Here is a 144,179-nt window from a genome sequence, read left to right on the forward strand (position 1 = left end):
TCGATCCCCGAGTCAACAGACGGGTACGTTTGCAAGACAACAGCCATCTGCACCAACAGTTCGACAACGTTTGCAGCAGCATGGACTATCAGCTCGGAGACCATGGCCGCGGTTATCCTTGGCGCTGCATCGCAGACAGGAGCCCCTGCGATAACTCAACGACGAACCTGAGTGCACGAATGGCAAAACGTCATTTTTTCGGATGAATCCAGGTTCTGTTTACAGCATCATGATTATCGCATCAGTGTCTGGCGTCAACGCGGCGTACGCACATTGGAAGCGTGTATTCGTCATCGCCATACTGGCGTGATGGTATGGGGTGCCATTGATTACAGGTCTCGGTCACCTCTTGTTCTCCTTGACGGCACTTTGAAAATTTTCCATTGCTGCCCTGGCTAGCAGATTCGCCAGATCTCTCACTAATTGATAACGTCTGGTCAATGGTGGCCGAGTAACTGGCTCGTCACAATACGCCAGTCACTGCTCTTGATGAACTGTGGTATCGCGTTGAAGCTGCATGGGCCATCCAAGCTCTGTTTGACGCAATGCCCAGGCGTATCAAGGCCGTTATTACGGCCAGAGATGGTTGTTCTGGGTACTGATTTTTCAGAATCTATGCACCCAAATTGCGTGAAAATGCAATCACATGTCAGTTCTAGTATAATATATTGTCCAGTGAATACAAGTTTATCATCTGCATTTCTTCTTGGTGTAGTGTATATTTTCCTTTAGAAGTCAGATCTTGAAGCTGGAGAGATCTGGAGAGGCTGAATAAGAGTCTCTGACCGTTCTTCCCACCAACCTGGCGTCTTCTAAAGTTGTGTCCCCAGCACAGAAGACAGCTCGTCGGTCGTGGGAACTTCTCCGGCGGAGGCTGCTACACTGTCTATTTGAAGCTGTGATCGTGCTTTTTGTGGGATGCCACTTGCTTAGGTTAGTCTCTGTATCTACAGAGCGCAAGATCTGCAATACTAACAATGATGGTAGGCGATACTTCTCATTAACGTATCCTGTTTGGTTATTATTCAATTATCACACATTTACACTGTCCTTTACAAACCTCGACATAGATTTCTTACTTGTATGGTAATTTTTCCATTCAACTTCCGAAATATGATAGACATGTCCGGCTTTACGGTGCGCACTAGACACAGAGAGCATTACATATTCACAACTAAGTTACTCCCAATATAGGGTACAACACGTCCAGCTTTGAAGAACACCCGAAACAGAGTGACTATTACATATTCACATCTAATAAATGCGCGATACTCAGATGCGTGTCCTACCCCCCAGAACACCCAAAACAGACACACATGTCTGGCCCTCCAGAAAGTCCAAAATAGAGAGACTAGTGCAGCTAAATTACCTCGTCTCTCAGGCGCGCTAAAGCGACCTGCAGGTGTCCGAAGCACTTCGGTTGCAATATCGTTACTCTTCTGCTTCCCAGAACTAGTGAAATTTAATAAACAAAACGATATACTCTAAGCGTAATCATGAGAGACTGTCACTCTATAAACTGGGTTACATAGAATGACAAATAATTAATAAGAGAAGTTACACGTTTCTGCGCCTATCACCCAAACGTGTCGACCAATCAGAAGCAAGCTCAGTACAAAGGCTTTTTTCGTTGCGGCGAGATTTTTTCATGAAATGTCAATACAGGAAGAAATGATCATCGTAATAAAATAAGAGAAATCAGAGCTCGTACGGAAAGATTTAAATGTTCACTTTTTGCACGAACTGTTCGAGATATGAACGGCACAGAAACAGTCTGAAGATTGTTTAATGAAACCTCCATCAGGCATTTAGGTGTGATCTGCGATGAAGTTATGTTGTTGTTGTTGTGGTATTCAGTCCTGAGACTGGTTTGATGCAGCTCTCCATGCAACTCTATCCTGTGCAAGCTTCGCATCTCCCAGTACCTACTACAGCCTACATCCTTCTGAATCTGCTTAGTGCATTCATCTCTTGGTCTCCCTCTATGATTTTTACCCTCCACGCTGCCCTCCAATACTAAATTGGTGATCCCTCGATGTCTCCTACCAACCGATCCCTTCTTCTAGTCAAGTAGTGCCACAAGCTCCTCTTCTCCCCAATTCTATTCAATACCTCCTCATTAGTTATGTGATCTACCCATCTAATTTTCAGCATTCTTCTGTAGCACCACATTTCGAAAGCTTCTATTCTCTTCTTGTCTAAACTACAAGTTTCACTTCCATACATGGCTACTCTCCATACAAATACTTTCAGAAACGACTTCCTGACACTTAAATCTATACTTGATGTTAACAAATTTTTCTTCTTCAGAAACGCTTTCCTTGCCAATACCAGTCTACATTTTATATCCTCTCTAATTCGACCATCATCAGTTATTTTGCTCCCAAAATAGCATAACTCCATTACTACTTCAAGTGTTTCATTTGCTAATCTAATTCCCTCAGCATCACCCGACGTAATTAGACTACATTGCATTATCCTCGTTTTGCTTTTGTTGATGTTCATCTTATACCCTCCTTTCAAGACAGTGTCCATTCCGTTCAACTGCTCTTGCAAGTCCTTTGCTGTATCTGACCGAATTACAATGTCATCGGTGAACCTAAAGTTTTTATTTCTTCTCCATGGATTTTAATACCTACACCGAACTTTTCTTTTGTCTCCTTTACTGCTTGCTCAATATACAGATTGAATAACATCGGGGATAGGCTACAACCCTGTCTCACTCCCTTCCCAAACACTGCTTCCCTTCCATACCCCTCGACCCTTATAACTGCCATTTGGTTTCTGTACAAATTGTAAATAGCCTTTCGCTTCCTGTATTTTACCCCTGTCACCTTCAGAATTTGAAAGAGAGTATTCCAATCAACACTGTCAAAAGCTTTCTCTAAGTCTTCAAATGCTAGAAATGTAGGTTCGCCTTTCCTTAATATTTCTTCTAAGATAAGTCGTAGAGTCAGTATTGCCTCACGTGTTCCAACATTTCTACGGAATCCAAACTGATCTTCCCCGAGGTCGACTTCTATCAGCTTTTCCATTCGTCTGTAAAGAATTCGCGATAATATTTTGCAGCTGAGACTTATTAAACTGATAGTTCGGTAATTTTCACATCTGTCAACACCTGCTTTCTTTGGGATTGGAATTATTATATTTTTCTTGAAGTCTGAGATGTGAAGTGATGTAGATAAACGAAATGGTTACTCACAGAGGTACAGCGTAAGTACCATACGACAGCGAAACTTGGTACATATTGTAATACGTTAATACGGAACCGATTACGCAGGAAAAGAATTAGTTCCAAATTTGTCCCAGAGGTGGAGATCTGGCGCTGTAAGGGCAAGAAATACGCATAGAATTGTTTGCAAGTGAGAAAGTCCTAATGTTGATTTTATTATTAACCGCCGCTTACATAAATTGCTGAATATGAGCTCCAGAGAATTCGACCAGATGCTGTACAGCGCCTGATTTGCACCTGGTGGCCATAATTGGAACCAATTTTTTTCCCAGTGTAATTCGGTTCCGCGTTATCGCATTGGCATGTCTTCTAAGTTTCGTTGCCATACAATGATTACACCCCACACTGAATAGCTGCACTTTAATTATAATCACCTGGTAGGTGTAGATGTAGGCACATGTGAATAATGATAATCTTTTTATATGTTGCACCGAAAGCAATCATTAGATTCAGCGATTCTCACCGGCTACCGTATATGATGTTGGCTTTGACCAACGTTACCGGTAACTGCACTACTGGCCATTAAAATTGCTACACCAAGAAGAAATGCAGATGATAAACGGGTATTCACTGGACAAATATATTATACTAGAACTGACGTGTGATTACATTTTCATGCAATTTGGGTGTATAGATCCTGAGAAATCAGTACCCAGAACAACCACCTCTGGCCGTAATAACGGCCATGATACGCCTGGGCATTGAGTCAAACAGAGCTTGGATGGCGTGTACAGGCACAGCGGCCCATGCAGCTTCAACACGATACCACAGTTCATCAAGAGTAGTGTCTGGCGTATTGTGACGAGCCAGTTGCTCGGCCACCATTGAACAGACGTTTTCCTTTGCTGAGAGATCTAGAGATGTGCTGGCCAGGGCAGCAGTCGAACATTTTCTGTATCCAGAAATGTCGTCCATTATCCTGATGAAATGTAGGGTTTCGCGGGGATCGAATGAATGGTAGAGCCACGGGTCGTAAAGTAACGTCCACTGTTCGAAGTGCTGTCAGTGCGAACAAGAGGCGATCGAGACGTGTAACCAATGGCACCCCATACCATCACGCCGGGTGATACGCCAGCATGGCGATGACGAATACATGCTTCCAATTTGCGTACACCGCGATGTCACCAAACACGGATGCGACCATCATGATGCTGTAACCAGAACCTGGATTGATCCAAAAACTGACGTTCTGCCATTCGTGCACCGAGGTTCGTCGTCGAGTACACCATCGCAGGAGCTCCTGTCTGTGGTGCAGCGTCAAGGGTAACCGCAGCCATGGTCCCCGAGCTGATAGTCCATGCTGCTGCAAACGTCGTCGAACTGTTCGTGCAGATGGCTGCTGTCTTGCAAACGGCCCCATGTGTAGACACAGGGATCGAGACGTGGCTGCACGATCCGTGACACCCATGCGGATAAGATGCCTGTCATCTCGACTGCTAGTGATACGAAGCCGTTGGTATACAGCACGGCGTTCCTTATTACCCTCCTGAACGCACCGATTCCATATTCTGCTAACAGTCATTGGATCTCGACCAATGCGAGCAGCAATGTCGCGATACGACAAACAGCAATCGCGATAGGGTAAAATCCGACCTTTATCAAAGTCGGAAACGTGATGGTACGCATTTCTCCTCCTTACACGAGGCATCACAACATCGTTTCACCAGGCAACGCCGGTCAACTGCTGCTTGTGTATAAGAAATCGGTTGGAAACTTCCCTCACGTCAGCACGTTGTAGGTGTCGGCAACGGCGCCAGTCTTGTGGGAATGCTCTGAAAATCTAATCGTTTGCATATCACATTGTCTTCTTCCTGTCGGTTAAATTTCGCGTCTGTAGCACGTCATCGTCATGGTGTAGCAATTCTAATGGCCTGTAGTGTAGTTTATAATGGCAAGGGGCAAAACCATGACGAGGCGTTGGGCGCAAACCTGTCCGATATCCTGTGTGGCGTTCGGCCGCACACAGCCGACACCTGTAGTGTTGGAACTTGTGGACGCTGTGAATCGAGACAATCGACGGATCACAAACAAACACCTCACCGCCCAATTGGAAGTCTGTGTTGGCAGAGCTGAGGCACTCGTCCACCAGCCGGGGTACTCAAAGCCGTGTGCCCACTGCTTTCCTTGTCGTTGAGCACAAGAGCATAAAGGGCAACAAAGGGGCATCTGTGCCGAATTGCTGATGCTGATCGTGACAATTATCTGTCGAACATCGTCGCAAGCGATGAAATATGGGTTCATCACTTCGAACCGGTAACGAAACGGCAATCCAACGGGTGGCTCCACTACACCATCTTCTTCGAAGAAAAAGTTCAAGGCCGCAACCGGTAAGTTACGGCGGCGGTCTTCTGTTTTGATGTCCTCCATCATGGTGAAACGATCAACTTGGAATTATATCGTGCTACCCTCATGAAATTGAAGAAACGAATTCAGCGTGTTCGTTGACACAAAAATGCAAACAAACTTGTGCCTCCCCGTGACATCTCAAGAACTCACGCAAATATGCGCACCCGAGAGGAGCTGACAAAACTGTTCCTCGTCATCCACCCTACAGCCCGGCTCTCGTACCTGTTCGGACATCAGCGGTTGCAGTTAAATTGCACGTTCGGAAAACTCCAATGGTTACCATATCTGGTTCAGGCACTTGTTGCCTAAAATCTTGACTCCCAGGATAACGCCCATACGGTGACCATAGCCGCGTTAGTAGCTTGGAGAGAAGTCGGCTGGAGACTGTAGTATTGAGTCGCGACGCAATTTTTGTGTTCCGTCGTCAATATGTGGGTGCGAGGCTTACAGTAAACAGTCAGTGGTGCATCGGAAACAAGCAACTTGACTCCCAGGAGAACGTCCATACGGTGACCGCAGCCGCGTTAGTAGCTTGGAGAGAAGTCGGCTGGAGACTGTAGTATTGAGTCGCGACGCAATTTTTGTGTTCCGTCGTCAATATGTGGGTGCGAGGCTTACAGTAAATTGTCAGTGGTGCATCCGAAACAAGCAACTTGAATCCCAGGAGAACTAGCCACCTTAATTACCTAGATCAGAGACTCAAATTCCCCCCCCCCCTCCCCCCCCCCCCCAAAACGAGCCATCATCTTAAACCTGTACGAGCAATTATTTCGTGCAAAAGCGCTGTTGTAGCTGGCTATCACCCCGACTAAACCCTCATGGGTGCAATGATCTCTCAAACGTCTCTCGATTTCTCCGTTTTATCTCGAAAGCCTTCGCCAACCTGCATATTGTCCGCCACTGTAACCTCTACTTTTTTTAGTAATTTACCAACAAAGGCTGTTTCCCTTTATTAGTATGTGCTTTACATTTACATTTGCTTGTCTGCAGTATATTCTTGGCTGTAACTGAACTTTTATGAAGGCCGTTACAACCAACATGAAAGACCCTGGTTCTGTCTGTATGGTTGGTTGATTTGGGAAGAGGGAACCAAACAGCGAGCTCAACAGTTCCAGCGGATTAAGGAAAGACGTCGACGGTGTCCTTTCAAAGGAACCATCCCGGCATTTGTCTGAAGCAATTCCCTGGTTCTAACACAGGCTGAATCTGTGTTTTTTAGTAGTACCGAAAATAAACAATAAGGTGCATTAAATGTGTTCTATCTAGGGAACCATTCGGAAGGGCATGTGTCTGTATGAGGTTTTTTTTGTTCAGAATCACTATCACCCCTCAAAGCATGTACATTTCCTCCTCACTCTCTCCGTCTATGAATATTCTGGTAACATTTTTTGTGTGTTGCAACCCCTGTACATCTCTTCAGATTCGTAATTAATCAGTTCGGAAACCCCTGCAAGAAGAGACGCATTCGATTGCCTTACACGGTGAAGACATTTACCGAAAACCATAATTAATTTTCCAGGACACGGACTGGAATCACTCCTCTCCCTTGAGGAGGTAACCTCCTTTGAACGCATGAAAAATAGGGATTTTCGCGATTTTTCAAGTAAAAATAAACAACTACATCTGTTTATGTAGTTTTATTCCTTGCAATTTTATGTTGAAATCACTTTTGGGGCCGGCCGTTGTGGCCGAGCGATTCTACATGCTTCAGTGCAGAACCACGCTGCTGTGCTACGGTCGCAGGTTCGAATCCTGCATCGGGGATGGATGAGTGTGATATCCTTAGGTTAATTAGGTTTAATTATTTCTCAGTCTAGGGGACTGATAATCTCAGATGTTAAGTCCCATAGTGCTTAGAGCCATTTGAACCATTTCCCTTTGGGTCCACATCGGACGCTCTCCGTGACCGCTGCACCAGGCTGAAGGACCCCATCGAGCCGGAACATTGGATGTCGACGGAAATTCCTGAAGTCCTCTCATTGGATGCAAGAAAATAATGTCTATCGGCATACATAGAATGACAGAAATATATTAAATGCTCACAAAATGGTGGCGTGTTGAAACGAATGTCAGTTTCTTCGCCCACAAACTCGACACAAAAGCGTGCACCCAAAATAGACTTTTGAAGATATCGCTAAAAGGCAATGTGCGCGTTAAAGGATTCAGTTTGGAACGGCGGCATCAAATTCCGATCGAAATCGTATGCACTGTCCTAAAGCTATGTTTTCCGCCAATTTGGAAAATACAGTTTCGAGAAAATCCCGTTTACAGTTATGGGTAACATGTTTGTATTTTAAGTTAAGCATACTTCCATTTAAATTTTGGTGGACTATACAGCAATTCTTCCAGGTGCAAGAGGAGGTGCTGCTGTATTTTCTCCGTTACCATAGCGGTCCTGTGTGCCTCTTGGCTAGCTTCTTTCATCCGCTACTCTGGTCGCCCAACACGCTTTTTGCCCGCTTTTATGCAGAAATGGGCCGCCCGGAGTGGCTAAGCGGTTCTAGGCTCTTCAGTCTGGAACCGCGCTACCGCTGCGGACGCAGGTTCGAATCCTGCCTCGGGCATGGATGTGTGTAATGTCCGTAGGTTAGTTAGGTTTAATTAGTTCTAAGTTCTAGGGGACTGATGACCTCAAAAGATAAGTCCCATAGTGCTCATATCCATTTGACTTTTTTTTTTTTTTTTTTTTTTTTTTTTGCAGAAATTGTAATAGGCTGGTCCCATGTCAAGTTCGAGTTCATAGTTTCCATAACTATATTTTTCCGCAGTGAACTGTTTTCGGAGATATTACTTTTTCACAAGCCGCCTTGTAGCTCTATAACGGAGTTTCTGGTAAACTTGAAATTAACAATACAGTTGACATCCCAGAGCAAAAAAATCGATTTTGTAAAATTTTCAAGAAATTTACTTACACGGGAGACTCTCGACCAAGCAAGAAGCTATTAAACAGTGTAACAAGTTTTATTGTAGACGACAAACCAGCAATTGTTAACCACCACAAAATCGACAAGTATAAAAGGCTATGTTATGAAATCAGATTTTCAGAAAAATTTTTGTGTATCGGATAGTAAAATCCTCAATACCTATCGGCAAGTACAAAATATAATGAAAATAGCATCACTGATCAGTTCCATCAAAGTACATCTACATCTACATTTAATCCGCAAGCCACCCAACGGTGTGTGGCGGAAGGCACTTTACGTGCCACTGTCATTACCTCCCTTTCTTGTTCCAGTCGCGTATGGTTCGCGGGAAGACCGACTGCCGGAAAGCCTCGAATCTCTCTAATTTCACATTCGTGATCTCCACGGTAGGTATAAGAAGGGGGAAGCTATGTATTCGATACCTCATCCAGTATCTACGGGCGCTTGGACAAAAGGAGGAAGAGCTCTAGCGATCCAGGAGCGTTTCTACCGGGAGACATCAGGGAGATACCTCTTGAGACCGCATGTGAACACAGGTGCCATTGTATCTCTACGGAACTCCTTCAGCGCGAGAGCGGAACGTGGCTGAGAAATGCCGACGACCCGCCGTAGCAGACGGCGCGTGCTTGACGTCTAGGGAACGGGGAGCGGCTGCTGTCCCCTCGCCTCTGCTTACGCTTGCCAAGGCAGACTCCGGCCGCCTGACAGGAAGTCGATAGCGCACCGCCCCGCGCCGCGGCGCGCCAACAGGAGTTTCGCGACAGAATTGACTCCGAGGTCTGGGCCGAAGGGCCATTCGCCTGCGCACCCTTACCGTGCCAGGCCGCTCCGGCGACCCAGTGTGCTGGAGAAAGAAAGAGTGCGAGGTACATACGCCTCTGTTAAGTTAAAGCTAGCACGAGGCCCGCTGACTTACTCGCCGTACAATTTCGCCTACTTTTCAAATTCGTAGACGTGCTTAGTCCGACGCTTCTGGATCGCTAAAACCCTTCCTCCCTTAGTCGAAGCGCCCGTGGATTCTGTAATGGAACGGATCAGTGATCCTACTTTAATTACATTTTGAACTTGGCGATACACATTGAGAATTTGGGCACCCATACACTAATATTTTTCTGAAATAACATAAATTTGAGTTTCTGAATGAACAATTCGTAATGTATTATTTTATTTATATTGAGATACAAACTTATGTTCAAATGCTGGGTCAAACATAAATATTATTGATTTTTTGTCTTTGGAATTTAATTTGAAATCGTCATTACATTTGAAATTATTGCCGCTAATGTTAGTTTTGTTATTTAGTCTGGAAACATTCGAAAAGAAATAGATATATGTAATTATCTCTGGACACAAAAGAATCGATACTTCGTAATATCTCTGTGCTATTTGTAGTCGTATCTTTGGACAGAAAGTGTAAGAGTGTGTTAGTGTTGAATGTGGTTGTTGGAAGCACACAATGATGTGTCATTACCACGTTTGTTTCAAAGTATTTCCAGATACGGAATAAAACAATTTAATGTGAATTCGAATAGCTGCAACACTTTGTTATTAACTTAACGTATTAAATCGGTACACCAGGAATCTATTGCAGGAAAATATCACACCCTGAGACTCCTGTGGCAACAACAGAAGATACTACGATGGTCGACGAGAAAGCCGGCCGGTGGGGCCGAGAGGTTCTAGGCGCTCTAGGCTGGAACCGCTCGACCGCTACGGTCGCAGGCTCGAATCCTGCCTTGGTTATGGATGTGTGTGCCGTCCTTAGGTTAGTTAGGTTTAAGTAGTTCTAAGTTCTAGGGGACTGGTGACCTCAGACGTTAAGTCCCATAGTGCTCAGAGCCATTTGAACCATTTTTGTGGAACATATCATTTTTTAAAGCTGAAATAACAATACTAATAGCATGAATATATACAATACATCATTTGTTTCTATTAAAAAATTCGTCAATGGAGTAGGAGGAGTTGGCCACTAGTAAGTCTTTCAGGCTCATTTTAAACTGATCTTTCTTTGTAACTAAATTTTTAACGTTTGCTAGCAAATTATTAAAGATGAGTGTTCCTGAGTAGTAGACCCCTTTTTGAACTAAAGTAAGTGAAAAGTCTTTGTGCAGATCATTTTCGTTCCTGGTATTTTATGTATGAACTGAGCTGTTTGTTGAAAAAAGAGATATATTATTTAGGACAAATTTCATTAAAGAGTAAATATACTCAGAGGCAGTAGTTAGAATACCCAGTTTTTTGAAGGGGTTTCTACAGGAAGTCCGTGAATTTACTCCACAAATGATACGTATTACACGCTTTTGGACTCTGCAAACTTTTGTTTCACTTGAATAGCTACCCCAAAATATTATACCATATGACATTATGGAATGAAAGTAGGCAAAGTATGCAAGCTTTTTCACTTTTATGTCGCCTATGTCTGATGACACTCGAATTGCAAATACAGATTTGTTAAGGCGTTTCTGCAGTTCTGTGGTGTGCTCCTCCCAACTGAATTTATTATCAAGTTGTAATCCCAGGAATTTAAGACTGTCAACCTCTTCTATCCGCTCTTCTTCATACTTTGTGCATATGCTGGGTGGAAACCTCTTACATGTTCTGAATTGCATATAGTGAGTCTTTTCGAAGTTTAATGTCAGTGAGTTGGCTTTAAACCATTTATTAATATCTATGAAAATATCATTAACAGATCTTTCTGGAACTACTCTTCGTCGAAGGGCCTGTAGGCACTGTAATGCAACTGATCAGTGATCCTACTTTAATTACATTTTGTACTTGGCGATACAAACTGAGAATTTTAGCACCCGATACACAAATATTTATCTGAAATAACGAAAATTTGAGTTTCTGAATGAACAATTCATGCCGACCGGTGTGGCCGTGCGGTTCTAGGCGCTACAGTATGGAACCGCGTGACAGCTACGGTCGCAGGTTCGAATCCTGCCCCGTGCATGGATGTGTGTGATGTCCTTAGGTTAGTTAGGTTTAAGTAGTTATAAGTTCTAGGGGACTCATGACCTCAGAAGTTAAGTCCCATAGTGCTCAGAGCCATTTGAACCAATTTTGAACAATTCATAATGTATTATTTTATTTATATTCAGATACAAAAAATATGTTCAAATGCTGGCTCAAACATAAATATTTTTAATTTTTTCGAAAAACAATTCTTTTTTGTACTTGGAATTAATTTGAAATTGTCATTACATTTGAAATCATTTCCGCTATTGTTAGTTTTATTATTTACTCTGGAAACTTTCGAAAAGTAATACTTAGATATATGTAAATCACTCTGGACATAAAAGAAGCGATACCTCCTAATATCTCTGTGCTGTGTGTAGTTGTATCTTTGTTCTACCTGTTGACAGACTATGTAAGAGTGTGTTAGTGTTGAAGGGGTTGTTGGAAGCATCCAATGCTGTGTCATCGCCAGGTTTTTTTAAAAGTATTTCCAGATACGGAATGAAATAGTTTAATGTGAATTCGAATAGCTGCAACATTTTATTATTAATGCATGAAATCGGTACATCAGGAATCTTTTGCATCCAAGCAGGAAGATCTGAGACCCTGAGCCTGTTGTGGCAACAACAGAAGATACTACTATGGTCGACGAGAAAGAAGTTAAAATTGATATAATCCATTTAGTTGCTGCAAGTAATGTTCTAACCCACTTTCTCCATCCTCAGAGTACTTGAAGCTGGAGATAAGTAATTTCAAGGTAATCACTGTTGAAAAGCCATTTCTTAATTTTTGAAGACTGTTTAACGCTCCTAGTACCACTGTAGTCAACGTGACCCCGCAAGCACACTGAAAATATTTGTCTCCTTTGTATTCAAAACTATTATTTTCAAAATATGTCTTCATCCCTCTGATTCAGTTGCTTCCAATGGCGTTTCGTTAATTTTTATATTTACAGCAGATGAAAATGTAGTCATACCTTTTCCACTGAGTAACCCTGGGGTCAACGTGTGTTCTGTTTAAATCGCTTTTTATTTGTCGAATGTAATTTTTATGAAAATAGAGTGATGACTGTTAAGCTGAAGCGCTGTTATACGTAAGGCCTGCAGCATTGAAAACATCATTTACCGCTTATTTTTGAGTCAACTATATCCAGTATTGTTTTATCCAATTTTATGTTTACAACACATTACAATTTATTCATGGTTTCTTTGCACTGCATACCACTGGCTGTTGTGCTGTCCTCATCATCATCCTATGATCCTCATCGACTGCAGGTCGCCGAAGTGGTGTCAAATTGAAAGACCGGCACCCGGCGAACGGTCTGCCCAACGGGGGCCCTAGCCATATGATTAAATAAATAAATAAGGATGCGAGAATGTCTTTCTACGGGGAGTTGCTGCTTTGTTTGGACCCAAATATTCCTTTCTTTTCTTTATGTTGGTATAACAACACCATTTCATCATTTCTCGTCACCAGTAACGACACAGGACATAAATGGTTCGCATTTGTCACGAGGCAATTGATGAAGAGCAAGCAGAGATGTACATATAGCCACCAGCCGATTTCTGTGATTTTGGTTCAGAGCAGGGGGTACCCACAGGCGCGGTTTTTGAAACTTCATTGCATGCAAACATCACACGATGGTGGAACGAAAACAGGTCATCACATCTGCCAGGTCTAGAGTATCTTGGCGCCGATCATTGTGGATTAATGCGCTTAAAAGATCTTGAGCAAAGTCCGAAGATCTTCCTGAAAGTGGAGAGTCACTAACGTCAATACGATCCTTTTTAAAACCGGAAAACAATTTTCTTGCCGTACTCTGCCCATTGGCATTATCCTTCACACACGGCGCAAGTGTTTCTGGCTGCCTCTGCTGCCGTCACCCCTCTACGGAACTCAAACAGAAGAAGATGTTGGAAATGTTCCGGTTTCTCTACTAGGCACTCCATTTTCTAGCGTTGTAAGACATCATGGTCTCCTGATCTTCATTGCTTACATATTCCGCCCTCACAATAATATTCCGCGCATCAAGACGCTTCATTCGAACCCAAACTCGATAAGATAAAGTCAATGTTGTTTGAATTCATTTAAACGATACGCAAATAACAAGTGGGCACCGGGGTTAAGATACTCAAGGCTGGCGTACACACACACACACATTCAAGACACGACGCTCACAAGAGCTTTTAGTTCGGGAGAGGCGGACTGCACGGCGAGAGGCCGGTCCCTTCAGAGGACGATTCAGCCTATCTACGTTGGACGGCAACCGGCAAATTCCACTACATTGAGTGGGAGCGCCCAGCCTACGCATTCTTTACAAGCATAGCATGCAGTTTCAGAGGTTTTCACAGGGAGACAGCAAACGTCAAAAGCCGATGCTACAGATTTCCTGACTGGTCGCCTTAAACGAAAAGTCATTCTCCCGTTTTCGAAGAGCAATGCTGATTGGCAGACGATATTCCTGATGCCTTGAGCTGAAGGAGTAATGGAAGCGACCAAAAGATATACCCCTTCACGTCTGGTGTGCAGAGGGGCTGTTGCGTTGTCGCTCTTGGAGCGAGAACACGTAACGAGAGCGTGTGCGCTCGTACGTGTACTCAAAAAGCGAGGAACAAGTCTCTCCTCAGCACTTCACTGGGAGGGCACCTCTGTCGAGAGTGAATCGGAGAGCGACTCTACATTCAGTCCTTGCAATTAAGCGTTGTTGACTGTGTTGGCCGCCACACTTATTGTACGGTGTGAACGGACAGAGTTATAGTTAAACGCCTGTGAGCGAATTTTTGAGTGGCATTGCAGTGGACTGGTTATCTGACTGGTGTACCACGCCAATAGTTAGACTAGGGACGAAAAGGAGTCCTTGACTTCATCAAGGCGTAGGGAGAGTTTGATTGGCAATAGTCAATCCAGATAGAACGAGAGTTATCTTATTTGTCAGCAGCGAGTGGCGCAGAGAGCAGTCATCGCAGCTTACGGTATTGTGCGCTACAGCTCTTGCGAGCCCCATATTCCCTCCACAACAATACACTTCACTGCATTTCACACGCGACAGCCTCGACCGTACCTAGCAACATTCTAACGGATAATTATTCAAGCTGAGTAGGCGCAACTCTAAGCCATTCTGCCAACTCAATCATAATTTTAAACTTTGTATAGAAATTTCATTAGCGAATCCTATTCTTAAGAGGTAACTTCACATTCTGAAAAGAACCAGGAAATAACTTGTTTTGTTCATAACTAAAGGTGCCCTTGTGATTTATCAGAATTTTTGCAAAATAAATAATAATTTTCGTTAGTTTCATGTTTTTCTTATACTAACTAGCACTATTACAGTACTCAAGTATCCCACTAGTTATGTAAGAAATTTTGTGAATTTTTGTGTCATTTCATTACAGCGGACGACTCCAGAAGATATTTATTGCTGAAAGTTTTTCAGGCATTTCTCTTTAGAACGTTAGGAGCGTCTGTCTGACTTCTGTAGTAGTGTGGGGATGGAAATTGCATATCGCAGGAACCACAGGGTAAAGGATACATTTCAGATAAATCCGTTGCGCAGAATGACAGAATAGCACCCACGCGCTCACAGCGTCCACTGCTCCACTCACTGTCTCCAAATAACAAAATGACAATATGTAAGCTCAGATAGCAACATTAAACTACAAATAAAAAATGGCAACCGATAAATAAACTCATAACTAACGGAATACCAACAAGCCAAACATAAACGGTACGAACTTACTCGTATGCAACATTCTAATACCTCAGATACGATGCCACATTCGCTACGTGAAACAACATTGCTGGGCTTAGTGTCGGGCGGAGCGAGGAACTTGCTCGCTGACTTTTCTACGTACGCTTCCTCCTCGGTGCAGCCAGGGACGCTTGTCAGTTCGGACCTTCAGCCTGGCGTGGGAAGCGCGGCGTGTTGCAGCAAGTTGGAGGAGCTCACGCAGCTCGTCCGAGGAAGCCGACAGAAGTTGTCCGTCCGCTCTAGTTACGTAGTTCCGCCGTGGCCGGCGCGCCTCAAAGCAACTAAAAGTAAACGGACTGCCTGAACTAAAACCAACTGTTATCTCAACAAAGGGAGCCTGTGTGCTGGTAGCGTTATTTGCACATTTTTCATGATGAATAAATCCGCTCCAGTTGTATTTCACAAATCTTTTATTTGGATAAAACTGTACACACGGTCCGTGTTTCAGGCGCTACAAAAAGAAACTGGAAACTAAGAGGCATACTACAGTGCTCAAAAGAATTAGCGGAACACGCGTGTCAACGTCCGGTATGTTAAATTCAGTTTGATACTGGCAGTGCCTGTGATGTTATTGCAGCCGGCCGCTGTGGGCGAGCGGTTCTAGGCGCTTCAGTGTGGAACCGAGCTACCGCTACGGTCGCAGGTTCGAATCCTGCCTCGGGCATGGATGTGTGTGGTGTCCTTAGGTTAGTTAGGTTTAAGTAGTTGTAAGTTCTACGGGACTGATGACCTTAGAAGTTAAGTCCCATAGTGCTCAGAGCCATTTGAACCATTTTGGACGTTGTACTTAACCAAGAACATGCAATGCGGCATTTTAAAGGAGTGCAGGTTGCAAGAACGGTCTGTTTGATCCAAAAACGATGGAATTTCGGTTGAGTTGCTGCAACTCCCAGTGCCTCTCCATGTGGTATCCATAACTTGTGGGAACGCTACATATAGAGAGGTCAGTACACGAGACAAGTAGATGTTTCCTGAATGAGATTTTCACTCTGTAACGGAGTATGCGCTGATATGAAACTTCATGTCAGATTAAAATTGTGTGCCTGACCGAGACTCGAACTCGGAACTTTTGCCTTTCGCTGGCAAATGCTCTGCCAATTGAGCTACCCAAGCACGACTCACGCCCCGTCCTTACAGCTTTACTTACGCCAGTATCTCGTCTCCTACCTTCCAAGCTTTACAGAAGGTCTCCTGCGAACCTTGCAGAATTAGCACTCCTGAAAGAAAGGATATAGCGTAAATCGTGCTTGGGTAGCTGAGATGGTAGAGCACTTGCCCGCGAATGGCAAAGGTGCCGAGTTCGAGTCTCGGTCCGACACGCAGTTTTAATCTGCCAGGAAGTTTCAAGTTGTAGATGGCCGCCGACACATTACAATCCCACGTATCTGGCCATCTGTGCGTTGCGGCGTCGTACGGATAACGCCAGAACTCTGCAAGGCGATTCCAGAAGGGCCACTGGAGACGCTGTGTCCAATCACAATGTAATGAACAGGTTACGAGAAAGGACCTTACGACACAGACGTCCCGTTCCAGTACCTCGTTTGACTCGAAAACATCTTGCAGCTCGCCTTCAGCTCTGCCGTTCGCACGTCAACTGCCAGCTTCTTCACTGGTCAAACATTTTATTCACAGACGAGTGTAGATAAAACTTTTTATTCACGGACGAGTCTCGATATCCTCTGAAGCAAAGAGATGGCTTCCGAGCTATTGAGATGTTGTGGAGAGGCTTCAGTTTTGACAGCCGTGTTCGTGGTCGACCTGTTCCACCACAGACTCTCCAAAAACTCAAACGGGCTCTCACTGAAGAATTAGAATAGATACCACAGATTGACTTACGTGGAGCATGTCTAGTAGGTGTGAGGCACTGATAAATGCTCGAGGAGTACATGCACGCTACTAAAAACACCCAGAATGATGGGATGAATGTTTCTACTTTGATTTCGACAACTGTAGGACATTTTATGTTTTTTTTATTTAAACGATCGACGATGTAATGATGTTTTGTTGTATAATTAATTTCTGAAACATAAAGGTATAATTTGGTAGCATACCTAGTCCCCAATTATTGCTGATTGGAGTATGGCAGACGTTCAAAATCAAGTTCCCCTAATTCTTTGGACAGTGTAAATAAAATCAATTAATATTAAATGGTCCATACAAATATGCTTTGTAATCTTTATATATATACGGTGGTCCAATGATAGTGAACGGGCCAAATGTCTCACGAAATAAGCATCAAACGAAAGAACTACAAAGAACGAAACTCTAGCTTGAAGGGGGAAACCAGATGTCACTATCGCTGGCCCGCTAGATGGCGCTGCCATAGGTCAAACGGATGTCAACTGCGTTTTTTAAAATGGGAACACCCATTTTTTATAACATATTCGTGTAGTACATAAAGAAATATGAACGTTTTAGTTGGACCACTTTTTTCGCTTTGTGAGAGATGGCGTTGTAATAGTCACGAACGTATAAGTACGTGGTACCACGTAACATTCCGCCAGTCCGGACGGTATTTGCTTCGTCATACATAACCCGTGTTAAAATGGACCGTTTACCAATTGCGGAAAAGGTCGATACCGTGTTGATGTATGGCTGTTGTAATCAAAATGCCTAACGGGCGTGTGCTATGTATACTTCTCGGTACCTGGACGACATCATCCAAGTGTCCGGACCGTTCGCCTGATAGTTACGTTAAGGAAACAGGAAGTGTTCAGCCACATGTGAAACGTCAACCACGACCTGCAACAAATGATGATGGCCAAGTAAATGTGTTAGTTGCTGTCACGGCTAATCCGCACATCAGTAGCAGACAAATCGGGAGAATCGGGAATCTCAAAAACGTCGGTGTTGAGAATGCTACATCAACATCGATTGCACCCGTACTATATTTCTATGCATCAGGAATTGCATGGCGACGACTTTGAACGTCGTGTACAGTTTGCCACTGGGCACAACAGGAATTACGGGACGATGACAGATTTTTTGCACGCGTTCTATTTAGCGACGAAGCGCATTCACCAACAGCGGTAATGTAAACCGGCATAATATGCACTATTGGCCAACGGAAAGCGACAAGTGGAACATCAGCGACCTTTGCGGGTTAATATATGGTGCGGCATTATCGGAGGAATGATATTTGGCCGCCATTTTATCGATGGCAATCTAAATGGTGCAAGGTATGCTGATTTCATACGTAATGTTCTACCGATGTTACTACAAGATGTTTCACTGCACGACAGAATGGCGATGTACTTCCAACATGATGGATGTCCGGCTCATAGCTTGCGTGCGGTTGAAGCGGTATTGAATAGCATATTTCGTGACAAGTGGATTGGTAGTCGAATCACCATATCATGGCCAGCACGTTCACCGGATCTGATGTCCCCGGATTTATTTGTGTGGGGAAAGTTGAAGGATATTTGCTATCGTGATCCACCGACAACGCTTGACAACATGCGTCAGCGCGTTGTCAATGCATGTGCGAACATTACGGAAGGCGAACTACTCGCTGTTGAGAGGAATGTCGTTACACGTTTTGCCAAATTCATTGTGGTTGACGGACACCATTTTGAGCATTTATTACATTAATGTGGTATTTACAGGTAATCACGCTTTAACAGCAGTCGTTCTCAGAAATGACAAGTTCACAAAGGTACACGTATCACATTGGAACAACCGAAATAAAATGTTCAAACGTACCTACGTTCTGTATTTTAATTTAAAAAACGTCCCTGTTATCAACTGTTCGTCTAAAATTGTGAGCCATATGTTTGTGACCATTACAGCGCCATCTACCACAAAGCGAAAAAAGTGGTCCAACTAAAACATCCATATTTCGTTACGTATTACACGAATATGTAATAAAAAATGGGGGATCGTATTTTAAAAAACCCACTTGATATATGTTTGACCTATGGCAGCGCCATCTAGCGGGGCAACCATAGCGCCATCTGTTTTCCCCCTTCAAGCTAGACGAGTTTCGTTCTTTGTAGTTTTTTCGTTTGACGCTTATTTCGTGAGATATTGGTGGCAGTGAGGTGCCTCACCATCTTGCTCCCGAATAAAGATGTGTTGTTCAGCTTCTTCCCATTGAGGCACAAGCGACAGCTGTAACGCGTCACGATAAGAAACATCAGTTACAGTTGATTCACCGAAAAAGAAAGGCCCATAAACTTTCAGCGGGGTTATTTCTTGGGGCTAAGCGTGAAACACTCGCACACGTTCAACACGTTTATCAATCACGCTTTGTCATTCCATTCTCTTCCCACTGCGCACAGGTATACAGACAAAACTGTGAGTTGCTCTTTCATATGGTGTATTATTTACAATTGTAAGTTGAACGTAATAAATGGTACAACGCCTTAAAACCAGTATGTTCATTTTGAAACACCCTGTATTATGTAATATACTTATATGTAAATAAGGCCTATTTGAAACAAGTATATAAGTTACGTCCGTCCGTATGTTGATTAGAGTATCGTGTAAAAAGTTGAAGTAAACTGCTTAACGAACTTATCGAGATTTTTAGAGACAATGGTGCCTCCTCGTTCCCCATTTATTATGTTACTACAGATCAGTAGCTCCAAACCTGGGGGTAATTACCCCCTGCAGGGTAAGAAGTAATTTTCTTAGGGGTAAAAATGAGTGTTCAATTGTGATTCGGTCTTGAAACTAAGTTTATTTTTAAAATAGATTTAGTATTTCGTAAGAATGTAATTCTGATTATATAATTTACCAATAATTATATATTTTCCGACTAGTAACATTACCTCGTGACAATGTCGGGAGGTTAGAGCCTATGAAACGAGTGTACGAATATCATTTTCCATTTAACACACCCACCACCCACTTACTTCGAAGTTTATACCATATATTTACGAGAGTAAACTTCAGGCACATGCATCACCTATGTTTAAATTTCTGATGAAAATGCCTCCTGCGGGTTGTAGGTAGTTCCAGCAACAGACCATAAATTATTTCGTTATTCACAGGCTGTGGGTGAAGCAAATGTCGCTAGGGAGAGGTAGCATGTTTTGCAAGTGTCTACCCTACTGTGGATATTTAGCTTACTTCTTAAAAGAGGAGTTGTAGATAGAATACTCTGAGAATTGCTTCACTATTCTATGAAAACAGGTTGTTGGGAAGAATCAGTAGCATTTGACTCATTAGCTCTTGGTTTCATAAAACACCCACAAACGCTGAATACCATTTACCTTTCGTCATTCTAGGAATGAAAGTGTTCAGAGACTATTTTTCACTCTAAAATTTGGTTAGATTCTAATTTTGATAGTGGAGGGGCGAGGTGCGAGGTGTACTAGTTTATTTGATGGCATTCAAAAAGATTGGGAACCACTGATGTATATGTTACTGTTACCTGCTTTGTGTGGTTCCGCTGGAGTGCTAACCATTTTGATACGTAAGCATGTGGTATATTTCAGGTCATTGTGAAGTTTGATGTACGATGAAGCAAATTAACGCTGATATTCAGGCAACAAACCCACCGGTCACGAAAGTGCCGTTTTAGGCTCATGCTACGGTTCTCTTATTCTTACGTCAGCTATAGTAAAATAGATAGTTCCAGAAACAATGTGATGCTTAGAAGTGTTGTATTCCCGCAGCAAACAACTTTGCACTCACAGGTGAGGTCCCACGAGTGTTCGACAAGTGCAGCAGAGGCAACGCTGTCTCATTCTGCTGTCCACTGCGCTGCACCGCGGTCAAAGTGTGAAACAGCCAGTCAGTTGCTTCCAGCTAATCAGCAGAGAGGGCGCGGCTGTGGACAAAGTTGCGCGCTCCTGTCTCTCTCTCTCTCTCTCTCTCTCTCTCTCTGGGGACTAACGCTGCTGATTAGCTGCCAGTGTCGCTCTTGCTCCCGATTGGTCGCTCTCTCGATTACGATGAAAGCAGCCAATGACACGTGGCCTCGTTTCGACGTGTAGAGAATCAGGCAGGACCTAGGCCGCTACAGAATGCCCTTTGTAAATGACTGATACGGACGTTTCCAGCTTACTGGTGGACGTAACACACCATGTTAAAGCCTTTAATCGAACGAAGGTCTCCCTTACAGTATGTCTACACGATACCTCTTTCCTCTTGCGCTAGCATGGACATATGAGAACCAAAACACATCCGCAAATTTGTGGACAGAATGAGCTGTGCGGAAACGCGTGTTCACACGTTGTCTTATCGTTCTAAAAGTCTGCCACGCAGCTACTCATTTTCTCGGTAGTTTGTGCTGTGTTTATTGTGGTGAAAGGCGACAGGAAAAGAAAACACAGTTGGGTGTAACAGCATCTAGCTCGGACATTATAAGCGAAAAAAAAATGATGGCAATATTTTCTTTGCAAATTTCAGGTCACAGCAATATTTTGATTTTATTCATGTCTGGGTAACGGAAGACTTTTATCTCCCTAGGCAAGATACTTTTAAGCGTAATGCAATTTCTTTACCTATAAGGCTGACAACAAATTTTCATTAGTTGTCAACTGGTGACATATGCGGTTCCTAGCTGTTATGTGAAGGCTCTTGACATTCAATATATAATTCGTATTTTGTTTTATAAAATTATTGTTCACACAACTTCACACAAAAATGATTAAGGTCCACGAATTCGAAGTCTCGGGATGTCTTAGACCCCAGAATTGCCTAGAAGGGGAGTCGTGTTTCCCAAACTTGTTTTTCTTGTATCCTTAATGTCCTTCGTTTCAAGTTAGGATACGCGGCAATCAAAAAGTTTCCGTTCAAAGGCCGTGTCTGTGGCCGAGCACTTCTAGGCGCTTCAGTATGGAATCGCGCGACCGCTACGGTTGCAGGTTCGAATCCTGCCTCGGGCATGAGTGTGTGTGATGTCCTTAGGTTAGTTAGGTTTAAGAAGTTCTAAGTTCTAGGGGACTGATGACCTCAGATGTTAAGTTTCATAGTCCTCTGAGCCATTTGAACCATTTCGAAGGCCGTGCTGTCCAGAAGCGCTATGACAATCGGGTAAAATCGTCGGGGGATTGATGCAGTGCCACACTAATAACTTTGCTACATGTCAGTGCTTATATACCAGCATCGGAGTCGCGCTATTTTGCATATGCCTTGCAGCGAGGTCCTGAGACAGAAACTTTTTGATCGCCCCTTTTAGTCTGTTGAGGAGCTACGCCAGTCACGTCTTTGTCTTTTGTTCAAATATCAGGATTCTCAGCTGCTCTAATATTATGTCGTCCAACGCTTGGACGTGCACTTCCTCCTTAGTTTCTTACTCCGAAACTTATTTTATTCTTTACCGTAATATGACGGGAGATTTTTTTATCTTACTTTTATTTCTCGCAAGATAGTATTTGGCGCTCAGGTTATCATAATCTTTAGAAGCGGGATTCCATGTGTTCAGTAATTCACTAAAAATTTCAGCGTGCATTCTTTGGAATCTGTACGGAAATCGCCACAAACCTTAACTTTACAACACAACGAAACACACGGCTCTGACTGCCTGTCCTGTGCTAAATAGCACAAGAGATATCCAGTGAAGTTGGAATCACTGCGCTATGGCGCGCACATTTCGATTCGAACAAATTACGCATGCACAAACGTGCAATCGTTGGGTGTAACGTCCTGTCGACAGAGAGGTCATTACAGCTGGCGCATTCGTGCTTGCGCTGTTGGAAATGTCACCGCGTGTGCAAAGTTAAAGAGAAAAAAGCAACAATGCGTACGCACCTTAAATGATTGATTTAAGTGCATGTAAATACGGTACTAGATACCTTAGTTTAACTATAGTTTCGCATCAGAACGTCTTCCTAAATTTATTTGCATCATTAGTTTTATAGTTTCGCAGTAGCATGTGTATCGTAAAAGAAAACTGACAGAAAATTTTGATTAATCCTAATAGTAGTTTCTATATTACATCTAACATGTAATACCAAATTTCAATGAGTTTTTATTTTCAGCAACAACATTTGCAATTTTTTTGTATTTTATCTGAATAAATTTATCTTGTAACTCGCACATTGTATGGGGCGATCAAAAAGTTTCCGTTTCCCGGCTTTCCTGTAGGTTTTACGCAACGTAACGAGACTCAGAAGCGCGTTATGAGCACCGACATCTAGGCGACGGATTACTGTGGCATTCGTGACCCTCCGAAGTATATGCGGTAAATGTGGAAACGTCAATTATGGCGACACTATCACCAAATGCGTGTAAACACGACCAATGTGCTGTTTTTCTTCCGTTGTCTGCCGAAGGACAAATGTTGATAGACATCCATCGGAGAATGAAGAATGTGTATGTGGCAGCATGTCTCTTGATGAACACCGTTGTGGGGCGGTGCTGCTGCTACACGATAACGCACGTCCTTAGATCGCAAATGTCGTAACGCACAAGATGGTAGGCACTCCAGGTCGGCCGGAGTGGCCATGCGGTTCTAGGCGCTACAGTCCGGAACCGCGCGACCGCTAGTGACGCAGGTTCCAATCCTGCCTCGGGCATGGATGTGTGTGATGTCCTTAGGTTGGTTAGGTTTAAGTAGTTCTAAGTGCTAGAGGAAGGATGACCACAGCAGTTAAGTCCCATAGTGCTCAGAGCCATTAGGCACTCTAGCACGTGCGCTGTAGTCCACATCTCTCCCCATGCGATTACCATGTCTGCAGTTCTTTAGAAAAGGACTTGAATGGTCGACGATGTGCAGCACGGTGTTTTACCAAACAGGGATCTTGCCTGATTGGAATATCGATTCTGGACTGTGTTCTGGACTGTGCAGCCTTCGAACGAGAACTCTTTGATCACCCCTTCTATAACGTATCATACTAGAGAGGAAAGGAGAAGCGGAGAGGGAGCATGTTTTCCAAGTGGCGAGACCACTACGGTCGCAGGTTCGAATCCTGTCTCGGGCATGGATGTGTGTGATGTCCTTAGGTTAGTTAGGTTTAAATAGTTCTAAGTTCTAGCGGACTGATGGCCTCAGATGTTAAGTCCCATAGTGCTCAGAGCCATTTGAACAATTTTTTTTTTCCAAGTGTCTATCCTACTGTGGGTTGTTAGCTATTTATTTATTTACGCGTCAAGTTCCGTAGGACGAAATTGAGGAGCAAATCTCCATGGTCATAGAACGTGTCAGTAATTGAAATTACAACATAAATGTAATAACAGATAAAAATAAAATGTTTATGAACCCGAAAAAAGTCAATCCATAAGTTTAAATGATCGCAATCAACAATACAACCAGAATCAGCTTAATTTTTCAAGGAACTCCTCGACAGAATAGAAGGAGTGACCCATGAGGAAACTCTTCAACCTGGGTTTGAAAGCGCGTGGATTACTGCTAAGATTTTTGAATTTGAGTGGTAGCTTATTGAAAATGGATGCCGCAGTATAGTGCACACCTTTCTGCACAAGGGCTAAGGAATTCCGATCCAAATGCAGGTTTTATTTATTTAGAGAGAGAGAGAGAGAGAGAGAGAGAGAGAGAGAGAGACAGACAGAGAGAGAGAGGCCAATGTCAAAATACCCAGACCCGTAAACAGGGGTCGACAAGAGGTTCGTGAACTTACACCACCTATTGCCCGGACCGCCCGTTTCTGAGCCAAAAATATCCTTTTAGAATGGGAAGAGTTATCCCAAAATATAATACCAAACGACATAAGAAAATCAAAATGAGCAAAGTAGACTAATTTTCGTGTCGAACATTCACTCACTTCTAATACCGTTCGAATAGTAAAAATGGCACTATCAAGTCTTTGAACAAGATCCTGAAGGTGGACTTAACACGACAGCTTACTATCTACCTGGACAACTAGAAATTTGAGCTGTTCAGTTTCACTAATCATATGCACGTTCTGTGAAATTAAAGCGTCAGGTTTTTTTAAATTGTGTATAAAAAATGTAAAGACTGAGTCTCACTGTGATTTAGCGTTAGTTTATTTTCTACAAGCCATGAACTAAGGTCATGTAATGAACTATTTGAAATCGAGCCAATGTTGCACACAACATCCCTTACTAAAAAGCTAGTGTCATCAGCAAATAGAAATATTTTAGAATTACCCGTAACACTAGAGGGCATATCAATTATACACTCCTGGAAATGGAAAAAAGAACACCGGTGTGTCAGACCCATCATACTTGCTCCGGACACTGCGAGAGGGCTGTACAAGCAATGATCACACGCACGGCACAACGGACACACCAGGAACCGCGGTGTTGGCCGTCGAATGGCGCTAGCTGCACAGCATTTGTGCACCGCCGCCGTCAGTGTCAGCCAGTTTGCCGTGGCATACGGAGCTCCATCGCAGTCTTTAACACTGGTAGCATGCCGCGACAGCGTGGACGTGAACCGTATGTGCAGTTGACGGACTTTGAGCGAGAGCGTATAGTGGGCATGCGGGAGGCCGGGTGGACGTACCGCCGAATTGCTCAACACGTGGGGCGTGAGGTCTCCACAGTACATCGATGTTGTCGCCAGTGGTCGGCGGAAGGTGCACGTGCCCGTCGACCTGGGACCGGACCGCAGCGACGCACGGATGCACGCCAAGACCGTAGGATCCTACGCAGTGCCGTAGGGGACCACACCGCCACTTCCCAGCAAATTAGGGACACTGTTGCTCCTGGGGTATCGGCGAGGACCATTCGCAACCGTCTCCATGAAGCTGGGCTACGGTCCCGCACACCGTTAGGCCGTCTTCCGCTCACGCCCCAACATCGTGCAGCCCGCCTCCAGTGGTGTCGCGACAGGCGTGAATGGAGGGACGAATGGAGACGTGTCGTCTTCAGCGATGAGAGTCGCTTCTGCCTTGGTGCCAATGATGGTCGTATGCGTGTTTGGCGCCGTGCAGGTGAGCGCCACAATCAGGACTGCATACGACCGAGGCACACAGGGTCAACACCCGGCATCATGGTGTGGGGACCGATCTCCTACACTGGCCGTACACCTCTGGTGATCGTCGAGGGGACACTGAATAGTGCACGGTACATCCAAACCGTCATCGAACCCATCGTTCTACCATTCCTAGACCGGCAAGGGAACTTGCTGTTCCAACAGGACAATGCACGTCCGCATGTATCCCGTGCCACCCAACGTGCTCTAGAAGGTGTAAGTCAACTACCCTGGCCAGCAAGATCTCCGGATCTGTCCCCAATTGAGCATGTTTGGGACTGGATGAAGCGTCATCTCACGCGGTCTGCACGTCCAGCACGAACGCTGGTCCTACTGAGGCGCCAGGTGGAAATGGCATGGCAAACCGTTCCACAGGACTACATCCAGCATCTCTACGATCGTCTCCATGGGAGAATAGCAGCCTGCATTGCTGCGAAAGGTGGATGTACACTGTACTAGTGCCGACATTGTGCATGCTCTGTTGCCTGTGTCTATGTGCCTGTGGTTCTGTCAGTGTGATCATGTGATGTATCTGACCCCAGGAATGTGTCACTAAAGTTTCCCCTTCCTGGGACAATGAATTCACGGTGTTCTTATTTCAATTACCAGGAGTGTATCAATAAGGAGCAGGAGTGGCCCCAACACTGATCCCTGGGGCACCCCCCACTTGACAGTACCCCACTCAAACCCCGCATCACAGCCATTCTCTACATCGTGAATAAGTACTACAGCACTGAATAGTTAACGATTATTTTATCTCCTCCTTAAAACATGGGCGCCCTGGCTGTTATCGTTTGCTAGAAAGAAACATGTTGCTCAGAAAGTAGCTTCGGCATTGTGTCGTCGTAGCTTACCGTGCAGCATAGATGTCTCGGCGCTAAATCAGCTATGTTGTTGCCTTACCTAGAAAGAAGAGAGAGAAACAATTCATTTTAGTATAGCAACCAACAGAAGCATTTAAATGTAAGTTAGACAAAATAAAAGATTGTCAATACTGTCAATGAAGAGGGATACACGGTCCAATCAGATTAATGTGATCACCGCCTATGTTCGACGTCAACGGGCAATAGCCACTCACATATGCAGATTACAGCACTAGCAATGGAGGGAATATAATGTGTGTCGGAGGACGCAGAAAACAATTGAATCGTTGTCGTGATGCGGAAAAAAAGCACTCCGTCTTCAGGCCACGAGTGGCCTACCGGCACCATCCGACCGCCGTGTCATCCTCGGTGGAGGATGCGGATAGGGTGACATGGGGTCAGCACACCGCTCTCCCAAGCACTGACTGTTATACAGGGTGTTACTAGATTAGATTAGATTAATACTAGTTCCATGGATCATGAATACGATATTTCGTAATGGTGTGGAACGAGTCAAATTTTCCAATACATGACATAATTGAGTTAATTTAACAACACAATTAAGTTAATATAACAACTTTTTATTTTTTATAATTTTTTGTTTGTTTTTTTCTTTTTTTTCTTAATTTATATCTAAAAATTCCTCTATCGAGAAGAAGGAGTTGTCATTCATAAATTCTTTTAATTTCTTCTTAAATACTTGTTGGTTATCTGTCAGACTTTTGATACTATTTGATAAGTGACCAAAGACTTTAGTGGCAGTATAATTCACCCCTTACTGTGCCAAAGTTAGATTTAATCTTGAACGGTGAAGATCATCCTTTCTCCTAGTATTGTAGCTATGCACACTGCTATTACTTTTGAATTGGGTTTGGTTGTTAATAACAAATTTCATAAGAGTGTATATATACTGAGAAGCTACTGAGAAAATACTAGATCCTTAAATAAATGTCTGCAGGATGATCTTGGGCGGACTCCAGCTATTATTCTGATTACACGCTTTTGTGTAATAAATACTTTCTCAATGATGAATTACCCCAAAATATAACGCCATATGCAAGCAATGAGTGAAAATAGGCGTAGTAAGCTAATTTACTAAGATGTTTATCACCAAAATTTGCAATGACCCTTATTGCATAAGTAGCTGAACTCAAACGTTTCAGCAGATCAATGTGTTTCTTCCAAATTAATCTCTCATCAATTACAAAAAGGTACGGCCAAACTTTCAGGAAACATTCCTCACACACAAATAAAGAAAAGATGTTGTGTGGACATGTGTCCGGAAACGCTTAATTTCCATGTTAGAGCTCGTATTAGTTTCGTCAGTATATACTGTACTTCCTCGATTCACCGACAGTTGGCCCAATTGGAGGAAGGTAATGTTGACTTCGGTGCTTGTGTTGACATGCGACTCATTGCTCTACAGTACTAGCATCAAGCGCATCAGTACGTGGCATCAACAGGTTAGTGTTCATCACGAACGTGGTTTTGCAGTCAGTGCAATGTTTACAAATGCGGAGTTGGCAGATGCCCATTTGATGTATGGATTAGCACGGGGCAATAGCCCTGGCGCGGTACGTTTGTATCGAGACAGATTTCCAGAACGAAGGTGTCCCGACAAGAAGACGTTCGAAGCAATTGATCGGCGTCTAAGGCAGCACGGAACATTCCTGTCTATGACTCGTGACTGGGGAAGACATAGAACGACGAGGACACCTGCAATGGACGAGGCAATTCTTCGTGCAGTTGACGATAACCCTAATGTCAGCGTCAGGGAAGCTGCTGCTGTACAAGGTAACGTTGACCACGTCACTGTATGGAGAGTGCTACGGGGGAATCAGTTGTTTCCGTACCATGTACAGCGTATGCAGGCACTATCAGCAGCTGATTGGCCTCCACGGGTACACTTCTGCGAATGGTTCATCCAAAATGTGTCAATCCTCATTTCAGTGCAAATGTTGTCTTTACGGATGAGGCTTCATTCCAACGTGATCAAATTGCAAATTTTCACAATCACCATGTGTGGGCTGACGAGAATCCGCACGCAATTGCGCCATCACGTCATCAACACAAATTTTCTGTGAACTTTTGGGCAGGCATTGTTGGTGATGTCTTGATTGGCCCCAATTTTCTTCCACCTACGCTCAATGGAGCACGTTATCATGATTTCATACTCTACTTGTGCTGCTAGAACATGTGACTTCACAAGTACGACACAACATGTGGTTCATGCACGATGGAGCTCTTGCACATTTCAGTCGAAGTGTTCGTACGCTTCTCAACAACAGGTTCGGTGACCGATGGATTGGTAGAAGGGGACCAATTCTACGGCCTCCAAGCTCTCCTGGCCTCAACCCTCTTTACTTTCATTTATGGGGGCATTTGAAAGCTCTTGTCTACGCAACCCCCGTACCAAATGTAGAGACTCTTCGTGCTCGTATTGTGGACGGCTGTGATACAATACGCCATTCTCCAGGGCTGCATCAGCGCATCAGGGATTCCATGCCACGGAGGGTGGATGCATCCTCGTTAACGGAGGACATTTTGAACATTTCCTGTAACAAAGTGTTTGAAGTCACGCTGGTACGTTCTGTTGCTGTGTGTTTCCATTCCACGATTAATGTGATTTGAAGAGAAGTAATAAAATGAGCTCTAACATGAAAAGTAAGCGTTTCCGGACACATGTCCACATAACATATTTTCTTTCGTTGTGTGTGAGGAATGTTTCCTGAAAGTTTGGCCGTACCTTTTTGTAACACCCTGTATATCAAGACTTTGGTCTGTCCTGTGAGATTCTTCACTGTCATTCAAAATGTTTAAATTTTATCCTTATTTTCTTTCCAAATCCAAGGAGTTTCTATATACATGATGAGGCAACTAACTTGTAACACAGGCCACTCAAATTTTCATTGGCCACTCTGCTAAGATGTAGTTATGCTCGCACCATCTACCAGGTCTAATCGGACCCACGTAGCAAGCCATTCAGTTCAGTATGGAACGTTGGCCAATGTACGCGCAGGTCTTATTGCAGCAGTGTAGGAGTTCTATTTATGCAGAACATTGTGACTGAACAACGCACAACGCGCCGTGGAAGAGACCCCCATTTCCGTCTTCCAGACAGAAAGACAATACCAACGTGGATAAAACTATGGCGTGAGTCGGACTCTGAAACAGCATGAAGGATGTTGTTGTAGTCTTCAGTCCTGAGAGTGGTTTGATGCAGCTCTCCACGCTACTCTATCCTGTGGAGCCTCCTCATCTCTGAATAACTATTGCGACCTACGTCTCTCTGAATCTGCTTACTGTATTCACTTCTTGGTCTCCCTCTACGATTTTAACTCCCCACACTTCTCTTCAGTACTAAGTTGGTGATCCCATGATGTCTCAGAATATGTCCTAAGAACCAATCCTGTCTTAGGTTGTGCCACAATTTTTTTTTCTCCCTAGTGTTACTCAATACCCCCTCATTAGTTACATGACCTGCCCATATAATTTTCAGCATTCCTTTGTAGCACCAAATTTCAAAAGCTTCTATTCTCTTCTTGTCTAAACTGTTTATCATTCATGTTTCGCATCATACACGGCTACGCTCCATACAAATACTTTCAGAAAAGACTTCCTCACACTTAAACCTATAATTGATGTTAACAAATTTCTCTTCTTCGGAAACGCTTTACTTGTCATTGCCAGTCTACATTTTATATCCTCTCTATTTCGACCATTATCAGTTATTTTCCTTCCCAGATAGCAAAACTCATCTATTACTTTAAGTGTCTCGTTTCCTAATCTGATTCCCTTAGCTCATTCGACTAGATTTTATTGTCCTTGTTTTACTTTTGATGATCTTCATCTTCTGTTCACTTTTCAAGATACTGTCCTTTTCGTTCAACTGCTTTTCCATGTCCTTTGCTGTCACTTACACAATTACAATGTCATCGGCAAACCTCAAAGTTTTTATTTCTTCATCTTGGACTTTAATTCCTACTACAGATGTGTCTTTGGTTTGCTTTACTGCTTGTTCTTCTCCATGGACTTTAATACCTACTCCGAATTTTTCTTTTGTTTCCTTCTCAGCTTGCTCAATATACAGATTGAATAACATAGGGGATCGGCTACAGCCCTATCTCATTCCCTTTTGAACCACTGCCTCGCTTTCATGCTCCTCGCCTCTTGCAACTGCCGTCTGGTTTCTGTACAAGTTGTAAATATCCAACATTCTGCGTGGAGTCTGTTGTTCTAAGTCGAGTCTCCCTACCACTTTCTCGCAACGACGCTCTGAGCGTGTTTTTTTTAAGGAATTGACTAGTTTGAACCTGGGATCTGTTGCTGGTAAGGAGACGCCAGACCACACATGAAAAGTAGAGTTCAGAAGAGTTCAGTGAGACTAGCGATGATATAACCAAATACTTAAAGATTTGCGCGTCAGATCCACCGGAATCCCTGTAAAAGGATCTTAATGCTAACTAAATTTAGTGGAAGGGGTTCAAGGCATTCCTATCTTTAGTTAGCTGGTAAAATAACGTCGAAAAAGCAGTTAAGTTTACCATTGGAAATTTTATTCTACTCACAAAACATCGTTTATAAATTGCACTATAGATAAAAGGAAATGTTTTAATACAGGATGGTAAAAATCAACTGCGTTCAACAAAAATGTGAACGAATATTCCCTGAATGGTCCAAGTTCTACAATGGATGACCTATGCCATATCACATCTATAATCTACATTTAAGTTAAGTCTCACAAAAGAGAAAACTATCAAAATGGTCTACAGTGACCCTCAATTATCTTTAATTACTTATCTAACTTGTCGCAAATTACAGTGGCTGATGTGGCTTCTTAATAACTATACACTCCTGGAAATGGAAAAAAGAACACATTGACACCGGTGTGTCAGAACCACCATACTTGCTCCGGACACTGCGGGAGGGCTGTACAAGCAATGATCACACGCGTGGTACAGCGGACACACCAGGAACCGCGGTGTTGGCCGTCGAATGGCGCTAGCTGCGAGGCATTTGTGCACTGCCGCCGTCAGTGTCAGCCAGTTTGCCGTGGCATACGGAGCTCCATCGCAGTCTTTAATACTGGTAGCATGCCGCGACAGCGTGGACGTGAACCGTATGAGCAGTTGACGGATTTTGAGCGAGGGCGTATAGTGGGCATGCGGGAGGCCGGGTGGACATACCGCCGAATTGCTCAACACGTGGGGCGTGAGGTCTCCACAGTACATCGATGTTGTCGCCAGTGGTCGGCGGAAGGTGCACGTGCCCGTCGACCTGGGACCGGACCGCAGCGACGCACGGATGCACGCCAAGACCGTAGGATCCTACGCAGTGCCGTAGGGGACCACACCGCCACTTCCCAGCAAATTAGGGACACTGTTGCTCCTGGGGTATCGGCGAGGACCATTCGCAACCGTCTCCATGAAGCTAAGCTACGGTCCCGCACACCGTTAGGCCGTCCAACATCGTGCAGCCCGCCTCCAGTGGTGTCGCGACAGGCGTGAATGGAGGGACGAATGGAGACGTGTCGTCTTCAGCGATGAGAGTTGCTTCTGCCTTGGTGCCAATGATGGTCGGATGCGTGTTTGGCGCCGTGCAGGTGAGCGCTACAATCAGGGCTGCATACGACCGAGGCACACAGGGCCAACACCCGGCATCATGGTGTGGGGAGCGATCTCCTACACTGGCCGTACACCTTTGGTGATCGTCGAGGGGACACTGAATAGTGCACGGTACATCCAAACCGTCATCGAACCCATCGTTCTACCATTCCTAGACCGGCAAGGGAACTTGCTGTTCCAACAGGACAATGCACGTCCGCATGTATCCCGTGCCACCCAACGTGCTCTAGAAGGTGTAAGTCAACTACCCTGGCCAGCAAGATCTCCGGATCTGTCCCCCAATTGAGCATGTTTGGGACTGGATGAAGCGTCATCTCACGCGGTCTGCACGTCCAGCACGAACGCTGGTCCAACTGAGGCGCCAGGTGGAAATGGCATGGCAAGCCGTTCCACAGGACTACATCCAGCATCTCTACGATCGTCTCCATGGGAGAATAGCAGCCTGCATTGCTGCGAAAGGTGGATATACACTGTACCAGTGCCGACATTGTGCATGCTCTGTTGCCTGTATCTATGTGCCTGTGGTTCTGTCAGTGTGATCATGTGATGTATCTGACCCCAGGAATGTGTCAATAAAGTTTCCCCTTCCTGGGACAATGAATTCACGGTGTTCCTATTTCAATTTCCAGGAGTGTATAACAGAAAAATCATCGCGTTTTAGATTTTAACTTACATAGCAAATGTGAATACCATGAGCTTTAATTGACGATCGACACTAGTATTACGCAAAACGGGGGTGTAACAGGTGAGACCTCTGCAGTTCTGAGTGAAGCTTTATGCGCTGTTACGTGGTATCGCGTGCGTTCATTACCTTGTCTTTGGTTAGTCAGTGTCGGGGAGCGTCGGGCGACGCAGCTCCATCCAACTCGTCGTCTCGGAAGCGGCTGTCCCTAACTTCTCCTTACTACGATTTACCGAAGTTGGTTTAAAAAAACTATCTGACTGTGTTTTCCTCTGACCAATCAGTGTTTCTTGACTTCCGCAAGGCGTTTGACACAGTTCCCCACAGTCGTTTAATGAACAAAGTAAGAGCATACGGACTATCAGATCAATTGTGTGATTGGATTGAGGAGTTCCTAGATAACAGAACGCAGCATGTCATTCTCAATGGAGAGAAGTCTTCCGAAGTAAGAGTGATTTCAGGTGTGCCGCAGGGGAGTGTCATAGGACCGTTGCTATTCACAATATACATAAATGACCTGGTGGATGACATCGGAAGTTCACTGATGCTTTTTGCAGATGATGCTGTGGTGTATCGAGAGGTTGCAACAATGGAAAATTGTACTGAAATGCAGGAGGATCTGCAGCGAATTGACGCATGGTGCATGGAATGGCAATTGAATCTCAATGTAGACAAGTGTAATGTGATGCGAATACATAGAAAGATAGGTCCCTTATCATTTAGCTACAAAATAGCAGGTCAGCAGCTGGAAGTAGTTAATTCCATAAATTATCTGGCAGTACGCATTAGGAGTGATTTAAAATGGAATGATCATATAAAGTTGACCGTCGGTAAAGCAGATGCCAGACTGAGATTCATTGGAAGAATCTTAAGGAAATGCAATCCGACAACAAATGAAGTAGGTTACAGTACGCTTGTTCGCCCAATGCTTGAATACTGCTCAGCAGTGTGGGATCCGCACCAGGTAGGGTTGATAGAAGAGATAGAGAAGATCCAACGGAGAGCAGCGCGCTTCGTTACAGGATCATTTAGTAACTGCGAAAGCGTTACGGAGATGATAGATAAACTCCAGTGGAAGACTCTGCAGGAGAGACGCTCAGTAGCTCGGTACGGGCTTTTGTTAAAGTTTCGAGAACATACCTTCACCGAAGAGTCAAGCAGTATATTGCTCCCTCCCACGTATATCTCGCGAAGAGACCATGAGGATAAAATCAGAGAAATTAGAGCCCACACAGAAGCATACCGACAATCCTTCTTTCTACGTACAATACGAGACTGGAATAGAAGGGAGAACCGATAGAGGTACTCAGGGTACCCTCCGCCACACACCGTCAGGTGGCTTGCGGAGTATGGATGTAGATGTAGATGTAGATCAGGTTCTCATTGTTAACCTTAAGCTCCGCCTACAAAAATTCTGTCCATCCGATGAGAAACGTTATACTTTTCGTGATGGGGCAATGTTTTTAACATTTGCAACGTAACAGAGACACGAAAAAGTCTCACGCTAAAACTTGCGGCTGGTTGGCTTTTATAGTGTTGTCGTAAGATCTGTACTGTTCTTCTGGAGGCTTCTAGCTTTTAACATGTCCTGGGACGCGGTCCTGTCGGTTAGCTGGCGACGTGGCTTCCGTCCCTTATCGTAGGGCCTTCTAGCTTAACACGGTTCTGCTCTTGGCTTCTATTCCCGTTTCTCTCCTCGGAACTGCGTCTGTCTCACGATGGGAAGGTATGACACCCATTTAGGCATTCTTGTGTTAGTCTGTGGTATTCAATTTGCTCACTCGTTACTCGTATTACTTTGGTTAATTTAATGTCACGATTTATTCAGAGCTATGTGACATACTACTGGATTTGCTTATCATGTCAGGGTTTTCATGGAAGGTGTTGGATTTGCCTGACACCTTACAAATAGTCTTTCGCTGCCTGTATTTTACGTCTGCTACCTTCAGAATTTCAAAGGGAGTATACCAGTCAACATTGCCAGAAGCTTTCTCTAAGCCTACAAATGCTATTAATGAAGGTTTGCCTTTACTAAATCAATCTTCTTTGATAAGTCGCTAGGTCACTATTCCGTCGCGTGTTCCTATATTTCTCTAGAATCCAAACTGATCTTCCATGAGGTCTGCTTCAACCAGTTCTTTAGATTCTTCTGTAAGGAATCCATGTTAGTATTTTGCGCTGTGACTTACTGCACTGGTGGTCGGTAATTTTCGCACCTGTCAGAAGTTGTGTAAGGAGAAGCGACCTGAAATTGTCAGAACACCGGAAAATATCCAATAAATTCGTGGAGCTCTGCAACGAAGCTCACAGCGATTTGTTCGTCGCCTTTCCAGTACGTTATAAATTCCTCTCATGTCTTAGCAGAGGAGTTGGAAACAGGATTTAAAGTTTCGTACTTATAAGCTGCAAGTGACTCAACAGCTACAGCCGGGAGACAGAGGAGCGAAATGCTCCTCTTTCCAAAATTACGTTTAAAGCAACTCTTGCAGTTTGTATCCAAATGATGTACTCTTCTAGCGTCACAAATTGCTAATATAGTACATTTTTAAAGTTCAAGGGCAGAGAACTCATTTACTAAAATGTTCGATGAGTAATAAGATAAAGAAAGTTGTATTCATGCTTTTGTATGTTGTCAATACAATATTCATCGTTGCGCTAGGAGATTATCCCAGGCCTCGGGTTTTTCGCTCACAAAGTGGAGACACTTTTTTTACAGTTTCACGTTTTAACTTGTGACAACAGTAAAAATATATCATTCAGCTGTTCACCACTAGAGCTATTTACTCGCGCCTTTATGAAACAAAAGACATGTAGGCACCCTGAAACAGAGACTAACTCACATACTGACTGCCAACTACTGACTGATTGTGTTGGCCTGTATTCAGTTCTGTGTATTAAAACATGAACTTCTTAAATTTTCCACAAGCTGTATTGTTCAAATTAATGATTATAATGACATGCAGGTCTTGTATCATTAACAATTTTATGTGAACTTACCTATTTTCACTTTTGCAAAAAACAAAGAAATAAAATAATAGTAAATGTTATTTCATGAAGGTGCGAAACAGGAGTTTTGGGATTCTAAGAAATGGCACTTGTAAAGGAGCTTTCACAAAATATGGAATTATTTACGAAAAAGTTAAGTGTGTTTTCAGAATATGATAGTAGTTTTATCTTTAGTGAATAATACATTTTCTTGAAATATTACTTAAATTACATTTGGGAAAATATTCGAATCATGTGGCATTTGTTATAACTCATTCATAAGGATATCTGTAGGATAATTGCTTTTTATGGCAAAAACTTTACGTTGAAAGATACAAATAACGTTTCAACATGAAACTTGTTCTACGAGTGCTAGTCTGTGAGTTTTGCAGGAGAGCTTCTGTGAAGTTTGGAGGGTAGGAGATGAGGTACTGGTGGAAGTAAAGATGTGGGTAGCTCAAACGCCGTCACGGAAGCTCAGTGTGTTCGGTCAGAGAGTTAGCTGCCTCTGTAATAAAAAACTGAGTGGGTGGATCAACGATCAACTCGAATAGGTGTCATGGGACGTCCGCCCCGAACAAATGCAACGAACAATAACGTACAAAATGACATTAAAAAATATCGGTAGAGCACTTACCCGCGAAAGGTAAAGGTCCAGAGTAAGTTTTATATCGGTGCACACTCCGCCGCAGAGTGAAAATTTCATTCTGGAAGTTTTGTGCTGCCGAGGCAAACTTTCATCTGAATGAGTCTGTGAATAAACTAAACTTCCGACATTGCTCAGACTCCAAGCCGCAAAGCGTTCATGAGAAGGCCTAAGATCGTCGTCTGGCGTGCTATAATGGACAGTCCAGTGGAATGGTGGGCCATATTTTTTGTAAGACAAAACGTCCGACCAGCGAGTGTCAGCTCCATAACTCAAAATTTCGTCATTCCACAACCGCACGGACATTTTCACACAAACCCTACAAGATTTCAGCAAGACGGGGTTGAAGCCAAAGCTGTTTGTTATTTAATGGCTGCACTGAGGCACTACTTGGCCAATGATTTTTTATGTTTGCGTAATTTTTGCTATTCCTGAAAAACTTCTTGGCGCTGAAATCAGATTAGTTTTTGTCTATCACGCACAGTTTTTTCACAAATCAAATGAACTCATTTTACATTTAAGTCTAAGTTCCTCAAACAAAAAATTTACTGCAAGTAAGAGGAACTTTATTTCAGTAGGATGGCGTAGTTGGCCATCTGGCTAATGGGCGGGAAACTTTAGCTCGTTGCTCGAATGCTGATGTGTTGTTACGTTATATTTTTGCCTGTTAAACGCAGTTTTGCTGTTTCCTAGAAAAAGAGTTTCCGCAACTGTTTGAGTAACCCAAACGTATTCTGTTGTGTTTGCGGTAGCTACGTAACTGTGAAGCCATGTAATAGTTTCGTGAAAAATGTCTACTACGTATATTTTGGTACAAGGCTTGATGATCAAGACAAAAACTCGGTACCGCGCAAGGCATGCCGTACGTGTGTTGAGGGACTGGGGCTGTTGAAAAATGGCAAGAGGAAATCAATTCCCGTGATTTGGAGGGAGCAAAATCATGTATATGACTTATCTTTCTATGGTTATCATTGAAGGTGATGACACAAAATATAAGAAAGCTGTAAGATATCCTAACATTTCTTCGCCCTTAACTTCACTTACACATAGCGAATTTCTCCCTATTCGATTACAACTATAATTCTTGACGATATGCAACAGGGGAGCAAGTCAGGAAATTAATGCAATGAATGGTGATAGCTACAAGTTTCTGCACCTGAATTATTCAGCCAAAACGAACTAATTGCGTAACTCGTGACATGAAACTAACAAAACATGCAGCCGAATTGCTATGATTAAGACTTGAAGCAAAACATCGTCTACCATTCGGAATATTCTGCTGGTATAGGCACTAAGAAAAGGATTAAGAAAATTCTACAGAGAAGAAGACCGTATGATTTTTTGCTTTTATATTGAGGTTTTTTTATTTATTTAACGTCACTAATGGTGCAAGCCAGTGAAGGTTGTTTATAGACTTCTCAAAACGTAGCCTTTTGGTGTACTTTTACATAATGGAAATAAGTTTGGCTGAATACCTCTTGTCCGTTCACTACTTCAGAAGGAGACAGATTAAAATTTCAAACTGCGTTGAAATACGTGTTCTATGAAAAGCATTCTTCGACAATGTGCGGGGATTTGCAAGTAGATGGTATGTTACTTGGTCAACAAGCCGGTTACACAAAAGTGTCGTGCTTAATTTGTGAGTGGGACATCCGAGCCGAAGACAAGGGTAACTAAGTGACTCGAGAGAAATACCCATCAACCCGGTTCACAGAATATAATAAATGAACCAATGTCAACCAAGAAAGATACTAGTGCTTCCCCTTCACACCAAGCTTGGGTTAACAAAACAGTTCACTGCAGTACTTCCAAATCATGATGACTGATTCCTGTAATGCCTACAATACTTCCAAAATTCTCTTAGGAGAAATTTAAACGAGGGTTCTTTGTGACAACGCATATTGGAAATTTAAGAAAGACAACTTGTTTGAAAGTGCCGGTTATTTTAAAGAAATCACATACAGGCATATTTACACCAATGATAAACGATAATTAAATATAACTGAGAACAAAAGCATTTGCAGGTTAAGTAGAAAATTTATGTAAAATAATTACTATCTTCCTAGTGTTAAGTACGTTATGTGTGAGCTTTGCGACAACTGCTCGAATGTAACGTGCTCCTGAAATAGCACAAACATCTCGGATTTTTTTATGAGCATAACATCATGTCATAGGAGCAACAACGTACATGAAATGATCTACTACTAAAAAATCATCCATAAAGTAAGTTATAATGCGCCTAGTATGTCTACAGATATGACTTGCTCCTGCATCAAAATCAGAAGTGGTACTAATGTATTCAATCTATGACACTTCTATTTTAGATACTTGAAAATTGTAGAATTGTACATAAAATAAAGAGAATGGCAGCTGAAGGCATCGAGATACCTTTCGAAAAAAAATAGAAAGAGTCTTTTAGACAGATAATTTGTTTTAATGCAATTAAAAATAATTCCCAGTTACAAAAAATGTGATTTCAGCTAAAAAGTCGGGCGTGATTCATACAAAAAAAAGAAAAGAGCTGGTACAGGAAAACCGAAATCAGATTTGAAATCAGAATGAAAAATACTTTGAATGTCATTTTACAGTCATAAAACGTCGTGCCAAGGTTTTAAAATGCAGCATAGTATCACTAATGATTGGGTGATATCGCATGGTCGATGAGATCACATTATTTTCAGACCCTGATTTTTTTTCCGTGTCATTTCAAGAGCAAACTTTTTTTCACGACGACTCCACAATACTGATCACCTGAAAGCCGCAACCGGGGAAGAGATACAGGCCATTCCTCTTGAAATGATTAAGAATGTAATGAGGAGTTCTGCGAACGCCTTCATCACTTCACCGGCAATGATGCAAGGTATTTGCGTGACGTATTTTTTCATAAATAAATTTGTGTTTGGCTTTTCGATAATGGCAACGTGAGCAGAACAGTTATCTACAAGTTGTAGTCCACAGCTCGTGGTCGTGCGGTAGCGTTCTCGCTTCCCACGCCCGGGTTCCCAGGTTCGATTCCCGGCGGGGTCAGGGATTTTCTCTACTTCGTGATGACTGGGTGTTGTGTGATGTCCTTAGGTTAGTTAGGTTTAAATAGTTCTAAGTTCTAGGGGACTGATGACCATAGATGTCAAGTCCCATAGTGCTCAGAACCATTTGAACCATTTATAAGTTGTATTGGTGTGTAAGTACGCTAGATCCTATAGTAACCAATTGAAAATTATCTATTCTCTATGGCCCACCATGGTATGTCGTGGTGCGGTTTTCGCTGAGCTCAATCGGACAATGTGGTTAGTTTTTCGAAGAACACAAATATATTTTTTTTTTTACGTTTATAGCTGCAGAACCATACTGGAACACGTCACCTCATTTAAATATCTACTCGTAAGAAGCGATATGAAATGGGACAGACACATGGCATCTATGTTGTGGAAGACGAGTAGAATACTTGGATTTGACGGAAGGATTCTGGGAACGTGCAGTGCATCTGCAAACGAAACGGTGTAATAGACCGTATGCATTGCACCAGTGTTTCGCGTTTGTCAGCTGACATGAAATTAATTCATACACACGATCCTAGGACCGTAACAGGTCAGGGCGCCCCGTATAAAAGAGTGGGACATGTTCGGGAAACTTAAATGGTTTCTCTGGAAGAGAGGAGATGTCCTTACGAAACCTCGTTGCGTAAATTTCGATATTAGAGAGAGATTGTACAAAAATCCTGAACGCTCCTCGTGTATATCATATAAAGGGGCCGTATCACGTTCAACATTTGTTGCGAGCAGTGTAGACGGTTTAGCGCAAACCACTGAAGGAGACCGCAGAGCTTTAAAAATACTAACGCTCACTCCAAATGTTGTGCAGTTTATTGTACCGTGTAATGTTGATGATGTGCAATACACGCATTTCCTGCTGAGACTTGGTGGTACTCGGCCATGCAAGCAACTGATATATGTGCCGTCATATGAATATGAATACATCAAGAAATAGAGATGGAAAGAATCATCTGTTGAAGTGCATTTAGGGGAATACGGTATTTTGACTACATATGTAATACTTATTCAGCAATCAGCTGTAGAAACATTCGACAAATGTGTTTAAGTGAAAGGAAATAACAGTGCAATTGCTTTTTTGTTCGTTTCATAAACTTGAAGTATTTCTTGCAGATATACGTAGAAACAGCATCCTTTACAACGATGTAGCTTACAATATTCATTTTTGTAGATAGCTTCCAGCGCTGTGGAGAGTGAAATCCGGCGCGCGTACGAATAGTATATATTTCTGTGTACGTAAAATGTAACTAAGTTCACCAATTAGTTGAATGACTCCCCGTTCACTTTTAAAAAATTCCGATAGTCATCTGGCTCTGCTATAAGTTCTCTTAGTACAGGATCAACACATAAACTAACGGCGTAACGCCGGCCGCGGTGGCCGAGCGGTTCTAGATGCTTCAGTCCGGAACCGCGCGACTGCTACGGTCGCGGGTTCGAATCCTGCCTCGGGCATGGATGTGTGTGATGTCCTTAGGTTAGTTAGGTTTAAGTAGTTCTAAGTTCTAGGGGACTGATGACCTCAGATGTTAAATCCCGTAGTGCTCAGCGCCAATTTTTTTTTTTTTTTTTTTACGGCGAAACAAAGTTGAACATTTTTCACGAAGTACACCATTTATTCAAGATTGCTTACGAATTACTACATCGGACAAATGACAACCGTTCGCGGCTAAACAACACTTGAGGCGCTCCAACCATGTTTTTGAATACACCTTTCGTAACTGCTGGAGGTATTCTCGATATTACATCGTGAATTCGATATTTTAACTATCGCAAGCTTCTCGGCCGATCGTTTGGGCACGTTTCGTAACGAACGACGAGGGCTTGCCTGTAAACTGCTACGCACACATTTGATGTTCTCGGAGTTCGGGCGGTTTTTCGAGGGCCGGTTGACTTTCGATTTGATGCAGTGGCAGTTACAGGGAACTTCTTTACTAAATACAAAATTGTTCCAGGAGCAGGAATTGGATATCGCGGCTGAAACTTGAAATGTTTACGAAAGGCACGTAGCAAGCGTACGACAGAAAGCCATAGCGAAAATAGCACTCCACCTCGAAAACACGATGCGGTGTTGCTTCGACCAGTCCGACATGATTACTGACGAGTTAATGGGATCAAAACTTGACACTCGGCACCAGTAACAGACGGCGCCACCGTCGATGTGTCTTGTTGTTAGCGCGCGTTATATGAATTGGAAACCGCCACTAAATTGTGAAACACCTTGTATGTTAGCTTCCAAGTCTCTTTTTCGCTCGTCGTCGCTTCCTCTTGCTTTTCTTTTTGCTGCACTTAAGCGACTAAAATCGCAATACGCGTGAGTTCCTCATCATCGAACGCCGACATGTTCATTACGAAGGCAGAGTTGTAACTGACGCCACCCGAACATAAATATTGCGCAGTAATATTGTGCCGTTCTCGGCTTCATAGATTCACACAGTATATTGACACAATGTCACTGCGTAATAAATATTAGGCGTGTGAGGGCCCGTTAACTTTCCAACAGGCGCGCGTATGTCAGATACGCAATGACAATGTTCGCTATCTTTTCTTGTTTCTGGGTCCTCTTTCGACCCCACCCTACTTCAGTCGTGGCCGCTGCTGGCTACGGTCAACAGGAAGCTAGTAACAGGTGTTCAGTATCTGACGAATACGCGCGACCCTCCATGTAAGTTTTTAACCTTTTATTTTCCAAGATTTTAGTTAAATTTGTTAATGCTTATTAGTAATTTAAAGGAGTATACATGATGAAGTTATATGTGTCCCGAACCGACAATGAAATTAAACGAGACTGTATGTGTCAGATGCTCGCGACCTTCAATGCTTGCATCATGTTTTTTATTCAATTCCGTTTCATATTTGTTTCTTAGGATTTACAATTTAAACAAACCTTTGGATGGTGAGGCTCTGATAAATGTAACTGTGTGTCATACCAGCGATGAGCACGATCAGGAGAACAGTTCTAATTGCTGGTGTATCCATGTATCACCACAATAAAAATAAAAACAGTGAATGGTTGGATGTGTATGAATGACAAAAGCGGCGTATTTAAGTTTACAAAACCAATGACACGTTTTTATTCATCCTTTTATAACTACGATAACTACATGAATCCATAGTGAGGCCGAATTCTATTCTATGACCAAACTCACCGCAAACTATGGTTCACGGAGGAGATGGAGCTGTGAATATCGTTTAACAACCATACGCCTGTGCAGCAAGCCTTTTCTGAAAGTATTTGTATGGATTCTTGCCAAGTATGGAAGTGAAACATGGACGATAAACAATTTCCATAGCCGGCCGCTGTGGTCTAGCGGTTCTAGGCGCTCAGTCCAGAACCGCGGGACTGCTACGGTCGCAGGTTCGAATCCTGCCTCGGGCACGGATGTGTGTGATGTCCTTAGGTTAGTTAGGTTTAAGTAGTTCTAAGTTCTAGGGGACTGATGACCACAGATGTTAAGTTCCATAGTGCTCAGAGCCATTTGAACAGTTTCCATAAGAGGATAATACCAGCTTTTGAAATGTAGTGCTACTGAAGAATGGTGAAGATTAGATGGGTAGATCACGTAACTAATGAAGAGGTACTGAATAGAATTGGGGAAAAAAGAAATTTGTGACATTACCTGACTAGAAGAAGGGATTGGTTTGTAGGACACATTCTGGGACATCAGGGGATCACCAATTTGGTACTCGAGGGAAGTACGGGGCGTAAAAATCGTAGCGGGAGACCAAGAGATGAATACAGTGAACATATTCAGAATAATGTGTGTAGACTGCAGTAGTTACTCAGGGATCAAGAGGGTAGCACAGGACAGACTAGCATGGAGAGCTGCATCAATTAGTCTTCGGACTGTAGACCATAACAACAACAATGTGTATTTACTTTTATGATAAAAATTTAGCGTTTAAGCAGGCAAAAAATTGACTAACAAAAGTGATATCTGCGAGATAAGCTCGAACCACCCTTGTCCGACTAGAAGGCGCTCCTATCGGAAGATCATGGGCCACGAGAGTAATTCAGACAAGTTTAATACACATCATGCTAGCATGCAAGACGAGGATTCACAGCCAGATCCAGATAGAATCCACGCTGCGGATCACCGACCGTTTGTCTTGTAAACCATCCACCCTTTTAGACGGTTTTCCACTCTTGCATATCATCAACTCTGAAAATACGACAGACAAGCAGTTGAAATTCGATAACCTACAGAAAACAGTTTGCACGATTCACAGGCAGATAGCACACACAAATCACACTCCCGTACCCCTAACTTAACTGACGACTTTGGCGACTGAAAGAGCAGGCAGTAACAAAATTAAAACAAAATACACTCCTGGAAATTGAAATAAGAACACCGTGAATTCATTGTCCCAGGAAGGGGAAACTTTATTGACACATTCCTGGGGTCAGATACATCACATGATCACACTGACAGAACCACAGGCTCATAGACACAGGCAACAGGGCATGCACAATGTCGGCACTAGTACAGTGTATATCCACCTTTCGAAGCAGGCTGCTATTCTCCCATGGAGACGATCGTAGAGATGCTGGATGTAGTCCTGTGGAACGGCTTGCCATGCCATTTCCACCTGGCGCCTCAGTTGGACCAGCGTTCGTGCTGGACGTGCAGACCGCGTGAGACGACGCTTCATCCAGTCCCAAACATCCTCAATGGGGGACAGATCCGGAGATCTTGCTGGACAGGGTAGTTGACTTACACTTTCTAGAGCACGTTGGGTGGTACGGGATACATGCGCACGTGCATTGTCCTGTTGGAACAGCAAGTTCCCTTGCCGGTCTAGGAATGGTAGAACGATGGGTTCGATGACGGTTTGGATGTACCGTGCACTATTCAGTGTCCCCTCGACGATCACCAGAGGTGTACTGCCAGTGTAGGAGATCGCTCCCCACACCATGATGCCGGGTGTTGGCCCTGTGTGCCTCGGTCGTATGCAGTCCTGATTGTGGCGCTCACCTGCACGGCGCCAAACAAGCATACGACCATCATTGGCACCAAGGCAGAAGCGACTCTCATCGCTGAAGACGACACGTCTCCATTCGTCCCTCCATTCACGCCTGTCGCGACACCACTGGAGGCGGGCTGCACTATTTTGGGGCGTGAGCGGAAGACGGCCTAACGGTGTGCGGGACCGTAGCCCAGCTTCATGGAGACGGTTGCGAATAGTCCTCGCCGATACCCCAGGAGCAACAGTGTCCCTAATTTGCTGGGGAGTGGCGGTGCGGTCCCCTACTGCACTGCGTAGGATCCTACGGTCTTGGCGTGCATCCGTGCGTCGCTGCGGTCCGGTCCCAGGTCGACGGGCACGTGCACCTTCCGCCGACCACTGGCGACAACATCGATGTACTGTGGAGACCTCACGCCCCACGTGTTGAGAAATTCGGCGGTAGGTCCACCCGGCCTCCCGCATGCCCACTATACGCCCTCGCTCAAAGTCCGTCAACTGCACATACGGTTCACGTCCACGCTGTCGCGGCATGCTACCAGTGTTAAAGACTGCGATGGAGCTCCGTATGCCACGGCAAACTGGCTGACACTGACGGCGGCGGTGCACGAATGCTGCGCAGCTAGCGCCATTCGACGGCCAATACCGCGGTTCCTGGTGTGTCCGCTGTGCCGTGCGTGTGATGATTGCTTGTACAGCCCTCTCGCAGTGTCCGGAGCAAGTATGGTGGGTCTGACACACCGGTGTCAATGTGTTCTTTTTTCCATTTCCAGGAGTTTAGATTTGCTTCACTCATGGTCAGAAAAATGCAGAACAGCTTGAACGACTAGAGATAGGATTGTCATATCCACGGAACACGTACGTTAGTATGTTCTTCAGAAATGGTTAGCATTTCAACCATGTCGGCCTGCACGTTCAGGGTAAACACTGATATCTCGGCGCAACACCTTTCTTTCGTTTACGCCATAGTCCCGTGGCGATCGCAGGGTCGGCGTGGTTACAAGGGATTTGGCAAGGTTAGTGTTAGGGATGGCAGGATGCCCTTCCTGCCGCCACCGCGTACCCCCCCAGGACGGAGTCAGTGTACCCCAACCGTCTAAGTCCAGTGTAAATCGTGAAACAGTGCGGACGTGTTCCAATTGTCAACGACGTGTGTAACTGAGGCGGATTGTGGGGACCAGTCTGGTATTCACCTAGCGGGATGTGGAAAACCGCCTAAAAACCACATCCAGGATGCCCGGCACACCGACCCTCGTCGTTAATCCGCCGGGCGAATTCGATCCGGGGCCGGCGATCTCGGTGCAACACCACCTACAGGTAAAATGTGCCTGCGGCTCTCGTCGTCGCTATGATCCGAAGGTAAATGGACCTGCGTTATTCGAGCAGATGTGCAGGAGGCCTCGCAGATGTATGCGCTAATCATACTACCAGATCAGTGAGTTTGAAAGATGGTACACTATTGTCATGAGAGAATGTGAGCACCCATCAGGGAAAAAGATGCTCGTGTGGGACGAAGCGTTTCGGCAGTGCAACGGGTGTGTGCAGAATGGTTCGCGGAAGACCGTGGAACACGAAGAGATGGGTCAGGTCTCACCATCCAGACCACCTCAGGAGAAGATCCACACCTCATCGACGTGGCACTGCAGGGCAGATCTGCATTCTCCTCGGCTCTAGCGTATCAGTGGAATAGTGTAACATATGGTAAGGTATCAGGGATGACGGTTCGTAGCCGGTTATTACCGCGTGAGTTACATGCGCGTCGTTCACTTCTATGCCTACCTGTGTCGAATGTGCAGAAACATGTTAGACGGCAGTGGTGTAGGGAACCACGTCACTGGGGTTAGGAATGACATCAGGTAGCGTTTTCAGACGAATCCAGGTTCCGTTTGTTTAAAAATGATGGCTGCATTTTGATTCGCCACAGGCAGCGGGAGCGGCATAACGATCACTGCATTCGCACAAGACATACAGCTCGAACTCCAGGCCTTATGGTGCGCATGCTGTTGTGTACAACCACAAATCACAGCTGATGCGTGCTCAGGGAACACTGACTAGTGTGACCTATGTGAATAAATCCTGTGACCCCTAGCCATTATCTTTCTACACAACACCTGAGATGCCATTTTTCAGCAAGACAATACACGACCACACGTTGCTGCACAAACATGTGCCTTTTTGGTGTCACAGGATGTCAGCATTTTTACCTGGCCCGCCAGATCAACCGACTTGTCGCTAGTCGAAAATATATGGGATGTGATGAAACGACGGGTGCAGTGCTGTGACACTGTGACAACCAACGAGGTGCATCATGGATTGCTATACTACAGGACGCCATTCGCGCCTTTTACGCGTCGATGGCATTACTCAAGGAGCAAGTTACGAGGGCGCATGTCAGACCCTGTGCTTCCTAGGCAACAGGACACATGCTGGACCGAGGTGACTGAAATGTTAATCATTTGTGCAGAACATAGTAATGTTCATGTCATGTGAATATGAACTATCTGCCTCTAATAGTTCAAGGTGTTCTGTCTTTTTCTGAACATGACTGTATATGAAGTAAACAGAGAACCGTTACAGCGGCATAAAGGCTAGGGAAGAGAGACTTCAGATTTCAGTGCTTCCTTTTTTTCTGTTTTTTGTTGCTTCTGACATGAGCAAAAAGTAACAGGACCAAGAAAACTTCCAGGACCGACGGGTGAGGGAATGAACATGAAGGTTTTGACGAGACGAGGCATCACGTGCTGTCAGTGTGGTTGAACATTTCGGTGTTCTCCTTTTAGTAAAGCAATATATTTTTCAGAGTTCTCATTCCTCCAGGAGTTTTCGGCTCGAATGGCTCTGAGCACTATGGGACTTAACATCTATGGTCATCAGTCCCCTAGAACTTAGAACTACTTAAGCCTAACTAACGTAAGGACATCACACAACACCCAGCCATCACGAGGCAGAGAAAATCCCTGACCCCGCCGGGAATCGAACCCGGGAACCCGGGCGCGGGAAGCGAAAACGCTACCGCATGACCACGAGATGCGGGCGAGTTTTCGGCACCTGTTCTCCTGCTCTGTGGTGAGACCACACTTGCAGCACCTGCGATTGTCTCCGCTGCCATTGCAAACAAGGGCAGTACACGCGGAAGCTCCTGATAGCGCCGCGGGGAGTTTAATTTCCGGCCGTTTGTAGCGCTGCCGTCGTCCCCTGCCCGCGCGCTCTAGCGGCTGCTTCGGCAAACACATTGGAATCGGGGCCGGTGGCCCTTTCAGCGTTGGTGTAGGAAATAATTCAGTTTTATTAGCAACGACGCTTTCATGCATTTCTCTCTGCCGTTTACATCCCCGATTGTCAAATATATTTCCTCTGTTCTATCATTTACAGTATACTATTCCTGGCCTCACTGTTTAAATTAATAAGTGATACTATACCCTTTTCATCATAAGGATGCAGCTGATGCAAACAAACACAAACGCGATGATTGGTCAGAAGCTGTAGCATACATACACTGATGTTGCTACGCTCTCAGAAGTAGGTTTTACTTATGTATTAGATATCTTATTACTAAGTTACATTACATGAAATTTTTAAGATATTCCTGTTAAGCTGGTCAAACCACTTTAAATGATATCGATATGTGTATTTTCTTTGCCTGTTTTTACATCTTTGTTCCTACATGTTGTTCTGTTCAGTTCCATCTCGTCCATATTCACTGTGTGTGTGCTAACATCTTGTAAAGTGTGCCAATGTGAAATGTTATAATAAATCATGGAATGTGTACATGTGTATTATGCTCTAAATATCCACAGAACCTCAACAGGTTATGGGTACGAGTACCCACATAAACGATGGTAAAAAGTATTAGGAATTGCTGATTAAAAACCCAAGTGTTGTGATTCAAAGTGCAGTGTGTGCTGTCTCCAAAGAAAATTGTTCGAGTCGACAAATATGTCGATGAATTATCAAATTAACTATCAAATTTATTAGCAACATAATGATTATACAGAATATTAAAAACGTTATTTCTTTATTTACTTTGTAATTTGTAACCTTTGGGCACTTGGCCCGTTTTGAATACTGAGTAGACTCACTTGAATATATAAAAGACATTTATTCAATCACATACGAGTCGCATCCCAAGAGTATAATAGAGTGTTTACGTTTGGTTGTAAACGCATTGTTTAAATCATAAAGTTTCGCCCGCTAAAAGGTATATGTGTGTTCATAAGGCGATATATCATTGACTGTTAGGAGCGCCTACACCATGATAAGCACTACCAACCGCGATTCTGGATGCCGCCAGGTGGCGTTGCAGACACGTGACACGGTAACAAAAGTATGTAAACCGAGAAGACACATATGGGTGATCACCCTAGCGAAAATATAGGATGCAAATGGGGAAATGCACTGTAATAAAGGAAATCAACAAAGAGCAGAGTATTACTATGCAGAGCCTGTGAACGAGTATATCGAAAACGGCGAAGTTGTTCATTTGTTCACGTGCTACTGTCGTGAGCAGCAACAGAAAGAGTTAGAAGGTCAGTGAACTACCACTAAGTGCTGAAAACATTACTGGCCATTAAATTTTGCTACACCAAGAAGAAATCCAGATGAAAAAACAGGTATTCATTGGACAAATGTATTATACTAGAACTGATATGTGATTACGTTTTCACGCAATTTGAGTGCATGGAAATCAGTACCCAGAACAACCACCTCTGACCATAATAACGGCCTTAATACGCCTGGGCATTGAGTCAAACAGAGCTTGGATGGCGTGTACAGGTACAACTGCCCCCATGCAGCTTCAACACAATACCACAGTTCATCAAGAGTAGTGAATGGCATATTGTGACGAGGCAGTTGGTCAGCCACCATTGACCAGGGCAGCAGTCGAACATTTTCTGTATCCAGAAAGGCCCTTAGAGGACCTGCAACATGCGATCGTGCATTATCCTGCTGAAATGTAGGGTTTCTCAGGGATCGAATGAAGGGTAGAGCTACGGGTCGTAACACCTCTGAAATGTAACGTCCACTGTTCGAAGTGCCGTCAGTGCGAACAAGAGGTGACCGAGACGTGTAACCAATGGCATCCCATACCATCATGCCGGATGATATGCCAGTATGGCAATGTCGAATACACGCTTCCAATGTGCATTCACCATGTCGTCGCCAAACACAGATGTGACCATCACGAAGCTGTAAACAGAACCAGGATTCATCTGCAGAAATGACATTTTGCCATTCGTGCACCCAGGTTTGCTGTTCAGTACACCATCACAGGCACTCCTGTCAGTGATGCAGCGTCAAGGGTAACAACAACCATGGTGTCTGAGCTGGTAGTCCATGCTGCTGCAAACGTCGTCGAACTGTTCGTGCAGATGGTTGTTGTCTTACGAACATCTTCATCTGTTGAGTCAGGGAACGATTCGTGCCTGCATGATCCGTTACAGCCATGCGGATAAGATGGCTGTCATCTCGACTGCTAGTGACACGAGGCCATTGGGATCCAGCACAGCATTCCGTATTACCCTCCTGAACCCACCGATTCCGTATTCTTCTAACAGTCACTGGATCTCGACCAACGCGAGCAGCAAAGTCGGAAACGTAATGGTACGCATTTCTCCTCCTTACACGAGGCATCACAACAACGTTTGACCAGGCACCGCCGGTCAACTGCTGTTTGTGTATGAGAAATCGGTTGGAAACTTTCCTCATGTCAGCACGTTGTAGGTGTCGCCACCGGCGCCAACCTTGGGTGAATGCTCTGAAAAAAAAAAAATGGCTCAAATGGCTCTGAGCACTATGGGACTTAACTTCTGAGGTCATCAGTCCCCTAGAACTTAGAACTACTTAAACCTAAGTAGCCTAAGGACATCACACACACCCATGCCCGAGCCAGGATTCGAACCTGCGACCGTAGCAGTCTCGCGGTTCCAGACTGTAGCCCCTAGAACCGCAAGGCCACACCCGCCGGCTGCCCTGAAAAGCTAATCAGTTGCATATCACAGCATCTTCTTCCTGTCGGTTAAATTTCGCGACTGTAGCACGTCATCTTCGTGGTGTAGCAATTTTAATGGCCAGTAGTGTAGTTGGACGTCGGCGACTCTCCACAGAGCACGGGGTACGGAGGCTCGTCTGCTCCGCAAAGCAGGACAGATGGTGATCTGTGGCATCTCTGCCGACAGAGCACAATGCTGGTGCAAGCACAAGTGCTTCGGAGCACACCGTTCATCGTACAGTGTTGAACATAGAGCTCCGCAGCCGACTGCCGCTACCCTGCTCACATGTTGGCACAACGACATCGTCAGTTCAATTGTAGTGGGCACAGGATCATCGGGATTCGACAGTCGATCAATGAAAACTTGTAGCTCTTCGGGTGAATCAAATGTTTGCTACAGTTGGTCGCTGGTCGTCTCCTCCAACGCCGTCATCGAGGTGAACGGCGGCCGAAACGTGCAGCGCGCCAGGGACGCAGGCTGGTGGAAGCAGTATTATGCTATTGGAGACATTCTCCTGCATTTACATGGGACATGCGGTAGTAATCGAAGACACGCTGACAGCTAACAAAGGAGTCTCCCCATCGACACTCTTCATATTTAGTGGTAAAAAGGCCGAGTTAAAAACTGAACACAGGTCAAGCATAAAAACAGGAAGTGCAAAAACCAAATAGAAACAGTGAAGCGGCCAAGAACAACAAGTGCAATATAAATAAGACGGGAAGAAAAACGGCGTCGTGGTTAAATGGTTGCGGTGTTCGCCAACCAAGTGGGTGAACCGTGTTCAAACCTCCCTCGCGTCAATTCTTTTTCTTTTTTTTCGCTGTTCGCTTTATTAAAATTTGTGTCTGTGTCGTGGTGTAACGCCCGTTTGCAACAGCGAGGTGTAAGGTAGGGACCTATAATGGCAGTTGATTCAGTACAACTACTCTATTAGCATCCGAAGGGAAGTTGCTTTCGAATGGGAACCGCAAACGTTTGATGACAAAGCGACAAGTCAGCCGAATCCTCCACCGGAAAACACGTTTGGTGTGTGACACACGGCATTAGTGACAGCACGTATGTCATATGATAGGAATCTCTTATCGACGCACCGAATTTGTACAACTGGTAAGTGAGTGAGGTATGCCTCCGTGCCCGATATAGGTGTTCCTATGAACGTGAATGTGATCACTCCCAAGGAAATAATGAAAACGTAACAGTTTGTCACATAAGCTGCAGCAAGTGAACGCAAGAGTTTCACAGTGAAGGTTTCTCTGTGCTGTGTCAAAAAAATATGTCTTTAAGGTTTTCGAAGCTAGGTTCCGTTTTGGAAGTTTTGCCTCCTGAATTCCTTTGTTGTAACATAGTTCACACCCGTTTATTTGTTGTTTTTATTTCTGTGAGACGCCTCTGTGGTATTTCGTCTACTCCCACTTTTCATCACATCTGCTTGCGACCTTAACGTATACTTACTACATGACGCATATTCAATAACCAATGTATAGTATGACAAGTGCCAGACTACAGAAAGAGAACGAACATTTCAGTGACCAGACGGAAAGTTCATAATGCGGGGAAAAAAAGACAGAGAGATGAGGTAACTTCGAACACGGGCTGCCCACTTGGTAGTCTGACATGATCACGACGCCAGTGCTGTTTGACGTTGCTCTTTATTGCATAGGCCTATGTTGTTCTTGGTGCGTTCACTGTTTCCATCTTGCTTTTTTTTTTTTTTTACAGCTCAGTAGACTTTCTTCCTGTTTTCATATTTGATTGTGTCCTGTTTTTGACAGGCTATCCAGTGGGCCACCTTTCCACTAAATCTGAGCGAGGAGTTTCCCTTGTAAGAACCAGCTGCATGGTATCTTCCCCGACGGCGATGTCGTCTTTCAGCAGTATAGTTGTCCGTGTCTCGGAGCCAGTGGTTGATGCCTCAGCAATCAAATTCGCCTGATGTAACACATATACGTAGAACCCGTCTGGGTCGCAAACGGGCGCCATCACTGCTTACGCAAATCGGCGGCCTGTCGTTTAAGCGAATTACGTGACCTGTGTGTAGACTTATAATTCCACATATGAACACAAATGTACCATCAAACTTTCTGATCATTGATATGTAGAATCAGTCATGTCTTTGGTTACGAAGCTATTAAGGAGCTATCAGTGTATATTCTAGTGGGAATTTTTTGTTCACGACGCGCTAAGCATTGCAGTAATTTGGTTCTCGCGTTGTATCGCAGTGAGCAGCTGAAAATAATGTGGTCGTTCTTCTCCCTACAGTCACATAGGGGTGAGCCAATCAGTTGTAGTCAACAGAGATTTTTGTGAGAGAGAGATAGTGTCGGAAACGTCCGCGGTTAAAACGGAGGCGGAACGTGTAAGGTCGAACAGGGATGCTTGGTAGAATAACTGCATAATGTCTTCCCTTTGCTGGCACGATAGGCACAAACAAATTGTGTGTTACGTTGAGGATTTCTTGGTATGGAAGACGCAGCATGTTATCTTGGACGAAGAATCACCAACAAAAGTAGAAGTAACTTCAGGGGTTGCCCAGGGGCTAAAATCGTTCAGCGTCTACAAAAACCTGGGTGCAATAATTTCTGGGGACAGGAACCAGATAGAGATAAGGCAGGTAGCAGACATCAGATATTGGGAAAATGCAGTCAGTGTACAAAGGAGATGTATGACCCCTCTTAGAATATTATTCAAGTGTGAAGTGTCCATCCAAAAACGTTCCTGGCTTATAAGGGACGTCACCTCAGTAACAACAGCGACAGCTTCAACTAACAAACAACAGATGAGCATTCCGCTAATCACTTGTGAGCAAGGCAGGGTTAAGTAATGGACGTGCAGTTGTACACTGTTGAAGATGTTACGTTGCAAATCGCAATGGAGCAACGAATTAAACATCTCTAAATCAAGAGTTCAAGACATTCTCCAGAAAATGGTTAGGGCTTTCGTGGCCACTTGTTGACAAAGTGCCAATTGGTTTCTGTCTCGTGTTATTCGGCCGACGTTTCTTTCATGGTTGTCCGTACGTCCCGCCAGCACTAGTAGTTGGCACTGTCGAAGCTTCACCCTCCTTTGCTGGTGCTGGACTGGAGTCGAGCTCCCGGCCACATATGGTATGTATGTCCCTGGCGCGCCAACTTCCAGGGGCTTCCCCGCGGTCATTTTCGGTGCGGCTCTCCCCTTGCCAACTGCAACGGTCGTTCGAATGCCGGACATTTGCCACGCCGGGCATTTGCCTCACTTGCTCCTTCGCCGGGTAGCGATCCCTCAGGTAAGGGACGCCCTTCATCGTACTACTTCTGTCCGCTTTCAAACCGCCGTCTCCACATCTTACTCTATACAACCACTGCGTAACGGACCTTCTTCCGCGACATCTTGGCCAAATACAGAGCTTCTTTTCCCAAGTCGAAATATTTATAACTTTTAGGAACCGAAAGCATTACCGATGGTTATGTCAGTATGTAATGAGTTCTGCCAAGTATAAGTATAGAGTCTTCTGTCTGTACGGTATCTTCCTTCCACGATTACTGATTGCGATAGAAACAGTCCATCGCTATGGGAGCAACAAGAAAGGAACGATGTAAAGAGAATGCGAATGTACGCTAATCATTTCTTTTTGATCACTGCATTTGCTCCTACTTTAATTACTACAACTGCATGCCCAAAAGACAACAAGGAAAGAAGAAATGAGTATGTGAATGTTAGAAAAGAAGAACGACATACTCCATATTAATTTACTCTCTAAAATGCGATATCCCTTGCGGCGAAACGTTAGTTAATAAAGTGTAGCGGGACAGTGTTCAAAACATGACTGAAAATACGTTCACTAAATAGAGATAAGAACATCTGTAATTGACATGTCATCTAAAGTCGACATATAATTTTAAAATGTTAGACATAAGGAAATGAAGTAATACAGAATGCTATGCTTGTAGCGTACATTGTTCTTCTATATTGTTTAGCTCTGGTATTTACAGGGTCACAGAGGAAGCATCCTAGGTATTGGAGGGAAAAGCCGTAATTGTGATGATCTGCACCACAACAGAAACAAGAAGCACGACTTAAGGAAAAATAATGTAATGTGTGTTCCAGCTCACAAGCGACATTGAAACAGATAGTTCCTGTGACTTAGTATGGGCAGAGGTTATATTCGACAAACGGAATAAATTAATAACTGGCTCCTTTTACCGACCCCCGGTCTCAGATGAAACAGTTGCTGAACAGTTCAAAGAAAACTTGAGTCTCATCACAAATAGGTATCCTACTCATACAATTATAGTTGGCAGTGACTTCAGTCTACCTTCCGTATGTTGACAAAAAAACATTTTCAGACCCTATTGTAGATAGAAAACAACTCCGTAATTGTTCTAAATGTTCTTTTTAGAATTATTTTGAAGAATTACTTCACGAGGCCATACAGATTGTAAATGGTTACGAAAACACGCTTGACCTCTTAGCCACAAATAATCCTGAGCATCACAACATACAGGGATTAGTGAACACACAGTCGTAGCGAGGCTCAATTCCGTAACAAAGAAATTCACCAAAACTAAATGCGAAGTATATTTATAAAAGCAACTAAAAATTCGGGTGACGTCTTTCTAAGAGGCAGTCTCCAATCCTTCCAAACTATGTAAGTGAAGACCACATGTGGCTTAAGATGAAAGAAATACACTCCTGGAAATTGAAATAAGAACACCGTGAATTCATTGTCACAGGCAGGAGAAACTTTATTGACACATTCCTGGGGTCAGATACATCACATGATCACACTGACAGAACCACAGGCACATAGACACAGGCAACAGAGCATGCACAATGTCGGCACTAGTACAGTGTATATCCACCTTTCGCAGCAATGCAGGCTGCTATTCTCCCATGGAGACGATCGTAGAGATGCTGGATGTAGTCCTGTGGAACGGATTGCCATGCCATTTCCACCTGGCGCCTCAGTTGGACCAGCGTTCGTGCTGGACGTTCAGACCGCGTGAGACGACGCTTCATCCAGCTCCAAACATGCTCAATGGGGGACAGATCCGGAGATCTTGCTGTCCAGGGTAGTTGACTTACACCTTCTAGAGCACGTTGGGTGGCTCGGGATACATGCGGACGTGCACTGTCCTGTTGGAACAGCAAGTTCCCTTGCCGGTCTAGGAATGGTAGAACGATGGGTTCGATGACGGTTTGGATGTACCGTGCACTATTCAGTGTCCCCTCGACGATCACCAGAGGTGTACGGCCAGTGTAGGAGATCGCTCCCCACACCATGATGCCGGGTGTTGGCCCTGTGTGCCTCGGTCGTATGCAGTGCTGATTGTGGCGCTCACCTGCACGGCGCCAAACACGCATACGACTATCATTGGCACCAAGGCAGAAGCGACTCTCATCGCTGAAGACGACACGTCTCCATTCGTCCCTCCATTCACGCCTGTCGCGACACCACTGGAGGCGGGCTGCACGATATTGGGGCGTGAGCGGAAGACGGCCTAACGGTGTGCGGGACCGTAGCCCAGCTTCATGGAGACGGTTGCGAATGGTCCTCGCCGATACCCCAGGAGCAACAGTGTCCCTAATTTGCTGGGAAGTGGCGGTGCGGTCCCCTACGGCACTGCGTAGGATCCTACGGTCTTGGCGTGCATCCGTGCGTCGCTGCGGTCCGGTCCCAGGTCCACGGGCACGTGCACCTTCCGCCGACCACTGGCGACAACATTGATGTACTGTGGAGACCTCAAGCCCCACGTGTTGAGCAATTCGGCGGTACGTCCACCCGGCTTCCCGCATGCCCACTATACGCCCTCGCTCAAAGTCCGTCAACTGCACATACGGTTCAGGTCCACGCTGTCGCGGCATGCTACCAGTGTTAAAGACTGCGATGGAGCTCCGTATGCCACGGCAAACTGGCTGACACTGACGGCGGCGGTGCACAAATGCTGCGCAGCTAGCGCCATTCGACGGCCAACACCGCGGTTCCTGGTGTGTCCGCTGTGCCGTGCGTGTGATGATTGCTTGTACAGCCCTCTCGCAGTGTCCGGAGCAAGTATGGTGGTTCTGACACACCGGTGGCAATGTGTTCTTTTTTCCATTTCCAGGAGTGTAGTATCAACAGCACTCGAGACATTCACACCAAATAAATTAATTAGAGACGGAAGTGATCAACCCATGGTAGACAAAACACGACAGAAAGCTGCTGCAGGAGCACCCAAAAAGGAAAGCATAATTTACAGGAACGCAAAATCTGCAAGATTGGCGAAGTTTTACTGTGGCTCGAAATTTTGTGCGGATTTCAGTGCGAGATGCATTTAATAGCTTCCACAACGAAACTCTAGACATGTGGCGGAAAATCCAAAGAGATTCTGCTTCAAAGGCTCAGTAAGCGATGGGGTGGAGGAGTGGGAGGGGGAGACAAGGGACCCAACCCTTCGGAGAAGGTAAAATCGTGGCAAATGTCCGCACACCCGGTGGTTCGCTGCAGCACGGGAATCCATGATCCTTTCACCTTGAAGATTTTTTCTTTCTTGTTGAAGCTATTGTCATGTTTGTATATTTCTACAGCTTCTCTGAACAAGCCGGTATGATAGCTTTTCTCTACAGCCAGAACTTCCGTGGCGGCGAATTTGCTAGGTGTTCGGTCTCACACAGCGCGTGCTCTGATACGGCCGATTTCTCCACTTGCCCCATCCTCCAACGCCGCTTATGATCAGTGATCCTGGTGTCGATTGATCGTCCAGTCATTCCAACATACACTTGTCCGCATGCACATGATGTGAGGTATATTCCCGACATTGCAAGTGTGTCCCTTTTTTTCCTTTGCCGATCTGAAACACTCTTTGAACTTCTTTATCGGTTTATATATAGTCTGTACGCCGTGTTTGCGCAACATACGACCGATTCTGTCCGTCACTCTGGGAATGTATGGCAGAAAGGCCGTACCCGACATTTATTTTTCCGAAGTGTCACTTCGTCGAGTGCTTGACTCTTGGAAACTGATCAAAGATTTGACCTCTCTGCTCCAGCCTCACCAGGGCAAGACTGACACACACATGAAGGACACAGGACATTTCACTGAGAAGCTGAAGAAACTAAACTAGGACCAGTAGACATCCTGGTCAGCGTTGATGTTGTTTCTTTGTTTACCGAACTGCCACTCAATGACTCTCTGGAGCACATCGGTTCCATTTACCCGTAAGGTATCACCTAGCTCTTTCATGCATTTCTCACCACGAGCTATTTCACGTAGAATGCCAACTTCTACGAACAGCTTGAAGGCGTCGCCGTGGGAAGTCGACTTAGTCAAGTGCTGGCCAACTTCTTCATGGAACATTTCGAAGCAAAGGCGCTGGAATTGGCACCTTTTCAACATATGGTGTGGTTCAGATACGTCGATTATACCTTCGTTGTGTGGAGTCATAGTAACAGCTCGATTACTTTCAAAGACCCTTCAACAGCCTGTATGACTACATAAAATTTACCATGGAGCTAGAAAAGGACAAACAGTTACCTTTTCTAGATGTGCTGGTCACAGAGGATGGTGAAAACTTGGTGGCCGATCGGTTCTAGGCGCTACAGTCTGGAACCGCGCGACCGCTACGGTCGCCGGTTCGAATCCTGCCTCGGGCATGGATGTGTGTAATGTTCTTAGGTTAGTTAGGTTTATTTAGTTCTACGTTCTAGGGGACTGATGACCTCAGATGTTAAGTCCCATAATGCTCAGAGCCATTTGAACCGTTTTTGAAAATCTAGGACACAGTGTGTATCGAAAACCGACACACGCGAATGGATACCTGCTCAAACTGTCAAATCACAACCCCCCCAGAAAAGATGCACGATTACTTTGCTTGTAACGCGAGCAAAATGAATATGTGAGCCGCTGCCCCTCAAATGGGACATTCAACACGTGGAAAGCGTTCTGAGGGGCTGTCGGTATCCCACCAATTATATAAGAAGTGTCACAGAGTCAAACACTCGGCGAAGTAACACATCGGAAAAGGAAATGTCGGGTACGGACTTTCTGCTGTACATTCCCAGAGTGACGGACAGAATCGGTCGTATGTTACATAAACACGGCGTAAAGACTATTATTAAAGCGACAAAGAATAAAAGAGTGTCTGTGGTCGACTAAGGAAAGAAGGGACTCACTTGCAATGTAGGGAATATACCGCATACCATGTACATGCAGGAAAGTCTGCGTTTGAATGACTGGACGGCCAATCAACACCAGGATTACCGAACATAAACCAGCGGTGTTGCAGAATGGGGTAGGTGCAGTAATGGGCCGTGGCAGAGCACGTGCTGTGTGAGACCGGCCACGTAGTAAAATTCTCCGACGTGGAAGTTCTTGCTGAAGAGCTATGACACCAACTAGTTCAGAGAAGCTGTAGAAACACGCAAAGGTGACAATAGCTTCAACCAGAAAGAAGAAAGGCTCAGGGTGAACGGATCATGGATTCCTGTGCTGCAGCGAAAAAAGAAATGCCCACGGAAAAGCCCTGGGACGTTGGCGCGCGAGCTACATATAATCTGCGGCCGCGAGCCCGACTCCAGTTCATTACCAGCAATGGAGGATGAAGCTTTGACAATGCCAACCACTCTTGCTTGCGAAACGACACGAAAATCTTCAAACAAACGCCGGCCGTAGAACCCAGGACAGAAGCCAACAGGCAGTTTGTCATTCTCCGGGAAGTTTTGAAGAAGAAAAAACTATGTTCCTAGTTTGTCCCGCACATTCGGCGCTTAGTCGTAAGGTTTCTGGGGTCATCACGCAGTATCTAATGCTGCCTGTACAAGCCACACTCAGCGAGACATTCTTTTTTTGAAACTATTGCAATGTATTTGAGTAACTGTCGGATATGTTACGTACTGGTTCAAAAATGGTTCAAATGGCTCTGAGCACTATGGGACTTAACTTCTGTGGTCATCAGTCCCCTAGAACTTAGAACTACTTAAACCTAACTAACCTAAGGTCATCACACACATCTATGCCCGAGGCAGGATTCGAATCTGCGACCGTAGCGGTCGCGCGGCTCCAGACTGTAGCGCCTAGAACCGCTCGGCCACTCTGGCCAGCTGTTACGTACTCTGTATGTGTTTGTACCCTTGTCAAACACCAGCTTCTATAGAATCTACTCCTTTGAGCTTATACATGTGGTTTTTTATGACAAGGGAACATTGAGGACTGGCCCTGTTCGATTTCCTTTATGCACATGTATAGAATTTGGAAATCTGTGCCCAGATATCAATTTACTAAAACGGTGCGACACAAATTCAAATTACAAAAACCAGAAAAAGTTGCCTCTAAAAATAAAATAATTTCCGAGCTGTTTTAGTTACGAAACAATACGCAACTTCGAAAAAGGTAAAGAGAGCTGAAAGAATAGTGTCGCAATCTCGTATTGGAAAGGTCTGCCGGTCGAACCTCTTCCATACAACTTTTTTTTACTTCTATTCAAATTCTATTCTTTTTGTCAGTGGAAATTGTAATAAACAAATACTGATACATAATTTCTAACGGAAATAACGTAATTTTATTTTGAGTTATGGGTCACAAGAAACAAAATTTGATACAGATAAGTGAAGTGATTTATTCATGTCACTAATAATCCAGACTGAATTTCCACTCTGTAGCGGATGTGCGGTGAAATGAAACTTCATCGTAAATTAAAGCCAGATTAACCTGTCAGGACGTTTCATAAATAATGCTGGTTCATTTCGTGGGCTTGATTCTCCGTGGACCCAGAAACTGATGGTCATTAGAAGGAAACAGAAGAGAAACAGAATACTCGAGGAAAAATTGTTTTTGCAGCTGATCAGCAGATCTTTCTGTAGATACAGTCCACCCTTTCGAATTTTTATGCACTGGAATCTACTAGATGACATATGCAGGGGATGCCTGTCTTTTTTTTTTTTTTACTTTCTTTCACAGTGCCTCCCATCGTTTTACGTGACTACATTAGTTTGTGTAAACGTCATTTTTCCACCCTATTTGGAAATGTACTGATAGACTACAGCTCTGTAAAAATTTCGTGCATTCGACTACTATATTTTATGAAGACTGTACCTCCCAGTCACTGCTGGCAACGGAAAGTTTCAGTCTCAGTTTTACCACGACCCTAACACCAGGTTTTATTTCGGTTCCGCCATTACCACTGAGTGTTGGCGCTGACAAACTCGGAGCACGCATTCCTTTTTTTCGCATTTGTAGTTTGTTGCTGTAGCATAGTTTACTGTAAACAATCGTCCGCTTGAAGATATTTTGCTGAAAAAAAAAAAAAAACCGCCTCGACAGTACTTGAGACTATAATGTTTCTAGTCTCATGACGTGGCATACATGCGGATTTACTGTTTAAATTAAGACATTAATATTTATTGTGGGGTTATATCTTATCTGGCCGTCATCAGCTCGTGATCCTGGGTTAGCGTTGCTATCTCTGAACCTTGGGGCCTGGGTTCGATGCCCGGCCGGGTCGGAGACTTCCTCCGCTCGCGACTGGATGGGTATGTTGTCCTCATCATAATTTCGTTGTCTTCGCCGCGGAAGTCTATTAAGTGGCGTCGATAAAGGACTTGCATCAGGTGCTCGAATTCTACAGAAGGGGACTCCCAAACAAAAATGCCAATACGCACTTTTCATTTCCTCTTATCTGGCGTAACGTGTGTTCCATGTTTAACATCTTGCACTTAACGTGCATAACAAATTTTTAAACATCTAAATTTGTGGTCTACGTTGCTGTTAGTTCAGTGATTTGTCTCTTGAACAAGCTTCAAAGTAGAAATATGTATGCCTACGTGTATAAATATCTCTCACCTTCTCCATATTGAACTCGATATGCTGTTAGCGATAATAACACTAAGAAGGTGTTTTATTGGTCCAGAAAGCATACAATAACTCAAAACATGTTTACTAGTGTATTTCCCGCAGTTTGATCGTACGTTTTTCCCTCAGTGCCAGAGATATAAAAGCGAAGTTTGCTCTCGGAGGCCGTCTATTCGTAAGAGCCACCGCAGTTTAAACACGACTTGAGTGTGACATACTAGTGGCAGCGAAAGATACCTGGTGGCGTGACGTCACGAGCCGCGAGCCCGACCCCCCCCCCCCCCCCTTTTCAATGGTCAACTGTCCCGCACACCTATATTCCCGAATAATAATAATAATAATAATAACAATAATAATAAAATCGACGCATGGACGTCTGTCGCAGCTCCACTGAAATACAGAACCCGTATAAATCTTTTCTGGGAAAAATCATTACTTGTGCCAAGAATTCGTGTAATTTACGAACCTACAACAAAACGACAAAGTGCCCAAATCCGCATGACATGTCACATTCAAGCCAATGTGAACAGCATCCCCATTCATATCAGATAGGACTTAATACCTCTGTTAAGGGCGTCACGAATGGTTATAAAAACTTTAATTAGCAGCAGAACGTCAAAGAAATGTTGGAAAATCTGAATTGGCTTCGCAGAATACAAACACAAATCATCCCGTGAAAACCTATTTGCAATCTATCAAACACCTCTAGGTATCGCTGTAGGGATCGTGAAGACAACATTAGGTTGATTACAGGACGCACAGCCATTCTTCTAGCAATTCACATACCATTGGAACGGGACGAAAGTAACATGCTAAGAACCCTCTGCCATGCATTTCGTAGTGGTCTGTAGAGCATGTATGTACAAGGATATGTCTTCTTTTTCTCGCTCAGCCAACCACCACTTGGTCGTTTGCAAACAGTAGACTATGTATAGTCTCATTTTCTACTTTGGTATTTCTTCTTTCAGTTTTCTATTCTTGCCAAAAGAAAGACACGTTACCGAACAAATAAACGTTATCGTTGAGAATATCAGTTTTACATCCAGTAACAAAGATAGAACTGTACTCCACATTTGTTGCTTACAGTGCATTAACGCATTTCCCTTTACGTCATTGTCGCTTACAACTCCCTCTCAAGTTGTACAGAACTATGGTCGGCAAGTGCTGACGCGAAACTCTTAAAATGGAGCTTGCCTGCCACCTATCGGTGACTGACGAAACCTCGCTGCCGAAACGGTTTAGTGGGTGACCGCAAGGCAGCGCTAACGTCGTCCACCTAATGGCGGCGTCAGTTTCATTGATCGCGGACAGACAAAAACCTACCGCCAGCGCCGTATTTACCCGTGCGACACGTGTTTGAATTTATCATCAGCGTTCATTAAGCGTTCACCTTGTTAAGAAATTATGGGGATAATTGAACTCGTTAATGGCGCAACACTGAACATCGGCGCCAATAATAAGTGGGAAATAACTTGCCCGTGTAGGAAGTACATAGCGCTCAGCTACTACTGTGTTGTTTATTACATCGCAAGAGACTTAAATGAAAAAAATAAAAATAAAAAAAAACAACAGTGGTGCGCTCATCAGGATAATATGCCAACGGAGTTGTGAACCGAAAAAGCAATCGTGAATGCTAAAGGATTTAATGGATTGTTATTGAGGTAAAATGTTGCAACATGCAAAACTGTACTGTTGCCGTGAAAACGAAACAAGAAGGAACTGCCATGTCGTGCTGTCCTACAAATACCCAAAAAGTATTGCGTTAACACGACGCAGGTAATTCACCAGCTGCAACATATCTATAACTGTTACAAACAGATGCGTTCCGTTAGAATGGCTGTTCATATCCCATCCAGATTTAGATATTCCGTGATTTTCGGTAATCGCTTAAGGGGGATGGTTACTTTGAAAAGATACGACCGATTTTCTTCCTTCGCCAGGGGACGCTGTGCTCCGTCTCCAACGACTTCTTTTCGACAAGACGTTAAACATTAACCTATTTCCTTCTCCGTAGCAGTTAGAAAAGATATGCACCTTAAAGCAACCATTGTCTTTAGACCAAGATTTTCAGTTCCTTTACTCTGCAATTTCTTGAACAGCATTTTTTTCCCAAAAGAGTAAGCTGCACTTTTTGATCAATTACCGACCGCAAGAAACAGTATCGGCGGCGAAGTAGCCAGTGAGGGGTAGCTGTGGGCAGCTACACATCCGAACGCTACCTTGTGTATAGGCGCGGAACCCAGGTGCGGGATCTGGCGTGGGAGGAGGGGGCGCTTACAGTTTCTTCCTTCATCTTCTACTGCCACGCCTCCCCCCCCCCCCCCCCCCCCCCCGTGCCCCTGTCACTTTACTTTTAACGTACCACAAATGCTTGAGATTTAAATAATAATTACAATAAAGTATATAAAACATTTTAATACGACAATGGTACAAAATCTGACGTAAATTTCAGGGGAGAAGTGTCGCAACGTTTTGAAATTAAAACAGGGGTGAGACTATGGAACCTATCCAACTTCTCCACTACTTTTCAACTGCGTCTTAGAATATGTAATCCAAGAACGGCGAAACCGAAAGTATAGAGCTTAAAACTGACGAATCAATCAAGCAGAACCACTATTAGGATGGACTGCTACTCTTTTGCAGACGACCTCGCGATTCTGTGTTAGGACATTGCGACAGCGCAAAAACAAATAGAAATTCTTAAAGAAACTGATGAAGCTCCAGATCATTGGAAAAACAAATTACATGTCTGTCAAATACCTGGGACAAAACCTTCTAAAAAACTAAATATGGTAAAATCGAGAGTGTTTGTGAATTCCAATATTCACACGTAATCATTCCTGGAACCGACGTAGCAAAGACTGGTAACTAAGAATGAGATTTTCACTCTGCAGCGGAGTGTGCGCTGATATGAAATTTCCTGGCAGATTAAAACTGTGTGCCGGACCGAAACTCGAACTCGGGACCTTTGCCTTTCGCAGCCAAGTGCTCTACCATCTGAGCTACCCAAGCACGACTCACGACCCCTCCTCACAGCTATAATTCCGCCAGTGCCTCGTCTCCTACCTTCCAAACTTCATATCAGCTCACACTCCGCTGCAGAGTGAAAATCTCATTCTGGAAAAATTCCCCAGGCTGTGGCTAAGCCATGTCTCCGCAGTATCCTTTCTTCCAGGAGTGCTAGTTCTGCAAGGTTCGCAGAAGAGCTTCTGTGGAGTTTGTAAGGTAGGAGACGAGGTACTTAAAGCTTTGAGGACGGGTCGTGGGTCGTGCTTGGATAGCTCAGATGTTAGAGGACTTGCTCGCGAAAGGCAAAGGTCTCGAGTTCGAGTCTCGGTCCGGCACACAGTTTTAATCTGGCATGCAGTTTCACTGGTAACTAAATTCGTCATGGCAAAATGCAAAAAAACTTCATGCTTACAAAATACATAAACGTAAACAGATATTCATCGCAGAATACACTAAAATGAGACACTTCATCAGTCTTAAGATGAGAGTGTCATTAGAGTCTGAAACACACATTTTAAACAGAAAGAGAGACACTGAAGTAATCCGAAAGAGGGAAAGAAAAATAATTAGGAAAAATTTAGGTCGAAATTATACAGATGGGTGACATAAAGACTAAAAACTAATAAACAAATATAGAAGAAAAACATTTATTCAGAAATGAAAAAAACTCAAGATGCATATATTGAGAGAATGGAACCTACCGGATTAATAGACGTGTTGTGGAATTTTATGAAATCCACAGCAAAGCTAAAACCGAAACAATAAAATGGATCGGTGCAGTAAGAGAACACCTGAAGGATGCAGCAATAACACAGCATGACATACCAGGCAGAAAAATATGTAGGCAGGAAATTCGCAACTGGGCTATTGGCATGGCGGAAAAACAATAAACCCGCAACAGCTTGTTCTGACGAGCAGAAAAGAGCCAATTCTGAGACAATGAAAGTAGTGTGCGCACAAAGGAAAGATGAAACAAAACCCTAAAAATATCCCTTGCTGTACATCGCGTCGTCCAGCAGCGACCAAATGATGATAATAATAATTTGTTTAAGTTACTGCTCAACACGCTATTAACTTGCAAGAAATCGCCGTTCAGAAAAATGTATCATTTTAAAAGCATTTGTCCGAAAATTTGAGAAGTTAATGAGTTCACTATTGTTTTAAGCAAAAGATTCTCGTAACATCGGAAACGTCACAATTTGGATAACCTGTGTTCAGGCGTAAGTGAACACGTCCATATCTTGTAAGCAGTTCACGTTGCGCCCATTCCATACAGCGGCCTATTCAAACTTTGACCGCTCGCTTTAGAGGAAGTAACTTTACGATTAACCTGAACGCCTTGTCACATTTCACATAATACAAATTTTCATTAAATCTAGACAGCTCCCTAGAGATTTTCACTGATAAAGAATGCAGTTTAAAATTTCGAACAAATGAAAATACAACTCCTTTTAATGTTAAAACTAACCTACACTTAGAATATCAAAATGTATAGTTTTTACGATCATGAAACTCCCATTTTTCCTGTGATAGTACTGGGTGTATCACTTTTAAATCTACCTTGCTTTTTATCTTAATAACTTGACTTTGACCTATCGCAGCACAATGTAGGCTTATTTTTCTTTTTTCTTTTTCTGTACTTATATCACACATATGTAAACTTTAAGTTTTTCCATGTAGAAACTCTACTTTCATGTCATAGAAACAATTTAAATGTTCATTATATCATTATTTACACAACATTTGGCTGCGGTTACAATGTGAATTTCAGATTCCACTAGTAAATAGCATCAATATAAAAGACGAAATCGGTCGTGTAGTAAAACAAAGAATTTATTTAGGAATTGGAGCGATTGTTCATCTATTGAGTGCTGCAAAGCTGCAGCACTATCCAAACGAGGGGAAATAAAAAAAAAGTGCTTTGTTTCCGCATTCCTTTCCCTTCCACGAACCTCATATGAGTTGCTGCCCCCTTCCCCCAGCTCAGACTTTCGAGACCCTCCTGAGTTGATTATAGATCAAATGCTGCATGCCACGGGCCACACAGGCTCCACGCGGTGCAGGAGTGTCATTTGGGTTGCCTCCTCAGCAGGCGTGAAGTGGCGAGACATCGTACTGCTAAAGCTTTAATTCCGGTCTGGTCTACAGAGAGGGACACCTTTATCGTCAAGCTTTGCATTTCCTGTCACATCGGCAGAAATAGAGTACTGTTCGATATTATTCTGCTCGCCTGGTATTTGTGTGGGCTGCTGAGAAGGGAACATTCCCAAGTGTCAAAATACGATCTTAATTAAACATGGAGGGTGTGTAGCTGAGGCAAAATAATGCAGTACATATTTTTCTCTTTGTGTCCAATTTCACTTTTAAGGGGTAAAACACACGCTGAAAGGTATTTTGGCATATTCAACTTAGAAGGAATTTTTCAACATTTATTAATCGTGGTGGGGTATTTTGCAAAAATTTCAACTTATTACAAAATGCGATTGTACAGTTTTCAAGAACGTTAATTACATATTAACTTTTATATGAGAAACACTTCTTATATACTATCGTCTAGAAGATATTCCCTCCGAGCCTAATATGTCAAATTACTTTTTGGGGTGTGATTTGCCCCTTAAAAATTGAACTAGGCACAAAGAAAAAAATCCGTGTTGCACTATTTTGCCCCCCCCCCCCCCTTCAGACTCGCCAGGTTTTACGAAGATCGTTTATTGACGCTTGAAAACGTTCCTTTATCCGACTCCCGGCCTTCTACTTACAACGAGCGCCAGCGAAGAACACCTGCAATCAGGCTGCGCCTCTGCTGGCCCACCAGTTAATCGATTCCTTATTGGACATAGAAGAATTTATTTGGAAGTTTCTACCAACCATATTTTTAGGGCATTCAGAGTTATACTTGTCGAACGAATATTGTACTTGACGTCGCTTCTCTTTCAATCGAGAGTTCAGCATTGTACAGTTTATAACTGATTCGTTAGTAAGCAGTGTGAACTTCGAGCAGTCACTAGTGTTTGTCGTAGCTACGTTGGTGGAACTTGCATGCGTGTTATGTGTTGCAGTAGGCCGAGACCTGGCAAACCTCGTTGCAAGAGTATACCCAGAGCACAATACACAGCACAAAGTTAAAACCATGACAGATTTAATGCAACTTTAGAGCACACTGTCGATTTAAAATAATTTTTAGTGTAGTATAGTGCTTGTATAATTAACTGTATTAAATCCTCAACAGAGTCGTGATGTTTGTCCTTAATCTGAGCAGAGGAAGACAGAAATTCGGTACTGATTCTCTCTCGATTATCGTGTTTCGGGAATGACCGAACTGCTTAGACCATGTGGAAGATAGTCGTAATCACCCTCATAATCACATTTATACGTTCCACTGTTACGGAAACTGATCGGATTTACAAGATAAAAAAAGTCGTAGAAATAAACGAAAGGTTCAGGAGTGGGGTTAAAACTCAGGATGAGAGGCTGTCGATGATAAGATTTTCTTGAAGACATTGATATCCTCAGTGAAAGTGAAGGAGAATTTCTGAGTATTTAAATGAAATGAACAGTCAAGTAGCACAGATTATGAACTGAAAATAAACCGAAGAAAGCCGAAAGTAATGAGGAGTAGCAGAAAAGAGACTAGAGATAAACTTATCATCAAAATAGGGAACCATGACTTATACGAAGTGAAGGAATTCCGCTACCTTGGAAGCGAAAGTACCTGATTGGCGGAGCAAGGAGGACTTAAAAGAGGGTTAGCACAGTCAAAGAGGTCATTCTTGGGCAAGAGCAAACCACTAGTATAAAACATCGGGCCCAATTTGAGGAAGAAATACTGATAATGTACGTTTGGAGCTGCATTGCGTGGTAGAGAATCACAAATCGAAGATTTTGACACCTGGCTTTATAGAAGGATTCTGGAAATATTGTGTACTGATAAGAAGTGAGGGGGTTCTCCACAGAATCGGTGAGGACAGAAAAATGAGGAAAACAAACAAGGAGTTGGGGCTGAACGAAAGGACACTTTTAAGGCATCGAGGAATAATGTCCGTGCTACTAGAGGGAGCTATAGATGGTAAAAACTATGGGGTAAGACGAAGATTGGAATACATACGGCAAATAACTGACGGGGAATGCAGGTGCTACTCTGAGGTGAAGTGGGTACCACAAGAGAGGAATTCGTGATCGGCTGCTCAAACTAGTCACAAGAATAATGACTCAAAAGAAAGACAGTCTTAGTGTAAGGTACCCCTTATTCGCACGTAAGAGCGCAGTTTATTTTATTTCCAGTGTTGCTGTTTCACATACGTGAAATTAATGTGTAAGCGCTGCAGTACATATGAAGTAATGAGAGAGCGGTAGGTTCCCACACTTGCTAGCAGAGGCGTTTAGGCATATGACGCTTTCAGAGCCAGTGGGATGAGGTACCGTTGCGGAAATCGCTCGTGACGTTAGCGAAGAGATTTGTGGGATCGTTTACTTATTCTGGCGCGAATAAATTAATTGTTACTAATAAATATTTGTTAACAAAAGTTGTCCTTTTCCACTCAGACATTAAAAAGAGTCTACTGATCATAAATACAGTACTGGCCATTAAAATTGCTTACCACGAGGATGACGTACTAAAGACGCGATCGTTTACTTATTCTGGCGCGAATAAATTAATTGTTACTAATAAATATTTGTTAACAAAAGTTGTCCTTTTCCACTCAGACATTAAGAAGAGTCTACTGATTATAAATACACTGCTGGCCATTAAAATTGCTTACCACGAGTATGACTTACTAAGAACGCGAAATTTAACCGACAGGAGGAAGATGCTGTGATATGCAAATGATTAGCTTTTCAGAGCGTTGTCACAAGGTTGGAGCCGGTGGCGAGACCTACAACGTGCTGACATGAGGAAAGTTTCCAACCGATTTCTCATACACAAACAGCAGTTGACCGGCGTTGCCTGGTGAAACGTTGTTGTGATGCCTCGTGTAAGGAGGAGAAATGCGTACCATCACGTTTCCGACTTTGATAAAGGTCGGATTGTAGCCTATCTCGATTGCGGTTTATCGTATTGCGACATTGCTGCTCGCGTTGGTCGAGATCCTATGACTGTTAGTAGAATATGGAATCGGTGGGTTCAGGAGGGTAATACGGAACGCCGTGCTGGATCCCAACGGCCTCGTATCAATAGCACTGGCGTCTCACCCGGGGTGATGGTATGGAGTGCCGTTGGTTACACGCCTCGGTCACCTCTTGTTCGCACTGACGGCACTTTGAACAGTGGACGTTACATTTCAGATGTGTTACGACCCGTGGCTCTACCTTTCATTCCATCCCTGCGAAACCCTACATTTCAGCAGGATAATGCAGGACCGCATGTTGCAGGTCCTGTACGGGCCTTTCTGGATACAGAAAATGTTCGACTGCTGCCCTGGCCAGCACATTCTCCAGATCTCTCACCAACTGAAAACGTCTGGTCAATGGTGGCCGAGCAACTGGCTCGTCACAATATGCCAGTCACTACTATCGATGAACTGCTGTGTCGTGTTGAAGCTGTATTGGCAGCTGTACCTGTACACGCCATCCAAGTTCTGTTTGACTTAATGCCCAGGCTATCAAGGCCGTTATTACGACCAGAGGTGGTTGTTCTGGTTACTGATTCCTCACGATCTATGCACCAAAATTGCGTGAAAATGTAATCACATGTCGATTCTGGTATAATACAGTTGTACAATGAATACCCGTTTATCATCTGCATTTCTTCTTGGTGTAGTAAATTTAGTGGCCAGTAGTGTACTAAGTTGCAGTAATTTTACAATGCCAGGAAACGCTGGTATTAATTAATAAATTAATAACTTTTTCATATCCCAAGATGTCCGCTCTTACATGAACTGTGCCGATTGTACGCTCAAGTTACAGACTGTGCACCATAGCCGGCAACTGACGATAGGATGCTTTTCGATCTAGTCATGCGGTACACCATGCTCTCCTACCGTTAGTAGTTAGCTTATAACCAGTGTGAACAAGTTCAGTTTTACGGTGATTCTTAAATAAACGCACCATAACGGTGTCCAGTATAAAACTTATTTGCATAAAAAACTTCTTCCTGTTTCATTACATAAAACATAAACAGCAGTGTTGTACTTTCAGACCCGACGGCACTGGTACGGTTCTCGAAGCACGCATAATAATTCGAGAGTATCTCCACATAACAGGTAGAAAGAATTCCTCCGCGGCGGCTCACTAAATCATTTCAAAGACGGACTGGCTTAAACACGGGCGGGAAAGCTTGGTCATTTATACTGTCGCCCCTTATACCACCATCTACGGACTTACCGGATAAACGTAGATATTTCTGGAGGTTAGAATGAATTTCGAAACTGTTGCAGCTTTGGAGGGGAATAATTTATGATTGTGTGTTGAGATATTGGGTAATGTCTTCCCAGCAAGTAGCATAACATTCTTAGTTGCAACCAACACGAAGAATATATAAACAAGCCTAATAAGTGGCGAGATTGTATAGCTACGATATGGAATTAAAAAAGTTATTAGACATGCAGTTAGTAGTGGCTACTTTCGTTTCCTTACAGTTGGTAATCGCACGTACTGAATATAGATTGAAACTTGCATTTAAAATGCCACACTTTTGAATACGCTGTGTTCGACTTATGTGTGATAATTTGCGGAGAATAACTAAACATATAAACTGCCGATGCTACAAGACTTACGAAGAATTACCTATGCCATCTAAGGACAATACGTTTTTATGTACTACCGAAAAAGGTCTGCGACTGGATCGAAAATTTATTTGACAGGCAACGCGCAGCACTTTATCCTGAATGGAGGGTAAGACATTGGAATAATATCTGGCGCGCCTCAGGGAAGAGTAATGGGACCGTTGCTTTTGATGTTATACATTAATGACTTAGTTGACAGTACTAGTTGCAATCTCAAGATTTCCGCTTGTAAGATCTCTATTTTCTTCCGTTTCCTCTCAGTCCATATATAGGCTTATTAGACTTCATTTTATTCAACAGATCGCGAAACTCTTCTCTTACATTTAGTAAATATGTGGCATCAGCGAATCTTATCCTTCCACCCCTAATTTCAGTCCCATTCCTGAACCAATATTTTATTCCCGTCATTACTTTTCTGAAGTAGAGATTCAACAATAGGGGCGGAAGACTGAATCACTGTCTTAGTCCATTTTTAATGCGAGCACTTCGTTCTTGGTCTACCATTCTTATTTTTCCCTTCAGTACAGGCCGATTGCTTGAATGAAAGTGTCGCACTCGTGAGAGTTGATGATCAGCGTTCTCAAAAGAAGTCGCACAAATCACAGACGAGCCACGAGGTCAATTCCCCTCATAAAAGTGGTGACGGCTGGTACGTGCTGGAGAATCCTGTAAGTTGATTGGATCACGTAGCAGAGCGACGTTACGTGTCTGGGCAGTCAGACCTTAAGTTAGTGCAAGCTTACTCTCTCTCTCGCTCCCCCCCCCCCCCCTCTCTATCTCGAGTAAACTACATTCTGTGTCACTCTACCCTCTTCGCTGTGATTCTTATGTTTCTGTGACGTGACGGGAGAATACCGCATCGTAGTTGATGCAAAAAGTGACGACGTTGACTACGGACAAGAGAATTTAGGTTAAGCAGTGTAAGCTTAGGGACTGACGACTTTACCAGTTAAGTCCCATAAGATTTCATACACATTTCAACATTTTTTGTTGTAATTTGATAAAACTTTTCCTTGCTGTCTGTGTAAGCTAACTGAAAGCTTACGCAAATTTTCGACATAGGAATTCGTAAACTTTGAACATACGAATTCGACTGAGAGCAGATGTTGCAAAATCTGACGGCGAGAAAGTAATTTGAAAGTGCGTATCTGGTTCTCTGTCTGTTTAAACATTCGTCATGGCAAGAATACTGTCTGAATTCAACATTGTGAATCATTAAGCTTTTAAACTGTTAAAGTTGTCCTGGAGAAACGCAATATTCCCTGATTTTGTATTATCTGATTTCGACTTACCTGTTGCACAAAAAAACAATAGTAAAAGGGGATCTTTTGTTGAAAATCTATGGCAGACGACGTACTGGGAGACAGAAGAAACATTGCCAAGAGACCATTCGTATAGAGATCAAGGTAGCGGTTCTCGACCCCGACCAAGCACCAGATCGCGCGAAGTGGAGAAAGAGAGCCAAAAGGGCCGACCACACTACATTGCGGAACAAATTATGACGAAGAATAGTAAGAAGATCCATTCAACTATAGTTACTATTTTCTTTCAATTTTAACCTCTGCTGAGGTCTTCATCTACGCTTGCACCCTACGTCCTTAGTTATTTCTTGTACGTATTGCAGTCTCTGCCTTCCCCTCCTGTCCTTACTTTCTACAGCTCCCTCTACACCATTCCCGTCATTCCCTGATGTCTTAACACATGTCCTGACAACCCCCATCCTCCTCTTGTCACTGTTTCAATATTTTCCATTCTTCACCGATTCTGTCGAGAACTTGAAAGCGTTACGGAGATGATAGATAAACTCCAATGGAAGACTCTGCAAGAGAGACGCTCAGTAGCTCGGCAGGGGCTTTTGTTGAAGTTTCGAGAACATACCTTCACCGAGGAGTCAGGCAGTATGTCGCCCTCTCCTACGTATATCTCGCGAAGAGACCATGAGGATAAAATCAGAGAGATTAGAGCCCACGCAGAAGCATACCGACAATCTTTCTTTCCACGAACAGTACGAGACTGGAATAGAAGGGAGAACCGATAGAGGTACTCAAGGTACCCTCTGCCACACATCGTCAGGTGGCTTGCGGAGTATCGATGTAGATGTGGATGTAGATTGTGCATCACTCCACTTATCTTCAACATACTTCTATAGCACGGCATCTCAAATGATTCGGTTCTCTTCGAGGCCGGTTTTTCTACAGTCCATGATTCTCTGACATGCACTACTGTACTCGGGACATATATTGTCAGAAACTTATTCCTCAAATTGAGGCTTCTCTTGGCCGAGATTGCCCTTTTTACCTGTGCAAATTTTCTTTTTATGTCCACCTTGCTTCATCTATCGCATGAGGGGTAAAATGTTATTTTCTGAGGAGTAAAAACAAAAGGTGTCTATTCTGTTTTAGCCACGAAACTCGCTTATTTTTGAAAGAACTTTACCATTACCACTATTCTGTAAGACTGTAATGTTGAATACGTAAGTTACCAGTAATTCGTTTTTTTTTAAACGATAGCGTTAATGTGTGACACAATACGGTGAAGGTGAAAGGGGACTGTCTTCTCTGCCATGATAATTTTCAAGAAGTTGTGGCCATAAATGTGAATGATGTTGTGAATTTGGTGAATGTACTGAGATCACAGATGTTGGTCAGAGGCGTTACTTCTTTTGAAGAGAGTAGCAGTGTTAGTGTGTGTGAGTCTGGTAATGTACTTTCAGTAGGATGGAATTGGCTTGCCGTGCAGTGGAGGCAGCATTATTTAAAAAAGGATTTTGTAATAATGGGCTCGGAAGAAAATTTTCTGGAAATGAGATAACATGAATGCAGGAATGTCAATACATAAATTTTTAAGGTAATGTAGTTTTTTTATATATCCTTGTAGCTGTGTAACTTATTATTGTTGGAACGCTACATATGGTTAAAGTCTGTTGTAGAAATTTTATAGTGAAGCACATGGACTTGTCTGAAAGTTGAAGTAAATGCCAAGGAAGGCAACTATACACAAGCAAGTTATTGAGAAATATTTTGTTGAGTTGTCTAGTTGTGAGAATTTTGTGAAAGGGTACATTGTTGTTATGCCTTAATGAAGCATAGTTTAACTTGGAATCTTTGTTCTCATTTATCAGTCATTACGTTTAGTTCCTTATTTTTCATTCTTTACCTTTATGAATGAGCTTGTATACTCGCATTGCACATCGCGAGTTGTGTGCTGCAGAAGCATTTTTATGAAAAGTGATAAGATACCGTCTTCCATTGCACATCGCAAATACGGTAAATGAAATTTGATTTTGACAGTTTCATCGTTACCTTAATAGTGACAGATTGCAGAACGGACGAGCATTCCGTTAGCACAGGTGGGCCAATAAATTTAATTATCATCAAAATTCATGTCCACTGTAAGGTATAGTGATTGTCGCAATGTGTTTATGAAAATATCATATCAGTTCAAAGGTTTTATATGAGTAAAATATTTCAGGAAAGTGCTATCTTGTAAGTTTTCCAGCAGTTGATCAGAAAGTCAGATGCGTTACATTTTATGTTATGAAATAACAGTTTCGATACAGTGATTGTTTAGGAGATTAAAGATAGCGATTAGTAATATTCAGGGCCAATATTTTAATCTGTACAATTTGCTCCGCAGTCAGCTGGTAAACGTAAATCTCATTGGAAACGGATTACTTTCTCGCAGACGAATTGTTTAATATACCGGCTAGTCCGGATTTCGCATCGTGTGAGCTTCACATACTTCGGTTCAAAAATTAATTTTAACGCTGTTCTGTTGCTCTGCACTCACATTTACGTATTTCGACGTCAAAATAAGTTATATACCTTTATCGGACACCAACCAGACACGAGCGAACACGGGTAACATGTTACTTTGAAAGGTTACAGCTAGTGAAACGAATGTATGAACATCATCTGGCACACGTGGTCTACCAATTACACACATCCTTTCTACTCTGTACCATGTGCCTATGACAATAAATTGCGACATACTTAGATATCGCGTTAAAAAACTAATTTCAGCGAAACCCAACAGTAACTATGTAGGTCTACACTCTATATAATTATTATTTTATTATTGTACAGCACGCAGAGTTCTTTTTGGTTTTGCAAAAATGTAAACATGTAATGTATACGGGTTAATACAAATAAACGTGTTTAAGTGATAAATGTATGTTTTGCTATCTTTTATTTCGAATTGTTACAGAACAATTCACTGCGTCACTCCTAATTCGTTTCCCCAGGCGGAAGTGTATGAGTTAAACATCTGAACCGAAACCATTGTAGAACGGAAACGGTACGTTTCCGCACATGGGATCCTGTTCAGATTATATACTCACTGCCCTCTGGAAGTCCTAGACGTTTGTGATGTGAATTTGCGATGCCCTGTATCGGAAGGGTATAGAGATACACCAAACAGTGCTATCCTTATGTCTGTGTCCTATGTTTTACTTCGTAGACCGGACGAGCCTAGCACACAGTGATACAACCATACTACACGCATAGTGATGGAGACAAAAGATTCTGCCGACCAGCCCATGTCGCTGCGGCCCGCCGCGCTTGCGGGTGGCTCCTATCCGTGCTGAGAGACGCAAAATCGAACAAGAGTTAGTTAGGAAGAAGAGTGGGCAACTAAAAACACTTAGCACAGAGTTACTCTCATAACTGCGACATTATAAGGTTATTTACTGACTGTTTGTCTAGTTTAAGCACATTTAAAGTTCAACTAACTACTCATTAATAAACGGTTGGAAATAACGAACTGACTATTTCTGTTTAAAACAGGCAGCCCACATTCTGGGGCAAAATGTCCGAAACGGATTTTCTATTTTTGGCCCTGGTAAGTCCGGACGGAAGGAAGCACGTTTTGTAACAAGTGCTTACCCTCACTGTGGATAGTCAGCTTTCTTTTCTGAGAAAGAAACCACCAATGAAATGAGGATTACGTGATCCCTCTATAAAACAAGTTTTTAGAAATAAGCAATTCCAGTTGTCTCGTCACCTCAATAGTCCGTGGTTTTTTTTTAAAAAAGTGATAAAATAAAAGTGTACAAAGAAAATTATTTTTCATTTCAGAGGTTACTTGGGCGCTAGTTGATAATGGTGGGAGGGGGCGGCACTAGCTAATATCTGCTTTGGGTAATGAACTTAGAAAAGTTCGCAACCACTGAATGTATGAGGTTCATTCAAATGAAGCCTGGTCAGTGCGTTTACATTTGCCTTACACGTTAGGTGGCACCACTTAACTGCGGATATGGTGGCGCCATCTTTTGGTAGAGAGACTGATGCCTGCGCACCGTTTGATGTTGCATAGCACCAGTGTGGTTTCACGCCGAAGAGAAGGTGGTCACACGACGTATCGTCCACTGCCGAACATGCAGGTGAACAAGCAGTAACAACGAGGAGTTGTAAGGTGTCAGGCAAATCCAACACCTTCCATGAAAACCCTGACAAGATAAGCAAATCCAGTAGTATGTCACATAGCTCCGAATAAATCGTGACATTAAATTTACCCAAAGTAATACAAGTAACGAGTGAGCAAATGGAATGCCACAGACTAACACAAGAATGCCTAAATGCATGTCGTACCTTCCCATCGTGAGGCAGACGCAGTTCCGAGGGAAGAAACGAGAAGCCGAGAGCAGAACCGTGTTAAGCTAGAAGGCCCTACGATAAGGGAGGGGCTGGACACCCACGCCGCCAGCCTACTTGTACGACTACACAACCCGCACGTTTTAGCGTCAGGCTTTTTCGCGTCTCTGTTACGTAAAGGACCACCCCCCAGCCCATGTTCAAAGCTAGAGCCCTCCAGAAAAACAGTATAGATCTTACGATAACACAAAAAAGGCCACTACCACCCGCAAGTTTTAGCGTGAGACTTTTTCGCGTCTCAGGTACGTCAAGGACCACCCCCCAGCCCATGTTAAAAGATAGAGCCCTCCAGAAGAACAATATAGATCTTACGATAACGCTAAAAGGACCACACCAGCTGCAGGTTTTAGCGTGAGACTTTTTCGCGTCTCTGTTACGTTGCAAACTTTAAAAACATTGCCCCACCACGAAAAGTATAACGCTTCTCATTGGATAGACAGAATTTTTGTAGGCGGAGCTTAAGGTTAACATTGAGACCCTGATTGGTTAGATGAAAACATAGCCAGATAGTTTTTTTAAACTAACTTCTGTAAATTGTAGTAAGAAGAAGTTAGAAGAGAGTTAGTTCCGAGACGGCGAGCTGGATGGCTGGTGCGCCGGCCGCTGTCGCCCTGACGCTCCCTAAACACCGACAAGGTAATGAACGCACGCGATGCCGCATTTTTGAGCGCATAAGGCTTCACTCAGAACTGCAGAAGTCTCATCTGTTACACCCCCTTTTTGCGTAATACTAGTGTCGATCGTTAATTAAAACTCATGGTGTTCACATTTGCCACTTGACGTAAAAATCTGAAACGCGATAATTTTTCTATTTTTAGTTATTGAGAAGCCACATCAGCCACTGTAATTTACGGCAAGTTAAATAAGTAATTAAAGATAATTGAGGGTCACTGTAAACCATTTTTATAGTTGTAGACCATTTTGATAGTTTTCTCTTTTGTGAAACTTAATTTAAACCGAGATTATAGATGTGATATGGCATAGGTCATCCTTCGATCGATTGTAGAACTTGGAAACCCATTTAGGGAATATTCGTTCACATTTTTGTTGAACGCAGTTGGTTTTTACCATCCTGTATTAAAACATTTCCTTTTGTCAATAGTGCAATTTATAAACGATGTTTTGTGAGTAGAATAAAATTTCCAATGGTAAACTTAACTGCTTTTTCGACGTTATTTTACCAGCTAACTAAAAATAGGAAAGCCTTAAACCATTTCCACTGAATTTAGTTAGTATTAAGATTCTTTTACAGGCAGTGCAGTGGAGCTGACGCTGAGATCATTTAGTATTTGGTTATATCATCGCTAGTCTCACTGAACTCTTCTGAATTCTACATGTCATGTGTGGTCTGGCGTCTCCTTACCAGCAACAGGTCCCAGGTTCAAACTAGTTAATTCCCTAAAAAACACGCTCAGAGCGTCGTTGCGCGAAAGTGGTAGGGAGACAGGATATAGAACAATCAGACACCACCATGAATGTTTAGAGAGTGATTCCATTTTCGGCAGCGGAGAGAGTTGGAGGCCGTGAAATATTTCGACGGATGAAGGCTGTGTATGGTGAGTACAGTCAGTCGATCAAGTGTTATGAAATGGCGCAAACGATTCCTTGAGGGGCGCGAGTCACTGGAAGACGATTCTCGTCCTGGACAGGCTAATCGCGTCATCACACCAGGAACGGTTGCGGAAGTGAATGCTTTTGTCTTGGACAACCGCAGAATCACCGCGAACGAGATCCATAAGTTACCGAGTATTAGCGAGGGCACTGCCCACACCATAAAGCATCAACACTTGAACTTTCGAAAAGTCTGTGCGCTGTGGGTTTCCCACCAACTGACCGCCGAACTGCGCAATACTCTAATGACGCCGTCTTTGAGTCATCGCCAACGTTATCATGAAGAGGAATACATGTTTCTGTCGCTTATTGTGACAGGTGACGATAGTCCGCCCCGATAGCTGAGTGGTCAGCGTGACGGATTGCCGTCCTACGGACCCCGGGTTCGATTCCCGGCTGGGTCGGAGGTTTTCTCCGCTCAGGGACTGGGTGTTGTGTTGTCTTCATCATCATTTCACCCCCATCCGGCGCGCAGTGTGGCGTCGAATGTAAAAAGACCTGCACCAAGGCGGCCGGACCCGCTCCGCAAGGGGCCTCCCGCCCAGTGACGCCAATCGCTCATTTCACTTCCACAGGTGACGAAACCTGGTGTCACCAATTTGAACCGGAAAGCAAGCGAGAGCAAGCAGTGTCACTATGCGACTTCACCCCTCCAAAGAAATCAAAGGCTGTGCACACCAGTTCTGGTTAGGTCAAGATGATCTTTCTTGGCCACAACGACCCAATGCATGCCGAGATGCCCGCATCTCGTGGTCGTGCGGTAGCGTTCTCGCTACCCACGCCCGGGTTCGATTCCCGGCGGGGTCAGGGATTTTCTGTGCCTCGTGATGGCTGGGTGTTGTGTGATGTCTTTAGGTTAGTTAGGTTTAAGTAGTTCTAAGTTCTAGGGGACTGATGACCATAGATATTGAGTCTCATAGTGCTCAGAGCCATTTGAACCATTTTTGAACCATGCCGAGTTGCTGGTACGGGGAACCACCATCGAGCCACTTTACAGAAACTTAGACGGGCCATCAAGTCGAAACGCCGGAGCGTGTTGTCCAATGGCGTTATCCTCCTGCATGATAATGCTCGCCCACACACTGCCAATCCGGTGTAGACGATATTGCAGCAGTTTCGGTGGGAAACGCTGGAACATCCACCTTACAGTTCCGACCTTTGACCGTGTGACTTTCATATGTCTGGACCTCTAAACAAAGGTATTCGCGGACATCGATTCGCAACGAACAACGAAGTGTGTGACTGGGTCCAAGCCTCGATCCGACATCAGCCAACTGACTTCTTCAAGGATGGAATCGACCAGCTAGTGTCGCAGTGGGATAAAGGTGCCAACAGTTTTGGCGACTATTTTTGAGTATGCGTACTGTGTATAACTACATTCTTGAGCTAATAAAATCGTTACCGTTATTTTACACTAGTGGCCAGGTTTCATTTGAATGCCCATTATATTATTTTTCTTCCTGGTGAGCAGTATTCCTCAGCTTCGTACACTTCGCAGTGTCCAATTTTGAGGTTTCTTTATTGCTAAGCTCATTATTTCTGACACTTCTCATCACTTTCGTCTTTGTTCAGTTTGCTCTCAACGCATATTCTGAACTGCATCTCGTCTTTACTTTCACTGATGATAGCAATATCATTAGCAAATCTTTTCATAGATAAACTTTCACTGTGAATTTTAATGCCTCTCCGTCATTGCTTCTTTGGTGTATGAATTGATCAGTATATTACATCCGTGTCTTGCATTCTTTTCAACCTAAGCACGTCATTCTGGTCTTCTATTCTTATTGCTTCCTCTTAGTTTTCTTACGTACTGTAGTCTACCTGATGCCCTTGGCTGCACTTACATGTCAGTAGTTTTATTATGATAAGTGACAGTGATTAAGTAAGCTGCTGCACCTGCAATTGGATCAGCTGCTCTCACGTGTCTGCCTGTTGGGGTAAGCATAGCTCGTGATTTGCATCCCTCCCTCCCCCCTCACAAACTGTCCCAACGCACAACGCGCCATCATGGGCCACAGTCTATAATAACAGTCGCAGTTGCCACACTCCGTATCGTTTTTGTTACGCCCAGCGATAGCAGCGCCCCTAGCGACCAGAAAGAGACACTTCTGAATATGACATTGGATGAGTGCGAATGCCAACGCTTGTATTGATTTGTAACATAGTTTTTATAATAGGGAATGTATGTAGCGCCTTAAAAATCGAAAACAACTAAAAAATTACATCACATTTGTGATTATTTAGTTCCCTAAGGACGGTGTATTACAGGAAAATTTATTTACGATCCTCTTATAACTTTACAGACATTTACCGAATAAAGTTGTTTTCCTTTGAAAACGAAAATTTCGGGTAAACACTGGAAGGCCTGATCTTTTACGGATATCTATCCAATAAAGCAAAGTTTTGTCAGCCCGCATCTCGTTGTCGTGCGGTAGCGTTCTCGCTTCCCACGCCCGGGTTCTCGGGTTCGATTCCCGGCAGGGTCAGGGATTTTCTCTGCCTCGTGATGGCTGGGTGTTGTGTGATGTCCTTAGGTTGGTTAGGTTTAAGTAGTTCTAAGTTCTAGGGGACTGATGACCACAGCTGTTAAGTCCCATAGTGCTCAGAGCCATTTGAACCAAAGTTTTGTCCGCTACACTTTTAACCAAATCAGTGAATATGGAACATAGGAAACCTATATTGAATGTAATACGTACGCTGTTTAACGTATGAAATGAGCCAGCACGTACCAAATGAGCCACACAGAGGTGGTAATAAACCATCAAAGCAAGAAAGCCGTTTTCCAACACAGGAGAAACTAATTCCACAATTTATTGCGAAATCTAAGCCACAAACGGCAATAATCTTCAACACATTCGCTTTTGAAGCAAAAGATATTTGTGTATTAGAAAGATGAGAGAAGTGTAAGAAAGGGTGAACCATTGGAGTCCAAAAACGTTTTTTTAAGAGTCAGAGAAAGTGCCTGTGACAGTAAGAACAGATAACAAAATGAAATATATGCTTGAAATGTTTTTTTAAATTCTCCTGCTCTCAGCGGAATAAGCTGTAAACGTAGACATATTCGAAAGTATTTCTTCATGAATGAGTTGTAGCTTATATCACTGAATCATTGCGATTCGGCTGCTTTTACATGTAAATCACGATAATTCATGTCATTTGGTAACTTACCAACGCTAAACGCTTGGAACGCAAAAACATAAAAAGTATTCCGTTAATTAAAAACAAATGTTATTCTTATGGCGCCTCTGACTGACTGCTTTCTCACCGCTTGGAGCGCTAGTGTCGCTCCAGCTGCCAAATGATAGCAACTTCAGCACCAGTGTGTGTCGTGACTGTATGCATTGGACCCTGGTATGAGCAGTGTCGCTGACGAACAGTGCATACAGAGGGGCATGGCGAGGGGTGCGCATCTGTACATCCTGCTATTGAAGTTGTTATACAAAGTGTACGTTATGCAACAAATAGTGTGGTTTGGATTTGACATATTGAAGATTGTATAAGCAATTTATTTATTACTTTGAATCGTATCACGTAGCACGCAACAACCACTAAAAGCAATTTATCAAATATGATAAAAGATCAAAAGTCAAGAGAAATAACTTTTCAAATAGTAAATATTTTTCCCTGATTGGCGTAATAGTCTTAAGCTCAATGAGTATCTTATACTGCACTCTATAAAGCACCCAATGTTCTTCGTCAGGCTTCAAACTACCAAAATCTCAAATTTCATCGAACTCAGTTCAGCGGGTTAGTCGTTAAAGTGTAACGGATAGAGTTAGTTTGGCATTTGTGATATTAGTATGGAAAAACTTTCAGTTACTATCCGATTTTGAAGGAATAAAGCCTGTATGGAATTTGAGTTAAAGCAATTACAGCCCTCGGTTGCAAAAATTAAGTCTTTTAACCTGGTTTCGGCACCACTATGAGCGCCTTCATCAGAAATTAAACATTCAAAATGGTCTAATGTTTAATTTCTGATGAAGGCACTCATAGAAGTCAAAAGACTTAATTTTTGCGACCGAGGCCTGTAATCGGTTTAACTTTAATTTGTAAACGTTCGCTGATCACGCAGCCATGTTCAAAATCCTATATAGTATCCCAGGCTAAACTCAAATTGTCTGTGAAAACCACATGAAAGAGGCTAGCGTGCTCAGAGGGACAGTCAGGTACAATCTTTTTGGACAAACCTGAAATCATGATATCTTTTCTCATGTGATCCGATTTTGATGAAATAAACCCCTAAGCGGTAACCCAAGCTATACTACAGTTACCTTTGAGAAACACTTGGAAATTCGTCTAGTAGTTTTGGAGATTAGCGTGTTCAAATGGACAAAGAGACATACACGACAGTTTTACAGGTTTATTACTGGTATGGATTACCCGTCTTCCAGTAGACCAGTGTTTCCCAAACTTCCTGAGGCCATTACGCCTGAGTGCAATCAGATATTGTATTGTATATTAACCGGGGAACTAGAAACGACGGAGAGTCTCCGTCCTCGCCGCAGCCGCAATGGTCCACAACCCCACGACGACTACCGCAGTCCACTTCACTTCTCCGCCGCCCCACACCGAACCCAGGGCTATTGTGCGGTTCGGCCTTCGGTGGACCCCCCAGGGAAGGTCTCACACGAGACGAGTGTAACCCCTATGTTTGCGTGGTCGAGTAATGGTGGCGTACGCGTACGTGGAGAACTTGTTTGCGCACCAATCGCCGACATTGTGTAGCTGAGCCGGAATAAGGGGAACCAGCCCGCTTTCACCGAGGCAGATGGAAAACCGCCTAAAAACCATCCACAGACTGGCCGGTTCACCGGACCTCGACACAAATCCGCCGGGCGGACTCGTGCCGGGAACCGGGCGCTCCTTCCCGGTCCGGAAAGCCGTGCGTTTGACCGCACGGCGCAATCAGATATTACCTACTAACCCCACCACTAACGTTATCAATGTCAGTGCCTAACTAAATTTTAGAACAAAAAAAATTATTTTAACACTCTTATTCTTAAATGACGAAAGATAGCTTCTGTAGGTGTTTTATTACCTCATGAGCAAATGTTTCTGCTTATTACTAACAACTTTTTTTCATAGGTTGATGAAACACTTAGCAGTGCACCACGGGTGCTACCCACAACACCTCTCCGAAAATAATGCTAACTATCCACATTGAAGATAGACGCTTATTACACAATATGCTTCCTCTGCGTTACTTCTCCCCGTAGGGACTCTTGTTTCTCCCACACTCTACACCACCATTTAAAAGCAACCGAATTAAAATGACTGCTCTACAATTACTGTTTGTAAATTAATTGATCGCTGGACTTCTTACTTCTGAACTGGTGGAAATTGGAAGACCTTAGGCTGCCAAAGCTTTATGTCTGAAAACTGCTACTAACAGTAATAACGCTGTGAAGACCCTGCAACAATCATTACGTAGTTATGTTGTGTCGTGCCATCAATTAGATGGATTATCTGTCGCCAAATGACTAACGATGCAATTTGTGGTCCATTGCGGGAACTACCTACAACTCAGAGAAGTGGGATATTAAAGCATATTAGATGTATACGAGTCAATTTCTCTGTCATATATACAAGGCACAAAGTAGAAAGTTTAAAAAGTGGATATGCGAGTAGAAGGTGTTCATGCATTCTTTTCGTAAGCTTTAACCTCAACCAAATTGTGTAAAGGGTTAATGGTCGTGTTTGAAAAAAAGATAAGGACTGGTAGCTCAGTAATACAGCCCTGCGAAATAGTGATAATAAAAAGATTGAGCTGGCGCGTTTCTGGCGCCAGTTTCCATCGATCGTCATTTTGATCTTTGAGTCGACTTCGATGCTTATTTGTCTTCTGCTCATCTTTGGAGGCGCGGATTTAACGGCAGCGAGTGCGCTGTGCTGGGGAGGTGTGTCGGGATCGGCGGTGAGCGAGAGTCACGTAGGACTGAGTACGTAGGCAGGACGGCAACAGGACGAGTAGGGCGACGAAGGAGCTGGGCCAGCGGTTACGGCGTGTTGAGTCGTGAGGGCAGATCCGCCGCCCATGGTGATTTGGTTTCCCTAGAGGTCGGAAGGATAAGCTCCTTCGAGTCTGTTAAGAGCTACGCCGGCCGATTGAATTGGTGTCGCCGAGTTGCTTCGATGGGTTTCGTGCGGCTCAACTGAATATAGCAGTGTACTAAAAATCCTTTGGAATTGTTTTAGTTGTTTATCACTTACCCCGGTTTCGTGACTATCTTGACGGCAGTTGAGGAAGTGTCGCTGCGCCCAACCAGCCGACATGAAGCATGGTTAACGACGTAGCTAGAAGTGCAACGAGTAGTAAGTCCGACTCTGGCGTTTCAAGACACGCCGACATACGCCCTCTATTCTACCTTGTAGTTCATTTGGTAGTTCGGCGTGTAAACGTGCGCCGTAATAATTCTTGTCATCTTAACTTTAGGGCATGATTTTTAGCGAACTTATTAATCAAAGTTTAAGTGCTGGCGCTGACCAAGTAACGCGCGAAGGCTAATTTGTTTCTATTCAGTTGTATTGATCACCTGTTTTTTAGATAAGATTGTGTGGTTTATGTCTCAGAATATTGTCTGCCGTTGATGTGTGTTGTGTCACAGATAACTGGCAGCGGTCGACGCGAGCAAACTGGGAGCAGAGCACCAAGGGGGCAGAGCGATATTTAAGACCCTGTCCTCTCCTTTACATATTGGGTTATGTTGTCACTGCTCAATAATTCCATCATTCCGGTGGAGAACTATAGCATCTGAAGTTCAATTGCAGTGCAAAGGTGAGTACATTTTAATGTCATGTCCTGTCTCGTGGATCTCTCGTATTGATTTGAATCCTTGGTCTGCTCGCATCTATCGCTAATTCACACGCAATATTGAAGCAACCTCATTTTAAGGGTATTATCATGTGGTCATGTTCTAGTTGTAATTATTCTAAGAATATTGTTGACTAATCAACTGAGTAGGTAAATTTGAAGATTGGTATTGGTCAAAATTAAAGCAACTCCTTAGTACTTTTTGTCATTTCTATATAGTTCTGTTTAGGAAAGTTGGTTAGGCAAACCTTAAACGATCTGTGTTCTTACCCTTCATCTGTTCCTCATCTGATTGGAAGTAATGAGAGTTCTGATGGGAATTGTATGGACATTTGTACTATTTAAGTAAAGCTTTACCTGAGTATATTAACCTAATCATATTCAAATTTCAAGTTTTATGGGTGTTGTTCCAGATAAATAAATTTATTTGTTATTTCTCCAAGTGATCTGGCGTTGTAAGGTAGTCTCCTGTATTATTGGTTTTGTAAGAAAATTTCATTTTACCCATCACGGGGATGCACGACAATTTCGCATTCCTTGGATCGTCTTCCATTGTCGAGTTCTTTTTCCAGGTGGACAAATCCTACACTACTGGCCATTAAAATTGCTTCACCAAGAAGAAATGCAGATGATAAATGGGTATTCATTGGAAAAATATATTATACTAGAACTGACATGTGATTACATTTTCATGCAATTTGGGTGCATAGATCCTGAGAAATCAGTGCCCAGAACAACCACCTCTGGCCGTAATAACGGACTTGATACGCCTGGGCATTGAGTCAAACATGGCGTGTACAGGTACAGCTGCCCATGCAGCTTCAACACGATACCACAGTTCATCAAAAGTACTGACTGGAGTATTGTGACGAACCAGTTGCTCTGTCACGATTAACCAGACGTTTTCAGTTGGTGAGACATCTCGACAATGTGCTGGCCATGGCAGCAGTCGAACATTTTCTGTATCCAGAAAGGCCCGTACAGGACCTGCAACATGCGGTCGTGCATTATCGTGCTGAAATGTAGGGTATCGCAGGGATCGAATTAAGAGTGGACTCACGGGTCGTGACACATCTGAAATGTAACGTCCAATGTTCAAAGTTCCGTCAATGCGAATAAGAGGTGATCCAAACGTGTAACCAATGGCACCCCATGCCAACACGCCGGGTGATACGCCAGTATGGCGATGACGAATACACGCTTCCAATGTGCGTTCGCCACTATGTCGCGAAACACGGATGCGACCATCATGATGCTGTAAACAGAACCTGGATTCATCCGAAAAAATGACATTTTGCCATTCGCGCAGCCAGGTTGGTCGCAGGCGCTCCTGTCTGTGATGCAGCGTCAAGGGTAACCGTAGCCATGGTCTCCGAGCTGGTAGTCCATGCTGCTGCAAACGTCGTCGAACTGTTCGTGCAGATGGTTGTGGTCTTGCAAACATCCCCATCTGTTGACTCAGGGATCGAGACGTGACTGTACGATCCGTTAGAGCCATTTGGATGAGATGCCTGTCATCTCGACTGCTAGTGATACGAGGCAGTTGGGAACCAGCACGACGTTCCGTTTTTTACCTCCTGAACCCACCGGTTCCATATTCTGCTAACAGTCATGGGTTCTCGACCAACGCGAACAGCAATGTCGCGATACGATAAAACGCAATCACCATAGGCTACAATCCGACCTTTATCAAAGTCGGAAACGTGATGGTACGCATTTCTCCTCCTTACACGAGGCATCACAACAACGTTTCACCAGGCAACGCCGGTCAACTGCTGTTTGTGTGTGAGAAATCGGTTGGAAATTTTCCTCATGTCAGCACGTTGTAGGTGTCGCCACCGGTGCTAACCTTGTGTGAATGCTCTGAAAAGCTAATCATTTTCCTATCACAGCATCTTCTTCATGTCGGTTAAATTTCGCGTCTGTAGCACGTCATCTTCGTGGTGTAGCAATTTTAATGGCCAGTAGTGTATGAATGTATCTGGGTTTTCCTTAAGTCTTATTTGCGTTATAAATATCAAAGCCAGACTATATCTCTGGCGCACTTACATTTCCGAAAGCCAAACTGATCGTCATCTAACAGATCCTTCAATTTTCTTTTCCATTCTTCTGAAACCCGTACGGTAAATTAATAGTCTACACTGTTTCCGAGAGACCATAGCTGTTAGGAACTGCGCGGGCGTCGCGGGTGGACGCGGTGGGAGTGAACTGCCAACTGGCGCGTCGCCAGACAGGAGCTAGAGGACCCTGTCCCGCCACCCACGAGACACGTGAGTCAGCTCGCCGTGGCAGGCGGGTGGGTGGCGGCCGTGATTCACTGACACGAGCCGACCTCCTCCTCCTTCCTCTTCGACGAGGAATCGGACCCCGTAGACCGCAGGGACCGAGTACCGCCAAGAAGTGTTCAAGGGGAAAGTCCTATTTGAAATGTCATAAAATTGATTTTTTGGCTTAAAATGTGCTCTTGGATATCAGATTCATTGCAGTGTTCATCGCAAGTTCGCCAGAAACTCCGTTATCAACATACAGGGCGATTTGGGAAAAACCATTTACAGCAGGAAAAAAAAAAAATAGTCGACATCGTGGCCAATGTGGCAGCACGTAATTTCAAAGACGGTCAAAGATGCATTATGGAAACGGAGAACGTGCTCCAACTTGAGATCGGGGTAGTTTGTTACAACTTCTGCACAAATGCGGATGAAAAGTGTATCGAGCGAGTCGAACAGTGAATGACAGAAGCTGCCAAAGAGGCCCGCAAGATCACCATGGCCACTAATATATCCGCCGTCCGCGGATAGCAAAACCCAAGAGTGTGAGTTACAGCGTTTTTATTTAAACTAAGGTCTTTCTTCAAAATGTTCAAAACAATATTCGTGAGGTAGGACTGATCCTCCAAGCCTACCAATAACTAAATCAGAGATTCTTCCAAACATAAACTGTCTGTAGTAACCATACAACTTCACCAAACCAAGCCCCGGGCGTCTCGTGAAGAGCGGCGCGGAGTCCACGTTGCCGTCACCTGAGTCCGAGGACGAGCAGAGGCCCTGCGAGGATGGCTCCGGTACGCTGGCGGCGGGGGACGATGACGCGGCGGTTACGATGACACCAGTGGGCTCGCTCGTCCTAAACTGCCTCTCCAGGTTTTTTTTCCCTTTATTGAGTTTCGATTCCCCTGAAGAGGGCGGGCTGGCAGCAGCTTATTACGCCGCTCTTCAGCCTACAGAATTTGTTTTAAAAAGATGAAGATAATAAAAAATAACAGTTGGCGATAAAATCGGTGACTTAAAGGTAAAATGGCAGAAAATTCTGGAACTTAAAACTCAAAACACAGGGTTGATGATGCTAATAAAATACACAGGAAGCAGAAAAATAATAGACAGACAGTTAAAAAACACGGCGACAGTCTGGTTTCTGTTCGCAAGAGATATAAAATGCGCACCCAGCGACAGCATGATTTCCATTCGCAACACTGTAGAAAGATGCACAACACTGAACACTCACTTAAACACTGCACTAAAAAGTTGGCACAAACATACCACAGCTGAGAGCAGGTGGGGGGAAACTGGACAGATGACGGGAAAAAAGGGGGGAAAGGAGAGGAAAAGTGAAGGGGGAGGGGTGAAAGGAGCCAATGGAAGAGGAGGATCCATAAGGGGGGTGGGGGGTGCTGAGCAGACGTGCCAGGGAATGGGGAAGGCAGAGGAGGGGAATACAAAAGAACTCGGGGGGGGGGGGGAAGAGAAAGGAGATAGGGAGAGGTTAGGCGGGGAGAAAACACAGGATGGAAGGGGGGAGGAAGATGGAGCCCTGGGAAAGGAGGGAGGAAATGAAGGGGGGCCTCTCCAGGCTCCTGCGCCAGCCTAAATACTGCTTGCCGCATGGATATGGCTGGCTCTATTTCAGTCACGTGTCGAGCGGAGGGAAAGAGGTCCGCGGCTGTAGCGACCTCTTGCGGCGCCGTGGACGCCTCCTGGTGGTCTCTGGGAAGCGTCTGTGTTTCCGGGACGACCGGCCAGGCTGACCACTACTCGGTACGGGACCCGCTGTACCGGTCTGCTTCGCGGGAAGCGAGAGTTGCAGGCGCTTAGTCTGCACACAGTAGCTACGAAGAAGGCGGAGGAGGCCCTCGTTTTGGATTTGGTAAGATCAGTGTATGGTCCAGGCAACTCTGACTAGAGATTGGATTGAAGAGTTCCTAGATAACAGAACGCAGCATGTCATTCTCAATGCAGAGAAGTCTTCCGAAGTAAGAGTGATTTCAGGTGTGCCGCAGGGGATTGTCGTGTGGCCATTGCTATTCACAATACATATAAATGACCTTGTGGATAACATCGGAAATTCACTGAGGCTTTTTGCGGATGATGCTGTAGTATATCTAGAGGTTGTAACAATGGAAAATTGTACTGAAATGCAGGAAGATCTGCAACGAACGCATGGTACAGGGAATGGCAACTGAATCTCAATGTAGACGAGTGTAATCGTCGGTAAAGCAGCTGCCAGACTGAGATTCATTTGAAGAATCCTAAGGGAATGCAATCCGGAAACAAAGGAAGTAGGTTACAGTACACTTGTTCGCCCACTGCTTGAATATTGCTCATCAGTGTGGGATATGTACCAGATAGGGTTGATAGAAGAGAGAGAGAAGATCCGACGGAGAGCAGCGCGCTTCCTTACAGGATGATTTAGTAACCGCGAAAGCGTTACGGAGATGACAGATAAACTCCAGTGGAAGACACTGCAGGAGAGACGCTCAGTATCTCGGTACGGGCTTTTGTTAAAGTTTCGAGAACATACCTTCACGGTGGAGTCAAGCAGTATATTGCTCCCTCCTATACATATCTCGCGAAGAGCCCATGAGGATAAAATCAGAGAGATTAGAGCCCACGCAGAAGCCTACCGACAGTTTTTCTTTCCACGAACAGTATGAGACTGGAATAGAAGGGAAAACCGGTATAGGTACTCAAGGTACGCTCCGCTTGTGGAGTATGGATGTAGATGTAGATATGTGTAACTCAAATGGTTCAAATGGCTCTGAGCACTATTGGACTTAACATCTGAAGTCACCAGTCCCCTAGAACTTAGAACTACTTAAACCTAACCAACCTAAGGACATCACACACATCCATGCCGGAGGCAGGATTCGAACCTGCGACGGTAGCGGTCGCGCGGTTCCGGACTGAAGCGCCTAGAACCGCTCTACCATGTTTAACTCAACTTCAGAAAATATTACTTAGAACTTTAAACCGTTTTTTTCGAAACCATATTTTTACGATTGATGAGAAACATAACTTTGACAACAGTACTTAAGATTTTGAAAGGAATTTGCTTTTTTGCATTCTAAATTGAATTTGCTATTAACGTACGTAACCCTTTTGCTATATCTTCAAAACCCTCGTTCGGGTGCACGCTTTTGTCTCCGTTTGATAGCTAATTGCTGATGTGTGGTTACAAAAGGCCACAGACTTCACTATCAAATGTTGGCCTACTTATCTGAAATGTAAACGTATGCAGACAAGCTATTTCCAAGAGAATTGCCGACAAATGGTTACAAGACGCCACTGCCTATACTCTATAGTATTAAAATATTGTCCTAGTTAGTACAACTAGCATTTAACATATAAACTTTTCGGTTAAGTAAATTCTGGAATGAAGAAGTTCCATTATTACACTAAAATAATGGAAATTATATATTTTCATTAGTTGCAATCAGTTTAATAGACAGTACATATTATTTCTGCTAGAATAATTAAGTGTAATTCTTTCACTAAAGGGTTTTAAGGATGTCAAGCAAATAAATGAATTGTTTCTTCTTTTAATATTTAGCACTGGAATAAGATTCAGGAATTGATTTGTTACAGAGGATTATCTATGTAGTACTCATTTTACAAGAAAAAAACAAACCATTTCGATGATCATGAAGTACCCATTTTTGTAGACCTTATAAACAGCACAAGGAAAGTCTGACGGGGAGGAAAGGGAGGGGGCACGAAATGCGATGACGTCTGTATGGAATAAATCCTCGAACCCGCCCAGTTTGTCACATACTCAACACTGACCGGCAGAGTACATACCAGTCTAATCAATGCAGTCGCGAAACCCCCTATGACAGCAAAGTGGCAAACGGCCAGTAAGCTACACTATCGAATACGACATCTGTGGAATGTGCAGAGTACCGTTGATAAACAGAAGGTTTTTATAGAAGGGGACACATCTAGCGCAATTAATTACAGAAATAACAAAAAGAAGAGGTAACACTCATCTTTCTTTAAATTTTATAAGGTTAGTGATAGACATAAAACATCCGTCCCAAGATCATTTTTTAAATAATGGAACTCCCACACGTAAAGTAACATCAAAGTCTAACTACTTTACTAATGAGTTAATGTGTTAAATATTTGGCATTAAGCAAGTAAAACATTTACTGTTGAAGACTTCGTAGTTCTTCATGCACGTCAATGTTTATGACGTACGTTCTGAACTGTGTCCTTCAAGGGTATAATTTTGCAGGTACATTTACAGATGTGTGTGGACAGTGTATGCAAAACGTGTTGCGAATACATTTAGTAAGAATTAATAAAGTAAAACGTCGTGCATAATGGTGAAGTTTTACTGCATGGAAAGCGAAGATGTAGTAAGCGATAAACTTTTCCTTTCATTGTTTTGCACCGGGGAAGGCGGAGTGGTGATGTCTGCGAGGCGAAGTTTTGAAAAGCTTTGAAATTATATGTAAAGGTTGTTGGAAGCCGCTAAGTGCTCCCATATTCAAAGACTGGATGAATAATGTCTGGGTAATTTCCGCCATGATTTATGGTACATCTAGTCATTTACACGGTTTTTAATTTTACGACTCGCCTTTTTACACCTATAACATTTTTCTTGGCCTTTGGAGGCACTATTTAGCCAATGCGGCTTGGATCGTGTGACAGTAAGACCGTTTTAGACGTTTATAACATAGATGTTCTTGCAACGCACAGACAGTAAAGATTAAGGTTTCTTTTAGGAGCAAGAAGTCGTTAGTAAATAGGTGAAGAGAAAAATTTTGTGCTTCGTTCCCTAAACTTTGAGCCAAACCGGTCTTATGGTGCGGAAAAATAGGAAACTGCTATGGAATATAGTACCTACAGTATTTAACGTAACACATTAATCAGTGCAGTTGCCGCTGAAAAGAAAGCTACTGAACAGTTTTGTAATAAATCGTCAAAAGCGATCAAATGGTTTACCGACTCAGGAGAAGCCAATCTCAAAGTGTTTCTGTATCAGAGACAGGAACAGAGCCACCAACCTCAGTAGCTTTAATACAAACTTCTTTTGAAGGCGAAATAATTAGATTTTTAAAAATTTTTCGTAAGCTCTAAAACCGTAATCAAGCGTAGGAATGTGCAAATCATTAGACTCCATGCTAAGGCTATGAAATGAAAAGCACACAAGGGTGGTAGTGTCATCGCCTACAGAAGAACACAGGGTCCCTATAAGAGCGCTGAAGCTTCAAGTTCATCCCAGGAGGGACATGGGCGCACATCCCAATGACGACGGACCAAGCACGTGAACGCTTCGACCGCGCACTGCACTCAGTACTGCCGAGAACAGGGAAATGGAGGGTTCAAAAGAAGAGCGGAGGGGTGTAGCGCGTTTCCTTATAGCGGAAGGAGTGCGGGAAACGGAAATTCATCGAAAACTGGCTCAAGGGTACGGAGAACACTGAAAGGCCATTGCAATTCGCATGCTCAATCCGATCTCTGTGACAATGACTGCCGTCGTAGCCCACCGGTCTACAGTAATGAGGTTATCCACCTGCTGGACGACGATAGCGGTAATGTCGTGCGGCTTTCCAGATCGTGCATCATCGACCAACAACATCCGTCTTTCCTTGAACCGCCTCTGCCATGCCTTGACCCTTCCAATGGGCAAGCAGTGTTCTCAGTACACTTGTTGCAGTTTACGATGAATTTCCGTTCCCAGCCACCTTCCGCTACCAGGAAAGGCACTGCACCCTTCTCCTCTTCTTTTGAAGCCTCCACTTCTGTTTTCGGCAGTTTTGAGACCAGTGGTCAGTTGACGAGAGTACGTGCTCGCTCTGTCGTCACATGGGTGTACCACATATCACTCTAGCGGCAAGTCTGGGGTCTCAACGCTCATACAAGGACCACATTCGCAACTGGCGTTACCATACTTTTCGTAGTTTTCATTTTGCATACTTCTGCCCAGACAGAAGCTGAATTAGTGAAGCCTGACATTGTCAGAAAGTGGACAGCAGTCTTAACGTAGTTTATTAGACAAAACTTGTAATGTAACGTTCGTAATTTTCATTATACGATTAAACCATGAATACTAGTTTCGATTGATTCTTTCAGCCTGCTTCAGATCGTTCAAATCGTAAAAATGATTATGCATTAAGAAACGTCATCATTACCTACAGTCATGGTGGTTGTAAGTTCCTGTGGGACCAAACTGCTGAGGTCACTGTGGGACCAAACTGCTGAGGTCATCGGTCCCTAGGCTTATACACTACTTAAAATAACTTACACTAAGGACAACAAACACTTATGCCTGAAGGAGGACACGAACCTCCGACGTGGGGAGACGCGAGAACCGTGGCAAGGTGCCCTAAACCGCGCGGTACCTACAGTCAGGCAGTGACATGCATTTGTATTATAGACCAACAAGACTATGACATTATGTAATTAAAAGCTTCATCGTGAGCAAGCCGGGTTGCAAAAACATGTAAGAAAATGGCTATTTGCATTGTAGATGCAATTTTTATTAATGAAAATGCATATTTTTTCTTATCTGTGTTGTGCGAGATTAGGGTTTACAACCTAGGTCCCTCACAATGAAGCTTTTAACTACATACTGCCATAATACCAATGCTTGTCACTGCGTGACTGTAGGTAACGAAGATGTTTTTCAATTCATATTCAACTCTTTTTTACTATTTGAACGGTCAGAATACGGTTGTAGAAATTGGAACGTCTCTTAGCAAAAGACATATTATGTAATAAAGAAAAAACATTGTGTGTCATGTTTTGTTCTTGTATAGAATTATGTCCTTTTTTATTTTATTTGGATAATATCTGTGTCGGCGAGTACTGAAACCGCCACAGACGATACTTATTAAATATAAAACAGAGATGAGAATAGGTGACTAGTATAAATAGTAAAAACAGAACATTAATTTCTCTGTCGTCTTCTTGGAGTTACGTGAGTAGGAAGAGCCTGTGACGTTATATTGTACGCTTGCGTAGCATTCTTTTGTCAAGATTGTGAGAGCGGCGCCATTAGACATAACCTCGGAAAGAGCTGCGCTACGAACGAACGAGCCGCTACCGCGGCGCATTCAAACTGCATTAAATGAAATCTATCATACCGCAAAGAAGCGGGCAGGTTGACGCGGGCTGCTGATAATATATTATTAACAGTGCAAAAAGATAATTTACCTCCATAACATAAAAGAAATCTTGCTGTACGTAGTTCTGGTGTGGCAAACCTTCTAGTAAAAACATCTTTTTCTCCGATAATAGTCTCATGTTCTCGTGTTAGTCGCGGTAATTATTGGTGTTTTACTGTTAACAAAAATTCACTTCAAAATTTTGATGTTGAACAATCATTGCGTACTGTAACATCAGTATTGATAACGAAATAATTTGTATTAACCTTTTCAATAACTATAAAGTAAGGAAGATATGTTGAACTTTATAGTGAGTTACAGTAACGAAAAAATGTTCCTTTAGTAGAAAGCCAGATGCAGAATAATAACATAATATATTTTGTTTTGTTGAAAATTAATGATCCAAAGAAAGTCACAGCACAGCATCACTAAAAGGTATTTCGGGGCTCTTTTCGTAGTAACATATTTTATTTCATATATTAGTTGTTGCGCGAGTAATAATAAAACATAGCAAATAATAGAACCAGCGAAAAAAATCAACCGTAGTTAGTCCTCACCCTTTAGTTGTATAATGAAAATTGCGGCCTAGCATTAAAAGTTTTTCGTACGTTAAATGCTTTTTATTTACTAAAGAAGGTGAATTTAAAGTTTGTTGCAACCTGAAGTTCCCTAGAGTTTTTTAAAACTTACAGGTAGCAAGGGTTAGAGACAGAAGAAATATAGAGTGAACAGACTACAAAAAAAGTAACATTACTGTTTTGTGCAACCGACGTCATCTTGATTGACGTCACACGGCGGACCATGTGCCAGGCACATCGTGGCGACATGCGAGAATTCAAATAGCCCGCCGGCGCTCACCTTCTTGAGATGGGAGCGCCATATTCACCGCTAGGGGACGTCGTCGCCGCTTATGCTGACCGCAGCCGAATGTAAACCTCGGAGTGTCTTTAGAAACTGACGCTCACCAGGCTCCGACACAGATCTCACAGCGCTAGTAGATGGATCTAGCGCGATGCTACTAATCTGCCAATAATCAACAAGTGATTGAACATTGTACTGACAGCCAGCGATCCACGGTGTAACTTCGGTACCTCTAGCTGCCTACACGAAATAATTATGTGAACTACGTAAATCATTCGCATTTGGACCTCCAAAGTGGTATAGTTGAGTACACTTCTTGCAAACCTCTGTGAAGTGTACAGATCTGACATGATTGCTGTATAACTGTGGTAACTTTATGCATAATCTGAGTATTTGAACTTCTAAGGCCCAACATTTATACAATCTTCTAATAGCACAATATCGGTATGTACGTTCACCAAACCAACGTTTATATACGTAGCAGAGCAAATTACTGAATGTAAAGTGTGCCCAGGAATATAGAGAAACGTAACATTTTTTAACACAGTACTCTGAAGTCTATTCTACGTTTGGCCTAACAACACTAGGTGATGGACATACAACATAAATGTGTTGCTGAAAACAGATGAACCTTGCATGGGGGCTTAATTAAATATAATGCAAATAATTTTTATTTTTGTCGCTGTTTGTCCGGTTACACATTCTCGTAACCGGTTGGCCCTGAATAATATTAGTACGCAATCTGACTCCATAGAATAACAACAAGAACACGAGCCAGATGCTTTGTTGACTGAACCTGTGAGCAAGAGGCATTGTTATTTGCGAAATTTAAAATACAAAAATGCTTTAATTACCTCATATATATATTGACGAAAAATACACTCTGATCATTACAACATCCCCAATCGAATAACATATGGTGTCTTGCCCAACAGAACAACTAGTACTCTATCGACGTCTCAACAAGCACAGATCACGCCTACCTCAGAACTACTCCTGCCCTACATCTACATCTACATGACTACTCTGCAATTCACATTTAAGTGCTTGGCAGAGGGTTCATCGAACCACAATCATACTATCTCTCTACTATTCCACTCCCGAACAGCGAGCGGGAAAAACGAACACCTAAACCTTTCTGTTCGAGCTCTGATTTCTCTTATTTTATTTTGATGATCATTCCTACCTATGTAGGTTGGGCTCAACAAAATATTTTCGCATTCGGAAGAGAAAGTTGGTGACTGAAATTTCGTAAAAAGGTCTCGCCGCGACGAAAAACGTCTATGCTGTAATGACTTCCATCCCAACTCGTGTATCATATCTGCCACACTCTCTCCCCTATAACGCGATAATACAAAACGAGCTGCCCTTCTTTGCACCCTCTCGATGTCCTCCGTCAATCCCACCTGGTAAGGATCCCACACCGCGCAGCAATATTCTAACAGAGGACGAACGAGTGTAGTGTAAGCTGTCTCTTTAGTGGACTTGTTGCATCTTCTAAGTGTCCTGCCAATGAAACGCAACCTTTGGCTCGCCTTCCCGACAATATTATCTATGTGGTCCTTCCAACTGAAGTTGTTTGTAATTTTAACACCCAGGTACTTAGTTGAATTGACAGCCTTGAGAATTGTACTATTTATCGAGTAATCGAATTCCAACGGATTTCTTTTGGAACTCATGTGGATCATCTCACACTTTTCGTTATTTAGCGTCAACTGCCACCTGACACACCATACAGCAATCTTTTCTAAATCGCTTTGCAGCTGATACTGGTCTTCGGATGACCTTACTAGACGGTAAATTACAGCATCATCTGCGAACAACCTAAGAGAACTGTTCAGATTGTCACCCAGGTCATTTATATAGATCAGGAACAGTAGAGGTCCCAGGACGCTTCCCTGGGGAACACCTGATATCACTTCAGTTTTACTCGATGATTTGCCGTCTATTACTACGAACTGCGACCTTCCTGACAGGAAATCACGAATCCAGTCGCACAACTGAGACGATGCCCCATAGCTCAGCAGCTTGATTAGAAGTCGCTTGTGAGGAACGGTGTCAAAAGCTTTCCGGAAATCTAGAAATACGGAATCAACTTGAGATCCCCTGTCGATAGCGGCCATTACTTCGTGCGAATAAAGAGCTAGCTGCGTTGCACAAGAGCGATGTTTTCTGAAGCCATGCTGATTACGTGTCAATAGATCGTTCCCTTCGAGGTGATTCATAATGTTTGAATACAGTATATGCTCCAAAACCCTACTGCAAACCGACGTCAATGATATAGGTCTGTAGTTAAATGGATTACTCCTACTACCCTTCTTGAACACTGGTGCGACCTGCGCAATTTTCCAATCTGTAGGTACAGATCTATCGGTGAGCGAGCGGTTGTATATGAGTGCTAAGTAGGGAGCTATAGTATCAGCGTAATCTGAAAGGAACCTAATCGGTATACAATCTGGACCTGAAGACTTGCCCGTATCAAGCGATTTGAGTTGCTTCGCAACCCCTAAGGTATCTACTTCTAAGAAACTCATGCTAGCAGATGTTCGTGTTTCAAATTCTGGAATATTCCATTCGTCTTCCCTGGTGAAGGAATTTCGGAAAACTGCGTTCAATAACTCCGCTTTAGCGGCGCAGTCGTCGATAACAGTACCATCGGCACTGCGCAGCGAAGGTATTGACTGCGTCTTGCCGCTTGTGTACTTTACAATCGACCAGAATTTCTTCGGATTTTCTACCAAATTTCGAGACAATGTTTCGTTGTGGAACCTATTAAAGGCATCTCGCATCGAAGTACGTGCCAAATTTCGCGCGTCTGTAAATTTTAGCCCATCTTCAGGATTTCAGCAACTTCTCAGCGGCAACTGCCTGTGGAGGCGGCTGAATAATACTCTTTGGCGCAATCTCTGGCGCTGTGACTTAGCGTAGCCACCTTTAAACCTTTGTAAAATGAATAAACAGTCACTGTACCCTAAACGCACTAAACCATGTCTGAACCTGGCCGCTTTAAGAATGATATAGCTTAACTGCAATAAATTTTTGGATGGACACAAGCTACATATTTTTAATATCTAAAATAAATACATACATTATATAAAAGAGACAAGTTATCAGCAAAAATCTCGATATTTCGTGACCGACAATCGCTTCACATATTTAGGCGATAGTCTAATAAACGAACAGCTATGTACGAGGTATATTCAAAAAATTCTGGAACATTCGCAATTTGGCGCCAATAGTGTGTTGGAGCGAATTGCGGTTGGCATTCGTGCACACGCCTGTGCTTAATGTGTAACTGGCGGAAGTTTCATTGTTTTATGTCTATTACTTTTTGTTCAGCGCTGAATAGGACGTAGTGTCGCACAGTTTGCGAATTTCGAGGTGACAGAGTTAGAAGTACAATGCGAATGCATCAAATTTTGCATGAAACTCAATAAAGCCTTTAAAGAGAGACACACCAAATGGAGCAGGAAGCCTAGGACGATGAGTGCTTAAACCGTACTCAGTTTTACGAATGCATCACACTGTTTACAACTAGCCGGACGGAAGTTAAAATGACCCTCGTTCAGGACGCCTTTCGACGTCTACCGACGACGGTCATGTCAGGAATGTCAACGAAATTGACGTTCCAATCGAAGACTGACAGTCCGAGAGACTGAAGAAGAATGTAACATTTCAGTTGGATCATGTCATGAAATCCTGTGAGAAGGAAACGGCCTAAAACGTGGTGAGAGAATTCATGGCTTTTGCATCACGATAACGTCCCCTGCGCGTTCATCCCGTTTGGTGCGTTGACTATTGCACAAAAACGAAATCACTACGCGCCGCATCCTCCATACTTTCCAGATCTGGCCTCTGCGGACTTTTTCTTATTTGCATGGTTGGAAACCCCGTTGAAAGGACTAATATTTGCAATGATACGTGAGATAAAAGAAAATTCACACACGGATCTTCTTGCGATGCAGCCAGAAGTGTAACAAGTGTGTTTCCGGATTGTAAACGCCGTGGGGAGCAGTGTATCAAGTGTGAAAGAGAGTATTTCGGAGGAGACCATGCACAATAAGTAAAACGTAAGCGTAGAAAAAATTTGTGGACAAAGTTCCGGAATTTTTTGAACAGATCTCGTATTCTTTTAACAAACCGAGTGTGAAAAAGAAAATTCTATGCTATGAAAACGTTTGCGCTTTAGTTTTCTTTTCCGCAGTCAGTTTTAACTACGAGAACAGAGCATTTAAACACTAGACAAATTGTTTCTCCCATAAATATTCTTTTCATGGAGATAAGCGAATATTTTAATATGTTATTCTACAAGTAAAACTAACGAAAAAAGTGCAGATAAACATACATCCGCAAATGTTCAGTTACGGCTAGTAAAAGATTTTGCCTGGAATTTAGGTAATTCGCGAACACGAAGCCATCGCAAAACAGTACGAGTTTGTAGTACAGCTCTATTTCCATTTATTTTGTAGTTATTGGTCTGTTGAATCTATTAAAACAGGTCCCAGACGTGTATCTGCAGTAGTTTTCCAGAAATCTAGAGAATCAAAGAAGTAATTTCGTAAAAAAATTATTAACTAATTGGCCAATTTGTTTTTTAAAGTCCAGACAATCGCACGAAGTTTTCAACTGAAGTTGTAGAGAATTTACCAACACATTTGCCATAAATAAACACCGTAACGACGTATTCCTCTGTAGCAAATTAGAAAGGCATCCCTATTTCATAAACAATCTAAAAACTACAACAGTTACTATGTGGTTTCTCTTAAATACCCTGTTGTTATTATCTTCTTTCATTGAACAATACAGAAAACTAACTCTTTTCAAGGTTAGAGGACGATTGAAACAACTACTAATGGTTGCCAACAATGACATAAATGTTTCTACATTTTTAACGGAAAGTAAAAAAAAAAAATACTTGTATAATAATATTTGCTTCTCTGGATGTTCTGGAAAACTACTGCAGATACACGTCTGGGATACGTTTTATTTGATTCACCAGACCAACAACAACAAAATAAAGGGAAATCGTGCTTTACTTTAACCTCGTACAGTTTTGCGATGGCTTCATATTAGCGAAGTTGCTAAATTTCAGGGATAATCTTTTATTAGGCGTAACTCCGTAACTAAACATTTGGGGACCTAAGTTTATAGGAATATTTTTCTTTAGTTTTACTTGTAGAATAACATATTAAAATATTTGCATATCTTCGTGAATCACCCTGTATATGCAATTTTAAACAAAAGTTGTATACACAATTATGGACTGCTTTGTTTTCTTCCTCGCTATCTGTTTTAACACAAAACAGGAAACTTGTGTTTGTGGCTTACCGGCTTACAACTTGAGTACTACTACGGGCTCTAATTCGTCCAGTACTTTGCAATTGAGTCTGATCGCAGATTAAAACTGTACGAAATACATCCGTTGAAGCTACTATCCTCACAGATTCAGCACCAGGAGAAGTCTTTCTCATACCCGGCATACCAATGATTTCAAACAGCTTATCCATTCATTTTAAGTGCCTTCAGGTCCCAATCAAGGCTTCATTGGTAATAACCATAAGGCCGGTATTACACTATCAAATTTCTCTGTCAAATTTGATATGTCAAATATTTATTTCAAAGAAGTTTGATGGTGTAATAGGGCACTTAGTCAGTTCTTGTCTGTCGTCAAATAAATTTGATCAAATCTAGGGCCTCGCTATAGATTTGATCATAAAAGTCGCTTGTCTTCTGTTCACTGCAATTTGCCATGTTACCACGTGGAGCGCTAGCATCGCTGCAGCGTTCTACCATCTGTAGTGCATTTATAAACATGGCCGGTAAATACAATTGGTGTGTACCGTCAACTACAAAATTAATAGAGATGTATGAATCTGATGAGGCGCTTTGCAACGTGATTCACACTGAATACAAAAATAGCATAAGAAGATTGGAGAGCTATAAAAATATTGAAGAGATCATTAGCCGTGAGATACAGGTTTCGGACACAAAATTTAATTGATTTGTTTATTAAATAAAAATAGTTCTTAATGCTCATAAAGTGTATTGAACATTTATTTACCTTCAGACATTGGACTTTTAGTACTTTATAAATTGCTGCACATTATCAGGTATTATTTTCGTTAATGTGCACTGTGGTATTCGAGTGCTGTACTGTGAGCTGTAGCAAGGGATCAGAGTGTTGTTACAGTGAGCCTGTTTTCTGCAGGTGTAGCAGTTCTTAAGTGAGTATTGTGCTTTGTGGTATGAGGATACACTTCACTGAGCACGTACAGAAGGGTATGATCACCCATTCTTAAGTAACTGATGTACGACTTGACGTCCTCCACTATAAGCTCACGTAACAAGTTTTATTGAATGCTTTTATCGTGTCGTCGTAATACCCACGGATTAACCCAGGTACATTTCCTTTGTTCCCCCCGCTTCTCTTCCACATGTGCACACAGTGCAATTGTGGTACATGCAACTGCTGCGGTTAATAACAAGTTGTTGTTTTTGTGAGCCATCTTGAACTTCCACGAAAAACATGATGACAGTGTACTACCCCTTTTTAGCGCCACGTCAAAGATCTTTGTCAAATATATTTGACGAATATTTGATCACATCTTTGATCAATCTTTGACAAAGAAATTTGATAGTGTAATACCGGCCTAAGCAAGGCTCAAAGTCAGAGAGAGAGAGAACAGATGGAAACAGAAGGGGAGGGGGATGAGGAAATGGACATAGAGAGGGGGAAGAAGGAGATAGAGAGGGATGCGGGGCAAGAAGGAGATGGACGGAGACAGGGTGAGGGGGGACAGAGAGAGAGAGAGAGAAAGAGAGAGAGAGAGAGAGAGAGAGAGAGAGAGAAAGAGAGAGAGAGAGAGAGAGGGGGGGGGGGGTAGAAAGAAATTAGGACGTATATCCGATTCCCATTCATATTTAGCAGTTGCGAAGAATTCCTAGGTTCGCTAGTTTCGATATAAAACAGAAATCTCACGAACTGAATACTTTTAACAAAACTGCCTCTTACAGACACTACTTTAAAAAGAAAAGGGTGAGCATTCGGATGCGCACAACGAGAAATATGTCCACAACATCTACTGCTGCTCAAGTCACGTAGTATTTGGACGGCGCATGTTAGTCCGTATAGCGCTTAGGGTATTTTGAGTGTTATTACTTCCCTAGAACAGATAGATCACCTTCAGAAATATCCTGAAACTTTGTGTGTGCGTTTTATAGACATCTTAACAATTTTATACCTGGAACTGAAACAGCTTTAAATCTGTGAAGGCCAAGGATATTGTGCTTTTTCACCACAGTATCATAGCTCAGTTCCACTTTACTTACGTTTTTCCGGGTGCAGGTAAAGAAGTGACAGCCAACAATACCTTTTTAGGTTTTCTATTGCACTTATTCATGTTGTCGAATCTCTGTCACAACTAGAATACAAAAATTCAATAATGTAGGAAACTAGAATACAAAAATTATATAATGTAGGAACCTGTCTCATTCAGAAGTATTTAGATACACATAAGGGTTTGAAGACCTGAGTAAACTAGAGAAAATTAATCAGACTGTCTTATATAAATTTTATATGCAGATGAACCTAGCACGAATACGTAAACACTGACTGGTAGCTTAGACGCACTTGCAAATTTATCTAGCATTTCTCTCGTAAACACATGGGCAAAAAAATCATAGAAATTTGCTCTACAATACATCGATAGTTTTAAACATATAAAGCGCCTCACATCAATATGATATTCACTATTAGAGATTTGTTGCACATACAGATGAAAAGTAACTGGTCGTCCTTTCACGTACTTCTCTTTACATTCGTAGCTACAACAATACTGCACCATGGCTGTTATTACTACCAAAACGTGTAGAAGTATACGTAAAAACAGGTGACTACGTGTGGCCACAAATTGCAGACAAGCAGAGACGTTCCATTACCACGTCTCTAGCCTATTTTGATGTTGAGAACATGCGCAGTAGGCTATGCTCACTCCATAGATATTTATACTCTATGGCGTTGACTGACTAGATGACAATTTAAACTTTTGTATTCAAAGATCCTTCTCTATAAATATACTCAGGAAATAATTTATCTGTAGCAAATATTACGAACAAAACTGCCACCTCTCAAACAACACTACTATCGAACAGTCATTGCTACATCCAAGGATAATAAAGTTACGTATAAATCTGACAATTGCGTGAATAGTGTAAATAAAGATGCTCATGTTTTAAACATTTAGTAAATGTTGAAGCGTCGGAGCCATCTTGTTCATCCCTGGACGGTGGAAGATTCTTTCCTGAAGAACTGCTTACGTGTCTCCAGGTAACGTAAGTCACTTTGCGCAAGTTATCAGGATTATATTCATCCAGAATTAGCGACTTCCAACATACTTTGTACACAACTTCTGATTTTCTCGAAAGTTTTTCTCGCTGACCCAACCCCCCTCTCTCCCTCCACCCCCCCCCCCCCCCCCCCCCACACACACACAAAATAAAGGAAAGCGCTTACTACATTTTGACTGTTCATGCAGTAAAACGTCAGCATCAGTGATGAATATTTAATTGATTACTTTTTTTACCACTAACTGTGCAAAACATAGTTTGAACATAGTTTGGAAACAGTGTCGACACATACCAGCTACCTACATATCATTGTGCGGCACACAGTTCAGGAGAAAAATCAGCTTTTCAGGAAAATGTAAATTTTTCTTAATGTCGGTTGTAAAAATTGCTATAGAGTTTAAAAAGAAACTGTGTTGGAAGGTAGTTCTATGACTCTACCATATATGCTTACGATTACCAAATAAAAATAAATAAATTAAGTGTCATTATAACTGATACTGAACTTAATACAGAGTTTTGACATACTGCTGATGTATTAAGCAGAGAGCTAACATAACATCGTTTGTAACGGAATTGTTATTAGTATTTCCGAATAAATCGAGAGCACTTAATCGTTTAACTGATTTTTCAACAGTCTATGGGTGAATAATCCAAAACTAATGTAGCGAACATAATTAGGGTTTTGCGTCTTCAACCATAAAGGTTTTAAATGCTTATCGTCAAATATTTAACACACAATTTCATTTGTAAAATAATCACATGCGTGATGCTGCTTTATGGATGGGAGCTCGATTCTTCAAAGAACTGGAGGTGGCGGGGGGGGGGGGGGGGCGTGGGGGGGTGTTACTGGTTTAAAATAAAATAAAGTCTGTTTTAATACTGTGGTGCAGGCCGTCTCTTAAGAGAGATGGATATAGATAGATGGATAGATAGATAGATAGATAGATAGAGAATACTGTGGTGCAGGCCATCTCTTAACAGAGATGGATAGATATATAGATAGATGGATAGATAGATAGATGGATGGATAGATAGATAGAGAGATAGATAGATAGAGAATACTGTGGTGCAGGCCGTCTCTTAACAGAGATGGATATATATATATATATATATATGAGAGAGATTATTTTGTTCGCACCTATTCAACTGAATTTTTCTTGGACAGTTGATGTGAATTAACCAAGGATTCACCTGTTAAGCCCCGCCGCCCTTAGTGTGAAATACCCAATGGCGCTTGGTGAAAACACGTGGTACTTCATTTCGGTGGACAAAATCAGTAGCCGGCCGCGGTGGCCGAGCGGTTCTGGGCGCTTCAGTCCGGAACCGCGCAACTGCTACGGTCGCAGGTTCGAATGCTGCCTCAGGCATGGATGTGTGTGATGTCCTTAGGTTAGTTAGGTTTAAGTAGTTCTAAGTGCTAGGGGACTGATGACCACAGATGTTAAGTCCCATAGTGCTCGGAGCCATTTGAAAATCAGTAAGTAAACTTCTTGCGAGTGTTGTAGTTCTAAGATACGTGGTGATTCTCTGTCGGAAATGCATAATACACAGAAAAACATAATAATGTTTTGGTGTTTACAGCTGACAAGCAGAAGTTTGCTAAACAGACCTAAAGCTAATGGCGTAAACATCCAATAGCTTCATGTGAGTTATGTAAACAAATGCATACATCCACTTTATTTCCAAAAGTACTACAAAACTAGAATCTGTAGACATATCATACATAGATACTGCCTCAACTCAGAGATACTTGTCTCTACTTTTCACTGTTTGCAAACCAATCTAAAATATTTGTCAATAATCGCTCGTTCTACAAATGTAAATATTTTGAACCAATAGTTTCTTTAAAGATTAGCATGTAAAAATAATATTACAGAAGGAAAGTAAACAAATAAATCCACTGAAGATAGCACAAAAACTGCTGAAACATGTCTGGGTGAAAACAAAACTACCAAGGTGCCCTGCATCAGGCGGAATTCCTCTCCAGAATCAGTGAGACTCTTAAAAGAATCCAAACCACTTGGTATGAGAGGCAACCACAGCTGTGGTGATATATTTCAAATGATGGAAGCCGTAGCTGTTGAGGTTTTCATCATTTGAAATTTTAAAACAATGGCTAATAAAGTTTCAGCAGTCTGAAGCGAGTTCGACTTCGCGGGAATCTGACTTTTTTCAGAGGTCCTTTCAGGACCAAAAAATTTTTATTTACTGTCATGATGTGTTGAATCCTGAGCTCTTGAAGGAGGGAAAAATAATTTTCAGATAATTTTAATGGGTACGGAGATATTATGAGAAACATTAAAGCTATCTTAAGATCCATAATGTCTGACAGTAGCTCAGAGAGTAGTGACGTTGTGTCGAATTCATGCGACGACCGTGAACGTTTTAACGGCAAATACGTGATTCCCCGGCCGCGGTGACCAAGCGGTTCTAGGCGCTTCAGTCCGGAATCACGCAGCTGCTACGGTCGCAGGTTTGAATCCTGCCTCGGTCATCGGTGTGTGTGATGTCCTTAGGTTAGTTAGGTTTAAATAGTTACAAGTCTAGTGTCAGATGTTAAGTCTCATAGTGCTCAGAGCCATTTGAACCATTTTGAACGTGTTTCACAGGTTATTGAAAATGATATTTTAAATAATTAAGTTACTAAGACGTTAAAAGGAGCTTCATGTTTATGAAATGCAGGCGCAAATCGATTAGCCAATAAAATTATTTTAAGACCCGTTGTTTGGGAAAGTATTGTATTTGAATTAAAAATGAAATTTGGTTGGGTGTTACCTTTCTTTTGTTACCGGAATCTTCTATTTGCCTAACAGAGATGTTAGCTTACAGTTCTTGTTGTTGTTGTTGTTGTTGTTGTTGTGGTCTTCAGTCCTGAGACTGGTTTGATGCAGCTCTCCTTGCTACTCTATCCTGTGCAAGCTTCTTCATTTCCCAGTACCTACTGCAACCTACATCCTTCTGAATCTGCTTAGTGTATTCATCTCTTGGTCTCCCTCTGCGATTTTTACCCTCCACGCTGCCTTCCAATACTAAACAGGTGATTCCTTCATGCCTCAGGACATGTCCTACCAACCGATCCCTTCGTCTGTTTAAGTTGTGCCACAAACTTCTCTTGTCCCCAATCCTATTCAACACTCCCTCATTAGTTACGTGATCTACCCACCTAATCTTCAACATCCTTCTGTAGCACCACATTTCGAAAGCTTCTATTCTCTTCTTGTACAAACTATTTATTGTCCATGTTTCACTTCCATACATGGCTACTCTCCATACAAATACTTTCAGAAATGACTTCCTGACACTTAAATCTATACTCGATGTAAACAAATTTCTCTTCTTCAGAAACACTTTCCTTGCCATTGCCAGTCTAGATTTTATATCCTCTCTACTTCGACCATCATCAGTTATTTTGCTCCCCAAATAGCAAAACTCCTTTACTACTTTAAGTGTCTCATTTCCTAATCTAATTCCATCAGCATCACCCGACTTAATTTGACTACATTCCATTATCCTCGTTTTGCTTTTGTTGATGTTCATCTTATATCCTCCTTTCAAGACCCTATCCATTCCGTTCAACTGCTCTTCCAAGTCCTTTGCTGTCTCTGACAGAATTACAATGTCATCGGCGAACCTCAAATTTTTCATTTCTTCTCCATGGATTTTGATACCTATTCCGAATTTTTCTTTTGTTTCCTTTACTGCTTGCTGAATATACAGATTGAATAACATCGGTGAGAGGCTACAACCCTGTCTCACTCCCTTCCCAACCGATGCTACCCTTTCATGTCCCTCGACTCTTATAACTGCCATCTGGTTTCTGTACAAATTGTAAATAGCCTTTCGCTCCCTGTATTTTACCCCTGCCACCTTCAGAATTTGAAAGAGAGTATTCCAGTTAACATTGTCAAAAGCTTTCTCTAAGTCTACAAATGCCAGAAATGTAGGTTTGCCCTTCCTTAATCTAGCTTCTAAGATAAGTCGTAGGGTCAGTATTGCCTCACGTGTTCCAATATTTCTACGGAATCCAAACTGATCTTCCCAGAGGTCGGCTTCTACTAGTTTTTCCATTCGTCTGTAAAGAATTCGCGTTACTATTATGCAGCTGTGGCTTATTAAACTGATAATTCGGTAATTTTCACATCTGTCAACACCTGCCTTCTTTGGGATTGGAATTATTGTATTCTTCTTGAAGTCTGAGGGTATTTCGCCTGTCTCATACATCTTGCTCACCAGATGGTAGAGTTTTGTCAGGACTGGCTATCCCAAGGCCGTCAGTCGTTCCAATGGAATGTTGTCTACTCCGGGGGGCCTTGTTTCTTCTCAGGTCTTTCAGTGCTCTGTCAAACTCTTCACGCATATCGTATCTCCCATTTCGTCTTCATCTACATCCTCTTCCATTTCCATAATATTGTCCTCAAGTACATCGCCCTTGTATAAACCCTTTATATACTCCTTCCACCTTTGTGCTTTCCCTTCTTTGCTTAGAACTGGGTTTCCATCTGAGCTCTTGATATTCATACACGTGGTTCTCTTCTCTCCAAAGGTCTCTTTAATTTTCCTGTAGGCAGTATCTATCTTACCCCTAGTGAGATAAGCCTCTACATCCTTACATTTGTCCTCTAGCCATCCATGCATAGCCATTTTGCACTTCCTGTCTATCTCATTTTTGAGACGTTTTGTATTCCGGTTTGCCTGCTTCATTTACTGCATTTTTATGTTTTCTCCTTTCATCACATGAATTCAATATTTCTTCTGTTACCCAAGGATTCTACTAGCCCTCGTCTTTTTACCTACTTGATTATCTGCTGCCTTCACTACGTCATCCCTCAAAGTTACCCATTCTTCTTCTACTGTATTTCTTTCCCCAATTCCTGTCAATTGTTCTCTTATGCTCTCCCTGAAACTCTGTACTACCTCTGGTTCTTTCAGTTTATCCAGGTCTCATCTCCATAAATTTCCACCTTTTTGCAGTTTTTTCAGTTTTAATCTACAGGTCATAACCAATAGATTGTGGTCAGAGTCCACATCTGCCCCTGGAAATGTCTTACAATTTAAAACCTGGTTCCTAAATCTCTGTCTTACCATTATATAATCTATCTGAAATCTGTCTGTATCTCCAGGCTTCTTCCATGTATACAGCCTTCTTTTATGGTTATTGAACCAAGTGTCAGCTATGATTAAGTTGTGCTCTGTGCAAAATTCTACCAGGCGGCTTCCTCTTTCATTTCTTAGCCCCAATCCATATTCACCTACTACGTTTCCTTCTCTCCCTTTTCCTACTACCGAATTCCAGTCACCCATGACTATTAAATTTTCGTCTCCCTTCACTATCTGAATAATTTCTTTTATTTCATCATAATTTTCTTCAATTTCTTCGTCATCTGCAGAGCTAGTTGGCATATAAACTTGTACTACTGTTGTAGTATCTTGACCACAATAATGCGTTCACTATACTGTGTGTAGTAGCTTATCCGCATTCCTATTTTCCTATTCATTATTAAACCTACTCCTGCATTACCCCTATTTGATTTTGTGTTTATAACCCTGTAGTCACCTGACCAGAAGTCTTGTTCCTTCTGCCACCGAACTCCACTAATTCCCACTATATCTAACTTTAACCTATCCATTTCCCTTTTTAAATTTTCTAACCTACCTGCCCGATTAAGGGATCTGACATTCCACGCTCCGATCCGTAGAACACCAGTTTTCTTTCCCCTGATAACGACATCCTCTTGAGTAGTCTCCATCCGGAGATCCGAATGGGGGACTATTTTACCTCCGGAATATTTTACCCAAGAGGACGCCATCATCATTTAATCATACAGTAAAGCTGCATGCCCTCGGGAAAAATTACGGCCGTAGTTTCCCCTTGCTTTCAGCCGTTCGCAGTACCAGCACAGCCAGGCCTTTCTGGTTATTGTTACAAGGCCAGATCAGTCAATCATCCAGACTGTTGTCCTAGCAACTACAGAAAAGGCTGCTGCCCCTCTTCAGGAACCACGCGTTTGTCTGGCCTCTCGACAGATACCCCTCCGTTGTGGTTGCACCTACGGTACGACTATCTGTATCGCTGAGATCGCTGAGGCACGCAAGCCTCCCCACAATGGCAAGGTCCATGGTTCATGGGGGGGAGGGGAGCTTACAGTTAGAAAATATTATTTTTAAAATATAAATACTGATGCATGGAAAGGAATCTCAACTTTTTGTTCTTTTTCAAATAAAACTAGTTTTCAAAGCGGTGGAGATGAATAACTTAACGATTTCAATTCTTATTTTTTTAATCTCATCAATTCATTATATTATAAAATTAGCAAAATTTAATGCAATCGAATAATATATGTTAGTCACTGTGTTATAGGTTTTTAATTCGAAATTTGCTATAAAACTTCCGTGAATTATTTATCGCAAGATTTATTCTGATAAGGCTTTGATCAGAGGTTCAGGCTAGGGAGTCTGTAGAACTTGCTTCAAAATAGCCCTGATCTGATGATGACTTTGTATGCGCGGAACTGGTTAGCTAAATAATATAATACTGAAGAACAACATTTTTTTGCTTTTCATTTATAAATCTGAGTTTTTTCCACCACGCTGCAACGGAACAGGTGGTTAACTATTTAGCTACCTTCCAACTACTAACTATTGGATTGGTGCATTAGTTAGCAACTTTTTTCCATAATTTTGATAAACACAGCTGATAAATATAACAGAGACTTTATTCATCTATAAGATATTCTCGTTCACTATTTACAACAGTCTGCCAACGCTGGGGTGACTTTTCTATTCCGCGACGGTAGAAATCACGTGGTTTTGAGGTGAAAGAATCGTCGAGCCATTTTCGGACCTCGTTTTCATCCGGAAAGGTAATTACTTGAAAGTTGTTCGGCAGAGAACGGCAAAGACGGAAATCTGAGGGCGGAAGATCAGGTAAATAAGGTGGATGCGGAATGAGTTCCCATCCCAATTCCTGTACGGTGTTCTTTGTCAGTCTAGCAGAATGCGGGCGGGCGTTACCGTGGAGTAGCATCCGTTTACGCACTCTTCCTGGTCGTTGCCCTTGGACTGCGTCTGCAGCACATAGCATTTGTTGATAATAAATGCCAACAGTGATGGTTACATCTAGGAGAAGTAATTCGTAATACACCACACCGTCGCTGTTCCACCAGATGCGTAACATTGTCTTTTGTGTATGAGCGCAGGTCTTAGTACAGGGTGTAGGAGGTCCATGGCTAAGGAATTTATTGCTAGCGCACTCGAGCAGATGTAATTTCGATGGATTGCTCAACGCGCTGCCTACGATATGTAAGCTATAAGAGAATTTCAGACCAGAGAGAAGTGTTGGCTGCAGTAGGAACTGCGTAGCAGTAGCAGTAAGTAGTAGCTAGTGTCTGGTGTATCGAGTTGGCTGGGCCGGTCGTGGGGAGCATTGGCGGTGCCTGAGCGATGTAGTATCAGGTAAAAGCAGCCTCGCGCATGTGTGCTATTGTTATATCAAGTACCATGTAAATGTTTTTTAAAAAAATCAATTAATAATAATCTTTCTTATAAAAATTAACTTTTGACAATCATTCGTCTCAGTTTTAAGAATTTACTAATTCCTCCAATCCATGGTCATCCCGATTATTGTAGAGAAAAATCAGTTGTTTCTTTCTATACATGACAAATCTATCGGCCAGCATTGCACTGGGCTGTGCCAGAAAAATTTCTTATAGGAGCAGATATATATGCGTTATCCGGCGACCTTATTGAGGTAAGAATTTTCAGTTCATTCAGAATGATCTTGCAGGGCCATGACGCAGCGCTGCTGACCTCCAAATTTACCAGTTTAGATAGACAGTCAGTTAATTAGTGAAAGGTTATAAATGAGCCACAATTTTATTGAGAGGTTAGTCACATTTTATTATTCCAAGGTTATCGAAGTAAACTGTTGGTAGGTTACGCTGAATGTGAATGCTATACATAAATATTTTTTACTGTTGGGAGGTTAGTGACATTGTTATTGTGAGGGTATCGAATAATAAACTGTTGGGAGCTTACACTGACTATGAATGTTATACAACTGTTGGGACGATACACTGAATGTGGTTATTGTACATATAATTATTTGTACTTTTGGGAGGTTACAGGGGAGTTACTGATTTTTTAGGTCTCAGCCATTCCTTTCTTTTGCTTATGTTAGTATCAAGAAACCATATGGGATAGAAATAGTCGATATTGTTCACGAAGCAATTGATGACTAGGAAGCAGAGATGCGCCTGCTGTCTTTTGTGATTTTGGCTTAGAGCATGTCGTACCTAGACACCCAACTTTTGAAACTCCCCCACTGCATGCAAATGTCGCGCGATGGTGGAATGATCACAGTTCGACATATATGCCACTTCTCCGACTACACTGACGTGGTGTAAGTAGGCTGTTTAGGTTTTTTTATTGGTAACGCCACCGCCACGTAGCGCTCTGTATGAAAATCACTGGCTGTGCCGTGTGCAGTCTGTGGCTGGTTTGCATTATTGTGTGCCATTGTAGTGTTGGGCAGCGGCAGCTGGATGCTAACAGCGCGTAGCGTTGCGCAGTTGGAGGTGAGCCGCCAGCAGTGATGGATGTGGGGAGAGAGATGGCAGAGTTTTGAAATTTGTAAGAGGGAGAGAGATGGCGGAGTTTTGAAATTTGTAAGAATGGATGTCATGAACTGCTATATATATTATGACTATTAAGGTAAATACATTGTTTGTTCTCTATTAAAATCTTTCATTTGCTAACTATACCTGTCAGTAGTTAGTGCCTTCCGTAGTTTAAATCTTTTATTTAGCTGGCAGTAGTGGTGCTCGCTGTATTGCAGTAGTTCGAGTAACCAAGATTTTTGTGAGGTAAGTGATATGTGAAACGTATAGGTTAATGTTAGTCAGGGCCATTCTTTTGTATGGATTTTTGAAAGTCAGATTGCGTTGCGCTAAAAATATTGTGAGTCAGTTTAAGCACAGTTTTTTATAATTTTTCAAAGGGGACATTTCATATGTCGATCCTTAGCCGAGTATACCTCACTGGAATCTTCTGATTTTTTTCTTGTAGTTTGTGTAATTAGTGTAGATTTTGTTTATTGCTAGCGCGTAATTGTAGAGAGAACCTCCTTTGTAGTTGTAGTCTTTCATTGTTGTACAGTAAAACAGTTGTGGCATGCATGTAGAGTTGCACCAAGTATTTAACAGCTGCGCTTGCAATTAACTGGATATTATTTGCTCTTCAAATTATGTTTTTCTGTGTTGTCGTGTGAAATATTGTGACAATAATGGCGTTTGAAAAACGTAATACTAGGCTCCAATGTAAACTGAGAAATGACAGTGAAGACGAAAGCAGTGTGTTAGCGCCACCATGTAATGAATTAACTAATGTTCAAAGTAGTTCAAATGGTTCTGAGCACTATGGGACTGAACTGCTGTGGTCATCAGTCCCCTAGAACTTAGAACTACTTAAACCTAACTAACCTAAGGACATCACACACATCCATGCCCGAGGCAGGATTCGAACCTGCGACCGTAGCAGTCGCACGGTTCCGGACTGCGCGCCTAGAACCGCGAGACCACCGCGACCGGCGTTCAAAGTAGTAATTTGGTAATAGTGCATAGGGAAATGGAGCGGGCGGCAACTAATGGTGTAGGCAGTGAAACAATTAGTGAACAGGGAAGCATTATCGATCGATCGGTCGGCAACAGCTCGCGTCAGGAATCCGAAATGACAGGACACAATCTTGCAAATACTGTACATTCAGGTTTTGCGTCCTCACCGTTTTCTAAAATAAGTCAAGTCACATTTTGTGCTTGTCAAAATGTGAATGTTGCCGGTGCAAATGCACTGCCGAAAAGCATAGAGGAACAGATTCCAGACACAAATACATTATTATTGCAATTAATGCAACAAATGAAACAAAATCAGAGAGAAACACAGTAAAAGCTTCAAAAGTTAGACACAATGGAACAAAATCAGAGACAAACACTACAAAAGCTTCAAAAGTTAGACAATGGAACAAAATCTTCAAAAGTTAGACACAATGGAACTAAAGCTTCAAAATTTAGACTCAGTGGATCATACGCTTGAACAAACACGTGAAGATTTAACTACTGAGTTGCATAAAATCGAATCGAAATGTCAAAAAGTCTGTAATGACGTAAAAACACAAATTTGTGAGCATTTTGAACCTATTTTTTCGCGGCATGAAAGTGCATTACAGAATCACGAATCAGCCATAAAAGAACTGCAGACTATTGTTCATGCCAAGCCAAAATTGACTCAGTTGCATCTACCGATTCGGTTACGCAACTTGCAAAAACTCAGCAAAACTTAAAGGACACAGTAGATACGATTTCAACACAAATGGACACTCTGAAATTTGGTTCATAAAAACACACTGAGGAAATAAGTACACTATCGGAGAAAGTAGCCGAACTTTCGGATCAGTTCATTAACTTATCTGCAAAGGTAGATGATGATCTGAATGATACAGAAGAGTGCGAACAAATTAGGAAATTCAAACAAAATCAGAATCAAATTAATACGCAACACCAAAGAGAAATCCCGGAAGTACAAGATAAGCTGACACAGATAATACAATAATTACGTATTTCAGAGGACACTCGCGCTGCAGCACGGGAAGAGGGACTTAGAAATACGGAAAAGCCACAAAATAATAACACAGGGCATTTCGGAAATTATGAAAGAAATTGGCAAGGTGCACCGAATTTTGAGATGGAACCGCCGAAGGATCAATGCGTTTAAACGTGCCTGAAAATCTTCCTGGACGTGGTGAGCCACTGATGTCAAAAGGATCCTCCTTAGAACGACGAAACCATTTTCATCTGCATCTACATCATACCTAATGGTGTGTGGCGGAGGGTACGTTTTGCACCACCAACTTAGTTCTCCAGCCATGTTCCACTCGGGAATAGTGTGTGGGATGAATGATTATGGAGACGTACGTGGAGGGATGTAATATGTTGTCCGACTCTTGTAACGACTGCCAGTGAAGTTTGTTGAGCATCTTCACATTATCCCCATACAGGGTGCAAATCTTCCTGGCTGCCTCCTCTACAGTCACACCTCTACTGCACTCAGTCAGAATACTAGGTCTGAAATGTTTCGACTTCTCTATTTGACACTCCATTTTGTAGTGTCCACAGATCCACTCAGTACCTTCAAATGACAAAAGGATAATATGTAAACTCAAATAGCAGCAGTGAACTACAACTAAAAAATGACAGTCGATAAACAAACGCATAGCAACCGGAATACCAACAGGCAAAACAAAAACGCTACGAACTTATGCAATAACCTAATACTCGTACTTGCGTCTATTGAGATAGTACTGGATTTACGCCAGCTTCAGTGTCGCTGTGCTCCGCCAGGTGAGGGGTGTTTCTGAAACAGTGCAGCTCCGTTCACTCGTGTCGAACGCCGCGCAGGGGTGCTACCCCTCAATGGTGTGTGCCAACTTCCGGTCCGCGTACCAGCAAAACGGCGGACGCAATTGCATTACCGCCAGCTTAATGGTGGCGAGAACTCGTTCTGACGAGGCGCTGCGAATGGGAGGGCAGGGTGGAAAAAATGGAGGGAAGACAGGGGTGGGGTAGAGAAGAGGAGGGCCCGACTGTTTTCAGTCCTGGAAGCCGAGAATCGATCTGCGTGCGGCCGCAGGAAATTAATGATGTATCGGATTACCCGCTAATCCGCCCTGCGGAATTTTCACTTTCCTCGGCAGGTATATGTGGCTGGACTGGATACCCTCTGCGCACATCGTGATTCCCCTACGTTTGGGGAAATTACGCACTTAATAGGAGCGGAAGTATTTCTCGTTGATAGGTGTATGTGTTTTATTTCGCGAGGAACGGAGCTGTAAAATTCGGTGCGAGCACTCTTGATATGTAGTGGCAGAATCGTGATTTAAGGCTGCTAGGATTCCTGAAGCCTAGTGGTCACTGTCATTATTGTCTGCTAGCTGATGAGCTAGGATTGCTTGTTGTTCTGCTGATGTAGTCTTTGTTCCGTAGATTGATTTGATGCAGCTTGAAATGTATCTGGGAGGGCGAGGGAGTGATCGGTGTGGGGGGGGGGGGGGGTTGTAAGTAACTTTCAATTCCTCTAGCACTCGATATAATGTTCAAAAAAGCATTCTCAAGTTGCATATATTGTTGTTGAGGTCTTCAGTCCAGAGACTGGTTTGGGGCAGTTCTCCATGCTACTCTATCCTGTGCAAGCTGCTTCACCTCTCAGTACGTACTGCAGCCTACATGCTTCTGAATCTGCTTAGTGTATTCATCTCTTGGTCTCCCACTAAGATTTTTACCCTCCACGCTGCCCTCCAAGACCAAATTGGTGATCCCTTGATGCCTCAGAATATGCCCTACTAACCGATCCCTTCTTCTAGTCAAATTGTGCCACAAACTCCTCTTCTCCCCAATTCTATTCAGTACTTCCTCATTAGTTACGTGATCTACCCATCTAATCTTCAGCATTCTTCTGTAGCACCACATTTCGAAAGTTTCTATTCTCTTCTTGTACAAACTATTTATTGTCCATGTTTCACTTCCATACATGGCTACACTCCATACAAATACTTTCAGAAACGACTTCCTGACGCTTAAATGTATACTCGATGTAAACAAATTTCTCTTCTTCAGAAACACTTTCCTTGCCATTGCCAGTCTAGATTTTATATCCTCTCTACTTCGACCATCATCTGTTACTTTGCTTCCCAAATAGCAAAACTCCTTTACTACTTTAAGTGTCTCATTTCCTAATCTCATTCCCTCAGCATCATGCGACTTAATTCGACTACATTCCATTATCCTCGTTTTGCTTTTGTTGGTGTTCATCTTATATCCTCCTTTCAAGACACTGTCCATTCCATTCAACTGTTCCTCCAAGTCCTTTGCTGTCTCTGACAGAATTACAATGTCATCGGCAAACCTCAAAGTTTTTATTTCTTCTCCATGTATTATAATACCTACTCTGAATGTTTCTTTTGTTTCCTTTACTGCTTACTGAATATACAGATTGAATAACATCGGGGAGAGGCTACAACCCTGTCTCACTCCCTTTCCAACCACTGCTTCCCTTTCATGCCCCTCGACTCTTATAACTGCCATCTGCTTTCTGTACAAATTGTAAATAGCCTTTCGCTCCCTGTATTTGACTCCTGCCACCTTCAGAACTCGAAAGAGAGTATTCCAGTCAACATTGTCCAAAGCTTTCTCTAAGTCTACAAATGCGTGATCACATATATGCAATTATTTTACTCTGTATGTGTTGTAAGTAATAAAAGCATTTATTTCATGTCGTAGAGGGTGTGTCATTGCTGCTGGTGTCAATGCTTAGAAGTTAAAAAATCTCAGAAACATGGGCTCTAAAGTGCACACCTTCAGGGCTATGAGCACTTATTCATCTTCTACTGTGAGGCACATTTCTTTTACTGAACAAAACGCATAGCTCTTGAGGTATTTTAAACCTATGTTTACTGGACTTTCTTTATTGTTTTGGTTCATAGTACCTACTCCCAAAAATATGGAAACGAAAGAGCTTGCAAAAGAAGAAATTTGTTTCACATTCTCGAAAATGAAGAAATGCTCACATCTCTTAAGCTTTGAGTTCCAGAGACCGTTTTTTCTCATATTGTTTTACTTCTAGTACCGTGTACTTTCAACTATAAGCGTTTTAATTATGATACGCCCTGTAATCATGTTTGTTCATTTAGCACTTGACTGATTGTATTATACTGAATCAGTATGGGCAAATACAGCTATGGGTATGTATAGATAATAATGTCCGCCTCCATAGCTGCGTGGTCAGCGTGACGTATTGCCGTCCTACGGGCCCGGGTTCGATTCCCGGCTGCGTCGGAGATTTTGTCCGCTCAGGGACTGGGTGTTGTGTTGTCTGCATCATCATTTCATCCCCATCCGGCGCGCATGTCACGCAATGTGGCGTCGAATGTAATAAGACCTGCGCCAAGGCGGCCGCACCTGCCCTGCAAGGAGCCTCCCAGCCAATGGCGCCAAACGCTCATTTCCATAGATAATAATGAAAGCTGGAGAACCGGCAGTACCTAAGTAGAGATATTCAAAGCTGCCAGCCATTTAATTGACACGGGTGTTGCGTCTATGAAGCCTTTCCAATTGCCCAAGAATTTCCTTTTTGGGCAATAGTGCAATATGTGCTTCAGTGTTTGTTCTGGTGTTCTGCAGTCGCATTGGTCATCACTGGTAATTCCCCCCTTGTATAGCGTTGTTTGATCATGGTGTGGCCACTAATGTTAGAAGCACCCTGCGCAATGCTCCGTTTACTCAAAGCAGCAAAGACTATTCTCACACGGGAGCCAAATGAAATGTGATCACGACCGCGAAAATCAGAACTCTACAAGCATTGATATCATAGATCAATACCACCCTCACTGGTGACTCACAGCCGACAGACGGCGACAGCGGTCGCGAGGGGACTCCCCAGATCCAATGATGGCTCCGACTAGCAACCCCCCCCACACGCAACAGCTACACGACGGACGCCGACCCAGTCGCAGTCTTCAAAGTCTTCAGTCTTAGTCAGCCTTCGACAGTTAGTGCGTTAGTCGTGGGAGCGTCACATGGAACGACGCTCTTTAGTACTAGCTGGACTACATTGCTGTTTGTTCTTTTGTGGAGCTTGCAGAAAGCTACAAGTTAAGTAAAGCTTCTCTTTACTAGATTTACGTGTTTGCTGATCATTTCTGCTCCTGTCCAGCTTACCTAAGACTACAGCTGCTGCAACACTCTGTAGCCCACGTCTCCTTATCGCTGTGCACGAAGTAGTGCACAACACGTATCACAGTCAAGTACACGTATGACTAACACATAAAGGTTATCAATCCATAATTTATTTAAAAAAATAAAGTAATCATAAAACGTGGGGAACTAATGATTCTAATAACAATTTATATTTGAGTTATAAAAAACTAAACTCCGTCCGAACAGGCCTTGGAAGGCCTAACGGTACCGACCGGCCGCCGTCTCATCCTCAGCCCACAGGCATCACTGGATGCGGATATGGAGCGGCATGTGGCCAGCTGATCGCTCTTCCGGCCGTATGATAGTTTCCGAGACCGTAGCCGCTACTTCTCAATCAAGTAGCTCCTCAGTTTGCTTCACAAGGGCTGAGTGCACCCAGCTTGCCAACAGCGCTTAACTTCGGGGATTTAACGGAAACCGGTGTTACCACTGCGACAAGGCCGTTGGCTATATTTGATTTATACTCTCTTTTAAACAGGTAATGTGTACTCAGTACGTTGAAGAAATTGTCGAAATTTTATTAAAGATGTTTCACATTAACCTTTATTATTTATTACGTATTTACTTTTATTAAAAATATTTTATGTAAGATACATGGTAAAATTACAATACCGACAATATATGTACTCCCCAAAATTTCTACACAGGTGAAAGTTATTTTTATTACCCTCGACATACTCAACTCAAAGCTTCTTATCACGACTTTCTAAACGAACAATTCCCTTGGTAACAGTTGCCCTGCATTTTATGTAGACAAAACGGGAAGAACACTCTGGTACTTTTAGACTTAACCACTTTGAAAAATGCATGATAGCTAATCACGTATACCTTAACGAACACAGACTAAGCGATATCCACAAAAGCCTAACTGTAATCTACACAGAAAACTGGTTAAAAACTGGATGCACTAGAACAATTAGAAATACCGTTACATAAATAAAAATTTTCTGAAACCATGTTGAGTGAACACAGAGAGTTTTAAAAGTTTATTTTTTCCTAAATAAACAAACATTGCCGTGCGGTGTAGCCGCGCGTTCTGCGGCGCCTTTTCACGGCGGAGTTCGAGTCCTCCCTCGGGCATGTTTGTGTGTGTTGCCCGTAGCGTAAGTTAAGTTAGATTAAGTAGTGTGTAAGCTTAGGGACAGATGACCTGAGCAGTTTTGTCCCATAGGAACTTACCACAAATTTCCAAGATTTCCAAAACAAACATCTAGTATTGCGACAATGTGATAACATACAGCCACATTTTACATATTCTCAAATATTTGTTTCATTAATCATATTTATATATAATTAATCATATACAAGCTTTATATCTTCTTTGAAATAATAACACCTGTGTATTTGTAGAAACGCAGCATCTTTACGTTTGAAATTCTTTGACTAATTTTGAGCCGGCCGCGGTGGCCGAGCGGTTCTAAGCGCTTCAGTCCGGAACCGCGGGACTGCTACGGTCGCAGGTTCGAATCCTGACTCGGGCATGGATGTGTGTGATGTCCTTAGGTTAGTTAGGTTTAAGTGGTTCTAAGTTCTAGGGGACTGATGACCTCAGGTGTTCAGTCCCATAGTGCTCAGAGCCATTTTCACCATTTTTGACTTATTTTGACTTGTGTTTACAAAGGTGCTGTATTGTGGAAAGGGTATATAGGTACATAAACATGTCTACTGATAGTGAACTTCGTAATCATGTATCCACTACTGGCAAAGAATGTTATTTTCCGATTTGTTTTAATTCTGTAAATTTATATTTACAATCTACCGCTTTGTAATATACGAATGTAGTCTTAGAAGAACCTGAATTAACGTAAATTTGGAAAACAAATTGACGTAGATTGGCAAAGCGCCTGAAAATGAGCCCCCATTTTCGAAATTCGTTGTGCGTAGAAATTCGAGGGGCTTTCAATAAATAATGCAATATATATATTTTTTCGACCGATTTCAGTTGAAAAATTACGAAATTCGGTGTGTGGCGTCCTGGAAAATTCCCGCTTCTGCTCCATAGTTTAATGAAGGCGAGACAGGTGGCGATGCTATACGTAGCCTTCAAAATGGCGTCTTTAATGAAGGTAAGTAGCAAGCAGAGAGCTGTCACGGTGGTCTTTCTGGCAGAAAACCAGGGGACTGCAGATATTCATTGGAGAAAGGTCACGCAACAATATCGCCCCTTGTGCTAGGTGGCTGCACACAGATGTGACTTACGCAGTGTTGGAACAATTGTAGCTCTCGGCAACATATAAATGCAAACGAACTACTCCTTTTCCATGACGACAACAAAATGCCTCACACAAGTCTGCCCACCCCAAAGGACCGCACAGAACTTGACTGCGATGTTCTTCTTCATCCACACTACAGCCAGCATCTCGCACCTTCTGATTTCCACCTGTTTGGCCCAGTGGAGGATGGACTCGAGGGGAAGCAGTACTTGGATGATGGTGAGGTTACTGATGCAGTACGACGTTGGCTCCGGCGTCGGCCAGTAGAATGGTACGACGAGCTCTCCCAGTAAGGTGGCGTAAGGCCATCTCACTGAACGGAGATTACGTTGGAAAATAGGTTTTTGTAGCGAAAAGAGTGGGGATTGATGCGGTGCACTGGAATTCTGCATAAAACCAACTTGCTTTAAAAAAAAGTATTACTTTACTTACTTATTTCCCCTTATCCAATCACGGTTGATCTTTATGTTACGAAAGTAATAGGGTAAAAGAAGGAGCACTGACAGCAATTGCTAAAATTAAATTCGTACCTACGTCGAAGTACGAATAATTGTTCTCAAAAATGATTTCCCGATGGCCATTCTCTTTACAATCCCCACCCCCAGATACTTTATTGATCGAACTCCCATGTATAAAATAGCTTATAGCATGCTATCTGTCCTATGATCCATCCATCTTGAACCGATTATCATCCTACATTAAATGTTTGTTAACACGCTACAAGCTGGCATCTCCACACTTCCATCTGTCTCTAACAAACCACCCAGGTACCAAGTGGCACATTCACAACATCCGTTCATTTACACTACTGGCCATTAAAATTGCTACACCAAGATGAAATGCAAATGATAAACGGGTATCCATTGGACAAATATATTATATTAGAACTGACATGTGATTACATTTTCACGCAATTTGGGTGCATAGATCATGAGAAATCAGTACCCATAACAACCACCTCTGGTCGTAATAACGGCCTTGATACGCCTGGGCATTGAGTCAAACAGAGCTTGGATGGCGTGTACAGGTACAGCTGCCCATGCAGCTTCAACACGATACCACAGTACATCAAGAGTAGTGACTGGCGTATTGTGACGAGCCAGTTGCTCGGCCACCATTGACCAGACGTTTTCAATTGGTGAGAGATCTGGAGAATGTGCTGGACAAGGCAACAGTCGAACACTTTCTATATCCAGGAAGGCCCGTACAGGACCTGCAACATGCGGTCGTGCATTATCCTCCTCCAATGTAGGCTTTCGCACGGATCGAATGAAGGGTAGAGCCACGGGTCGTAAAACATCTGAAATGTAACGTCCACTGTACAAAGTGCCATCAGTGCGAACAAAGGTGACGGAGACGTGTAACCAATGGCACCCCATAGCATCTTGCCAGGTGATATGCCAGTACGGCGATGCCGAATACACGCTCCCAATGTGCGTTCACCGCATTGTCCCTAAACACGGATGCGACCATCGACATGCTGAAAACAGGACCTGGATTCATCCGAAAAATGACGTTTTGCCATTCATGCACCCAGGTTCGTCGTTGAGTACACCGTCGCAGGCGCTTCTGTCTGTGATGCAGCGTCAAGGGTAATCGCAGCCATGGTCTCCGAGCTGATAGCCCATGGTGCTGCAAACGTCGTCGAACTGTTCGAGCAGATGGTTGTTGTCTTGTAAACGTCCCCATCTGTTGACTCATGGATCGAGACTTGGCTGGACGATCCGTTACAGCCATGCGGATAAGATGCCTGTCATCTCGACTGCAAGTGACATGAGTCCGTTGGGATCCAGCACGCCGCGCTGGATTAGCCGAGCGGTCTTGGGCGCTGCAGTCATGGACTGTGCAGCTGGTCCCGGCGGAGGTTCGAGTCCTCCCTCGGGCATGGGTGTGTGTGTTTGTCCTTAGGATAATTTTTGTTAAGTAGTGTGTAAGCTTAGGGGCTGATGACCTTAGCAGTTAAGTCCCATAAGATTTCACACACATTTGAACATTTATTTTTGATCCAGCACGGCGTTCCGTATTACCCTCCAGAACCCACCGATTCCATATTCTGCTAACAGTCATTAGATCTCGACCAACGCGAGCAGCAATGTCGCGATACGATAAACTTCAATCGCGATAGGCTACAATCTGACCTTTATCAAAGTCGGAAACGCGATCATACGCACTTCTCCCCTTTACACGAGGCATCACAACAACGTTTCACCAGGCAACGCCGGTCAACTGCTGTTTGTGTATGAGAAATCGGTTGGAAACTTTCCTCATGTCAGCACGTTGTAGGTGTCGCCACTGGCGCCAACCTTGTGTTAATGCTCTAAGAAGCTAATCATTTGCATATCACAGCATCTTCTTCCTGTCGGTTAAATTTCGCGTCTGTAGCACGTCATCTTCGTGGTGTAGCAATTTTAATGGCCAGTAGTGCAATTGCAACTTTCCGTTATCAAGCACGTAACATATTCAAACAGGACAATCACTCCTTTACATTCGAGTCATTCTCGTGTGGACAGGATTTTTCTTCTGTTAAATTAAGTGTAAATATTTTGTCTTTGCATTATGCCTGAGATCGGATTATTCACAAATGTAAGAGGGACAGAGTAAATTTGCAGGTCTCTTGGGTGACTAATCTGTTATTACAGCGCGTGCTTTGTCGCGCCCCGCTGCAGTGAAAAGAGCTGGCGGTGCGCTGACGCGCCAGGGTCCTTTAGCGGTAATCCCGAGGATCCCACGTAATCTGCTCCCGCTAGCCCTTCCTGTTTCCCAGCAGGCAGCGCCGGATTTGTCAGCCTGCGCGACGGACGTGACTGGATTTGAAACGCGGGGATGCGAAGGCAGTCAAGGCAGCGCGCGTTATCTCGTCTGTGGAGCCCGCTCCACCGTACCTGGGTACCGTGCTAAGCGCATCAGCGCTCACGGCGAGTGAGCACCAAAGGGGGGCTTTTATTGTAGTCCTAGACAGAGGAGGCTACATGTTCTGTTTGTTAACATGCATCTTCTCTTTATTCTGTTAATTTCTTCGTGTGTGCGTCCACAGCTTCGACGTAGTTTTTCGATGCTGAAATCATTTTAAATATCCGCTGTATGCTGTCAAATTGCGTATCATAAAATGAGGTGAATAGATAAAATGGGGTGAACAGGACCGAAACTTCCAAAAACGTTCTGCGTTACAGTATCGGCCACACATGCGTGTGCTATGAATACGCTAAATGTTGCGTCTCTTGAACGTTGTAACGGGTATCAGCTGCCATACTATTGACATGCATCATGTTACATATTATATGATGACCACTATTAGGAGGTGATGTAAATTCTAATTGTTTCAGTTACCACATTATAATGGCATAAAGCCATGGTTTCTGACTATGTCATGTATGGTTGTTTTCATTAAAAAAAAAAAAAGATTTTAGCGATGCGTGAAGCCGTAATGGCACCAACACTAATCAAGAATGTCTTAAGATCTGAAAATGGCTGATTGTTAGCTGAAACAAATAATCCATCCAAATAAAGAAGATTTCATGTGCGGTGTTGTCTTAATGAGCTTTCAGTCCGTAATATAAATAAAAAGAAAATAAAAATATCGCGTATCTCCTGGTTGACAACGTCAAAAAACTTGATCTTTTTTTATTCTGGTATTTTGTTTATGTTTTCCATAGCCTCCACGTAATTCTTCAAAGCTAAATCCATTTTAAATATCCACTGTACGCTGTCAGATTATGTACTGTAAAATAGAGCGAACAGAAACAGTTTGGTAACTAGAAACGAAACTTCCAGAAAAGTTAGCAAGATAAATGGGAATGTCATTCAAAACGTGTAGCCTAGGTTGGTAGTGAACCAGTGTAACACGGAATTATGAATTTCAAATTTCGCGTCACTTTCAGTTTATGTTTTTTTCAATCTATGTCAAACTTCGGATATGGTGCTGAATTTGCTTACTTCGAACTATATCTGCAGGCACCAATCTGAATTCTGTTGCTTTAATTTGAGTACATGGTAAGCAAATCTGCAGTTCCGTTTCATTAAACTAAAATTCCGTTTTAAGGTAAATTTGTGTTTTGGCTAATTGAATATATGGGTGCTGTGTTTTCGTAATTTGTTGGGTGAATAGAGACAGTAGCCATCAGTCTTTCTTTAGAAGAAGACCAAGAATTTGATGGACATAAAGAACCACCTTGCACTGTCCTCAACAGAGGATTTTTTTTGATTGGAGTAATATATGGAAAAAGTAATCAGTCATTTAGATAGTATGCCTATAAAATTTGTTATATGGAAGTCAAAGGTTACATTCATTTTGTATAGAAAAAAGCCAAGGCCACTTAAACACTTTTATTTCAACAGATGAGCAGACTTTTTTAAACAAGGGAATGTTGTACGAAAGCTCGTTGTTGCTCCTGAGGATGCAACTTGTGGACTCAAAGACATAATTTTTAGATATGATGCCAGCGACTTAATGTATTCAAACAAATCAAGTGCACCAGTCGAATGTTGCAATAAAATAATTTTAGATGCGACAATTTTGGTTGGGAAACAGAAAAAGAAACCAGAGTTCATGAAACAGAATAAGAAACCAGAATTCATGCAATATTTTGGTTTTTGTATTCAATAAAACTTTTTTGAATCAGAAAAGTTTTTTTTTATTTTTTTCCTAGAACCACAACACATTTTCAGATGTCTCTATTCCCCAAGAAGGCCAACAAATAGAAAAAAATTAAGGATAACACTGCTGTTCCTATTTGCCCCTCGCTGTTATTGAAGCATGAGGTAGGTGCCAAATCTTATTATAAGTTTAAAGTCAGGCAACAGACCTATAATCCCGTCTAAATTAATTTTCATTTCTTATTAAAATTATCGGTTTTCTGTTAAAGTTGATAACTTTCTATTCACCCTCTTCTACCGTATGCAAAATGACCATCATTATATTAATGGCCAGTGTGATCCTGTGGGCTTTTCCAAACGGCTAAAATAACAATACCCTAAAATTAAAAATGTAAAACCCTTTTCTGGCATCGTTACACAGGAAAGGATTTTGTAACATATCAGAAACTGAACTGCTGTTCACACACGGCTTCCTTGTTTAATGTATTTAGCAGCACACATCTCTTTACGCTGCCACAGTGATAAAAGCAGTCTTCATAAGGCCGTGGGAATAGGTGACGCTCAGAGAATATGTTTAGACAGAGACATTTTGCAGAGAGTCAGTGTATACCACCAGAGAGAGCTACTGACATTTGTCCACAGTACTTAATCCATAACTTGACTTGTCACTATTCTCAATGAAAAAACATTGTATTGTGTACCTTAAAATTGCTCATAGTAACGTTACTAGTACAAGGAATTTACTTGTTAATGCTGCATATTATATATTGAAGTAAGGTTCAAAGTTAAGCCAATTGTAAAACTAGTTTCGTGTTGATTTGTATGATACTTCAAATATTGACAATAACGTCAGAGTATCATGAATTACACTGATCGTTACTACATATAACATAATTCCTCATGTTAGTTCTTTCATTTATTACTTGCTCAAAAACCTTATGTTTTACAAATCTGTTAAAATTTCTCACATAAACACCACTAACAATCAATTGCATTCCGTACTGTCGCATAAAATATACTGCTGTTTTGTTAAAATTCTTTTATGTTAGAGATGAAAGTAGTCTCTCATGTTCATTCTGCTAATATGGTACTTTTAAATCTCATAATGATATCACTAATAAAATAAAATACAGTACTGATGCAAAATAATACATGATGGAATAAAGGTTACCTTGTACAAAGAATCTGATAGTCTACTCTGGGTATTAAAAATGGTTTTAGCATTCTTTATTACTATATCTACGTGATAACGCCGGTAAATGATTAGCCAGAACTAAATACAGTGTGTTTCCAAAACTGTTATCCAAATTTACAAGACAGGTAACTTATACATAGAGGGTCATAGAAACTTGGGGTAAATTTTAAGACTGCGCATCGAAACTAAATGTTTAGCTTGGCGTGAGCTGTGAGTTCCGGTTGATGTGGTTGCCCGTAGCGACGTCCATGGTGCAGGTAGCTCTCCCACTCGTTCATTACCACTCGTGCATTGGGTCGAGATGGCGATAAACCAGCAACAAAAGGTGTTTCTGATCTCCGTTTGTAAGCTGCATAACGTTTATCTATCGAAATTCTGCCGTTAGCGTTGTTTGTTTTTGTTTTTGTGCTACGCCATCTGTTTGAGATACCAACAAATCTAACATTGTTGTGATACCCATATACAGTAACGGAAGCTACGCGCACTCGTCAAGAGTATGGAGTGGGACGTGCAAGTAAAATGGTGTGTTCAGATGGCAAAAGGCTGTTATTTCGTGCCCTGTGTACGTATCTGCCGTGTAATAGCGCAAACGGTAAGTTCAGTGCATAATTCAAACCAATTAGTGCGTACTATAAACATACCACCAACCCCCTCAACATCCCTGATTCCTTGAAGAATGGAACATTTAACACCAATATCACCTATACTTATTTCAATAATTTCTTTGTCTGTTTTTACTTAATGTGACTTCTGTATAACCATGTTCTTTAATTTAATACACTACTGACCATTAAAATTTCTACACGCAGAAGAAATGCAGATAATAAACGGGTATTCATTGGACAAATGTATTATAGTAGAACTGACATGTGATTACATTTTCACGCAATTTGGTTGTATAGATCCTGAGAAATCAGTACCCAGAACAAAAACCTCTGGCCGTAATTACGGCCTTGATACGCATGGGCTTTGAGTCAAACAGAGTTTGGATGGCGTGTACAGCTTTAACACGATACCACAGTTCATCAAGAGTAGTGACTGGCGTATTGTAACAAGCCAGTTGCTCGGCCACCATTGACCAGACGTTTTCAATTGGTGAGAGATCTGGAGAATGTGCTGGTCAGGGCAGCAGTCGAACATTTTCTGTATCCAGAAAGGTCCATGCAGGACCTGCAACATGCGGTCGTGCATTATCCTACTGAAATTAGGGTTACGTAGGGATGGAATGAAGGGTAGAGCCATAGGTCGTAACACATCTGAAACGTAACGTCCACTGTTCAAAGTGCCGTCATTGCGAACAAGAGGTCACCGAGACGTGTAACCGATTGCACCCCATACCAGCACGTCGGGTGATACGCCAGTATGGCGGTGACGAATACACGCTTCCAATGTGCGTTCACCGCGATGTCGCCAAACACTGTCTCGCGTCCTAAACGCAAAAATAGTATTTAGGTATCAAGTAAAGTTAATACCCATAGTTAACTTTCGTTATGACCAGTGATACTCGGTACAACTTTGCCTAATTAGACTGGCGGCTATAGCCTTTTGCGTAGTTTCTGTTTACTTTATTACTCTTAGTACCTGGGTTCGATTCCCGTTTGTTCTACCATTACTGCTTTCAATAGATATCTTTAGAAAAACGAAAAATAGTCCAGTTCCTAAACATTAGTTCACAGTCCGGGTCAGATTTAATTGCTTTCACAGGGGTAACATTACCGGTGTACTGGTAATTCTGTATACGGCCTGCAGAAGTGTTAAAGAAGGCATTAAGGAACACGAACGGCACATGCGGCTAAATCAGAGTGACACAAGCAAATTGCTGCAGATTTAAATGCTGGGCCATCGACAAGTGTCAGCGTGCGAACCATTCAACGAAACATCATCCATATGGGCTTTCGGAGCAGAAGATTGAGAATGACTACTGCAGGGTGATCTCTGGATTTACACGAAGGATGCCACGTAGGCGTCAGTAGGTGCTACAGGCTTACGGACGGCATACGCGTAATTGCAGCTCTCCAACGAACAGCATCCAGGATGGCGGCATGAAGGATTGTTCTTATTACACAAATTAATTAGGACGTAATGATGTTCTGTTGTGTAAATTTGTCATAAATTACTGCTCAATGGAGTATGGCAAATGCCCAAAGTCATGTTCCCCTAATTCCCCTCAGCAATGTTTAAAGCGAAACTGACGCGCACGCCACCGAAGTGGCATCAGATCCGAAGGACGGCACCGCGATATAAACCACATGATATTTATTCATTATATTCAATTATATTCGAACATGTGATTAATGAGCGATAGCAACATTAGGTATTCAGAAGGGCAATTATGATCTTCACGCCATCACTTTACACTAAAAATGCATATAAATTACCACTGTCGCGTGTAACGTAGCTATTGACGCATTTCAGTATCGTTTAGCATTAATTACTTGCCTCCTCCATCGTTAAAACAGCAATGTTACGCTTAAAAGTGTCGCTCGATAAATTGCAATGTTTTTATCAACAGTTACGGCAGGTGTGCCCCTAAATTAAATTTGCATCTGTCGATCCTAAACAGTTTAAAAGCTGATTTGGGGCAGCGTAAGCGAAAAAGACAGTATTTATTCTTTCTTTGTCAGCAAAAGTGATGCCAATTTCGGAAGAAAGAATGGATAACAAAACGCTGACGTTTAGAAACATACATATAACACTGGCAACAAAATTCTCAGCATACGCAGTCCTATTTAGTTTATACTATACCTCTTCTTAGTGTGTATGGTTAAATGTGTATATACGAAAAGAACATATTTTTGTACATAAGCGAAGCATAACTACAACGTAACACTTTGGAGTATTAATCGTGTCGTTAATCATTGTGATATTGCAGAAGGCTAATATTTACCATACTTACGAAAATTCGTAAGAACTAGGCAAACTGTGTCTTGTGTCATATTATTGCGTGGATCTGCTTCTTCTCATTTTTTAATACTAGATGTTACGTTTACAGAGAAATTAATGGGATCTGATTCTTTCTAGAAGATTTTGTTATGCAAACTGAGCTTACACGTTTGGACATCCTGCAGTATTTTGTTAGGTGGCGAACAGGTTTCCTGGGCCTTCAGCTATCTTCACGTAACAACGGATAATACACTGTGTGATCAAAAGTATCCGGACAGCCCCAAAAACATAGGTTTTTCATGTTAGGTGCATTGTGCTGCCTCCTACCGCCACGTACTCCATATCAGCAACCTTAGTCGTTATTAGACATCGTGAGAGAGCAGAATGGAGCGCTCCGCGGAACTCACGGACTTCGAACGTGGTCAGGTGATTGGGTGTCACTTGTATCATACGTCTTTAAGGCGAGATTGTCACGCTCCTAAACACGTCTATGTCCACTGTTTCCGATGTGATAATGAAGTGGAAACGTGAAGGGACACGTACAGCACAAAAGCGTACAGGCCGAACTCGTCTGTTGACTGACAGAGACCGCCGACAGTTGAAGAGGTTCGTAATGTGCAAGAGGCAGACATCTTTCCAGACCACCACACAGGAATCCCAAACTGCATCAGGATCCACTGCGAGTACTATTACGGTTAGGCGGAAGGTGAGAAAACTTGAATTTCATGGTCAAGCGGCTGCTCCTAAGCCACACATCAAACCGGTAAATGCCAAGGGACGCCTCGCTTGGTGTAAGGAGAGTAAGCATTGGACGATTGAACAGTGGAAAAACGTTGTGTGGAGTACACAATGTACCATTCCAATGGCAAAGCGTAGGTATGGCGGATGCCCGGTGAACGTCATCTGCCAGTATGAGTAGTGCCAACAGCAAAGTTCGGAGGCGGTGGTGTTATGGTGTGGTCGTGTTTTTCATGGAGTGGGTTTGCACCCCTTGTTGTTTTACGTGGCACCATCACGACAAAGACCTACAATGATGGTTTAAGCACCTTATTGCTTCCCACTGTTGATGAGCAATTCGGGGATGGCGATTGCTTGTTTCAACGTGATCGATCACCTGTTCATAATAGACGGCCTGTGGGGAGTGGTTACACGACAATAACATGCCTGTAATGGACTGGCCTGCACAGATGCCTGACCTTAATCCTGTAGAACACCTTTGGGATGTTCTGGAACGCCAATTTCTTGCTACGCCTCACCGACCGTCATCGATACCTCTCCTGAGTGCAGAACTCCGTGAAGTATGGGTTGCCGTTCCCCAAGAAACCTTCCAGCACCTGATTGAACGTATGTCTGCGAGAGTGGAAGCTGTCATCAAGGCTAAGGGTGGGCCAACACCATATCGAATTCCAGCATTACCGATGGAGGGCGCCACGAACTTTTAAGTCATTTTCAGCCAGGTGGCCGGGTACTTTCTATCACACAGTGTATTTTATAAAGATAAGATTTCACAACAAAGTGAATTTATAATTAAGAGAGAGGCTATGATTCGTTGTAAAAGGAGATGAATGAGATATCGGCGCATGACACTTACTTTTTCTAAATTATTTGCAGCGATCATTTTTCCTTCCGCATAAATATAATTTTCTCTTTTTGCTATAACCGTATCTTTGGAGCAAGAGGATACATCCTGACTAGGCGTTGGGCGTTAATGATATAGGGAGGTATAGAACTAACTTGAGTGGGTTCAGGGACTAAGACACTGAATTCTTATTTGGAGGAGGCAACAGCTGACATCTTCATAAGGACATCTTGGTTTAGGGTTTTAGTGGTTTCTGTCAATCACAACAAATGAATGACTAGCAGTCCTGCAAGCAAGAATACAGCGAGAAATAGCTGAGGCACAGTCGAGGGGATTGTTTTTAAATTGCGTTTTTACTCTACAGTGGAATGTGCGCTGATTTGAAACTCCATGGCGGATTAAAACTGTTTGTGGAATTCCAGCAATGCGTTGGCAAAATAATCAGCAACCTTATTCAAACTATTCATTTATTTTTCTGTCCTAGTAGCACTGATAATTACTCTTAATAATGACTAGTTTCTAACGTGTCTGTTCATTATCGAACACTAATGACTCAGTTAATGGTACGATAATGAACGGACACGTTCGAAACCCGTCACCACTAGCCCAAACTGTCAGTGCTGCTGAGACTGAAAACAATTAAGAAATAAAAAGATTCTAGCTGTGTCCCGCAAGGTATGTAGGGGAGTTAGCAACCTAGCAAGATGGGACTATACTTCTTGTTCTTAAGCACACACCGTATGACAATATTTTTTTCCTTTTGTTATCTTATTACATTGATAGTACATATATGATAGTTACACAAAATAACTACTCATAATTTCTTTTTCAATCAGTATTTCATTAAATTTCGTTATTCGCTGTATAATTTACCGACTGCTGAGCACAAATTAAATTTAGTTCTTAAGGAAACACTTTATTTAAGGAAACATTAGTGATTGATACCTGGATAGCATGTGTACGTCAATTTGTTTGTTTCTAGACTGTAATAGCTTTTTTGAACGCCCAGTTCTCCTTCTTCAAGCAAAGGTCTTACAGTTTTTGAAAAGTTTAGACATCAAAAGTTATTTGTGTTTAAAATTTTCGTATTCCAGAATGTAACTCTTTCCAAAATCCAGTGCCATAATTCTGTAGTTCCAATTTTTCTTTTTCAAAAAAATATGTACTGGTATTTAAGTAACTGGTTGGTTTGTTAAGTATTACAAAAGAAAAAATTCACTTTATCGAAACTTTTTGACAACCTCCGGTAATTTCCAAGAATTTTAAAACTGCTGTTCCATAAAATAGTAGCGGAAGTTTGCCATTTACTTACTTCACAGCCCTTACTTAAACAAACTTCCTTCTCTGCCTACTCCATCTTTTGTTCCTTTTATTTTTCTGTCTTTTTCTACAAATATCTAAAATGAAATAGCTCATTTTATCAAAGTATAATGTCTGTAACTCGAGGATATGTAAATAGGCGTCGCCCACATAGTCTGACAGTCACCGCCCTGTAGTGTAATTGTATAGATCTATGTTAGTCGTGAACGAGATTTGAATCGGTACATTCACTATGTCAGTCCTTGCACGGTAATATAAATGTTAACTTCTGTGTCATTCAGTAGACACTGTGTCATCAGTATGGTAAAGTTCGCAGTGAGTTTCGTGACATGCCCAGTTTTGTCGATTATTGCCATTTGTGAAAAGATTGAAAACTCTTAGAGTTGTGTAACTTATTCGAGTTTGTGTAGCTTACTGACAGGCGTAAAAGTACGGATGTCCTATACTTTATAAAGCTGATCATCGAACTAAACTATGTGTAATAAATGTGAAGAAAAACGAAAACTAAAAAAATTTTCGAAATTTGTAGTAAGGACTATGGGACCCAACTGCTGAGGTCATCGTTCCCTAGGCTTACGCACATACACACCCATGCCCCAGGGAACGGGCCGCTGTGGCCGAGCGGTTTTAGGCACTTCAGTCTGGCACCGCGCAACTGCTACGGTCGCAGGTTCGAATCCTGCATCGGACACGGATGTGTGTGATGTCCTTAGGTTAGTTAGGTTTAAGTAGTTCTAAGTTCTAGGGGACTGATGACCTCCGCTGTTAAGTCCCATAGTGCTCAGAGCCATTTGAACCATGCCCCAGGGACGATTCGAACCTCCACCGGGGGGAGGCAAGACGCCTGAGACCGCACGGTTACCCCGCGCGGCAAACGAAAACTAAATTCACAATGTTATTTACATAATTCAATAACAGTTGTCCGCAGTCAGTAACTACAGGAAGGAGACTGAAGTAGAAATTATACGAGGCGTGTGAGGCAGAGGAATATGAAAATGATCGTTAAGTTACAAGGTTGTGTGACGTTTGGAAGGTACGAGAGTGCATCTGCCGGAAGTAACGCTACGAGAATGAGAAGGTAGAGAAATTTATCGCGAAAGAAGAAGATCTTGGTTTCCATTTCCAGTCTGGAAGACAGTTTAAAATAATAACTACGCACTTGTCTTGGTCTCTAAAATTGTCTCTTTGTTCTTATCTTCTTATGACGCGTGTCGGGGTACGTCATCACCAGACCTTTAACATCGATACATACTGTATTGGCACTTATAAACATTCTACAATGAGATGACAAAAGTCATGAAATACCTTATAATACCGTATCTGACCTTCTTTTCCCCTGGCGTAGTGCAGCAACCCGACATGGCATGGACTTAACAAGTCGTTGGAAGTCTCCTGCAGAAATATTGAGCCATACTGTCTCTATAGCCGCCCACAATTGCGAAAGTCTTCCCAATGCAGGATTTTGTGCACGAACTGACCTTTCGATTACATTTAATAAATGTTTGATGGGATGCATGTCAGGCGATCAGGGTGGCCACGTAAATCGCTAGAAATGTGCAGAATGTTCTTCAAACCGGTGACAAGGCGCATATCATACATACAAATTCCATCGTTGTTCGGTAGTATGAAGTCGATAAATGGCTGAAAACGGTCTTCAAGTAGCCGAGCGTAAACATTTCCAGTCAATGATCGATTCAGTTGGACTAAAGGACCCAGTCCATTCCATGTAAACAGAGTCCACACTATTATGGAGCCACCATTAGCTTGCAAAGCGCTTTGTTGACAGCTTGAGTCCATGGCTTCGTGGGGTCTGCACCACACTCAAATCCTACCATGAGCTCTGACCAACTGAAATCGGGAGTCATCTGACATGGCCACGGTTTTCCACTCCACTAGGATCCGTGTGTATGAATTCTCCCGCCACCTGTACATGTGCATGTCGCTATCCCATGACGCTTGTCACTTCATTGTATCACAATATCACTGCCTTTTGATTGATGTTGTAACGGAATTTCTGTAAGTGTCAAGACATTAAGTATCGATGATAAAGATCTGATGATGGATAACCCGAAAAGCATCACGACAATTTAAAAACAAAGAAATTTTTAGCAATTAAGACAAGTATATAATAAATAGTGTCGACATGACCACAGACCTTCTCCAGTAGTTCTTGTCGAAGGCGATGAGATAGTTTCAATTTCCCAACACTGGTGAGCAAACCTTAAGGACGAAAGTAACCTTCACTCGATATCTCACTGCCAAGTGACATGAAATGAACGTATGGCATTGATGGCAGGGAGTCCCGACCTGCCTGCGCTGCAGCTACGGTCGCAGGTTCGAATCCTGCCTCGGGCATGGATATGTGTGATGTCCTTAGTTAGGTGTAAGTAGTTCTAAGTGTAGGGGTCTGATGATCTCAGATATTAATTCCCATAGTGCTTAGAGCCCTTTGATCAATTTTTTGAAACGGCCGTTGAATTTGACTGCACTCCGTGGCTGCCGTGGTGAGACAGCGAGAACAAGGAAGATGTGCTGGCCGGATACTTGAGATACGGCGAGACTGTGTGCAGTTTGCTTAGGGCTATCGGAGGCGTCGTTTCCGAAGCAGAACTTGGAGAAAAATGTTCAAATGTGTATGAAATCTTATGGAACTTAACTACTAAGGTCATCAGTCCCTCAGCTTACACACTACTTAACCTAAATTATCCTAAGGACAAACACACACACACACACACACCCATGCCCGAGGGACCAGTCGCACAGCCCATGACTGCAGCGCGGCGAACTTGGAGACAGCGAGTTTTTCTGTGTGGGTGTGTTGTAAGACGAGTCTGCCTGCGAATGTTAGCCTATAAGTTGGGGTGTAGGCTATTGTATGTACTGTGTGTAACTCAGGCTTATCAGGAAACATTAGACAACCAGTACTAGCTGTTGTAAGAGGTCTATGATTAAGGTGGTGGTGGTGGTGGTTAGTGTTTAACGTCCCGTCGACAACGAGGTCATTAGAGACGGAGCGCAAGCTCGGGTTAGGGAAGGATTGGGAAGGAAATCGGCCGTGCCCTTTCAAAGGAACCATCCCGGCATTTGCCTGAAACGATTTAGGGAAATCACGGAAAACCTAAATCAGGATGGCCGGAGACGGGATTGAACCGTCGTCCTCCCGAATGCGAGTCCAGTGTGCTAACCACTGCGCCACCTCGCTCGGTCATGATTAAGGAATTTGTTGCTAGCGCACTCGAGCAGATGTAATTTCGATGGATTGCTCATGCGCTGCCTGCGATATGTACGCTATAAGAGAATCTTAGACCAGAGAGAAGTGTTGTCAGCAGTAGGAACTGTGTAGCAGTAGGAGTAAGTAGTAGCTAGCAGCCGTGTGTATCGAGTTGGCTGGGCCGGTCGTGGGGAGCGATGGCGGAGCCTGAGCGTTGTAGTATAAGGTAAAAGCAACCTCGCTCATATGTACTATTGTCATCAAGTCCCATGTAAATGTTTTTCAAAAAATCAATTAATAATAATCTTTCTTATAAAAATTAACATTTGACAATCATTCATCTCAATTTAAAGAATTTACTAATTTCTCCAATCCATGGTCATCCTGATTATTGTAAAGAAAAATCATATCTTTCCTTTTATACATGAGAAATCTATCGGCCAGCATTGCACTGGGCTGTGCCAGAAAAATTTCTTATAGGAGCAGATATATATGCGTTATCAGACGACTTAAATGATCTTTCACGGCCATGACGCAGCGCTGCTGACGTCCAAAATTTACCTGTTTAAATTCACAGTCAATTATTTAATAGTCATAAGTGCGACACAATTTTATTGAGAGATTAGTCACATTTTCTTATTGGTAGGTTACGGAATTTATCTATTGCGAGGTTACGCTAAATGTCAGTTATATACTCACATTTTTTATTGGGAGGCTACGCTAGATGTCAGTGTTATAGTTATATTTCTTACTGTTTGGAGGTTTCGGAACTTTTCTGTTAGGAGGTTACACTAATTGTGAATATTATTCATATTATTTTATTGTGGGGAGGTTACACTGTTTGGCTTGGGTTTGCGTCTTTGAATTCCTTATATGTATTGTTAAAGTTTCGGATGCCTGTTTGGCTGGCCGCTTTCAGGTTGACGTCCAACCCGCTCCGTATTCAGTGCGTATTTCCTTTTAAGGTTTGAAGTAGACTTTGCCCCTTTGCATAATTGTTTGAGTGTCTGATAAAAATTACAGGCAATTTTTGTGCGAGTTAATAACCTATTGCGTGAAATGAATTAATTCTTTACCGTGCATTAGGTCTCTTATTGACGGTATTTTTCACTGTTAAGTGGTTTTCACACTGTTTCTTTTGTAAATGTTTTCTGTGCACCTGCTACCGAGCTGTCTCGTTATTTCTTGTTGTGTAGTTCGCCAGGAAGCACTTGCAACTCCACCCAGTCGTACCATTCTCCCTAGCAGTGTAGTAAGGAAAGAATGCGGTCGGAGAGTAAGAGTTCGTCGTCTTTTAGAGTAGCGTCGTCCCTTCCGCGCGCAGATTTCCGTAATTCATCTCGGCGGAGATTGATGGCGGCTGACGGTGAGAGCGCTCTGGCGGCACAGGGAGGCGACACTCTTCTCATTGACTTTATTCTGGGAGGAGGAGCCGGGACTCAGTCTCATCGGCGCTCCGAGCCGGGCCTCGTTACGGAGATAAAGGATGGACCAATGATGCGACTCGCGCTTAAGGGCTCACAGGAGATAGAGGTGCGCCAGCTCTGTGGGGTGTCCCAGCAGCGAATCATTAGGCCGTGCCCTCAGCCAAAGAACGCAGGGGTCCGCAGCGGCGTTATTAAGACTCGGGGCAGGGGACCCATCCATCATTTGGTGTCCCTCTCTCATCACTTTGGAATGAGAGGCGTGCGTGCGAAAATTGGAAGAGACTAAAGCGCAATGTCTAGCAGCAGTATTTTTGTGGCCAGAAAGTCGCCTCGGAAACAAACAGAAGAAGCAAATTGCCGCTGAGAGACCCATTATCCATAATACAGTGGTTATTACGGCATATGGAGGACGACGAGAGAGCACTTGCACTGCACCACGAAACCAGTTATCCTCGTCGGCAAGTACACTGCTGTGACAGAAGTCTCGGATACCTCCTAATATCGTGACGGACCGCCTTTTCCCCGGCGTAGTGCAGCATACCGACATTACATGTACTCAATAAGCCATTGAAAGTCCCCTGTAAAAATGCTGAGCCATGCTGTCTCCATAGCCATCCATAAATACGAAAGTGTTGCCTATGCAGGATTTTGTGCACGACCTGACTTCTCGATTATGTCACAGTAGTTTCCGCTCCATAAGCAGCAGATTTCGCTGCTCGCGCGCACCGGGAAATACGAACGTTGGCGGCGCCGCCGCCAATTTTATTCCACGACGCGGCCGGCCGCGGGTGCAACAGAACCCGTGTGGACGGGTGGAAAGAAATGTGTCAGGCTTCATAATACGTATTTATATGTGTCGTGTACTACGCATTTCTTGTACGTGAATGTGAATCTGCGCTTGAACTTTCCTAATCATCCTCACACTTTTCCATAAAGCGTGGCTAAATCTTAGTTGGGAAGTAGTTCTGTAGTATAGTAGTGCCAACCTTACTCCTGGGTAGGGGATCAGAGAGACAGCACAAGCAGGAAGACGTTCCAGTGTCACAAGATTTGGGGTGGAGAGGTTGGTCACGGCCAAGTGGTTCGACCATCCCCTGCACAGGGGCCCAGGAAGACCTCTGGGTGCCCGCGATATTCTGGAGTGTTACAGAAGATGGGTAAGTGAGCAGACATGCAGTCTGTGTGTCTGTCTCGATGTTCACGCGTGGAGGAGAGGCATTTGAATATTGCACTAATTCTTTTATTTCCAGCTTCGGATTGTATAAGGAAATGATTTGTCTAGTTTAATTTCGGAAATTTGACTCCCTGTGTTAATGTATCTGGTCCCCAGTTTGTCCATTATCCTCCTCACATAGTGGATGTCCCGCGTAAAAATTGGGAGACTTTGGTGTTATACATTTGGCCATCGCAATTCCGTCTTGCCCGTAGAAATGTGCGAGCAGATTAGTATATAATATACCCGAGCTATAAGTTGTAAAACTGTAAAATCTGTAAACTGGAACAATTGCTGCAATCGCTGTAAAGTCGAGTGATAATGTTTAAATTAAATAGGTAATCAATTGTCAACAATCTTTAACATACCCTAAAAATCACAAAGGAGTCAAGTTAAAGGAATTCATTTAAAATAAAAGATATAGAACGCAGGGACCCACACATCAGCGTGTGAGCCGTCCAGCCCCTAGCCTAGTATCGTAAAGAAAGGGCACGCTCTCTAGGTAGCGCTCTCAAGCTCCCCCCCGAGTTATCCGTTGTACAATTTTCATTCAGAGCTTGACGACATCAACTTTCATCTGGCGTCCCTAGGCAAGGAGGTTTCACGGAAATCTTTCAACATAAATGGTTGATGTGATTCATGTCGGGTGATACGGGTGGCCCAAACATTTTCTCGAATTTTCCAGAGTGTTCTTCAAGCCAATCGCGAACAATGTGGCTCGATAAAATAGTGCACTGGCATCCTCTAAAGTTCCATCGTTGAATGGGTGTAAATGGTCTGCTAGTAGCCGAACATAACCATTTTCAGTCAGTAACCGGTTCTGCTGGACCATAGGACTCACTGCGTTGCATGCAACAAGCCTTCACCATTATGGACTCATCACCAGCTTGTACAGTGCCTTGGTGACAACTTGGGTCCATGGCTTTGTGGAGTTTGCGCCGCACTCGAAAATACCATCAAGTCTTACCTATTGAAATCGGGGCATCCGAACAGGCCACGATTTCCAGTCGTCTAGGATCCAGTCTACGGTTTTAGATTCGTCTAGGGTTCAACTGATATGGTCATAAGCCCCGGAGAGGCGCTGCAAGCGATATCATGCAGTCTGCAAATGCACTCGCGTCGGTCGTCGGTTGCCATAGTCCATTAACGCCAAACTTTGCCTCACTGTCCTCACGGATACGTTCGTCGTACGTCACACATTGATTTCTGCCATTATTTCACGCATTGTTGCTTGTCTGTTAGCACTGACAATTCTACGCAAACGGTGCTACTCTCTCTCTCGTGACGTGTAATGCATGAAAGTTGGTATTCTCGGCGCTCTTTCGAGATTGTGGATCTCGGAATACTGAATTCCCTAACGATGTCTGAAATGGAATGTCCTATGTGTTTAGCTTCAGCTACCAGTCCACATTCAAAGTCTGTTAATTCTCGTGTTGCGGTCATAATCACGTCAGAGACTTTTTCACAGGACTCACCCGAGTGCAACTGACAGCTCCGCCAAAATACAGCTCTTTTATACCATGTGTGCACGATACTACCACCATCTGTAAATGTGCATATCGCTATCCCACGATGTTTGTCACCTCAGGGCACGGCGGACGAGAGAAGAGTACTGTATTACAAAACCACTTATCCTCGTTGCCAACTATAGTAATCCTTGGCCGAGAGGTGTGCCAAGGGTGTGACTGGTATGCACAAGTGGTATTAAGAATGTTTGTTGATACACCATGCATTAACTCATTCCAGCTTTAGAGGAGTCAAGTCCACACACGAGTACAACTGAAGCCAATATGATGAAGCACTCACTCGTCGATAGTGGCTATGAGCTGATGAAGCAGGCTTTCTATTCAGGAGCAGCTGTCGGGCGGCAGCAGCTGGGAAACTGGTGAAGGCCGCAGGTCCAGTGTAGCAGGCCTTGTGGAATGGATGATGAGTGGCCAGTGGCTGTGATCCCAGCGAAGGCGTGAGACAGCACAGCTGGTGGGTAGCGGGAATGGCGTACATTGTGGTCCGAAGCGTAGACTCAAGCGCGGCTAGCTGTAGGTGTCGTCGCCGGTGCTGAGCTGGCTGTCGACGGCTTAGTGGCGACTTTGGTACCTGTCAGGAGAGGAATAGCAGGCGCCGTGTCACGTGGACACGTGATCACGTGGACACAAGTAGGTTCCTGCGACTGCAGCGCTGTTGCCACGACCAGGACACGACGTATAGGCTCATTTTGCGCCTTCAGACTATGTGGCGCTAAGCAGCTCAGTAACTCTTCTGTTGACGAACAACTTGCAGGGACCGTACTGGCCAGCGAAGCACATGCGCGAGTGTGGTGGCTGATTACGCAGGAGCCCAGCCATGCATACACTACAGTTGTGACGTCAGCTGCTGTGTGAAGAGTAGACCAAGTTACTGCTCTATGGCGATGAACAATTACCATACCAGATAATTTTAATGGGAAATTTTGAGATAGTCTTTAACATTCTCAAATGAATTAAATGCAGTGAAATGAAATTTGTGGGTCGTTGGGGGTAAAATCAATGGTGATCCATTGGGTCCCCTCGCGACAATGATTGTCCGCAAAAAATACTGAGACATTAGCCAAGCTTTCCTGTCATTTCAAACCTATTATGTGGAATTAGATACTACAGGCCACGCTGCATGTCGTTACCAATCTTACTGAAACGTCCTTCTGTCTTCCATTCCATGAGTTACGTACACTTTCAAATGCATCTGGCTCCATTCCCATTCGGTCACATGAATTCGTCACAAACTCTTGTAACGTCTGCATATTGTCGACGTGTCGGCGGGCATCAACCAATATCTCTAAGTTCCCATATTACAATGCGTTTACAAGAGTATACAACGAGTGGTAAAGGAACGTTAGGTTAAGCAAAGGCACGAAGATGATGATGTTACAACGTTGAAACTAGTTGCCAAAATAAAATCGACACCTTAAATAAAGCTGGAGGAATTTCTTCATTTGTAATATAAATTTATACCAGCTGACGTCCCAATGTCCTCCATTTCAACTATGGATGTACGAAGAATATACCTAACTGTTGCTTCAGCCAGAAATTCAACCCATTCAAGTATGGGGAACAGGAAAGCCATGCCACAGGACCACCTTGAGCAATCCATTGCCCATGAAACGTTGCGTTGAAGTACCGTCGCACGGCTCGTAGAAAATGGAATGGCACCCAATCGTGCATGAACCAAGGTTATTGTCTTTCTCCAAAGTAGCGTTCTCCAATAGCGCTGGTAATTCGTGGAACAGAAATCTGTTAAGCTGTTTGTTGACGAATATGGCGCCATGAATTTCTCATCGACAATTCTTGTCCATAGCCTCCATCATTGCTCGAAGATTTGCATCTGCCCACATTGTGTTTTATGGTAAATTACTGTGTCACCTGTCCTGAATCCTGCCTCATCTGTAAAAAAAGGGAGAAGGTAAACTGCATGTGTTCAACGACCCATATCTCAACAGGAACGCCGTGCGGGGTAGCCGCAGGGCCTTAGGCGCTTTATCACGTTTCGCGGAGGTTCGAGTCCTCCCTCGGGCATGGGTGTGTATTGGCCTTAGCGTAAGTTAGCTTAAGTTAGAGTAAGTAATGGGTAAGCCTGAGGACCGATGACATCTACAGTTTGGTACCATAAGATCTTACCACAAATTTCCAAATTTCATCAGGAACTGGTTTTCAAACATATTATTATAGGAACTTTTCTTCTATGTGTGACCCATAATATCTGCCGTAGGAATATGTGAAACTTTTTTGAAGCACACTATAAAGGTGTACATAAAGTCTGGGAACACTTTCAATTACTTATTGCACAAGACCTAAACATTGCACAGATGTCATACATATTGCATTTTGAAGAGAAACTCTGGGAGATTTTTCTCCAAACATTCGATATGCGAACCATGAGTGACCCGGCATACGTCAATACGGTAATCGAATTCTTGCCATACCCGTCCCAGCATGGCATCGTCGACTGTGGCAGTCGCTTCCCGTATTCTCTCCCGGAGCTCTGCTACATCACGTGGTAGAGGTGGTACATACACCAGATCTTTAATGAGTCCCCACAGAAAAAAGTCACACGGAGTGAGATCTGTTGATCGGGGAGGCCATTTCATGAAACAGCTGTCTTCTGTAGCACGGTCGATCCATCGATGTGGCAGCTCCGTGTTCAGGTTCCCACGAACTTCACGATGAAAATCGGGTGGAGCCCTATCCTGCTGAAAGATGAACGGAGACTCCGATTGTATTTGAGGCATCAGCCATTGCTGTAACCTGTCCAAGTAAGAATATCTAGTGACAGTGCTCTCAGCGAAGAAGAATGGCCCGTACAGTTTTCGACGTGAAAAGGCACAAAAAACATTTACCTTTGGGGAATCACGCACAAATTCAATGCATTCGTGCGGATGATTTGCACTCCGGATTGGACAATTATGCCTGTTTACCTTCCCATTAGTGTGAAAAATGGGTTTGCCGCTAAAAATTAAGCCATCAACAATGCCATCCCCAGCCTCATTCAATTGCTGCAACTGCGAACAAAACTCAAAACGCTTGTCTTTGTGTCGTCACTGAGCTTCTGCACCAGCTCCAATTTGAATGGTTTCAGAGACAGCTTCTGTCGCAGGACTGTACACACTGTCATTGGAGCCATTTAGAGTTCACGGGATGCACGGCGTACCGATTTCTTTGGACCCCTTATGAATGTCTCTCGTACGCGCTCTACATTCACTTCATTCACACTGGGACGTCCGCTTCTCTTTGCCGGCCACGAGCAACTCGTCGTAACGAATTTGTTGTGCCAGTGGTAAATGGCCTTCCTTGTTGGTGGCTTCTTACAGTAGTTGGTTCTAAACATCCGTTGAACAACTGTAGCAAACTTGCGTTTGTCGAACTTCAACACACTGATAGCTCGCTCCGCACCTGAACACGCCATATTTGCGTCTAGCGCTGACTATCGGCAAATTACCAAACTACGCTGTGGCAGTTTGTCTTCAAAATGACATATGTGTGATATCTGCGCAATGTTTGGTTCTTTTGCAATACATAACTGAAAGTATTCCCCCCCCCCCCTTTATCTACACCCTGTATATAAATCATTGTGTGTATGAATGCATGTATGTGTGTAGAGTTCCCATCATCTACTAAGTGGCCGGATCGATTTCACACAGACTTGGAACACATATCGCTTACTATCTGGAAAGAAGCACCGTAGAGTAAAGAACTACCTTCCTCTCAAAGGGATGGGGGTGGTATGAAAGGAGGTGATATATCTCTGGAACGTTACGTGTAATTTCCACCAAATTTTGTACAAGAGCGACTCACATAAAAATACTATGGGGTTAATATACCCTGCCACCATTAAGGGATGGTGGGCGGTATCGAATAATACACTATTTTATCAAAAGTACCCGGACACCTGGGTGAAAATGACTTACAAGTTCGCGGCGCCCTCCATCGGTAATGCTGGAATTCAGTATTGTGTTGGCCCACCCGTAGCCTTGATGACAGCTTCCACTCTCGCAGGTATACGTTCAGTCAGGTGCTGGAAGGTTTCTTGGAGAATGGCAGCCCATTTTTCAGGGAGTTCTGCACTGAGGAGAGGTATCGATGTCGGCCGTTGGGGTCGGCGTTCCAAAACATCCCAGAGCTATTGTATAGGATTCAGGTCAGGACTCTGTGCAGGCCA

This window comes from Schistocerca gregaria, chromosome 2 (genome assembly GCF_023897955.1).
Source record: "Schistocerca gregaria isolate iqSchGreg1 chromosome 2, iqSchGreg1.2, whole genome shotgun sequence".
Lineage (NCBI taxonomy): Eukaryota > Metazoa > Arthropoda > Insecta > Orthoptera > Acrididae > Schistocerca > Schistocerca gregaria.